This window comes from Megascapheus bottae, chromosome 21, assembly GCF_031878675.1.
Source record: "Megascapheus bottae isolate mThoBot1 chromosome 21, mThoBot2.hap1, whole genome shotgun sequence".
Taxonomy (NCBI): Eukaryota; Metazoa; Chordata; class Mammalia; order Rodentia; family Geomyidae; genus Megascapheus; species Megascapheus bottae.
In genome coordinates, this window is record NC_143529.1 from 27,804,285 (window position 1) to 27,948,463 (window position 144,179).

The 144,179-nt window shown below is 42.4% G+C and overlaps 2 protein-coding genes across 3 annotated transcripts in view; one reads left to right on the plus strand and one right to left on the minus strand.

Annotated features, from left to right (window-relative positions):
* The first annotated feature begins 8,921 nt into the window (after positions 1 to 8,921).
* On the plus strand, positions 8,922 to 94,627 carry Sgpp2 (sphingosine-1-phosphate phosphatase 2). The gene is made up of 5 exons (XM_090354899.1): positions 8,922 to 9,132; positions 43,996 to 44,154; positions 71,191 to 71,370; positions 74,827 to 74,916; positions 91,808 to 94,627. The coding sequence occupies exons 1-5, from the start codon at positions 8,968 to 8,970 to the stop codon at positions 92,357 to 92,359; spliced, it is 1,146 nt and encodes a 381-aa protein (XP_090211025.1). The 5' UTR covers positions 8,922 to 8,967; the 3' UTR covers positions 92,360 to 94,627.
* Positions 94,628 to 100,340: 5,713 nt separating this feature from the next.
* Positions 100,341 to 144,179, minus strand: part of Farsb (phenylalanyl-tRNA synthetase subunit beta) — a 69,924-nt gene continuing 26,085 nt past the window's right edge. For both annotated transcript variants that reach the window (XM_090354901.1, XM_090354900.1), the window contains exons 13-17: positions 143,527 to 143,607; positions 140,570 to 140,662; positions 136,647 to 136,764; positions 119,869 to 120,024; positions 100,341 to 100,587 (exon numbers count right to left, since the gene is read on the minus strand). In XM_090354901.1, coding sequence (XP_090211027.1) covers positions 100,436 to 100,587; positions 119,869 to 120,024; positions 136,647 to 136,764; positions 140,570 to 140,662; positions 143,527 to 143,607 — 600 coding nt within the window. In that variant the 3' untranslated portion in view covers positions 100,341 to 100,435. The remainder of the gene's footprint in view (positions 100,588 to 119,868; positions 120,025 to 136,646; positions 136,765 to 140,569; positions 140,663 to 143,526; positions 143,608 to 144,179) is intronic.

The following is a 144,179-nucleotide window of genomic DNA, read 5'->3' on the forward strand; positions in this document are numbered from 1 at the left end:
TAACTCAGTGACAAGCACCAACTCTGGCACCAAGGTGTTACAGTGGAGATTCCTGAATTGCTAAAGTGAATGTGGCATTCAAGTCAGGAGACTAGGGATCTATTGCTTTCCCTGCAACTGACTGGGATAAGTCAGATCTGTCATCCATGGACAAGAATAAATCCTGGTATTTCTATTCAACTCCACCAAAAAAGGATGACCAGTCTCCTTGATTATGAGAGATTGGATATGAAAACTACCATGAGATACCATTTTGGTTCTATCAAATTGACAAAGATCAAAAAATGAGTTAATATAACATAGCCAAGGATAGAGAAAGAGAAGCAATTGACTATATGAAACCTTCAAAAGCCAATTTAGCAATGCCTAACAAGTACAAATGCACAAATCTTTTGACCTAACAATCCTATTGCTGAGGGACGTGTTATACCAGAAATCAAAGTGGACACAATAGTTACTGAAGTATTGCTTGTGAAAAAGTTGGAAGAAAATCCAATGTTTGCCAGAGGGAGACTAATAATAAGTAACAGCTCTCAGAATGGAATACTCCACCCTGCAGCTGTAAGAGATCTTATCCAGACAGGGAACAATCTGTAAGTCATTGTAAATGAGGGAGCAAGACAGAGAATATAGTGTAAAGAATTCAATCATTTGTTTAAGAAAAAGGAAAACATACACATTCTTGTTTCTTTGCACATGTAATTAAGTGGATGTCCTACCTGAAACAGGCCTTATGCAGAGCCTTATCGCAATGATCTAGCAACGAATCTTGCAGCTATACCATTCCTCCAAAAGTAGTTTCCGATTAATTGCCTTCCTTGCTTGCTTTTCAGAGGCTTCGAATTGCCTCACCCCTACAACACACATTAAAGTTCAAAAGAAAACATCCCGGACCCATTGCAAGTCATCTTCCCCACATCGGCTTCCATTATTCAAATGCATCAACTCTCCTCTCCAACACAAGCATTTGCACAGGGACATCAAACTCATCCAACTTCTAAGTTTACTGAGGGGTTTTGACAAGAATGAATGGGACATTTCTCAAATGGTTTTCTCTGCATCTATTAAAAAGATCATGCATTTGTTTCTGAGGGCTCTGTGAGTATTCAAGTACCAGAAATAGCCCAGCAGGTGGCTTGTGCTTGTAATCCCAGGTACTCAGGAGGCTGAGATCTGAGGAGAGTGATTCAAAGCCACCCCAGGCAGGAATGTCTGTGAGACTCCAATTGACTAAAACCAAACCAAAACAAAACAAAAAAAACCTGGAAGTTGGGATGTGGCTCAAATGAAAGATCTTCCTTGAGTGAAGACTTGAGTGAAAGAGCTAAGCCACGGTGGCCCAGGCCTTAAGTTCAAGCCCCAGTAGATACACACACATTAATACATGTAAAATTTTAAAAATCAAGTACCACAAATGGATAGCTTAAAACAATAGACATTTGTTGTCTCACAGTTTGGGTGGCTACACGACCAAACTACAGTGCTATCCTCTCTCTAAATGCTGTATGGGGACTTTCTAGTCTCCTAGTTTCTGCTGGTTTGATGACATCTTGGCATTGCTTGTCTTGAAGCTGTGAAATGCCCTTCTCTGCTTTTGCCTTTGCATGGGATTTCTCCAGAGATGTCTTTCCAGGGCCATCTTCAAACAGAAGCACATTAATCATTTGGGTTAAGGAAATACCCTAGTCTACTGTAACGTCATTCACAGCAATAAAAATCTATAACAAATAGTCCCAAATAGGGGGTGACATTCTGAGGTATTATTGCTTGTGGGACTTCAACATATCATAAATCAACCCAGTCTCCTTCCTATAATCCTGTAAACATCCTTTTTTTTTAAAGAGAACACAGTTCAATCCATAGAGATCATATAATTTTTCTCTTTAGCTTTATTAATGAGATGGAAAACCCTGTTGAATTTTATAATATTTGGTATTCTTAAATTACTAGAAGAAATCTCACTTGTGAAACATAGGTTTGTAAGCGAGTATTTTAAGATTTGTGCATTGCATTTATAGGCAGGAGTATTCGGTAACTTTCCTTTTGGCATTATTTCCATTTCTGAGGTATCATAATTGCCTCATAAATGGAATTTAAATTTTCCGTTTGTATAATCTGGAATAAGTTAAATTGCATTGATATTATCCATGCTTTGAAACATGCATAGAAAGTTCCTGTGAAGCCATCAAGGCCTGGGGATTTTTATTCTATGGATTTTCTTGGGGCTTGATGGAACACAGGGTCTGCGGCATACGAGGCAATCTGTCCACCACAAGGTTATCCCATTCCAATCCAACCCCAGTCCTGATCCTTTTATTTTCCTGTGCCTCTCCTTAGGCTTGGACTCAGGCCTTGAGTACTAGCCCTTTTTGCTCAAAACTGGTGCTCTACCACTTGCCACAGCCCTACTTCTAGCCTTTTCTGAGTCATTTATTGGAGATCAAAGTCTTTCCTGCCCAGCTGGCTTTGAACCTCAGTCTTCATATCTCTTCTGAGTATCTAGGATTACAGGCATGAGGCATCAGTGCCTGGGTCCCTGATGCTTTTTTTTTTTTTTCCCCAGTCCTGGGGCTTGAACTCAGGGGTTGGGTCACTGAGCTTCTTTTGTTCAAAGCTAGTACTCTACCAACAGAGCCACAATGTCACTTCCAGCTTTTTCTGTGTATGTGGTACTGAGGAATGGAACCCAGGGCTTCATGTATGCTAGGCAAGCACTCTACCACTAAGCCACTTTCCCAGTCCTCCATGATGATTTTTAATAGTCAATTCTAACCTCCTCTCCAGCTTTTATATGCTAATTAGTCTTGTTATTATGATTGATTTTAGGAGGTTGTATTTTCTTTTAAAATATACTTTATTTATATTTTCACATTTATTTTTACTTTGCATGCCTCTATTGACTTGAATTTTCTTCATGTTTGACTGTGTACTTTTCAGCTCCTGACATCAAATTCAGGGCTGCACACACACAAAGTCATTTATCTATTACTGATCAACACTCCAGCAAGTGTCCTATACTTCCATAATAATTATTTTTCCTATAAGATTGAGCATGGGGGGGCACGTGTATGCCAGTCCTGGAGCTTGAATTTGGGTCCTGGCATTGTGCCTGAGTTTCTTTTGCTCAAAGCCACTGTGTTTCCACTTGAGCCACAGCTCCACTTCTGGCTTTCTCTGAGTAGTTTATTGGAGATAGGACTCTCATAGAATGTTCTGCCTGGTTTGGCTTTGAACTGTGATCCTCTGATCTCAGCCTCCTGAGTGGCTAAGCTTACAGGCATGAGTCACCAGCACCCTGACCTAAAATATTTTTAACTTCATGTTCTTATGGTTTCTTTTCCTTTTGTTCTTTCTTCATTTAATGAAGTAATGGCTGGTTCATTTTGTTGGATTTGTTTTTAAATAGCTTTATTAAGTTTTTTCCTATTTTACTATTGCTTTCTTGTCTAATTGAATAGTATATGCTTTCTTTGGTTTTAAGATATCTACTAGCACAAACCTTAGACTCTCCTAGCAGAGGATTACAATAGCTCAAAACCTAGATACAAAAGGCCGTATGGGATGAGGCTAAATGAAAGGACCTCCAGGAAATGGAAACAAGAGCCATATAATGTGTGATTGTTGTTCTTAATGCACTATGTTATTTTTCATCTCTTTTGTTGTTCTTGGTTATTCTCATATTGTTACAGTATCTTACCTTGTTATCTGGTATATTGTATATACGTTTATTTGTTTATTTGAAATAGGAAAGGGAAGAGGGGAAAACAAGATAATAGGGAGGAGGTGAGGGGAGGGAAACAGGGACAAAAACATGAGAAGGGGTATCAATGTATGTGAAGTATGCACCTTTTATCTGGCGAAAATAACTGTAACCCTTCTATTAATTACAATAAAAAAAGAAAAAGAAAAGATATCTACTGTCAGCTTCTGAAATGACTCCCAACAATCCTACAGCTCTTATCCCATTTCCCTCTGGGTGTGGGGTGCATCTACTGATTTGTTTCAGAGAAGTACATTAGATACGAGATATGACAAAGTTATTTGAGATCTTACAGTAACCTTCAAAGCCAAGTCTTCCTCTGTATCTTTCCATCTTCTTGTTTGCTCACTTGGATGAAAAGACGTTGTTCTGTGGAAAGGCCCATGTAGTAAAGAAGAGAGAGCCTCTGACCAACAACCTCATGGAACTGAAATGTGTCACGGCTTCCACGGATGTGGGAGGCCAGTCCAGCGCCAGCTGAGTCTGGAGATGGCTCTGACCATCATCACCACATAAATCATCACCTTGTGAGAAACCCAGAGCCGGAGACTCCAGTTAAAATGTGCCAGGATGACTAACCCACTGAAACTCCTAGATAATGAATCAGATTTTCAGTCACTATTTATGGGTAAACGGGTAGGTAGCACCAGAAAATCAATATGGAGCTCCGACCCTGAATATATTTATAATGATCCAGGAAACACTGCCCATTTGAATACTGAAAGGACTAATTATAATGTGAAGGGGATATGTTTTGTGAAGAAAAATAAATTTAAATTTAAAATACAGTATGAAATGGGTACCAAAAATTTTCATTTAAAAGTGAAGTATATTTTCTTTTAATTCTCTCAACTTAATCAATTAAAGATATACTGGCTGCTTCCTGAAATAACTTACCTTTAGTGTCTCCTGCTTTAAAAACAATAAAAGCATCTGTACAGGACACTTAGAATGTGCCAAATTAGAGAAAGATTGCCTAGATAAAATCAGGTAGATTGCAGGTTGAATTTTAACATGATTAACATTGCGTAACATTTTAGATCAGCATTTGTTACTTTCCATATCTTGGTAGAGACTACTGATAGCCCATACTTGGTTTTTCATCCCCCATCTCCCCAAAACTGTCCTTCCTCTCTTCCTCCACATTGATATAGTTTAAGATGAATGCAGATTGTCCAGCTAGAAGACAATAAATCCATGCCTTTCTTGAGAACAAACGACAATGCTCTTACTGATAGCATAACAGTGGAAGCCATGTGTAAATACAGCTGCATTTGTTTGCTATGCAATCCTTGTTCAAGATGATCCTTCTCATCTCCTTTTCAGGCCTGGAACCCAGGTATGTCCATAACTCAGCGTTACTTACTTAGAAAAGGGCAAGGTATTAGGACTGGGTTTCAGGGTATAGTGAGGCAATGAGATGTACAGAACTTGAGTTACTGAGTTGAGCCATGGAGAAGAAATTTGTACCAATCTCAATTGCTTACTTACTTGGAAACTGTCTTAGAAAGAAAAATGAGCTTACTGAAATGAACTCCAAGAAATTAAAATAAGAGGGTCCCCCCAGCAAGTCCTGAGACTTGGACTCCAAGCCTGGGCACTGTCCTTTCTCAAGGATAAGGTTTTATCACTTGAGCCACAGCACCACTTCAAGCTTTTGCTGTCTATGTGGTACCAAGGATTTGAACTCAGGGTTTCATGCATGCTAGGCAAGCACTCTACTGCTAGGCCCCACTCTCAGAAGTAAGAGGTTTTTAAAATTATACTATTGGCAGTTCTTTTCTTTCTTTCTTTTCTACTTTCCTTTCTTCTTTGGTTTATTCCCTTCTGTCACTCTTTTTTTCGTCTATACTCTTGTCTTGTATAGAAGTTTATCTGATTTGGGGAGATGAAGGGGAAGCACAGAAATGGAACGACAAGGGTTCACAAGCGTGAACCATTTCAGCAGTGAAACCCACTAGACACTATGTTAGAAATGAAACACACAACCTTGCAGGGAGGGAGGGTGGAAGTGGAAAAACTGGAAGAGAATGAGGGAGTGGATGCTGCTATTCAAAAGGAAATATACTTACTACCTGACTCATATGTAACTGTAACCCCTCTGTACATCACCTTTACAATAGAATTTTTTTGAAGTAGGAGAAATGAATGCGTTCTTTGAACCATTATAATTTGGGGGATCACTTTGTTATAGCAGCGAAACCTTTACCATATATATATATACATATATATATATATATGATCGTTGCTGATTAGAAATATCATTGCTGATTTGAGATATCCTGTGGGTGCATGTCTGCAATCTCATCGCTGGGAAGTGGACACAGGAAGATCCCAAATTTAAGGCCTGCCTGGGCTGCATACTGAGATTTTTTGTGCCAAAAGAAGTAGACTAAAATGCCATTGAATAATAATTATGCGAGCATGACTGAGCAAAGTACAAAAACTGAGTTTATGCCTTGTGAAAGGGTAGGAAAATCCATTTCCGTCAACCAGTACTAGTGTTAAACTATCAAAGAACTAAAGCTAGGCATGGCTGCCACACGTTTGTGATGCCAGGCAAAGAGCAGAAGGATTAAGGTTCAAGGCCAGCCCCAGGCAAAAAGTTAATGAGACCCCCACATCTCAATAAAATAAGCCTATCATCCTAGCCACTCAAGAGATATAAGTAGGAAAATCCAGTCAGGGGCTGGCCCACGTAAAAAGTGTGAGACGCTAGTTATCAAGGAGGCTGAGACTGGGAGAGCGTAGGTTCCAAGCCAGCCCAGACAAAAATCCCCGGAGAGACCCCCATCTCCAATTCATGTAAGCTGGATTATCCAATGTGTGCCTGTGAGCCCAGCAAACTAAGACAAGTCTAAAGTAGGCACATCACACTCCAGGTGCCCAGCCAGGTGGAAAGGGAGGTTCTATCCTCAAAACAGCTAGGAAAAAAAGAAAAGATTTGAGGTCCAGCTCAGAGTACCAGCTTAACAAGTGAGAGGCGACGATTACAAAAGCCAATATTGCCAAACACACTGCTCAGTAACAAAATTTCCTGTGTTTTCCACCATGCTCCATCTACATTGCTTTCACTAGTTTCCATTGTCATCAGTGAGCTTCTCTAAAGATCATTTGTAAGAAACTAGTGAGCATATTAAGTGAAGTAAGCCAGACTCAAAGGAACAAAGGCTCAACGGTTTCCCTCATTTGTCATAATCAGTAGAAACCTTGGGCTCTCCTAGCAGAAATGTACAACAGAACAAAACCTAGATACATAGGCCATATAGTATGATGCTACATGACAGGACCTCCAGGACATAGAAACAAAAGTCATATAATGAGTGATCGTTGTCCTTAATGTACTATGTTATCTCTCATCTCTTTTGCTGTCCCTTGGTTATCTCATATTGTTACAGTAGTTCACCTTGTTATCTGATATACTGTATAAATGTGTATTTGGTTATTTGAAATCAGATAGGGAAGGGGGGAAAACAAGTTGAGGGGCCGGGATGGAGGGAGGGAAATGGGGACCAAGACATGAGAAATGGTATCAATGTTTGTGAAGTAATGCACCTTCTATGTGGTGAATGTAATGTAACCCTTCTATTAATTACAATAAAAATATATGAAAAAAATAAAAAAGAAACTAGTGAGGAACATTGCTTCATCTCGGAAGGAAAATAAGGCACACAATTTTTTTTTTTTTTATCTCGGGGATGTCCTGAGTCACATGGATGTTGGGGTCACAAATAAAAACGCTGTACCTGAAAACCCGATTCCAGTGTTAGACTAAGTGTGTCATGCTTTATCTGGTCTCTTTCCTTCACTGGGAGAAAGAAAAGGCACAGCCCTGAATTTGGGAGACTGGAAGGCCAGCACCCCAGCAGGAAAACATCATTTCTTGAACACATAAACTCAACAAGTTGGGAGCTGCTATTAAGCCCAGCTTTTGAAACTGAATCACAGGGTTGGGTCCCAGAGCCCAGAAATACTAGCAAAGGCACTGGGGACAGAGCCTTTTGCCTCCTGAGTCAGATAGTCTTAGTGTGAGGTGGCTGGGGAGTGACAATTGCCCTGTGCCTCTTCTTATGAAATAGAAATTGTCTTCCAAGGGATCTTTAATCTTTACCCTGTTGGCCACTTTGACCTCCAGGGAGCCAAGAAGCAAAGACAGCAGGGCCTGGGGCATGGGGGAGGCAAGAGCACCATCCTTAGAGGGTCAGCTGCCAAACTTCCAGATGTTAAAGGACAACTGGATAAACAAAGTGGTGACAGGTGCTGTCATGGTCGTTAGTGCAACCAAAGCCTAAGCTTTGCATGCGAGCCTGGGGCTGCTGCTGAAGACCAGGGCGAGGTCTGAATGGGACTTTGGTTCGGGTAACAGTTGCCACCTGCCCCTCATGGGGAGGTGTGGAGGGGCTTGAAGCAGATGATGGGAAAGGCCGCGCAGACGGCGGGAGGGCCTCTCTCCCGTCTGGGCACCCTGTTCTTTAGAGGGTGCCTAAAATCAACCCCCCAACCCTCTGCTTCGTTCTCCCCACCCTGTTTTCTGAATGGTGAACCGAAGAATCAGGAGGACGTAATCAATGTCTTCATCGTTAATGCAGAAATCCCCCAACAGGACGCCCTGTCCCCCTCAGCACCTAAAAGTCACCCCGACCCCAGTGGCCCATCGCCAGAGGCTTGGGGCCCACTGTGAATTTCCCGGACTCTTGAGGCCCAGGGGAAGTTATGCATCCAGGTGAACTTGGAAAGAACTGGGGTGGGGGGAGGATAACCTCGTGGTTCACTGGGAAGCGGAGGGGACGGAGCTGGGGGTGGGGGAAACCGAAAGGAATCAAGGCGAGGGGGATCCAGCCGGTGCAGGCACGCTGGGGTTCCGGCAGGTGCGTGCGAGCTCGAGCTCCGCCCTGGGAGGGAGAGGGGCGCCGCCGGGGCGCCCGCACGCCACCCAGTGCCCAGCCGAGCCTGGGCCAGGCGGTGGCACGCTGCGGGCGCCCGAGCCCGCGTGGACGGGAAGGAGGGCGGGGGTGGGCCCCCCTCCCCGGGGCTCCAGGGCGAGGAGGGCGGGCGCTAGGACCCGGGTGGCGCACCTGTTGGCTGGCTCCGGGCCCCGCCCGCGCTCGCGGGGCACCGGGCTGGGGCGCGCGGCGGCGTCGTGGGCCGAGGGCACCGACCGGCCGGCCGAGGCGGCTGCGGCGGAGCGCGGCCGGCGCGAGGTCACCATGGCCGAGCTGCTGCGGAACCTGCGCGACCCCCAGCTCGTGGCTGGCTTCCAGCGCCGCTGCGGGCTCTTCCCCGCGCCCGAGGACCGGCCCCGGGAGAGGGGCGCGGGCCCCGCGGAGGGCGCGGCCGGACGTCGCCGCGGCCGGGGCGGCGGGGCCCCGCAGGTAACCGCAGGCGGGTGTGGGCCGGGTTGAGAGTCGGGGAGGTGACCCGCAGAGGGGCGGCATCCCCGGCGGGCACCCGGCTCCCGCCGCGGGGGCGCCGGGGGCCGAGGCCGGATGCCCGCGGCCCGCCCGGGTGGTTTCCACTCCCAGCTTCCCAGCGCGCCCCAGGTAGACGCTTCTCGGCGCGGCGAAGGAGCCCAGCGCGCCCCGCGCTCTCGGGTCCCCGGGCGCCGCCGAGGGTTACGTAACTGGCCCGGGAGCGGGGAATCCTTGGTGGTCCCCGGGGAGACGCGCGGAGCCCACCCCGCCCTCCCCGCGCCCGGCACAAACCGGGGTGCGAGGTTCCGTCCGCCCGCCCTCCAGGGCAGCATCCGCGTCCCCCGCATCCGGGTATGGGGTCCTCGCCGCACCCCGACCTCGCCCTCCCCCAGGCTTGGGGTCCCTCCTGCCCATGGATGGGGTGTTAGTGGTGGTGCGCTCTGCTCCGGGCGTGCAGACCGCGACCCTCAGCGCCCTGCGGCGGGCGCGGGCACGCGGGGAAGCGGGCGCCGGGCTGCCGCAGTGCCGGACTCCCGGGAGAGGCGGGGACGGACGCCGCGGGGCCGCCCTCCCCATACACGCAGGAAAAGGCGTGCAAATCCGAAGAGAAGTCACGCAGGACGATTGGAACCCCTCCCGGATTTTCCTCTTCCTAGAAGGTTCTGGGAATGGCGAGGCGCCACTTCCTGGTCGGTGGAGGTTTAGGTTTAGGGGATTAGAAGGGAGCTGGCTCCAGGGGAGAGGAGAGCGATCGTCCTGGATAATGACTTTTTGTTCCTTTTCCGTGCCTTGTGACGCGCTAGGAACTTGTCGCCGTTTGAGATGCTGCTGTCTTTCCTCTCCTCTCGTCCCCAAAAGGAGACAGATTGGAGAGGAGACGCTGGGTCATTTTTGTGCGCGCACACACCACACACACACACACACACACACACACACACACACACACACACACACACGGTTAGACACACGGCTTCTGTTTTTCTCTTCTCAAGCCTTTTGCCTCTTATTCAGGAGGATGGGAAAGCGCACAATTTTCTTCAAGTGCTTTTCCAAGTGGTTAACACATCACTCTTGGCAACAGAACCAGACATTTCGCAGGAAGATCCTGTTCCCCTCTGAAAGCAAGCTAAGCAGACTTCTGGCCAAGGTATCTTCTTGCTGGGTGTATCACTCGGTTATGCCTCAATTCCCATCTAACACAGAATATCACTCATTACATTTCTTGAAGAAGAATGAGAGAGCTAAAAATTTAAGATACAAAACAATGTATGGGTATTAGTAGCAAAAACTTAAGGGCATTTGATAAGGGGGAGGTTTCTGAATTTTTTTTTAACATGGGGCTTGATTTCCAGTGGTCTGAGATGATTAAACCTTAACAAACACAAAGGAAGTTTCCAGACAGAAAGGATTGCACCTCTAACCCTGTAACATTTAGGACGTTAAGAGGGCAGAACTGCCTCCCTTGCAGCCTGTCCTGACTCGGCTTTGCCTGCTCGGTGGCTTGCCTGCATTCCTGTCCTTTCCTTAAATATCTCTCCTCTTGAACTGGGCACTGGTGGCTCATGCCTGTAATCCTAGCTACTCAGGAGGCTGAGACCTGAGAATCACGGTTCAAAACCAGCCGCGGCACTAAAGAACTGAGAGACTCTTATCTCCAATTAATCACCAGAAAACTGGAAGTGGTGCTGTGACTCAAGTAATAGAGTGCTAGCCTTGAGCTGAAAAACTCAGGGACAGCACCCAGGCTGAGTTCAAGCCCCACGACTGAAATATGTGTGTGTGTGTGTGTATATATATATATATATATATATATATATATATATATATATCTCCTCTTACCTCACAGCTTTCAAAGATCAGTTCCTAGAGAGGAACAGTTAGCACCTCTTTAATTCCTGGGTTTTCCCTTGCAGTATTTGTCACTTGTCACAATGTGGGTATCCACTCAGGTATATACATGTAAGTTCTAGGAATGCAAGAATTTTACTCTGCTCATAGTTTTCTTCCCTTGGCTTGGTATATAGTCAGTGCTCAGTGAATTTTGTAAATATTCAAATGTGAATTGCAAAAGAAAAATCAATAAATTTAAATTTTTAGACAGAGCTTTAGCACATCCATTTAAGAACCTCCACACAAGAGAGAAATTGTTTCCCTCACTGAAGTAACCTTAGATCTCAATGAATCTAATTCAACTTTTTCTTCCTACTTAAACTTTAATACTGAACAAGTGCGGAAATAATGAAGGACTCCTGCACATATTACAGTTTTAGCTTAAAGATTAACTATATCTTTTACGCACCAGGGCTAGGCTGGGCTGGGCTTGCATAAGCCTGTTACTGGATGAATGGTCTGAATCTGAGAGAATGCCCAGGAGAGCTGAGTTCTGGAAGGTTACATGACTTGTTGGGGACTTCCCAGATATCTGCAGTCTAGGGAAGCCAGATCTTTGGACTTCAAAGTCTAAATTCATCTTCCAAAGAAAACTCTCAGGGCTTCACTGGATCTGACTTATAGAGAGGGTGTAAGATGTGTGATCCACCCAGGCAGGTTGGTGATTAATAGGTATAGCATGGAGAGATATTGCTTGTGCCTGGCAAGGTAACCGGTTTTCTGGATTAACCATGAAAGGGTATTCGTTGTAATCCCAGGAGATCATGCCCTGAGCTCTTGACTAGGGCAAGGGTCACAAAGTCTCTAACAAAATGGTGTTTATTTTCTCTGGGATCAAGCCAACCTTGGATACAATGGTATTTTGTTTTCTTAGCTTGGTGTATCCAGAAAAGTTATATTTAGACATAATTACGTTTTCTTTCCATTGCATTAGACTAGAGGTGGTCTTTCCAAATATCACTGTGCTCAATGAATACTTTTTTAAAATTTCATTTTATTGTCAAGGTGATATACAGAAGGGTTACAGTTACATAAGTAAGGTAATGGATACATTTTTGGTCAAACACTGCTACCTCTCCCTCTCTTTTCTCCTACTTTCCTTTTCTCTCAATTACCCTACCCCACAAGTTGTAAAGTTCATTTCCAACATAGTGTCTTGTGAGTATCACTGCTGGGGTTGGTTCACCCTTTGTCCTTCTTCTCACCATTTTGTTGCTTCCCTTCCCTTCCCCATAGCAGATAAACAGATATATAGGACACAGGGTACCAAAATCAAATACCGTGACAGTAGGAAATAAACAAAAGGAAAAAACTAAAAGAAAAAAGAAATAACTTCAAACAGTACATTAAAAACAATCACAACAACAACAACCCAAATCCCTCCTGTTTCCATATCTTAGAGTTCATTTGGTTAGTAGCATCTTCCATGCTCTCAATAAATACTTTTTGCTAGCTACGCACCCATCCTTCTAAAGTTGAGTTGAGGAGTAGATAACCATTTGTCTTTAGAAGTCTTTGTATTCTCAAGTCTCTCTTGAAATATTCATAAAGACAAATAAATATTTGTAGTCTGTTGATCTGCAAAACTCTACCACTGGATGTATTTGTTTGCAAAAAAAAAAAAAAGGACAAAGAATGTCCTGGCTCTGAGTCTGTGTTACTTCTCTAGGCCTCTGTTATTCTATCTGCACAATGAATAGAGTAGACTAGACCCATCATTCTCTAACAGTAGCTATACTGAACTTATTTCAAGAAACTTTAAGAGCAAGACAAAACAATGCTCAGGTCAGAGCCCAGAGAATCTGGTGTACAGATGAGCAGTCATGGTTTCTTCTCTAGTCTGAAGCCCTCATACTGTGCTCAATAGGAGGACAGCGACTCTCAATCGTGGTCACAGGTATTGTGATATTTGGACGTGGTGATAATGAAACCCAACAACTCACACTACAAACTCTGGTTATTCTGATGTTCAGGTTTGAAAGAGTAAGTGAGCCGACTTGAAAATGTTTGATTATTTTTTCCATGTAAAGATATCATCATTATTCCGAGGAAACTTGAAAAAGCACAGAGAACAAGTTTAGTCACTTGTGTGTATCACTGCAAGGAATTTTTCAAAACTTGATTTCATTGTTATGGTGCTGAGGGATTGAATCCAAGGCGTGAGGCTTGCTAGGCAGGTACTCTACCACGGAGCTACACACCCCCGACTCTCACCATGATGTTGAATGGTTTCTTGTGACTCCACCATATGGATATACTATAATTTAGTCAAACTGTTGATGGCTTTAGGTTGTTGCCAAGTTTTGCCTTAGAAATAATAACATCTTGCCGGGCATGGTAGCTCTTGCTTATAATCCTAGCTACTAAGGAGGCTGAGATCTGAGGATTGCCATTCAAAGCCAGCGAGGGCACTAAAATGCTTGAGGCTCTTATCTTCAATTAATCACTAGAAAACAGGAAGTGGTGCTGTGGCTTAAGGTTAGGGTGGTAGCCTGAAGAGCTAAGGGACAGAGTTTAAGTCCCAATACCGACAAATAAATAATAATAACATCTTTCTACAAGGGCCTTTCCACATATGTTTGGTAATGGATTGACATGAACAGATAGAGAGCTGCTGAGTGAAGACTTTGTATAAGTGATGGCTTCTGACAGATGATTACACCCTGGAGCCAGGGTGTACCAGGATGAGAGCGCTGGTCACACACCGTCCCACACCCTTGCCAGTGCTAGAGTCATGCTTTCTTCACTTTGGAGAAAAAAGAACTTGTACTTGTGTCTCATCTTGGTTTCCTTCTTTTTGATTTTTAGTTGGTTGTGGGACTTGAACCCTGGGCCTGCACACTATCCCTGAGCTCTTCAGCTCAAAGTCTACTGCCATACCCCTTGAGCCACAGCACCACTTCCAGTTTATGGTGATTAATTAAAGAGTCTCAGGGACTTTAGTGCCTGGGCTGGTTTTGAACTGCCATCTGCAGATCTCAGCCTCCTGAGTAGCTAGGATTATAGGTCTGAGCCACTGCACCCAACTTGGCTTCCTTCTTTTGCCGTCAAGTATTGGGCTAGGTCCTCAACACTACAAGCAAAGAAAGTCCTTTGTGGAAAAAGGTAACTACAGGCAAGGAAGGAGGAGTGAGGGAAATATATCTCATATTCCTATTCTATGTGTCCCCCTTCTTCTGCTTACATGTGCTCTCTTTTGGCTAAATTCTATGAGAAGCTAAGAGTGGGGCACTGTACTGATGCAGTCCCTAAAGTCAGGCCTCTTCAAGTGGTTGGAGGGGTTACCTGGAAGGGTGAATGGAGACTTTTCAGCACAGGTTGTAGGAATAATTGTGGCAACTGTGGCTGAAGAGTTGGGCTACACTCAAGAGTTGTATGCCAGCCAAGCCTTCTTGTGGCTTCCTGTAGAATTTAAGTTCCACTCCCTTAACAGGGGGTGGCAATCAGTTCCACTCTGCAATCACAACTAGCAACTTAGGGCGCTGTGTAAGAAAAATCTTGAGTGTCTGGTGGGGCCATGGAAGGGATAGTAGTGGAATTGATAGGGATACTTGTGTGGAAGATGTGACATTCTACCAGCAGCAAGTTCAGTACTGACATGAAATCCGATCTTCACATCTGCTTCGGATTCTCCACAGTACTCTGTGTGTCCTTCTCATACACAGGTGACCTAGGAGGAAGGATACCACAAATGGCTTTTTTTTAATTCAATTTTATTGTCAGGATGATGTACAAAGGAGTTATAGTTACATATATAAGGTGAGAATATCAATTCCTAAACATTGTTACCCCCTCACAAGTTTTTCTCCCACTTTTCCTCCCTTCCACCCCACCCTGCCCCACCAAGTTGTCAAGCTCATTTCCAACATATTGCCTTGTAAGTATTGCTATTACACTGTTTCAACCAAGGCTTCTTAAGATAGAGGTTACAACAGTGTGAATCATGAACTCTCACCATTATTAAGAATTAATAATGCTCTGATCAAGAATTAATCGTGGAACCAAAGGCAATCTTAGAAGGTTGGGCAGCATCTCAGGGGATGGCGCCAACATGACTTCCAACCATCTGGAGTCTGACCAACAGAACCAAATTGTTCACTGAGAATGAGAATTCAAAACTGGACACTGCTGGCTCATACCTATAATCTTAGCTACTCAGCATGTAGAGATCTGAGGACCACCGTTCAAAGCCAGCCAGGGCACCAATATCCATGAGACTCTTATCTCCAATTAAATATCAAAAAGCCATATGTGAATCAGGTGCTGATGGCTCATGCCTATAAATCCTAGCTACTCAAGAGGCTGAAATCTAAGAGTTGTTGGTTCAAAGCCAGCCTACACAGGAAAGTTTGTGAAACTTTTCTTTCCAATTAACCATCAAAACACCAGAAGTAGAGCTATGGCTCAAAGTGATAGAGCACTAGCCTTGAGGAAAAAGGCTCAGGGACAGTGCCTAGGCCCTAAGTGAACGAGCCCCATGACTGACCAAAATAATTAACAAACAACAACAACAACAACAAAAAACCCAACAGCAGAAAAAGCAGACCTTGAGCATAATAGTAATAATGATAATAATATTAGCAAGGGCTATACCAGACCCTGAGTTCAAGCTCAGTATCGGCACACACACACAGGCACACACACACACTCTCAGCAGAATTTAACACCTCAAGGACAAAAAACATAAAGGTAGATAGCTGAAAAACTTCAAGAAAAAGAAGGAAGCCATTAAACAAAATCAGAAGCCCAGAAGGCAATAGGAATGCAGAAGCCCAAGGTTGAGAGCCCAAGGTCAAGAGAAGGCAGCAATGGGAGACACAAGGGAAAAGCCTAAGTGTAGAAAGAATACAAGCATGAACTACAGGGATTGCTGGTTTGGGACAGAATAGTTCAGGGAGATTTGTGGAAAGGAAACAAGCCAAGAGGCTGCTGGCAATCTTTTCAAGGAATCACTAACAAACCTCACACTGAAAGAAATGTTTCAGGGTCTCCTTGTGCAACCAGAATGTACTGGCTCCTGCTACTTTGAAGGACTTGCCCAGAACTGCAGTTAGAACAGTAATTCCATCCCTTTCCTTAAGCTCAGAATGGTGGAGGTCAGGAGAGGCCTAACATATCCCTGGAACATATAACAGGTACTTTAGCTATCTATTGAGTGGAAGCCTGCAGGGTAAGATCAACTTAGCCTGAATGTGATTGCCTCCTTCTTCTCATAGTGGAAGACTATGAATAATTTACTTGGATAGACCCTCTTCCTCTCCTCTTCCTCTTCCCCTTCCTCTTTTTTTTGGCAATATTTGGTTTTAAATCCAGAGCCTTACACCAGTATTTTGTCACCATAACCATGTCTCTAGCCCTTTTTGATCCAGTTGTTTGTTTTTGGTGGTGTTGTTTGAGAAAGGTTTCTGCTTTTTATCCCAGGCAGCTCTGGACTGCAGTTCTTTTACTTAGGCTTCCTAGAATAGCCTGGATGACAGGTGCATGCACCGTGCTCAGATTTCTTTGTTGAGATGAAGGTCATGTGGATTTTTTTGCCTGGACTAGCCTTGAAACAGCCTTTCTCCTGCGTTTTGTCCTCCTGAATAACTAGGATTACAGGTGCAAGCCACCACGCCCAGCTTAATGGATAACTTTTTAATTGCTTAGCTTTCTTCTGTTGCACACTATAAAGGGAGTGTAGGAATTGCTGAAAACTTGGTTGATGATGAAACATCTCTCAAGTTAAACAAGGAGACTAAAGTGCTATGTTTACGAGGTTGTTGACAGCAAGCCTAATTTAATGAAAACATTCTTGACATATAAGTAAGATGTCAGGACTAAGTTTTAAACACACCCTACTTCTGTTGTTACAGTTTTTTAAATTAATGATTGTGTTAAGTTTCTGTTGTCTTAATAAAAGCTTTGTCTTAAAGTCTGGGGGCATGGCTTGAGTGGGAAAGCACCTGCTATGTAGTGATGTCAAAAAAAAAGGGTTAACCACTAAAAATTTTGAGATCGGTACTTGGAAATGTTGCAAGAACTACACACACACACACACACACACACACACACACACACGCACACACACACTCACACACTCACACTCACACGCACATACATTCTCAACATGCACACATACACACACACGCACACACTCACACGCACGTACACTCTCAACATGCACACATACACACACACACTCACACTCACACGCACGTACATTCTCAACATGCACACATACACACACACGCGCGCGCGCGCACACACACACATTCTCAACATGCACATACACACACAGTGTGTGACTTGTACTCTCTAATTAAGGAAAAAAAAATCACCAGAGTCCTCCATGTTCTGGAGTGGGGGGGCAATTGGGGTGTCTTCATAAAATGTGCCATTTCTGTGTCTAGTTGTGGTCTGATTTCTCCAAAATGGCAAGAGTTTTGCTTCTATAGAATTTTATGGAAAATAGCTAATCAAAGCAGAGATTCTGGGGAGTAGGAGCAGAAGGGGATGATGGGAAAAAAAGGAAAATTAGCAACAAAAGCCTGTGTTTGATTGGCAGAGAGGTGGCTTAGGCAGACATTTTTTCAGTTGCAGCTGAAAACATCACCCTCTCTTTACAAATGATTTAAAGGGTAGCTGTAAAATAGAAAAATGTCAAAGGTTTTGTGTAAAATAACAAGTGAAAAACTGGTCTGTTAGAAGTTGGTAGGCTTTTTTCTTCCCCCTCTTTCTGAATTTTGACCTTCTGATGACTGTTAGCTAATATTGTTAAATTCATTGTTAACCATTAAAAGAATGCATGTTTATGTCAGAAATAAGAGGAGATGCCAAAGGTTTAAAGAAGAAAACCAAAATATGTCCTGATTTTATCCTGCAGAGAAGAGTGTCATGAACATGTAGAATATTGTTTCAACATATCAGAGCATTCTACTGGAATCGATTCTCTTTATTACCCACTGATATCTCAAATATTTCCCTAATTCTCTTATTGTATGGTTTTAATAGTGGAATACTTCACCATTTTACAATGGCCTTATAATATATGTATTTATATCACTTCAGTGTTTGTGTTTCAACTTTAATCTAAAGATTAGTAGGTGTATCTCAGATTTCATCCTACCAACCCCTAGACTTAGAATGATTTATTTGGAATCAATGCTTTTCTTCTCCCAACTGACCTCACTTCAGTGAATAATCAATTAATAGAAAATGTTACTTGTGAAAAGAGAAACTTGCTTGTTTCATACATAAAATTTAAAATTGGACATACGTTTATCATGTAACTCACAGTTACATGCCTGGGTATTGATTCAGATCAGAGAACTTACAGAGAAATCTGTGTATGATCTAGAAACTTAGTTAAAAAATGAAAGTAAGCAAAACTTTCCTCAATAAAGGAAAATAGTTAAAGAAACTGTCATATATCAACACTATGAAATGCTACTAGGCAATGAGAAGGGAAAAAGTATTAATATGAGCAAAATTTTCCTCAATAACGGAAAATGGTTACAGAAACCGTAACATATCCACTACTATGCAATAAGAAGGAAAAAATGTATTGATATTTCCCAGCAACTTAAAATGGCTTCCTAGATCAAATGAGAATGGGCATGTTCAGGGTGATGTGGGTATGGATATGACAACTTACAGGATCTCAAATGTATTATCCTGAAAGAAATAGCCAATTTTTTTTAAAAAATCACAATAACTTTGTTTTTAATGCTGTGGAAGTACAAAGCCTGATTTGTAGTTGTGATGCTGTTGCTATAATGGTAAGATGTAATACTGGGAGAAAATGGGCCAGAAAATTACTGGACATTTGGGACTGCCTTTGCAGCTGACTGTGAATCAATAATATTACAAATAACTTTTTCAAGTCAATAATCTAACAATTGGTTCAGCCCTCTTTGTCACAGTGCCCACTGCAGGCACATTGCAGGAAAAAGGAACTAGTCTGACACTGGGTCAGACTGGTTGCCTCTGAGTATGCTCTGCCTTACTGAGTCCCAAGCTTCCTCCTTTCTCGCTGTCCTCTGCTCTGTGCCCAGCTGGCACACAATGAAGTGTTGGAGTGGCCAACAAACAGCATAGCTTTAGAGATTTTTGTGTTTGAAATTATTGTTTTGTGTTTTATTCTGGGAGGCTACTTCAAGTTGATGGTGTTGAGTAGAACAAATTCATAGGTTGTATTTTCAGTCTCCTATCCAATTGTCTGTTTTCCCTTAATCTACAGACAGGCTCAAAATCATTCATCTTTTTGCTCAGTGCAGAAGGTTTCTGTGCAGCATAAATAGCCCTAAATCTAACAAGCCCATGATCCTTTAACCATGAAATCTTTTCTTATTTTTGTTGTTGTTCCAGTACTGGGATTGAACTCAGGGCCTCACATTCTCACTGGGCTTTTTTCACTTAAGGCTGGCCCTCTATCACTTGAACAATAGCTCCACTTCTGGCTTTTGCAAAGGAACTGAAAATAAGAGTTTCACAGATGTTTCTGTCTAGGCTGGCTTCAAATCATGATCCTTAGATTACAACCACCTGAGAATTAGAGCTGTGAGCCCGGCTAACCACGAAACCTCTGGAAAGAGCCTCCTGAGATCTGAGATCGGAGGTTACTTCTACGTTTTGGGTCTTGTTCCAACTTTGAGGATGTAGCTGGTTTGGTGTGAAATAAAACAAAATAAAACCAACCCCTGTGTAATAACAATGAGTATATCCCATTTAAATGGCATGTCAGAAGCTAGGCATCAGTGGTCCATGTCTGTAATCCTATCTACTCAGGAGGCTGAGATCTTAGGCTCATGGTTTGAAACAGGCAGGCCTGGGCAGAAAAGTCCTAGTGAGAAACTTATCTCCAATTAACCACTAAAAAACTGGAAGTGACACTTTGGTTCAAGTGGTAGAACACTAGCCTTGAGCACGAAGAGGCTCAGGGACAGTGCCTAGGCACTGAGTTCAAGCCCCACAACGAAAGAAAGAGAGAGAGAGAGAGAGAGAGAGAGAGAGAGAGAGAGAGAGAGAGAGAGAGAGAGAGAGAGAGAGGAGGGAGGGAGGGAGGGAGGGAGGGAGGGAGGGAGGGAGGGAGGGAGGGAGGAAGTGAGGGGGAGGGAGAAAGGGAGGAAGAAAGAAACATATCAAGTTAGAAAAGAAAGAATTCTCTTCTGATCATGAAAGAGAAGCTCTGCACTATGTAAACTAAATCCCTAGTAGGAAAGCTTTAGGATTTAGCAGGGAAGCTGACTCCTATTTTAATGGCTACTTATTCTGGCCTAAGGTGAGCATGCAAATTGCCAAGAACATTTTAATACATCTTAATTCATGCTCTCTCACAGGTAGCTTTTTAATTGCCAGAAAGCGTTCACCAAATCCATTGTAAAAGCATCCTATATTCTGTAAAAGGAAAAACTGAACCACAAGTTCTAAAGCCTAGCTAGAAGAGCAGTGACGTCTGCTACAAATGTTTATGCCTGAAATATACTCACCATGTATAGCAGTCAACCAAAAGAAAGCCAAATTAAATGTGAAATTTATAATATGACCCACATTTAAATCTGCATTAAGTACATATTTAAATATGAACTCTGTGTGTGTGTGTGTGTGTGTGTGTGTGTGTGTGTGTGTGTGTGTGTGTGTGTGAGAGAGAGTATGCACTGGCACTGGGGTTTGAATTCAGAGCCTACGTGCTATCTCTTAGCTCTGTGGCTTAAGGCATTTGCTCTACTACTTGAATTTGCCTCCAGCTTTTTTGCTGGTTAATTGGAGATAAGAGTCTCATAGACTTTTTGGGAGACCTGGGCTAAATTTGAACCTCGATTTTCAGTTCACAACCTCCTGAGCAGTTAGGATTTCAGGATTGGGCCTACAATACCCAGCTTAACGAAGTACTTTTTAAAAGGGTCTAAGGAACTGAATTAAATGTTATTCGTGATTCTCCATGAGAAGACGCTTCCAAGTCTCCTATTTTAGAAAAAAAAAATTAAACCATTGTCATTCTGTTCAGAAAATTCTGCTAGGAGGAAAATGTGTACTTTTAGAAAATATAAGGTGGTTTCTAAGACTGGTAGGATGAATCCATAATAGAACTTTACAAAATTACCACTGAAGACTTGGTGACAGAGTTCTAAATAGCCACTGCATGGGTTCCAATCCGTACCCCAAGGAAAATGTGGTAAATTCCTAAATGAAGTAGAATCACAACCCCATGTCTTTGCCCAAAGTCACCAGGAGAGACCATTGTACATCCTCTCCCTCCCACACTCTTTCCAAACCACCTCAAAACATGACAAGAGCTTCAAATACATAATGTTGCTCTGTCCCGGTGGCATTTCCCTAATGCACTAAAAAAATCTGGCTTAAAAAATACTTCTTCTTTACTTGCCAAAAAGAAAGAAAAGAAAAGAAAAAGAAAGAAAAGAGAAAGAAAACAGTTCAGGAACATTTTAATAGAAGCAGATGTTGGCAGTTATACTGCCTCTTCCATCCAGCAAATTTTAGTTTTGTTATTCCCTTAAATGTTGCTTTGGAATATCTTTTTCTTGCTGCAGGTCTTGTTTTAGCTACTTGGCCACCTCTGGGCTATGTCTTGGGCATGTTTATTTTTATTTATTTATTATTATTTTTTTTGCCAGTCCTGGACTTGAGCTCAGGGCCTGAGCACTGGCCTTGTGTTTTTCAAGGCTAGAGCTCTACCACTTGAACCACAGCACCATTTCTGGGTTTTTGCTATGAATGTGGTACCGAAGAATCAAACATGGGTTTTTGTGCATGCTAGGCATGAACTCTACCACTAGGCCAAACTCCAGGCTCCTATTTTTTTTTAATTTTTAACTTTTTTTTTTTTGGCCAGTCCTGGGGCTTGAACTCAGGGCCTGGCCATTCCCCTTGGACACTTTTTGCTCAAGGCTAGTGCTCTGCCACTGGAACCACAGCACCATTTCCAGCTTTTTCTGAGTATGTGGCTCCAAGAAATCGAACCCAGGGCTTGGTGCATGCTAGGTGAGCACACTACCACTAGGCTATGAACCCGCCTCTCTTGGGCATGTTCTGCATTGCTTCTTGGTTCCTCTCCCATGACATGGGAGCATCTTCTCCTAAAGAAGAATTCAAACTGGGAGCATCAGACTACCATTTGCAAATGCTCAACTGGTTCTTAATTGAATGGTATAGGAATTTCTTTTTGTGTGAGTACTAGGGCTTGAACTCAGAGCCTCAACCCCTCACTTGGCTTTTTTACTCAAGGCCAGCAGTCTATCACTTGAGCCACAGCTCCATTTCTGGCTTTGGGATGTTTAAGTGGAGATAAGAATTTTACAGACTTTCCTGTACAGGCTGGCTTTGAATTGTGATCCTCAGATCTCACCCTCCTGAACAGCTAGAATTTTAGACATCAGCCATAAGCCCCTCAGTTGAATTATTTTTTAATTTCATTATCTTTAAGAAGTTGTACAAAGGAAGTTACTTTTTAACAAAACAGATTATGAATACAATGCATCTTTTTTCTTTTTGTATTATTTTAGGTCGTTGTATAAAGGAGTTGACATTTAACGCTCAGTTTATGAATCCAGTGCATCTTGACCAATGCAACCCCTTTCAACATTCTTACCCTCACCCATCCCTCCCAGACTACCCCTGTCCTCCCTTCTCTTAGTTTTCTAGGATATACCTTGAGTTCTTGACAATATTCTCCACCCATAAAACATCATTAACACCAATTTTCTAGTGGTTAATTGGAGATAAGAGTCTCACTGTCTTTAGTGCCTGGACTAGTTTTGAACCACGATTCTCAGATCTCAGCCTCCTGAGTAGCTAGGATTACAGGCATGAGCCACCACACCTGCCTGTTGTCAGATTTTGTTTCCTCTCATCTGAACCCCTTATGTTTAGAAAGTGCATTTCAGAGTAGTTTTCTGAGATGCCTCCTTTATATTCAGCCAATATTTGTAAAGTACCTGTAATGTGCTAGAATCTGGATTTGACCCTGCCTCCCCTAGAGATGGGTATTTCCATGGCTTCCTGCTTCTTTTTTTTTACTTTTTTCTTTTTTTCATATATTTTTATTGTAGTTAATAGAAGGGTTACATTATATTCACCAGATAGAAGGTGCATTACTTCACATACATTGATACCCTTTCTCATGTCTTGGTCCCTATTTCCCTCCCCCTCCACCCCCACCCCTCATCTTGTTTTCCTCCCTTCCCTATCCAACTTCAAATAACCAAATATGTATACATGCAATATATCAGATAACCAGGTGAAATACTGTAACAATGTGAGATAACCAAGGGACAGCAAAAGAGATGAGAGATAACATACTACATTAAGGACAACACTCACTCATTATATGGCTTGAGCCTTCAGTTCAACCAGGGAGGCAAGTAAACTGATGAGCATAAGCATACAAAATTCTTTCTCAGAGCATCAAAATTCAATTGAACAAATATCCCTTTCTCAGATTCTTGAATTCCAAGTAAGAAAACCCTAAACTAACATTTTGAAAGACATTGTTCCTAAGACATCTGATGGTGAATAGAAGGTTTTAAACTCCTATTGTAGAATGAGGTATGACTGCTGGTCTTGGGTGTAGAGGAGGCCTCAGAAAACCATAAATGTGGACTTTGAAGGAAGACAAAAATCCTTGGAGATTTTTTTTATTATAGTATATGACATATAAATTTCATGCATATGACCAGAATAAGTTAAGGGGGTTTAAAAATGGGAAAAGAAACTGTGAGCATGAATAATAAATTGTTAGGCATATGGACACCCCAACTCCTTCCTCAAGAAGGAGTTAACTGTTGAGTGACCAGGGAAAGGATAATTCTTGATAGATCCCTGACTATGTGCAGAGTCAAGAGAATGAGGCTCCATGGATGAGGATAACTAAGTGGCCCTTTGGAAGTGTCAAAGCATGGGCCACAAACTAGAGTCTGAGTGCAGACATGCTTCGCTCACACATGGTTTTCTAGCTGGTCTTGGCCAGACTTTCTGGCTTGTTTTCTTAATAGGAGTTGCAGTGGCACTGGTTCTCATTTCGCGTGAACATGAGGCTGACCTGCCATTGCCGCCGCCTGCTTTCTGCACTGCACATTCCCTCGCCCCCATCCCCTTCTCCTGCTTTACATCTGAAATTGCTTTGCTGATTTACATCACTTGCTTGACGAGCGTAGGCATTTCAATTTGCTACTTCTGGTCTAGAAGATTCCAGAGAGAAGAGCCTAGGTTCCAAGGCTCTTTGGCTACCCAAAGACTGGAATACCTCCATCCAGTGATTTAGCCACATGAAGCCATGGCCGTTGGAGTATGTGTGGGGGAGACTGAGGACCACTGATCTGGTGTAGAACTTTGTCTTGTTTTGTTCTGGGCCTTCTCTGTAGACCCAAGTGCCCTGGATTTTGTCACCACCTCCAAATCATTCCACTATAGAGCTTAGATGGACCCTCAGCTCAGTACAGAGACACATGATGGCATAGAAAAAAAGTACAGTAAGGAAATGGATGACTGGCTGGTAATGACAATGAAGAGGCCATATCTGCAATACCATCACTGCTTCACTGCCAAGAGCACTGAGGCAGGAAGACACATCCATCTGACCAGTTGGTGCTTGGCAGAACCCAGCTCCACCCTAAGCTGGACCACATACACATCCATGGCCCTATGTCACATGGCTGGGAATTGGGGATCATTTCAGTCTGCAACTAAGTGAGACCTAGGGTCTTTGGGGATTCTGTATGGGAAAGCATTCAATATTGAAGAGGGTTTTGATTTTGGTTTGTCTTGGTTTGGGTTATTGTTTGTGCCAGTTCTGGGGCTTGAAACTAGGATGAGCATAGTCAATGAAATTTTTCACTCAAGGCTAGCCTTCTATCACTTGAGCCATAAATCTGCTTCTGGCTTCTTGTTGGTTAATTAGAGATAAAAACCTCATGAGCTAGCTTCAAACCATGATCTTCAGATCTCAGCCTCCTGAGTAGCTAGGATCAGAGTCATGAGCCATTAGATCTTTTAAATTTTCATTTTGCACAGCACCTGAATTTTCCTGATTTCTTGGTCCCTTCTGTCCACGTAGAGATGAAACAAAAGGACTGTTTTATATTCCAGCATGTCACTAGGCACAGAGCCTGGTGCCTAGGCTGGATAGAAGGATACACGAGAAGGCACAGGCTCTGAACTCTACACTTGGGTTATTACTCTCTGCCCAGTGGCAGATCAACACAGACAAGTTAGTCTTCATGGGGCTAGGTTTTCTCACCTAAAGCACTTAGCACATTTTGAAGATCCCACAAGATAATACAATAGGAACATGGAAGGAGCACCACAAGTGCTCATTCTGTGGGTTGATTTGTCGTGGGTCTTCAGAGACTGCATTATCTGAGGTTGTGTTCCCATTGTGAAAAGAGAAACGTGGTTTTCCATACAGAAACCTCACACTTGCAAGTTTATAGACTGTGAACAGCCTGGTGACATGACAAGGGACCAGGCTTCTCATGGCATGTTTCTGAAGCTCAGCAGGCTCCAAATTTTATCTTCCCATTTTACATGCTTGTGTAGACAGCAGAATATGGAACCAGTCAGCCTTCTCATTATGACAGCGATCCGGAGCCAGGATCCAATCATCCAGTTACAAAGGGGCTTTGGGACAGAGAATAGGGGCCAGCTGTTCCCCATCTCCAGTGAGCAGAGAGCCGGAGGAAATGGGTTTAAGCTGCATGAAGGATTGGGGTTATTTATGGCAGAATTTCCTGATGTTGAGGGTTGCTCAACATTAGGACTGGATTACAGAGAGAGGCTGGAGAATTCCCTGCGGTGGAGATTTTGCAAACATGCTCTTGTTTGTGAGATTACTACAGATGCTGTCTTGTCTTTCTCTCTCATTCTGCCCAGATGGTCCTTGTAGCCAAATGAACCTTCTGGAAATGCTGAGGGGGAGAGGGAGGCTGGGATTCACAAAGGGGAGATGGTTTCCAGTGTCCTTGGCAGAGTATAGGATCCACTGTGTTGACCTTTTGGTCACATGCTTTGATATATTTGGATTGAGGGTGTACAAATATAAACTGATTTCATCAAAACCTACTTGGACCAGATTAAATTAAAAAAACTGATCAAGTTTGGATTTTGGATGGAAGTAAATTGTCTGAGCTGGGATGGCACACAGGGCCTCTTGCAAGCTAGGCAGGTACTCTACCACTCAGCCACACTCCCTGGACCCCTGTGTACTCCATAGCCCTGCTCTGAGCCTGGTGGAACAAGCTTATCATGCCAGCCCTCAGGAGGCTGAGGTAAGAGAATCTTTGAATTCGAGGCAGTTTTGTTTACAGTCATGGGACTTGAATTCAGTGCCTGGGCATTGTCCCTGAGCAATTTTGCTCAAGGCTGTGCTCTATGATTTTGAATCACAGTCCCACTTACCATTTTCTAGTTGGCATTTGGAGCTAAGACTCCACAGACCTTTCCTGCCCAGGCTGGCTTCAAACGGTGATTGTTAAATCTCAGCCTCCAGAGTAGCTAGGATACAGGCATGAGTCACCAGTGCCAAGCTTCAGAATGCAGTATTTTTATTAATGGGAATGTGTAATTGGAGCTCTAAAAATTTGACATCTAACATTTCTCACCTTAATATGACTTCTTCTTTTATTTTTGTAAGCAGATATTGTACATATCTGCCATGTATGATAACTGGGTTTTTTTTTAAGATGATTAAAAGTACATCACAATGAGCAAAGAGGACTGTGGGCCACATTCCTGTGTGCACAGTGCTTGGCTGGGACTTCTAGTCTCCAAGGTCACCTTGATGCATTGGCTTTATCACAAAGGGAGCATAACCATCTGCCCAAGCTCAAATATAGTTGTCAGAGGCAGAATTCCTCTATTGAGAACCTCTCTATTGCATCTTGAAGATAAAAAGTCATCCAATTCTGTTTATTGTTTTATGTGCTTCAGTCTAAAAGTAAAATCTCCTCCTGAAGAAAAATAAGAATATAAAATAGAAACCAGGTTGCCTCCTGCATTACTGGAGCGTTCTTCCTCTTTTGAGAGGATATAAGTACTCACTTCCTGTCCTAGCACCTGAGCTATCCCTGGAAGATGGGCGTGACTTCAGTGCTCCAATCTCCCCTCTGCAGTCAAAGCCATACGTGTAGCTCTGCCCTTCCCTCAGTTAACAGCGTCAGTATCACTGCAGCTCTTTGAATAGTGGCACCATCAACCACAGAGACTTCTCCAAGACACCCTCTCTCTCTTGTCCCTCCCCATCTTCCACCTAATTACAGATACAGTTCCCAGAAATATTACTAGTTTGGAATGACCAATCCATAACTGAGAGAGAATACAATAATTACTATCCACAGCAAAGCTGGCTGGAAGATTCCTGCTACAAAGACAGGGAGGGTTCCTACTCCACCAGAACCCACAGCTGCCATGACTCAGGCGGAAATCAAATTTCTCATTGATGGTACCATTTCCTTCAGAGGTCAGGGCAAGCCCTTGTCATGTTCAAGGGGAAAACAAAAAGACATGGGAAAAAACCTAGTACTCCTAACTTTCCTATGTGTTCTAGAACTCAACACTCATTTCTCTAGGTATGCGAGTTCTCTACACACACTGGAGGAGGGGTGTGGAGGAGAAGCAACCTTCCTTCCTTCCTTCCTTCCTTCCTTCCTTCCTTCCTTCCTTCCTTCCTTCCTTCCCTCCCTCCCTTCCTTCCTTTCCTACCTCCTCCCTTGCACCCTCCCTCCTTCCTGTTGTCCTTCCTCCTCCCATGCTCCCATCTTCCTTCCCTTCTTCTCTTCCTTCCTTCCTTGCCCCCTCCTTTCCTTCTTTCCTCCTTTGTGAATTCATTTGTTCCTGATTTCCTTCCTTCCCCCCTCCTCCTTCCCTTGTTCCTCCTTCATTTCCTTCTTTCTTTTAAAATTTTCTTCCTGTTTTCTTTCCTATCTGCTTTCCTTTCTCACTACTTGGGAGTATGAGGTAAGAGAACTGAAAGCTCCAGGCAAACCATGGAGACTATTCCCCTAGTGAGACCCAGAAGAAAAAGGAAAAGAAGGAAGAGGAGAAGAAAGCTACTAGTTACAAAAGTGGGGGGGGGGGGGAGAAAGGAAAAGGAAAAAGAAAAAAGTCACATTGTCCTTGAGCTGAAGAGCTCAGGGATAGTGCCCAAGCACAGAGTTCAAGCCCCACAACCAACTGCCCCCCCAAAAAGTCACACTATGAGAAACATGGTACCAATATCAAATTAAGGAAAGGCACAGTAAGTCTAGAGTTAAGCACATCCAATGGAGCTTTCTAAGGAGATGGTCTTCGCTGACCGACATGAGTCCTGCGTCCAGCTGTATTCATGTGGCCACATGTGGCTGTTAAGCCCCTCAAATGTGAACAATGCAACAAAGGAACTAGGCTTATTTAAACCGTTGTTGAATTAAACTTGAAATTAAACAGTGTCATATGGCCACCATATTGGACACCACAGACGTGTGGCAATTTTCAAATCCCAGTCTTATCATTTTCTCTATCTTCTCTACCAACTCAGTGTCAAAAATGATTGAAAATTTGAGGCACATGCTATACAAATTGCATTTAAATTTAATCCTCACTACAAAGTAAAAGCTGGACATTTCCCACAAGGAATCCAGATGACAAGATACATGAGGGATGGGATGGCATGTTCTGGAAATATGTGTGACTTAGCTTTGGGCCTGAGTGGCATCTGGATGCTTCTGAGTGGATAGGCAAATTGTGAGCTTGGCCACAGATATGCAGCTCACAGAGAGTTATAAAAAGAAAAACTCTCCAAAGCAGAATATTCAGAGAGAGAAGGAGAGAAAGCGAAGGAGAGAGGTAGAGAATAAGAAATGGAGGGAGAAAGAGAGGGAGGGAGGGAGGGAGGGAGGGAAGGAGGGAGGGAGAAAGAGCGAGGGAGAAAGAGCGAGAGAGAAAGCACAAGAATAAGATGCCATCTTCTGCCCAAATTATGGGTCACATATGACAATAAGAACAAAATTGCCCCTTCTGGATCCTGTCACCAGATTATTAGTGAAGAAGAATCAAAGAACCATGAAAGACTCTTTCAACTCTCACGGTGAAACTCTCCCCTCTTCTCAAAGCTCCATTTCAGCTGCTTCTGTTATTAAAGAAACAGTCTCCAGAGACCTACTTTTTTTCTAGTGGATTTGCTTTTCCGTCCTTTAGAAGAATAAAAGTAGCCCAGGCAGAGCCTTAAACTATATTAAATGTTGTAAAATATTCAATGTTTTTATTTCATTGTTCTGTATTTCCTGTTGTATTTTATTTTTTCAAGTACCATGTTTTGTAAATGGGAGGACTGCATGAAGAAAAACACATGTCAAATGCTTCTTATCCTAAACTTTCCTTTGCTTCTTTGGAGCAAAAATAAATCCTTGGTATTTATTATGTATGAAGTTATGAAAAGAAAAGATGGCTGTGAATGAATAATTTATATTTACCTATAAAATATAGCATGTTGAGAAAACCAAAAATACCACTTGACTGAGAGGGAAAAAGCAATCAGTCTGACTCAGAAATTGCAGGATTTGGAGCAAGAACACAATGTAGACTAAAATTCCATAGGTCAAAACATTTTAGTTACTTATTACATTGATAATTGGTGACTATAATAATGTACTTTGGCCTTGTATCATGATATATCTATGTAGATATCTATATCTAGATAAATCTATAAATAATTCAGAATACATGGATTATCTAGATCTATATTTATAGATATCTGTAGAACTATAGATCTATAGATTTATATATCTACATCTCTCTCTGTGTATCCATATCTATAGCTATAGATACATAAAGAGAGGTTGACTAAATCTAGATCTAGATGTAGATATAAATTATAACATCATGTGATCTGGAAATCTAAGTTCAAATTTAGAATTTTTGGCCCACAGAGCCTTGGAATTGGATGTTGCTAGCTGGGCCTGGCTCAGAGATAGTTCATTTCTTGTTTTAGGAGTCAACAATCCTGTCAGTGCCTTCTTGTGGAAGCAAACATTGGTCCTCAGCATTATCTGTAAATCAACCCAGACTGGAATGACAGAGCCATCACTGGTCAGTCATCCTTGCAAGTTCTGCTTCTTATCTTTCGTGCACTGTAATCCCAACTCTTAGGAGACCAAGTCATAGAGGATCAAGATTTTGAGTATATCCAGAATTATAGTATGACTCTATGTCAAAAGAAAGAAACAAATGAAAAGATACGGTTGTCTCTTTTGTAGTCAGAAGTTTTCAATTTGTGCTGAGCACACACAGACTCGTGCCTGTGATCCTGGCTACCCAGGAAGCTGAGATGGGGAGGATTATGATTCAAGGCCAGCTCAAACAAAAGTCCTTGAGACCATATCCTAACCAAAACCCAAAGAAACAGACTTGGATATGATAGCTGTGCCTGTTGCCTGTTATCCCAGTTACATGGGAAGCAGAAATGGAAAGATCATTGCCTGGGCCAGCCTGGACAAAAAAGAAGACCCTATTAAAGAACATAACAAGCTACCATGATGGCTCACACCTGTAATCCCAATTAACCTCTAGAAAATGGGAAGTAGGGCTTGGCTCAAGGGTAGAGAGGTAGCCTTGAGCTGAAGAGCTCAGAGACAGTGCCCAGGCCCCATGACCCACAAAAAAAAAGAAAGAAAATAACAAAAGCAGAAAGAGTAGGCGGTATGGCTCCAGTGGTAGGCCTAGTTCAAAGGCTCTAGTTCAAAACTCATTACCACTGTTAAGAAAGAAAAGAAGGAAGGAAGGAGGGAGGGAAAGAAGGAAGGAAGGAGGGAGGGAGGGAGGGAAGGAAAGAAAGATTTTTAGCTGGTATTTCTGAGACCTTCTATTTTCAGTGTCACCTGTTTACAACATTGTGTATTCATGGAGTTGTGCAGCCATCACTACAACAGGGCCATCAGAAGTCCTTCCTGTTCTCCTCATAGACATCAGCAGTCCTTACTTATATCCTTCTCTAAGACCTGCCTCCATACCACTAAGAGCTTCCCTCCCTCCCTTCCTTTTCTTTTTTCTTCTTTTCTTTGTCAGTTGTGAGGCTTGAACCCAGGAGCTGAGCACTGTCCCTGAGCTTTTGTGCTCAAGGCTAGCTCTCTACCATTTTGAGCCAAAGCTCCACTCTGGCTTTGGAGATAAGAGTCTCACATACTTTCCTGCCCGGGCTGGCTTTGAACTGTGATCCTCAGATCTCAGCCTCCTGAGTAGCTAGGGTTCTAAGCATGAGTCTCCAGTGCCTTGCAAGCTTCTGCACGTTTCAAGTGGCTCCCCTGGGGCTGTGGCTTCGTGGTGAGAAACCTCACTTAGTGCACATCACACCCAGAGGGGGAGTCTCAACACCAGATAAACCAGAAACCCAAACCCAAGAAGCTTCTCCATGGCACCAGTGGCTCACACCTGTGATCCTAACTACTCAGGTGGCTAAGATAGGAAGATCCCAGTTCAAAACCAGCCCAGACAGGGGGAAAAAATTCCTGTAGATTCCAATTCCAATGAACTAGCAAAAAAGCTGGGCAGGAGATGTGACTCAGGGCACCAGCTCTGATTGAAAAAGCGTAGTGAAAATGTGAGGCACTGAGTTCAAGTTCCAGAAATGACATGAATGAATGAATGAATGAATGAAGCTTCTGTATGCATGTGCACATTCCTGGCTCAGGGAAGTGCTTTCATTGTCCACTTTAGACATAAGGGTTCAATCCTCTCATACTTCACTGTGGAGGAGAGCTACCTGGGGGGGGGGAGGACTAGTTCATTCCTATGGACACCCCTCATTTGGGTGGAGTCAGAGGCTCTGTCTTCCCAAGTGATGCCCAGAAACAGTACTTCAAAGAATCAGAATGTAGATGCTGATGAAAAATCTGTACCTTAGCCAGAACAGCTGTTTCAGACAGATTTAGTGTGGCAAATTTCCACCATGGCATAGAACTGAGCTCTGTATGTGTGTATTTGTGTGTGTGTGTGTGTGTGTGTGTGTGTGTGTGTGTGTGAGAGAGAGAGAGAGAGAGAGAGAGAGAGAGAGAGAGAGAGAGAGAGAGAGAGAGAGAGAGGAGGGTAGTGTGTAGGGAGAGGGGTTGATGAACTTGGACTCTGCCTCCAGCAGGAAATAAGGGCTGTGAGCTCTCCAAACATTCCTTCTCACCCTCCCTCCCCGCATTCCACATGGCCTTCCTGCTTTGTCGTCAGCCCTGTATACGTCGATACACCACAGTTTATTATGGCCTGGTTTCCATCCTTATCAAGGCTGCAAATCCACGTCTCTCTGACCATCTCTGACACATCAGGGTCATGGATTCAGGTCACTGAGTGCTTGCTGGACGGGGAACCACATTCTTCACGGGATGCATTTTGTGTCACAGGCACAGGAACCACAGCGCCTGCTGGCGAAGGAGGAATGGGGGTCCTGGGTCCTGGGTCCTGGGTGCTGGGTTCTGTGGTCTCAGTGAGGAGGCCCCAGCCTGCGGGTGGGTAGGCAGCCTGCAGCATTCAGTTGTGGGTCGATGAGAGGAGATTCACTTTCTCTGTGTTTCATCAACTTGTTTTTGTTTCTGTGGTTTCTTGCTAAATAGCTGTATCATCAGACGCCACATGTCAAAGCCAAGGCCAGGCACAGAAGAAGCCGCATTCATCTTCCAGAATGGCCCTGGCGTTTATACCAGATGGAAGTGGGGGCTGGGGAAGCTTGAGTGGGTCTGTTGGAATTGTGGGTGGCAGAGGCCTTGTTCTGGGCCATACCTGAAGAAGGAGACATAGGAAGCATTGAATTTAAGGATTTCATAGCAGCAGGTCTGTGGCTTCTCCCAAAGGCACAAGTGAATCTAGGGGAAAAGAAAGAAAGAAAATTGCTGAAAAGGACCAGAATCCCAGTCCAACTGTAACTACCAGCAGTAGGGTGTCTCCTCACTCTGGCACCTCCTGTGTCTCCCTACTGTCCTCCAGTGGAATCCAGCCTTTTAATTGGGCATATGGGAGATCCTAACTCTGCTGGGGTCTCTTTTTCCAGTCTCTTCCACCAACTCTCCCCTAACAGACACCTCACACAGCGGTCTTCTGGCCATGTTCCGTCCTTGAGACTGCTGCGCCGTGCAGCTTCCGTGTCTCTCCTTGCTGTTCCCTACAGTAGAAATGTTTCCCCTTTCTCTGTCTGAAAACTTGTCACTCTTGTCTCTCCTTCTTTCACAATGCCTTTCCTTAATATTGTTCTTGTCTTCTTTCTCTCTTCCGTGTTCGACTATAACTAGAAACCCTCTCCACATTTCTTTTTACATTGTTCCTGCAAACAATGGAAACACGACCCACAGTTTATTGAGCACAAACCATTTCTGATGCAGTGTGTGCTCTCTCACACCCAGAACTGCATCTCCCCTTCCAAATTTTTATAACAGTCCTGACGATGCAAACCCAAGGCACCAGTGAGGAAGTTCAAACTTCTACACAATGGCCCAGTGGTTCTGACGCTGGGCCCAGAGTTGGTGACAGTTCCCAGCCCCTGTGAGGCTATTTATATCTGTTTATCTCAATCAGGGGCTGGAGCAGACTAAGTAGCCCGCTGGCTCTCTGTACAAACACCACAGAGGACTTGGTGTTGCCTGCTAAGGTAGACTGGGGAAGGTTCTCTGTCTCAGCTCAGTGACTGACCTGGGCCATGCACATCTACAAGTCGCTTTTGCTTTCAAAGTGAATCTCTGACCATAGACCACAGGCAATTGTAAAGTGAACCCCAGAAGCATCTGCAAAGCAGAGAAGAGGGTCAGATGGATGTGATAGAGCACAGCTGTAATCTCGGCGTTAGGTAATGTTAGAGGAAGGAGAATCGAGAGTTTGAGGCCAATTTGGGCTCCATAGTGAGATTTTATTTCAAAGAAGAAAGGAGAAGAAAGGAAGAGGAGAGGTAGAAGGAGGAAGAGGAAGAAAGAAGGGGAAAAGGAAAGATGGTAGAAAGGGAGGGAAGGAAGGAGGGTCTTCAGGTCCTTGGAAAACTTCAAGCAGTTGACCAGAAACAACACTGTTGGTTTCTATGCTTACCTACTGAGGTGGAAAGGAGAGGGAGCAAAGAAAGGAGTCAGGCCTATGGCTGTGGGGCCTCCATGCAGCCCAGAAAGTAAATTCAGGGAATTTAAACAGAAAGGTTCAGAGGTGACAAGAAACATCCAGGAGACATACTGCCCCTGAGTTCTTTTGCTCAAGCTATCGCTCTACGACTTGAACCACAGCATCACTTCTGGCTTTTTCTAAGTAGTTTATTGGAGGTAAGAGCCTCATGGATTGTCTTGCTCAGGCTGGCTTCAAACCACAATTCTCAGATTTCAGCCTCCGAAGTAGTAGGATTGTAGGCGTATTACACCAGCAGCCAGCAACTTCTTCATTATGCCTGTCAGCACTTGAATCTGCGGAGAGAAAGATTACGAGAGAAAATGAATGTAGCTAATGTTGAATTAAAAGTGGCAGTGTTAAGGTGAGCCTTCACAAGTAAGGGAATAAGGAAGTAAGGAAATGCTCAAAATATACTAAGTCACACAACAAAATTTAAGAATCAGAACAATCTCAACTTTGCTAGAATCTACCCCAACACATGCCCAGGTTGGGGCGGGGAGGGGAAGACAGTAAAAAATATATACGAATGGGACAATAGAGATTTAGGTCCTTTTTTTTTTTTGCCAGTCCTGGTGCTTGAACTCAGGGCCTGGACACTGTCCTTGGACACTTTTTGCCCAACGCTATGGCTCTGCCACTTGAGCTACAGCACCACTTCTGGCTTTTCCTGTGTATGTGGTACCGAGGAATCGAACCCAGGGCTTCCTTCATGCTAGGCAAGCAACCCCCACTCCTGGCCCCTTAAGTTTTGTTTTTAATATATTTTTTTCTCCAACTTCCTGATAGAGAAATGTGTTAATTTAGAAAAGGTGGTAATTAATCAGGTATGGGAGGGGGAAATGTAACCTATAAAACAAAGCCCCCATCTTTAACTCAAAATATAAAGTTAAAAAAAATTCAAGAAGTGTGGGGGAGAAGTGGGAGAAAATAAGGGAGGAGGTAGCACTGTTCCAAAAGAAATACTCAGCACCTTATATAACTAACTCCGCTACCTTTACAATATTTTTTTTTTCCAATCCTGGGCTTGAGCTCGAGCCTGAGCACTGTCCTTGGGCTTTCTCAAGGCTAGAGCTCTACCACTTGAGCCTCAGCACCACCTCTGGCTTTTTTTCTATGTATGTGGTACCGAAGAATCGAACCTGGGTCTTCATGCATGCTAGGCAAGCACTCTACCACTAGGCTAAACTCCTGGCCCTACAATCATTTTTTTTTTTTAATTCACAAAAACACAAGAAGATCAGAGAGCTACTGTGGGTGGGTGGATGTGACAATGGGCCCTTCAAACACAGCTTTCACGTCAGTGTTCTTCCCATTTCAAAGCTCTTCCTGAGTTTATTTTCATGACAAGTGACTTTCAGCTTCCTTAGCCCAGCCTTCCAGTGAGGAGCTACAATTTATAAATGTAACTGCAATCCATGGAATGTCCCGAGTTTTCATGTAGACACAATGAAGGAACTGCATGAAAAAAAGAAACCCTCCCCCTCCCTCAAGCCCGTCCCCATCTGCCCCATCCCTGCCTAAAGGCAGTCAGGCCAGGGAGCAGTCAGGATAGATGGGGAGGAAAAAACGGTCCTAGCATCACCCTGGCTGGGCTGGCTCCTCTGGGGCCGTGGAAGTAGCCGACTGGATTTAAGAAAAGAACAAGGCTCAACCTGCCTTTCCACAACACACGTTTCCACCAAGGATAGACTTGGGTAAGAAATTGCCAACCTCAAAATCCTGCACCCTTTAGCCCCAATAAAGAAGAAAACAGGGGCCGGGAGTTTGGCCTAGTGGTAGAGTGCTTGCCTACCATGCATGAAGACCCAGGTTCGATTCCTCGGTACCACAAACATAGAAAAAAGCTGAAAGTGGTGCTGAGGCTCAAGTGGTAGAGCTCTAGCTTTGAGAAAAGTCGAAGGACAGTGCTCAGGCCCTGAGTTCAAGCCCCGCAACTGGCAAAAAAAAAAAAAAAAAAAAAAAAAAAAAAGAAAACAGATAAAGTCCTCAAAACCTTCCTGATTGGAGTAACAAATTAGACCAGGTTTGTTTATGTTGATTTAAATGGTTGTTTCAAAAAATATCTTTGCATGTAAAAGATTACCAAGGAAAAACCATTACGTGTGCTTAGATGACTGTCTTACAATTTGATGGTACCTTTTAAAACTTTAGAGAATGTTTTTGAATTTTGAAGCTTTAATTTGATGATGGAGGAGACTGAGGGAGGAGAAACATGAGTTCAAGGGTAGCCTTGGCTGTATAGCCAGACCCTGTCTTGAAAGAGAAAGGTGAGGGAAGGAAAAGGAGGGGAGGAGAAGAAAGGGGAGAAATTGAAGAAAGACAAAGTGCAAAGCAAATGTTTTGAGGACTGGGGTGTAGCTCAGTGACAGAGCATTCTTGCCTTAGCCTTCTCCCCTGCGTAGGACTGGGGGAAATCTTTTAAGGGAATTCACTTTAGGCAGGGACAGTGCTCCTTGGTAAGAAAAGGCTGAATCAGCTCTGGCAAGGTCTCCATTCTGTGTGTGTGTGTGTGTGTGTGTGTGTGTGTGTGTGTGTGTGTGCTTGGAGACTGGAGGGGGGGTTGAAGAGGAATTCCTGGATTAGAACTAATGAACCCAAGTTTATAAGATTCCCTCTTGAACATCATATAGCTCTTCCAAATGTCATTTTGATAAGTTAATATAAATGAATCAGAAACATCTGTGGCAAAAAATCCCCACTGAACACACAAGGGCTTAACAATTAAATGGAAGAATGTTTGGTACAATATGTTTTGGGTTTGAGCGGATCCAAAATGTTTTTGAAAACCAGTTCAGTCCCTAAGACATTTGGGGAATTTAAAGAGCAGCTGGCTCTACCACTCCATTTAAAAATGGCCCGGTTATTTCTGGTCCATGAGTCTCTTCCTGCAGCCCTTGTGTGTGAAGGGAATTCTCCACCAGAGACCCAGTTCTCCAGCCACTGCCTTTCCACTCACTTCCAAAGCAAATAAATGTAGGGTGTTAAAGACATAAGCTTTAAAAGCAGTAATAAACCAGTACTGCAGCTATTCTCAAGAGCCATGTGTAGATTCGGGTAGAACTTGATCCTAGATTTTAGGCTACCTGAATCATTCCGGATGTTAAGAATTTCCCAACTGGTATCCCTCCTCCCTTATCTCTAATGGCACCCAACCTAAGCGCAGGCCCTAGAGGAAAAGAGGAAGAGAAGACATCAGTTGTTCAAAGCAGGCTGAGATCAGAGGGAAAGTACAACTCAAGTTGTATGAAACGCTGAAACTCACACCCCAACTGTCCATGCTCACCAGACGGGGCTCGAGCTAGGCCCCTCAAATCTTCCTCCAATTTTTGTCCCCCCCCCCCCCGCAGCTCCTCCCCAGGGATTCTGACAAATGGCAATAAAGCAGATGAAAGTAATGTGTGCAGTTCCCTTTCAAGCTTTTATTGGAAGAAGTTGTCCTTTTATTTTATTGACTTTGTCTCACCATTCTGAAATTTTAATCACTCCAACTGAGAGCAGACATTGGTTAGGTTGCCTGACTTGTAATTCTAGCTGGACTCAAAGATGAAAGAAGAAACCTTCACACATTCTCCTGCCTTCTGTTTTCCCCTCTGAGGGACATTGTCAGTCTTTCTTAATAATTTCTATTCAACTTTCTTCACAGGTTAGAAAGTATCCATTTCCTAATCTTTAAAAAAAAAAGGTATCGGGGGCCGGGAGTTTGGCCTAGTGGTAGAGTGCTTGCCTAGCATGCATGAAGACCCGGGTTCGATTCCTTGGTACCCCACATACATAGCAAAAATCCGGAAGTGGTGCTGAGGCTCAAGTGGTAGAGCTCTAACCTTGAGAAAGTCCAAGGACAGTGCTCAGGTCTTGAGTCCAAGCCCAGGACTGGCAAAAATAAATAAATAAAAAATTTAAAAAAAGGTAGTTAAAAGTGATAGAAGTGTATGAGTGAATAGATTGATAAATTAAGGATCCCATATATCTGTCTCATTGTAGCACTGATGTGTCTATCTCTGGCTGTGTGTGTGTGTGTGTGTGTGTGTGTGTGTGTGTGTGTGTCCGTCCGTGTCCGCGTGCACCAGTCCTGGGGCTTGAACTCAGACCCTAGGCACTGTCCCTGAGTTTCTTTTGCTCAAGACTAACACTTTGCCACTTGAGCGACAACACCACATCTGGCTTTTTCTGAGTCGTTTATTGGAGATAAGAGAGTCCCACAAAATTTCCTGCCTGCGCTGGCTTTAAAATGTGATCCTTCAGATCTCAGCCTCTTAAGTAAATAGGATTACCCGTGTCTGCTCTCCCGGTCCTCGATTCCTCCCCTCACCCCATCCCAATGGCTTTTAAGTCCAGAATAGCTAATAATATCTCTCCATTACACGTATTATTTTTAAATTACTTATTCTAGTCCGAGAACTTGAAGTCAGGTTTCATGCTAAAAATGCTATAGACCACTGAGGTATCCCCTCATCCCTTACCATCAGATATTAAAAATAAAATCTTGGCAATGATAGTCCATGTCTGAGCTACTCATAAGGCTGAAATGAAGATGAAGTTTCAAAGCCAATCCAGGCAGTTACACTTGAAAGATCTTATCTTCAATCAACCAGCAAAAAAAAAAAAAAAAAAAAAAACCAACCCAAAAACCTAGAAGTGGAAGAATAGCTTAAGTGGGAATGTGCCAACTTTGAGTAAAGAAAACAAATTTAAAAACAAAACCAAAAACAAAGAATTCAAGCAGGAGTAGATTCCACTTCTCTGAGCCAAAATTTGCTTTCATCTCATCAAAATAGAATCCGCCTCATTCCTTTCATAGGACTTATTGCTAAATACAGTGATTCATGTATTGTGTATTGTCTAGCTTTCATTACCAAAGTTTAGGCAGTGCATGGTATATGCAGACACTCCCTCTGTTTGGAAAAGCGTTGCCTGGTCACTATTGGATCTGAACCTGGTATTTTAACATGGCCTCTTATGATAGCTTAGAAAGAGGATTTGTTTCACAAATATTCCATCTGTGTGATGACTAAGGGCAGGCTAGGAAAGCCCAGCCTCTCAGGAAGAGGCAGGGTCCGCAAAGCTTTATAGAGCAGATCTTCTGTCAGAAGAGAGCTCAGATCCCTCCAGATCCTTAGGTTATAGACGAGAAAGTCTAGCTTAAAACATACTGATTGGGAGATTCATTTAATCCATGAAAGTAGTGTTTTTAGTCCTTAGTCTCCAGTCTTTAGGGACATTTGACTCATGGTTCCCAGGGTAACTATCAATTCCAAATAATACCTGTCTTCTTCCACAGTCCAAAACACCAGAAACGAACACATCACATGTGCCTAAAAATGGCATATGACTTTCCCAGCCAAGTTGGTTTTTGTCATATGTAGAATTTCCAGGATCCTCGGCCTTCGTGTGAAACTCTTCCCGTAGGTTTTGTTTTTCCCTTTAAATAAACAGTAAGCACTACCCTCAATCTGGTAGAGACATAGCGCCAGATTTTTCTCCAGCATAGGTCTGATAGCTTTGTTTCTAAGCCACAAAAGCACCCTCCCCCCTTTTTATTTTTTTTTATTTTTTTTATATGTAATTTTTTTTGCCACTGTTAGATTTTATTTATTTATTTTTTTATTATTATTTTGGCCCCTTTCTCTTTCTGGCCCCGCTCGCTCCGGCCCGGCCCTGCTCCTGGCTTGCTCTGGCCCCGCTCGCTCCGGCCTCGCTGGCTCTGGCTCGGCTCGCTCCCGCACGCTCGGGTCCTGCTCGCTCCGGCCACCACTCGGTTGGGCTCTGTTCACTTCCGCTCAGCTCGCTTCTTTCGCTCTCTGTCGCCGTCGCAGTCTCGTCTCTGCCACTTTTCCGGTTTGGTTGTGTATGTGGGATACCGAGGAATCGAACCCGGGTCTTTGTGCATGCTAGGCAAGCACTTTAACCGCTAGGCCAAACTCCCGGGCCCCCTCCCCCCTTTTTAAAATAGGGAAATGAGGTTTGTTTTTCTGTATCACCATGTCCTAAGAGGATAAAAATGCTTTGCAACCTTCATGACTGTTTCTTAACTCATTTTGCATCTGTCATCCAGGAATGTATGTAAACCTCTCCCAAATCGAGGCCAGGAGCTCAAGCTAGCATGGCTTACTTTCTCCTCCTAATTAGTGAAGCATTTGATCAGACGATTTGAGTTGGGGATACATTGCTTACCCTTGTCCCTTTGATACCCTCCATGCTCAATTCCCACCTCAAGGCTGGAGGAACCTACCCCACCCTCACAGACCAACTTTTTTTTTTTTAACCAGTTGGGCACCATACCTCATTGTCATAACTCCAGCCAGACTTATTCTAACAATGCAGAAGAAATTGGAGAGCCTTTTACTTGTGTGTGGTTTTTTTTTTTAAACATTCTTTTCTACTCAAAGCGAGGCCCTGAGCCATCAGTGGGGCAGATGATATGATGGGGGAGGTTCCTTTGAATTATTCAATGGAATTGCTCCCAGGCCAACTGCATAAAAATCTATCATCTTAGCAAGATTCGGGTGAATTAGAGCACACTGGAAATGAGATGCACTTTCCAGAATTCCTCATTGCCCCTGCCACTGCTATTATCATTACACCACCGCCACCACCACCACCACCGTCATCATAATTATCATCATCATTGCCAATAGACAGCTAGGTTATTCAGAAATTTCATTGCCGGACTTCAATGGTAGTTCCTGGCAGACACCACTAGCACTGTCTCACTCAATCCCCACCATGTGCATCTACCGTTACCACTGCCATTTGGTGGGGAAACTGAGGCTCAGGGAGCTCATGTAATTAGTGTGAAATCTTTCCAGTAGTAAGAAGTAGTAGTAAGAAGTCTCTCAATCTGAGACACTTTGTCCCCTGTACTCTGTCCCTATCCACCGATGTCTATAGCCTGCCTTCCCCTGGGGCTTTGTTCGTTTCTCCTGAACAGACCACTCTGTATCCATTCAGTCTATTCTCATGCATCTGAAGCAAGCAAGCAAGCAAGCAAGAGAGAAAGAAGGAAAGAAAATTAAAAAAAAAAAACAAAAACCCTTCCTCTAAAGCCAAGCCTGTAAAACAAAAATAACAGGTTACCATCTTTTTGGATGAGGCTCAGGCTGTAACATCCACTTGACTGAAACATAGACTCACTTACCCTAAGGATCTACTGAAACTAAGCCACTTATCCCATGTTCTGAGAAGTCAGAGGGACCAGCAACATGTATCAAACAGACCTGTTCAACTAGGATGGTAATGAATTTCCCTTTGTCCTCACGTGAAACAATTGTAATCCGAAGCATATGCTGCCTAGAAGGACATACTTCATGTTAACTAATCAGTGGCTCTGTAGTTCTCTCTTCCTGTCGCTGCTGTACCAGGAGAGTTGCTTTGGAATGAGCACTCCTCTGGGCTTTTGTGTCTGCTTTCCTGACCATCTTCTTTCTGTAAAACCAGTGTCTTATGCCCCACTAGTCCCAAAGCTCATTCTATGTGATGGAGCAAAACCTTGCCTTATCTTAGAATAAAAACATAACATAAAGCCATTAAGACCTTACGTTGTACTATTGTCCTTTGACAAGCCATTGTGAAGGATATACTGCTTTTCTGCCCCAGAGCTTTGGGCTTAACACCACTTTTTAATAAGTCTGTTCAATTTCTTTTTCTTTTGTTTTTGCCAGTTGTGGGGCTTGTACTCGGGGCCTGAGCACTGTTCTTGGACTTTTCTCAAGGCTAGAGATCTACCCTTTAGCCACAGCACCACTTCTGGCTTTTTTCTATGTATGTGGTACGGAGGAATTGAACCCAGGTCTTCGTACATGCTGGGCAAGCACTCTACCACTAGGCCAAACTCCCGACCTAAGTCTATGCAATTTCATCTCATGCTGTCCTGGACTTCATCATCCTCCCAGATGTAGACTCCTTATGCCTTGGTTAAAATAGTGGAGTATCTTGAACCTGACCTCTGGAAACAAATTTAATATTTCTAGTGAACAATACCACCAAAGAGAAGTAACATGATCTATGGTCTAGATCAAGTCCCTGAACACTGTCAAGGTTGTATATCTCTAGCTTGAATCCTCAAGGTCAAAGGTTAATTACTGGAAGGTGATATCTGAGTCCCATAGAGATTAAGATCAGTTGTTTTCAGACTGATCACTGAGATGCACTCCCTGTGCCCTTCCGGTGGGGAATGGGAACAAGGAGGGGCCCTCCCTCATCCTTCCTCACTTTCAATTCATTAGGATGGAGGTTCAGGCTTCTTATCAATGTATAACAGGTATTATCTGAGCTTTCTCCTGCCCCCTCCCTTTCTCCTATTTAAAAAAGCAGGGAAGGCCAGGCCTGGTGTTTCATCCTTGTAATCTCAGTCCTGAGAAGGCTGAGGCAGAGGGATCAGCAGTTCGAGGCCAGCCTGGACTATACAGTATGACCCCAATATCAAAACAAAATAAAACAAAGGAATGGAAGCTGGGGCGATATAGTTCAGTGACAGAGCACTTTCAGAAACGAATCCTACTCCATCCTTTGCAGGCTTTGCAGTTACAGCCTTTGAGGATGAGAAAGGCAAATCCATCTCCCCAAGGTCACACACTGTATTCACTAAAAGCACCAGACCAGGCAAAAGCTTCTTGTATTCCTCCCTTGGAGGCTGAGAGACTGGGCAGCCGGCCAGGTGCCTGCTGTCTGGCTTGGCTCTTCTTACATCCAGTGGTGCTGTGCAGGGCACATTACCTTGGTATCTAAGACTTCTTGGAGTGTGTTTAGAAAAGAAGCCACTGCTCAGGTGTTCATGGTGGAGCTAAGTCAAGAAGTAGCCATCTCCCAAGCATCCACTGGGTCCTCGCTTTCCTATCATTCACACATTGCAAGTGGCTTCATGGAGACTCTGAATGCACTGCTCCCTGCAAACCAGGTTAGCACTCTGCCAGCCAATGACGAAGATTCTGGAAACCCCACTTAAAAGAATGGACATTTAAGAGGATTTATGACCAAATGGAGAAGATACAATCAGGTGGCTGACATCACAAGACATCCGGTGAAAACACTTTTGTTTTAAGAAACTTTCAGGAAAATAAACCAATAAATACAATACACTATTTTGGATGTCAGTGAAATTTCATAGGCAGGAAGAATGGCTAGGTGGATCATTTCAATTTTACCCTTTGCTGATCAGACATCTATTCATTCATACAGATAAGTATCATTATATGATAGATAACATGAATAACAGAAAGCGTTTTGTGTATTTATTGATCTGTTTATTTGGACTCCAACTCAAGCTACCCTGGCTTGTGTGTTCTGCTGGTGCCCTATCATTTGAACCATAGCTTCAGCTGTTCTGCTCTGGACTCCTGGCCCCCTGCGTTCCATCCTGAATGTCAGCAAGTCTACCTGTTCAGTTGCTCCAGCTCTCACATTTCTGCCTACTTCCATCTTATTAAAAATCCCCGTGATTACATTGAGCTGATGCAAGCAATCTAGATCAACTTCTCTGTCTCAAGGTCATCTAGCCAAATTACATTTGCAAAGTTCTCTTCATCATATCAAAAGTATTACAGTCCTAGACCTTATATATTAAGGCATGGGTCTTTTTGAGAAGGACCTTCTTCTATTTATTGCATTCTGGAGAAAAATAGAGAGCTCTACCACAATCAACCTTTTCCAAGCTTCTAGCTTTTCTGTATATCCAAGGGAAAGAACTAGCCTTTTCAGCCCAAAGAGATGATTGCTGGACATAAGCAGAGACACCTAGTGATGCAAAGAGGTAGTAACATGCCGAAGTCCATGAGCCTGCAGTTTCTCAAGCTTCCCTCGTAAGGAGATGCAGAATGAACTCACAGAACCATCTACTGTTTTGTTTTTCAGGCTTCTGTACAGAAGTACATTGTGAAGAATTATTTCTACTATTACCTGTTCCGATTTTCAGCCACTTTGGGACAAGAAGAGTTCTACATCACATTTCTTCCATTCACTCAGTGGAATATCGACCCTTATTTATCCAGAAGACTGGTTATGATCTGGGTTGTAAGTATTACTAGTATTTTCTAACTATTCATACTTCCCAGATAACTGCATGGTTCGGTGGACAAATATATTGCACATATGCTCATTTTGGCGTTGTTTTGCTTTTTCTTTTGGTAGTACAAGGGATTGAACTCAGGGCCTCTAGCTTACTCCTTGAGCCACACTTCCATTCATGTGCTTCAATTTTATTTCTTAAACAGCGTTTTCCATTTTTGCCCAGACAACAGCTTCCCAAGTAGCTGAATCGCAGAGGTGTACCCCGATATCCAATGATTTCATTGATATGATTTCTCAATAAGTTTTGCCTAGATATGACTTTGACTCAAGAGTCTCCCGATCTCTATCTCTTGAGTAGCAGTGATTCCAGGCATGAGCCACCACTATGCCTGACTTCTTACCATTATAAGTTTTTAACCACTTCGAGTCTTTGCTGCCTAATATACCTTGAAAGACGCAAACATATCCACAACTGACTTGGTTTGAAACAAAACAGAACCACCAACCAGCAATTTTTGGTACTCCAATGCACCTCTCCTCATGAGTGATAAAACCAGAAGAAAGAAGTAACATGCAGAAAACAGGAGAATTTTCTAGGACCTGTGGAGAGGTATGAGATACATCCTTCCAGGGAATGATTTTAGTGAACACTTGACCCAAATCTAAATATAGAAGGTATTGAGTGGCAACAGTAGGCAACTACTCTTTATATAATCTATCTATCTATAAATCTAAAAATGTAGTTGTACAAAGGACATTACCAGTGACTAATGCACTTTATGAATACAGTACATCTTGATCAATCTTACCCCTTTTGAATGCTTTTTTTAAATTTTGCCAATCCTAGGCTTGTGCTCAGGGCCTGAGCACTGTCCTTGGGCTTTCTCAAGGCTAGAGCTCTACCACTTGAGCCACAACACCACTTCTGGTTTCTTTTCTATGTATGTGGTACCAAGGAATTGTACTAGGGTCTTCGTGCATGCTAGGCAAGCACTCTACCACTAGGCCAAACTCCCAGTCCCATTGAATGCTTTTCTTTTATTGAGGGGGGTCAGGTGCTGGGATTTTAACTCAGAATCTGTCACTTACTAGGTAGCTACTTTACCACTTGAGTCATATCCCTGCCTAGATGGTTGGGTATGTATGAGGTAACAAGGCATACAATAAATATATGGGCTCTGGTATCAGGTAGGCCCATGATCAAGTGCAACTCAGCCATCCATGTATGCTTCAGGCTTGAGCCTCAACTTTCTTGCCTGTTATATGGGGTGATAAGGTGCATCCCTTTCCAGAATCATTATCAAGATGCAGAGGGTGTGTACTGAGCTCAGGACATGACTGGTGGGAGAATTGACAAGTCACTACTGGAGCAAGATGACAGTGACGAGTTATAAATATCCAGAAGTCAAATACACATCAATTCTAGCATTAGAAGTTGCTTAGCAGAATCAATATTCTATTCTAAAACAAGGCTAGAAGCACTGGATATAAAGGAGATGGTCTGTGAAGCAAGTAAATATCTATGGAATATGTTTTTGTAGTTTGCAGAACAAGTAGGCCTGATGTGTGTGTGTGGGGGGGGTTGTCATGAGATTTTCTAAGGGTCTGGGAAGGGAAATCAAACACTGCCCTCCTGCATGGGAAGGGCAGGTTAGGATTGGAGGGGTCCTCTGAGAGTTATTCATCGCATGGCCACTGGAGGCGCTGGGGAGCAGCGGCCCCTGCATTGTACCCGAGGCTACCTCAAGGAAAAAATGGGCCCAGAGTTACAAGATAGTCCTGTCTGTTTTTCTGCTGTAGCTTTATGTTGTTAATACAATGCTTTTCAGTTGACACTGTATGTCAGTCAGCTGAACAACTTTACACCTTGAAATCTAAATGCATACATGAGCCTGGGTCAAAGCCTCCAATGTAAAGGCCTCTTCAGATCTCAGTTAGGGTTATTTGTCCCCAAGTTCTTCATGGTTCTTTAATCCTTTTCCTCTCAAAAACTCATCGGCCACAGTCTCCTGTTCCTCTCCCTATACCCATCCTCCTCACTCTCTTCTGAGGTGTGGCTTTTGTCAGAAAGTATGATTAGAAAATATTATATTTTGGCCGGGAGTTTGGCCTAGTGGTTAAAGTGCTTGCCTAGCATGCACGAAGACCCGGTTCGAGTCCTCGGTACCACATACATAGAAAAAAGCTAGAAGTGGTGCTGAGGCTCAAGTGGTAGAGCGCTAGCCTTGAGAAAGTCCAAGGACAGTGCTCAGGCCCTGAGCTCAAGCCCAGGACTGGCAAAAAAAAAAAAAAGAAAATATTATATTTTATATAAATATGTTTTTGTATATGTCAACACCATTCCCAGTCTCTCCCTGCCACCCCCCCGAAAAGAAAACAAAAATCAAACTTTTCATGGTGGTGGACTGGTGCAGATGTTGTAAAGTACTTTTTTTTTTTTTTTGCCAGTCCTGGGCTTGAGCTCAGGGCCTGAGCACTGCCCTTGGACTTTCTCAAGGCTAGAGCTCTACCACTTGAGCCTCAGCACCATTTCTGGCTTTTTTTCTTTGAATGTGGTACCGAGGAATCGAACCCAGGTCTTCGTGCATGGTAGGTAAGCACTACCACTAGGCTAAACTCCCGGCCATGTAAAGTACTTTTAACATCCAGAGGATATCTTAGAAAGTGCAAGTCAACACAAGGCCAGTTATTTCCCCCATTGAAGGCAAAAGAAACTTCCTCTGAGGGCCAGGAAACGTCTCAGCTTTGACGGGGGCTGAGCTTGGAAACCCTTCCATTGCCATTTATCCATTGTCATTATCAGATGCCATTTTAAGCTTTGAGCTCCTCATTCCAAGTGCCTGCTTGAGGCAGAATGACAAGTGTTTTGTCAGAAAGAAAGTGAGTAATAAAAGCTTTGCTAGGAAAAAGCCAGAGCAACCTTTTAGATCTGCACATTGTCCTGAGGTTAGAGACCTAGAACTTCTGCTTTCAGTGGGTGTGTGGCTGGCCAGCAGGTCCCCCTTGGGGAGTCCTGTAAAGTCCTGTAGCTGCTCTGTGTGGTCCACTGTGGGGATCGGCAACATAGACAGGGAGAGTGTGAGTGTGGGCATTCCTGCCAGTCCTGGGGGTGGGGGGAGAGGGGGAAGAACCTTGACTACTGGACCGAGGGAGGAAGCTAAGGAGAAGGGAGGGAGGGAAAGAAGGAGGGAAAGGAAGGCACACTCTGTACCTGTGCTAGGGAGAGGCAAAGGGAGGTCTTGGTGGTGTTGGGGGTCAGGAAGGAAAACAGGGTGGAGCTGGGTACTACTTGGGCTAAACCAGACCATCAACTTCCTATGACACAGCTTTTCCAATCAAGGGACATCATTAGACAAATGCTTCGAGGGGTGGAGAGTCAAAATGTTAAGGACATGGGAACAGAGCTTGAAGTTAGAGCTGAGTGCTGCCGTCTCCTGCCTATAATCCTAGCTACTCAGGAGGCTGAGATATGAGAATTGTGGTTCAAATCCAGCCTGGGCAGAAATGTCTGTGAGAGTCTTATCTCCAAATAAGCAGCAGAAGGCTGGAAGTGGAGATGTGGCTTACATGGCAGAGCACCAGCCAGGAGCAGAAAAAGCCAAATGAGATCATTTGACCCCGTTCAAGTCCTAGTGCCGGCACAATAATTTTAATCAAGTCTTATCTCACCCACAAATTCTTTGGAGCTTGCTTCCTGAGAGCCAAACCCAGTGTCCAATTTTGTATCAATTGAATAGCTGGCATCCGTCAAGGCCCAACAGATTTCATTGCTTTATTTTTATATGTTTTGTTTGTTTAAGATACAGCCTATATAGCTTAGGCTGGATTTGAACTTTCTGCCTCTGCCTATGGGTTTATTGCTTTTAAAAATAATTTCTAGTTTAAGAGGTGACTCACACTGTCAGATGTAGCTTACCAAAACGTAGGGTTCCATTAACTGCTTTCTCTTACAGCTGTAATTGCCTGTGGCTCACTCCAGGTCTACATGTTCTGTTGGCATCTGTTCATTTCCATATTGGAACTTTCTGACAATACAGTTTTATAGATTGAAAGAGTAACATCTCAAATAATAGTTATGGCATACTTTGAGCATAAGCCAATTTCACAGATCACAAAACTGAATATAAAAAGGTGAGACAATGTCCCTGGGGTTCCACTGGGGTAGGTGGTATAGTGGGGCTGCCCTTGCCTCTGGCCTTCCTCTAGCTCAACCAGGACTTCATCTTTTTTTTTTTTTTTTTCCAACAATGCACAAGGTTCCATACAGGACAATCACTGGCTTTCTTTCACTTTCCCTAAGACATTAAGACTGGAACTTGATGCATTGAAATGACTTATCCAAAGTTTGGCTGTTTTCAGGATTTCCATGATGACATTTGTTAACTCAGTGTTCTGCTTTTTGATAAGTGAACAATATTTTGTCCCCCCCCACAAAAAAATAAAATCTAGATCAGCTCTTAATAAATGAGCTGAAAGACATCAATTCTAATTTCCCTATTCTGTACCCTATCACATTTTTAATATGTCATTGGGCTAAGAAGAATCTCAAGCATCAGGACAGAAGAGCCAGGTTTGTGTTCCTTGATGAGAATTTCTGGAAGAGGATGAGGGAGAATGATGGAAGGGCCAGCATTGATCAAGTTGCACTGTATCTATCAACTAATATGTTGAATTGAAACCCCTGGGAGACCCTATTTCAAAAATAATTGGCAAAACCCAGGAGGTCTCTGTCATAAGGTAATCGTGTCTGTACTATGAATCTCATCAATATCAGAAAGCATGCTTGAAATTCATATCAAACCCAACCGTTAAATAACTATAAGGCTACCTCCTGTCTGTATTTAGCACAATTGAAGAAGTACTTAAAAAGAAATATCTTCATTGCTGGGTAAATACAAATTCTTCTATTTAGTATATGCCCAATTTTAGCAAACAAGAAAGCCAGAATGTAAGCACTAGATTCCTTTAGGCAGGCCTGTCTGCATCCTGCTGCTTTCCTCCATCTCTCACACTTTGATTCTTAGCAGCTAGCTATGTGATTGATGTATGTCATTGATCTAAAGTGAAATTTAAATGGTATATACTAGTGAACTGGAGTCACACCACTGTAGAGACTGAGATATCATTTTATAAAGTAAACCCCAGCATTGGTTTAGAAGGGGACCATGTGATAACATGTCTACAGCAGTCTCTTTGCAGATGTGGGCAGCCATCTGGCTGTCTTAAGAAAGTGTCACCTAGTTGCTGATGTGAGGAAAAAGACTGTCTTGTTCCTGTAACTCACAACCACAAGACCTGGATGGATTTTGGTGCTCAGCGATTTTAAGTATGGTTATCTCCTAATCTTCTGTTCCAGCTGGTACCACCAGTCACTTCAAAAGACTGCCCTGCTTGTTAAGTTGGTTCTTGCATGAGATTAATGAGTCTCTAAGCAGAGTCAACAATAGCCCCATTGTTGCCCCTCTATAATATGCCTTGGCTGCTATAGGGTACACGAGGAGTTCCTCTGAAGTAGAGTTGGTCATTTAGCCTTAGTTAAATATTAAGTGAATGACCTGACCTGGCTGTTGTACTCATTGTATTAGTTTGCTTTTCAAACACAATGAGGAAAAGTATTGGTTTTACTGGTTTTTTTTTTTCCTGCCTGAAAACGCATGTGGTGACCAAATATATTTAGATCTATCATTATCATTGACTGAAAAATGTTTCCTCCCTTTCTGGTTTAATGATGAAAATGGATGCCAAACATGGTGATGTATGCCTATAATCCCAGCATTTTAGATCACAGAGGCTAGAGAATTGTGAGTTTGAAACGAGCCTGGCCTAGTGAAACCTTGTCTCAAAAAAGAAAGAAAGAAAGAAAGCGGGAGGGAAAGAAGAAGGGAGGAAGGAAGGGAAGGAAAGGAAAGAAGGAAGGAATGGATGGAGGAAGGAAAAGATGATACGGATCAAAAAATCTGCTCACCTTTTTTCCTTCTGTCCCCTTTCCCCCCACTCTTAAAATGAAGATGCTGTAGATTGAGTAGAATGGCCCTCACATCCAACTTACCCAAGCATTAGCTTCCTTCAGTTTATTATGTAGGTAATGGCTTTAAAGTTTAGCAAGGTATACAGTGATTTCTAATACCAGGAACTTGGAGGAAAAAAATAAGTGAGAATGGAATTAAGTTGAATTTACCTAAAGGGCGCAAGGAAGGAAACATGTCATATGAGGTGTTGATGTAGAGTTTGCCATTCTCCCCACCTTTTGCCTTTGTCCCAGTTATTAATGTCCTAGCAAGAAAAATAAATTGATTTTTGCCGTATCATATCCAGTCCAAAACCAAAGTGTATCCTGTCAGGGCCAAGTGGGAAAAAAAATTTGATTTCCCCCTGATTATGCCTGGACCTGCCCCTGTAGTCAGATTAGTCCGTAAGGGAAGTTGCAAGGAAACCATACAGGACCCAGGACCAGAGTGGCCTATGCCAATCCTTTGTGGGAGGAAAAAAAGGAAAACCAAGCATTGCGACTCATACCTGTAACCCTATCTACTCAAGAAGCTGAAATCTAAGGATCAGGGTTCAAAGCTAATCCAAGCAGAAAAGTCCCAGGGACTCTTATCTCCAATTAACCAGCTAAAACTTCAGAAGCAGAGTTGTGGCTCGAGTGGTAGAGAATCAGGCTTGAGTAAAAATATCCAAGTAAAAGCTCAAAAGTACTGGTATGCATACACACACACACAGACACACACACACACACGAGAATGAACTAATCAATAAGGGAATAAAAGCACCAATCATTTTGTAAAGCTCTATTCCCAAATGGATGGGATTTTCCCAGTGGCTGTTTACTGAACATTTACTCCATGCCAGGGAATTTACTTCCAAGAACACCAGTTCATAGATGAGAAGACTGACAGCACAAAGTAGAGCATACTTCTCTCCCCATCCCACGTGATCCTCTGCACCACGCTGGGTGTCCTCGCAGTGCCTAAGCTTCCCTCACTTTCCTCACCCAACTAGGCAGAAACAGGCTCATCTGTCTGGCTGCAAAGGCTCCATAGCATCACAGGCGTTCCGCATCTCCACGCTGCCCCAAGTCAGAATCTCCCGATGCGTTCCTTCCATTCATTAAGCAGGGCCAGGGCCTCCCCTGTCCCCTTTGCTGCTCTCTGTACTCAGTATTTTTTTTTCTTTTACATTTAGCCATGAGGCCAGAACATTGCAGAAACTTTGCAGGATAGCAAAGGGCTTTGGTACTCTTGACTCGGAGCAAGAAGCCATAAGAGGGCTGCCTACTAATTCGTCCTGAGGACTTGGCCTTCCAGGATCCTTGTTCACTCCCTTAATTTATCTTGCAAACAACCAAGTCAAAATGGAGTGGGGAGGAGAGGGACCTTTGTCCCTCTAAGGACCTGTGGTGGAGCCGGACATTGCTTGTCACCAGACATGTTCTCTGGTCCCTTCGTTTTCCCAGCATGCTAAGCCCATACAGCCTCGGAGAGAAATGAGGGCCTTAAATTCTGTAAGTTCTGCTCTGTTGGGTCCCAGCTGAGAAGCTGAGTTCAGGGGATTGGACTTCACCAGTCTCCCTGTGGACACTCAGCCGGAAGAGAAGAGGCAGGGCTTCTTAGGGAGAGAGTGGTTGCATCTACTCTGTGTCTGTCCTCAGCATGAAGGCCTGGGCCTCTGCTAGTCTAATCATGAAGACCTAGATAGGAAAATCAAGCATATAACTCTTGTTCAGAAAGAGAGGAGAGAAAGAGAGAATATACATTTATTGTTTGCCTTTCAGATGCTCAGCTTTAACTAGAAAAAGATGTTACATCTCTGTTCCTTTTAAAATTAAATTTCTTCTGGCATTCACAGGCACTGAACTCAGAAGGGGAAAATGTGTTATTCAGTTTGCAAATGCTTTTTGAACACACAGCTAGTTCAGCCTGGAGGATGGGCAGTGACATTCTACAGATTTTCCCTAAACACTGACTTGGAATTAGCAAGTTATGAGCAACAGAAGACTTGCTTTTTTAAAACCCTCACCAGTAAACAAAGGCTAAATGAGTAAAATAAGAGAGCCAGTATCTTTTATTGGGCCTTAACAGAAGATCCAGACAAGGGAGAAATGAAACCATGGATTTAATATTGTCTCTACATTTGGTTGCACACCTGTAGCACTGCAGTCCATTGTGAGCTGCAGCTTCTTAGATCGGAAGCTTGTAGCCTAGAGTTCAGCAATTACTAGCCTTTTTCTGCATCATTCGGGAAGATAACTACGAAGGATTGACCCAGAGGGATAGATTCAAATTCTACCTTTTTCTGCAACCATTAAAACTCTGTATCTTTGATTTTATTTTATTATTATTACAGGTGTGTGTGTGTATGTGTGTGTGTGTGCCCCAGTGCTGTCTATGAGCCTTTTTTGTTGGTGGTACTCAAGACTAGTATTCTACCACAGCTCCACTTGCAGCCACAGCTTCACTTCCTGCTTTTGGGGTGCTAACTTGGAGGTAAGCATCTCAGGAAATTTCCTACCTGGGCTGGCTTCACAATGGTGATCCTCAGAGCTCAGCCTTCTGAGTAGCTAGGATTACAGAGGTGAGATACAAGCACCTGGCCATTTCTGGGATTTTAGAGAATTCATTCAAAAGAAGATTCAGGGGTTCAGTCACATAGACTAGCTTCCCAAATAAACTCAATATTATTTGGCACGTTTGCCTTTCTGGAGATTTAATCCTGAAATTTAAACCTAGAGTTATATGTAATAAGTTTTTAAATGCATGTCAAAGACTGGCTTTTACACAGTCATGAAAATCTGATAATCTACAATGTTTGATCATCCTAAATGAAAATGAACAGTGTGTTTAAGACCCTAAAGATCTCACCAAACTCTAAAAGTCTGAGTTGTAGGAAAGTGGGGCTTGGCGTTTGTAAGGAAATGGAAAGACTTGGGAAAAAAATCATATTAAGTGAAGTAAGCCAGACCCAAAGGAACATAGGCTCCATGGTTTCCCTCGTTTGTAATAATTAATGTACACCTAGGACTCTCCTAGCAGAGGGTTACAATAGTGCAAAACCTAAATACTTAAGGCTAAATGAATTTCCAGGATATGGAAAATAAGAGCTTTATCTTGTGTGATTGTTGTGCTTAATGTACTATGTTATTTCTCTTCTCTTTTGTTGCCCTTTGGTTAATCTCATATTGTTACAGTGTCTTTGTTACCTGACATATCGTATATATGTTTATTTGTTTATTTGAAATTGGAAAGGGAAGAGGGGAAAACAAGATGATTGGGATGGGGTGAGGGGGAGGGAAATAGAAACAAAAACGTGAGAAGGGGTATCAATGTGTGAGAAGTAATGCACCTACTATCTGGAGAACATAACTGTAACCCTATACATTACAATAAAAAGAAATCCCCCCATAAAAGAAAAGAAAAGTGCGGCTTGGGAAGGAAAGTGTGAGAAAAATATGGGAAGGGGTATCAATGTGTGAGAAGTAATGTACCTGACAAATGTAACTGTATCACCTCAACATAAAAAAAAAAGAAAGACAGGACCGAGAGTTTGGCCTAGTGGTTAAAGTGCTTGCCTAGCATGCACAAAGACCCGGGTTCGATTCCTTGGTACCACATACATAGAGAAAAGCTGGAAGTGGTGCTGAGGCTCAAGTGGTAGAGCTCTAGCCTTGAGAAAGTCCAAGGACAGTGCTCAAGCCCTGAGCTCAAGCCCAGGACTGGCAAAAAAAAAAAAAAAAGAAAGACAAATGGGGCTTGGTCTTCAGAGAAAATGCATCAGTAGGAATAGAAGCATGGCTCAAGTATTAAAGTGCCTGACTAGCACATCTGAGACCTTGAATTAAAACTGCCAAAAGAAAAGTGAAGAATATAATGCATAAATAATCTAAAAGGCTCTATTTCAGAGTGTGATAATTTGTCATCTGGCTGTGTTTTATTTATATATATATATATATATATATATATATATAGAGAGAGAGAGAGAGAGAGAGAGAGAGAGAGAGAGGAGAGAGAGAGAATATATATTCATCTTGAGTGACTTTAGATACATGTCTAAAAAATACATGTTAAGGAAAGTTTATGTAAGAAATATAAAACCACTTTGAGTGTATCTAGAGTGTTACTTTGTATATAGGTGTGATTAGAGCCTGGGCACTGTCCTGAGGTTTATCTGCTCAAGCCCCTACCACTTAAGCCCAGCTCCATTTACAGCTTTTTGGTGGTTAATGGGAGTCAAGAACTTCATGGCATTATCTGCCTGGCCTGGCTTCCAACCAAAACACTCAGATATCAGCCTCCTGAATAACTATGATTACAGGAATTAGTTACTAGCACCTGACCTTCTAGAGGGCTAGTTTTATAGTTGAAATATAAAAGCCATACATATCATGAATTCTGGCTCAGAAAATAAGTATGATACATGAAATAGATTTTGTTATTCAAAATATCATTTAAAAATAAGTTAAATAGGCACTAAATTAAAAACCTACATAATCCTAAATTTTCTTGGGAGGCTGCTTCGGCATTTCTCAGCCTGTATGAATGATCTGAAATTTATTTCTTTTCATTTGTTTTATAGAGGGTGATAGGAATTGAAACTAGGGGTCTTATGTATTCTATCACTGCTGTTCCCCCAGCCCCTAAAATTAAGATTATTTGTATTGGATGGGGGGGTGGGGGGGAGGGTAATGGGTACTAAGACATGTGAAAGGGTATCAATGTATGTGAATTAATGTACCTTCTATCTGGCAAATATCATGTAACCCTTTTATTAATTACAATTAAAAAAAACTAAAAACTGTATTTAAACAGTGGAGGCTGATGCAATCAAGAATACAAGCAGAGTAGTAGAGTAGTGTGTGTGTGTGTGTGTATGTGAGTGTACACGAATATGTATGTGTACACTTGTATGTATTGGGACTGGGGCTTGAACTCAGAGCCTAGGCATTATCCTTGAGATTTTTGCTTAAGGCTAGCACTCTACCACTTGAACCATAGCATGAGCCACTGGTGGCCAGCTATAAGCATAGTCATCTGTAGAAAATATTCTGTAAAATATCTCTCAAAAGCCAGGTATCTGTAATCCTAGCTATTTGAGAGGCTAAGATCTGAGGATCAAGATTCAAAGTCAGCCTGGACAGAAAAGTCCATTAGAGTCTTATCTCCAAATAACTACCAAAAAGCCAGATAGGGAATAGTGTAGGGCTCTCATGGTAAAGCTAAACCAGCCTTGGGTGAAAGGAGCACAAGGCCTTGAATTCAAGCCCCCACCTATCCATACCAGCGGACACACACACACATACCTGCAGATCCATTAAATCTCTACTTGTCATGTTTGGGTTAGGGGGGTCTTACAGCTGTGGGTATAATGCATTAGTTATCCACAGTAATACTTTTTTCTGCTAACTATTCCCGGGTACACACGCTGTGTATGTCTGCAAACATATAAAGCATAATGCTTTGCAGGGCACTTGCCCTTTAAGAGGATGTGATTGTCTCTTGCCAGCTCTCCATCTCTCCTCTATAAACAGCTGGCGGGAAGGAAATTAGAAAGAAGTACTATACCCAAAAGTAGATGTCAAGAGCATGGAACGTAGGACCCCTGCGTCAATAGTGATGTTCAAGGCAAATTCTCAGCTACAGAGATGTCACAGCACTTCCAACTGCTCTTATCTAAAGCTAGCGTTCCGTTGTGAAGACTAACACAATAGTAAAAACCAAGCGTTCAAGTATTATGTGCTTCCTCTTTCATTGTTCTAGAGCAGGTCTTTCCCAGCATGGACAGGAGGACTGAGAATTTGCTGGGCAGTACATTTTTCTCAGCTCTGTCTGTAGTCCCCATTGTGCTTTATTCTGTCTAATAACTATCTTGCTCACTAACAGCATTAGCTCTGAGGCGTTTTTTGCTATCTAAATATACACAGGCAATTTATAACCCAGCTACGCTTAACACCAAAATACGAGGCAAAAGCACAAGAGCCTATCTAAAAACAAACTGACACAATAAAGGACTGGAGATGTGGCTTAGTGGTGGAGTTCTGGCTTAGCAACTACCAAGACATGCATACATAACATGCATACATACATATGTATGACTATTGCAACACTCAATTGATGCATTGCACCAAATATAATCTGTTTTACATTGGCAAAATTAGGTAAAGACTTACTTTGTTATTTATTACTGCTCGGGAACTGGTCAAGGAAGAGCGGTGACCTTATTTAGAGAGTCAAGAATGGGCATTTGGTACTTGTTTCTTTGGAGTCAGTCTTGACAGATGAGAGATAGCCAGCCACATGAGAAAGAGAGGAGAGCCTCAGAGCAAGGGAGAACTTACATGCGGGGAGAGAGGAAGAAAAGATACTATGGCTGGACACAGGTAGAAGTGGCTTTCCAGGCCTCGGGGGTACTTCAGCGAGGACTCCCCAGTCTCCTTGTTCCTCTGCAGATGGCAGGCTCCTCCAGCAGCAGAGGACAGCACAGGGTAGCCCTAGTTCATCCTGGGACCTTGGGTTGTCCCCAGTATGGACATGGCTTTTCTCAGCCACAAAACAGAAAGGTCAGATATGACGATAGCAACTGTCCAACTCTATGGATAACGATGTCACCTATCTACTAACATTAATTTCTATAAACCAAAGGAATCACTGAATCCCCGGAGGTATCATTCATTCACTTATCAAACACAAATAGCTATGCATCTACTCAGTGGCAGGAACTGCTCCAGATGCTGGCCTGCGAACAAGGCAGGGCCTCCACTTGGGATGCCAAAGGCTGATCAAATAAAATGAGCTGAAGGTGTAGCTCCGTGGGAGACACTGTGCCTAGCCCTGGGTTTGATCCTCAGTATCCTGAAGAAAAACAATAACCAAAATGAATTGTTCATAGTTGGGCATCAGTGACTCATGCCTACAGTCCTTGCTAATCAAGAGGCCAAGATAGGAAGACTGGTTTACAACCAGCTCAGGTAGACAAATCTGAGAGACTCTCATCTCCAATTAACCAGCAAAAAGCTGGAAGTGAGGGCTGACTCAAGTGGAAGAGTGACATCCCTGAGCAGAAAAGCCAAATGAGAGCAAGAGGCCCAACGTTCAAGCCCCAGTACAAGAACACACACACACACACACACACACACACACACACACACACACACACACACAGGGGCCTACTATGTTAAATGAGGTGGCTAGCAAAAGCTTTTCCCAGCAAGTGGCCTTTGTGCACAGGGATCACTTAAAACTCACTTTAAGTTGTTTATCACAAGTTCTGAAGGTTTGAAAATTCTCAGCATCCTTTCTGATCCATGGCTGGGCTGCCAAGCCTCTGTGAGAATAACACTATTATAGTTCAATTATAGTTCAAATCTGGTAAGGGATGAGGCAAATAATGGTTTCGTAGAAATACTCCCCTGGTCTTCCATTGTAGGAACCCTTGCGTTAGAAGTAGAATGCCTGCCATGCAGAGGAGAGCAGGAATGGGTCTATATGCCCCTCGGCTGGTTCTGGCAGCCTCAAGTCAAGCCTTTTTCATTAGAAAGGGTCATGAGGAGGTTAGAGCCCGGTTACAGCCCAATTTGGGAGATGCCAAGAGCGTGATCACAGCCCTCCTAATAACTACTGATAACACAGAGTTAATCACTCTCCCGCCAACCGGAAAATCAATGGTGCCTGCCTTCCCCTGCAGTTTGCCTGGACTCATCAACCTGCCCTCCCCTTCTGGCTTCCCTGCAGAGAGCGGGGAGCGCTAGGGCTTAAATCCCTTTCTGCTTAAAGACTGACTCTTCAGGAGAATAAGTCATCGAACCCCAGGGGTGGAGAGCTTTCCCTTCACCTGAGAGAATCCTTCACATGAAGTCATTCAGCCAAAGAGCAGGAGGAAGCAACAAACAAGAGAGGAGGAAAGGGTTCGGCTTTCTCTGCAAAGACATCATTGCTCTCACAATGACAAGGAAACTTGGTTTGTAGAGATCCAAAGTCTAGAGAATATTTCCAGGCGTACACTTTCTCACGATCACCCTTATCTTGGCCTTTGTAATCTTTCCATGAAGGAAGTGGCAAGTTAATTTTCCTTTTCCTTTACTCTTTTTTCCCTCCCTCCCTCCCTCCCTCCCTCCCTCCCTCCCTCCCTCCCTCCTTTCCTTCCTTCCTTCCTTCCTTCCTTCCCTTTTTCCTTTGTGCCAGAACTGGGGCTTGAACTTAGGACCTCATGCTTTCACATGGCTTTTTCTGCTTCCAAATTGGTGTCCTACCAATTGAGCCATACCTCTACTTCCAGCTTTTTGCTAGTTAGTTAAAAAAAAAATAAGAGGTTCATAGATGTTAGATCTCAGCTTTCTGCATAGCTAAAGATTGCAGAGGAAGTTAAGAGTGCCAGGCTTAAGCTATTTTTTTTTCCTGGTGTCATTATGATTAATCCCAAATAAGCCATTCTACAAAGCATCTTAGTAGAAAGCGTGAAGGGTCAGGACATCAGTTTTCTTCCAAGGTTAAGTTCTTTCCTTGAGCTTCACCAGAGAGATGAAGGCTATGCGGGCAGCCCTAAGTTGGTACAAAGGTCTTGTGAGCAAACAACATGAAACCCCCAAATCACAGGTCCTATTCTTTCAGCTAATCTAGTTTAGAGATGTTCATCACAAAGATGTGAGAGCCTCCACTTGAACTTCAGGGCCTAGAAGCATACTTATCTATGGAAGACACTACCAACAAGGTGTAGAAATCCCTTAGGAGAAACGTTCATCTTAGACCAAGAACTAGAATACTTGGGCAACTGAGCTGTGAGATTGTGGTGCTTGACAGTGTGATGATGGAATGGGGAGAAGTGTGGGATGGACGAAGGAAAGGGATCAGGTTAGTTATGACCTCATCCATCCAAACTTTCATTTGAATGTCTGTTTTCTGTTTGGAGGAAGGGAAATGAAGCAGGAGGAGGCAAGGAAGGCAGTAAGGAACACACGAGGCAGGGTCACATATAAGAACGTTGTTCTCTCTCTCATTCTCTAGACATGAGGACTATCTGGCCACCTGTGGGTGGTAGCTACCCTGTGCATGGTCACCACGCTCACAGCTATTGGAAACCAGCTGCTTGATAAAAGCATTGGTTGAGAGCACAGCCCTTGACCGCAGGTGGAGAAGGGAAGTTGTGGAAAGCAAGGGCCAAATCCCTTTGGCTGTGTTGTGCCCCAACATGGGCTCAGCAGAACTCCGTGCAGGGCACTCGCCCCGAAAACGTACCTCATCTGTGCTATCTTAAGTGAATTTCCTTCCCTACATCCTGCAATTATGGCTCCCTTAATGTTGTTAGTGTTCGTATTGAGTTTTTATTCTTAGGCATTTCCTTAGCTGCATTTCCTCTAAGCATCCTAACTGGTAATTCACTTTGCTTACCGGGTTGCGCTCAGTGAAGTGACTCTCGGGGGACTAGCACATCCCTCACGTGTGCGCAGCGAAGGGAAAGCAGCCAGCCAAGGTGTAGACTTGAGTGTGGAGACGACTGTTGACAGTTCCCAACACCTAGTCCAATGTTAAATCCCTTGCCTTGTTAAGAGAAGAAGGATGATTTGGGCATTTGTGAAGGAATCAGATAAAGACAAGCAGAAAACCTGGGATCCTAGGGCTTTATTACCTTACTCCTTTAGGACCTGTACAATGGTCAGCATAGCTTTCACTGTTAGAAGCTGTTCCACATACAGTGGGCTTCCAGTTCAACTTGGGGATAGCCTTGTGCACAGCCTTGGCAAGGTCAAGGATGCAGAGGGGAACCACTGACACTCCTCTCTGGCTGGCTAGAGGAATTGTTCAGCATGCCTTCCAGGAGCAGTGATGGTACCGACTACAGGAATAGATCCTTCCGCATAGTCTGGAGGGCCAAGCTGACTTCCGTTGGCAATCTTCAAGGAGCTGTCATCTCCCACTTCTCCTATTCCAGAAATGTATGGATGGTAACCCCTTGGCTCCACCTTCCGGAGGAATGAATGCTAGCCTTGAATAAGGTAGAGAGGATCACTGAGGACTTACAGATATATCGAGCCCCACATCATCATGGAAAGATCTTACTCCTTGAAAAAACAATTGGCATTCTATTGACTCTAGTTGCATCTGGCCTGCCAGGGGTAGATTTGTCTTGAGTTTATAGTTCAAATTGTTGAAAGCAAGAAAGGGGTCCTGCTAGAACCTCTTTAGAAGCAGTGTGTTAACGAAGTAGCAAACCTAGGCTGGCCCATTTAATATGTCTTTTTTCTTTAACCATCATTGATAGTTAGAGGAGGTGTTGGTGTTGTATGAGAAAGCAAAGCTTCTATGAAGTGGAGAGTTGCTGAGAGAGCTACGTGGTCTTAGCATGAAGGATTACACTTCAAGCCAAGTCCAAATAGCAAGGTTGGGGAGAGCGAGGACTGTAAGGTGCTCAATACTGTTTGCTTCTTGAATTGAGAGCAAATAGCATCAGGGTTTTATTGTTGGTAATGGTGGTGGTGGTGGTGGTGATTTTTCAGGTGAAATGTGGTTGGTTTTTGTTTGTTTTGTACTGCGGGAGATCATATCCAGGGCATTGCACACGCTAGTCAAGCATTCTGTGGGCCAGCTATATCCTCTGCCTGTTATATGAATTATAACAGCAAATTATTTAACTAACATTTTCTTTAGATACACTGAGTTTCAGATTTCAGCTTACAAGAATTTGTATAGTGTGAGATGCATGTATATTTTCTGCTTCCATTCATCCATCCATGAATACCTACATCCACTAACTCAGCCCTCAGGCTCATAGTGGGGAGATAAAAGCCCACAGGAAAGATCTCAGTGGAGGCCAACACACAACCCAACGCCTTTGCTCTCCGAGCTTGACGGTGCACTAGGCGAGCAGATTGTGTGTGCCTCCTGAAGACCACGGCTGTTTGGCAACTGTGACTCGAAAATATTTTTTGTTTGTTTGTTTTTGTTGTTGTTGTTTTTCATGAAAAACTGGAGCAGCACACGAGACATACCATGCAAAGTGGGTCCCTTTGCCACCCCTGCTCTGCATTCTAAACCCCAGTGGGTTTGCCAGCTACGTTCCCATATACCTACAAATGTGCAAATGGGAGCAAAATGCACTACCAGAACCTTTTGCTTTTCCTTTTGTTCACTTTCAACTTCAAAGCATCCTGACATGTCAGGATCTGATTAGTTACTCCAGCTTTTTGTTATTCTTGAGTTGAGCACATGCTTGTTTTGTTTATGTGTGTGTGTGTGTGTGTGTGTGTGTGTGTGTGTGTGTGTTCTATGTTTGTTTCCAAGCACTGAAAATACCCATTACCTCCACTGGTAATGGATACTTTGGATGTGATGCCCACCCAGTGGCAGGTGTAGAAATGACACTGGTCTCTGCCTTCTGGGTGATTCATTTGTGGGATGGTAGAGATAAGCTCTAGGCAATTTTCTCAGCAGATGTGAGATCTTAATTGCTAAGCCCTAAGGGTATGTGGTCAAGTGTCCTCCACTGAGCTCCAGATGGGTTTAGTGCATTAAGGCAGGAGAATTGAAGTTCCTGAAAGAAAGCTGTTTGGTCTCATGCATGATTTATGGCCTCATTTGACTTAGAGGCAGTTCCAAATTTACCAGGTCCTAGATGACAGGCTGTGGTAAAAAGACAACAATACTTGTAAATACTTGTAAATTGGTGTCTATCTCCTCTATACTGGGCATGCTCATTTGCAAGAGAGCTCACCTTACACATCAATTTTCTCAACTGTGAACATTAAAATAATGTCCAGGAAAGCTACACATAACCCAAGCCCTCATGGAGAAGAAGGATTGTAAACTCAAGGCCAACCTAGACAATATAACAAGTTCCGTCTCAAGCCCCTTACCCCAGTGGAGCCAGGAACCAGTGGCTCACATCTGTCATCCTAGCTACTCAGGAGAATGAGATCTGAAGATCACAGTTCAAAGTTAGCCTAGGCAGGAAAGTCCATAAGACTCTTATTTCCAGTTAACCACTTGGAAACTGAAAGTGCTGCTGTGGCTCTAAGTAGTATAGCTGTAACCTTAAGCAAAAAAGCTCAGGTACAGAGTCCAGGCCTTGAGTTCAAAACCCACAGCTGACCATAAAAGAAAAAAAAGTAAGTCAGAAGCTGATCTGAACTTGGCAAAAAGGAGCAAACAAGGAAATGTTAATTATTTTAGGTTGTGTTCGCTACCTGCTGTTTGTGCCTTCGTTGTTTTTCCTACTTCTATAGGACCTGGATATGTAAGTACCCATTTTCTGATAGTCATTGGTGATGCTTGTTCTGTAAGTGTTTGTGCTTCAGGAGTCCAGTCTTATCAGTTTGAAACAATTGTCTCTCCCAGTGATTCACCCTCACATAAATCCACACACCCACACATCCACACCAACCCTGGTGACACACACAGCAAAGAGCCCTGGATTTGAAAGGAAAATGAATTAAAATAACGCTCAAGGTCTGAATGGAGTTTGTACTTTCAGTTCTTTATGAAGAGTATTTGGAAATATTCTAGAGGCTCAACTTCACAAAGAGCTGCTTTGTTGTTTTGTGGTGGTAATGGTGGTGGTGGCTGTTTATACCAGTCCTAGGTCTTGAACTCAGGGTCTGTATTTTATCCCTAAACTTCTTTTGCTCTACCACTTAAGCCACAGCAACACTTCTGTCTTTTTAGGAGTAGTTAAGAGTCTCACAGGGTTTTCTGCCCATACTGGCTTCGAACCTCAGTCCTCAGATCTCAACCTCTTGAGTAACTAGGATTACAGGTGTGAGCCATAAGCACCTAGCAAGAACTGCTTTTAATTCCTTTCCTAACACCAGATAGAAAACCCTAAAGCAGTGTGGATTTCAAGGTGAGAAGAAAACAGGACAGGAATGATAAAGAACCCGAGCTAAGCCAGGTGCTGATGGTGTGAACTAATAGAGATGATGTGGTCTTTATTTTAAATCTCATTACTTTCTAAACTCTGAACTGCTATTAAAGAATAAAAATAATTTCTGACTTTTCTGAAAAATAATTCCACGAGTCAACATATTACACTTCTGTTAGTTAACAGAAAATCTCTCGGATTTCTTTTCCCTTGTGGTGGACCAGCCCCTGGTTATAGAGGAAAGAAAAACATTAAAATGTAACAAAGTGCATGATGAGTGTGTATGTGTGTGGAGGGGGTTGAAAAGAGGCTCTTTATGCTCCGTGGGATCCTGCAGAAGCCCTGGCTCTATCCTCTTCTTGTAGATCTGTAGGGAGGAAGACAAAGTGGGGACGTGTTAGCCAACACTCTGCAGTGTGCATAAGATATTCCTTTAAAAAATATATTGTGGGGCCAGGAGTTTGGCCTAGTGGTTAAAGTGCTTGCCTAGCATGCATGAAGACCCAGGTTCGATTCCTCGGTACCACACACGTAGAAAAAAAGCTGGAAGTGGTTCTGAGGCTCAAGTGGTAGAGCTCTAGCCTTGAGAAAGTCCAAGGACAGTGCTCAGGCCCTGAGCTCAAGCCCAGGACTGGCAAAAAAAAAAATGAAAACAAATATATTGTGGCTGCCTTCCTAGTAGTAATGTTATTTCAAGAATCAAGTGTTTTGAAGCAATTTAGATTTTACTTATGCTAGTATGAAAAGTAAAGTCCTGCTACCTGGAGATGCATCAGGCACGGTAGAGTTGTCCTTGCAGGTAGAAAAGGTCTCTGCCGGCTCCTGTGAGCCCTGCCCTGCAACCATCTGAGGATGTGAGCTGGGTTTCCTTCCAACAAAATCAGTTCACCCCATGGGCGTTGTCTACTTGGGATCAACAGGAGAGACTACCTAGTGAACTGGAATTTCTGTCTACCCACGTCCCATATATCAGGCAGTCAGGACAGAAGTAAGGTTCATTCTTCCTCTCAAAAACTCACCAGGTCCCTGTGCCATTGCTTGGCACCATGCAAGGGACCTGACCACTTTGCCGAAAGTCACAATGATTCGTAATTGCTTCGTGTGTTACGGCCTCATGGATTCTTGCTTTATGGCCAGGCTTTGGGGCCTCAGCCAAAAGGAGGGTGATGGATGATAGACTTAATTGAGTCCCTTTGGATAGAAGGGCCTCTCGATAATATAGAGCAAAGTCCTTCATTTAGGGCAAGCCAAACTGAGTTAATCATTACACTCTTTCACTGAGAACTAAATGGAGAAACGGTTCCTTTCTAGCATAGTAATTGTATGTACTGAGCTACAACTCAGGGCCTTGTGCTCTCACTTGGCTTTTCTACTCGAAGCTGGTATACATGACCACTTGAGCCATAGTGCCACTTCTGGATAGTTGGAATGAAATGTCCTCAGATTTGTCTGCCCAAACTGACTTCAAACTTCAGTCCTCAAATCCTCAGCCTTCTGAGAAGAAAGGGTTACAGGTGTGAGCCAGCAGAGCCCAGCTCCTCCTGATCCCTCTTTCAGACGTCAGGTCACCAGCCCTGAGCTGCCATTAAGCTACTTCCTACCTCTACTGAGAGGGCTGCTCTGCTCATTCACGTAAGTGGAATCATACAGTGTGTGATCTTTCAACTCTGGCTTCCTGCTATCTTTTAGGTTTTAAATTCATTTAAATTCATGTAATTCCCTTCTTCCTTTCTTGAAATAAAAATTCATGGGTAATGTGAACTACTACATACATGAGTTTTTTTAATTAATATACCTTGTAATAAAAATAATGTTCTGCCAGGAGTGTGGCCTAGTGGTAGAGTGCTCACCTAGCATGCACAAAGACCTGGGTTTGATTCCTCAGCACCACATACATAGAAAAAGCCAGAAGTGGTTCTGTGGCTCAAGTGATAGAGATCTAGCCTTGAGAAAGCCCAAATGCAGTGCTCAGGCCCTTAGTTCAAGCCCCAAGATGGACAAAAATAAAATAAAAATAATGTTTTAAGCAAGTAACAACAGGAGTGTGTCTTCACTAGAATATTTTGTAGTTTGAAGAAAGTGATCCAACTTCCCTGAGGCAGAGGAATCAATATGTGCTGTTGTATAGTACAATAAGCAATATTTGCATTGATGACTCAGTTGTCCCAAAGCTGGTCAGATCCTTGATAAAGCGCCACAAAAACTAAAATTCCCTCCCAAAATACTAATGGTAAGATCTTGGAAACTCCAGTGTCGGTTGCAACCTTGTTTAAAAATATTTTTGTTGTCATATACCAATGGCTCATACCAATAATCCTTGCTACTCAAGAAGCTGAAATCAGGATCATGGTCCAAAGCCAGCCTGGGCAAGAAAGACTATGAGACTCTTAACTCCACACAGGGGGAAAAAAAAGAAGTGAAGCTATGGCTCAACTGGTAAAGTACAAGCTTTGAACAAAGGAAACAGTGCTCAGACCCAGGTTCAACCCCAGGACCAGCAAAAAAAGAAAAAATAATTATTGTATATATTTTAAAATATTTGATGTTGGGAACGGGAGTTTGGCCTAGTGGTAGAGTGCTTGCCTAGCATGCATGAAGACCTGGGTTTGATTCCTCAGTACCACGTACATAGAAAAAAGCCAGAAGTGGTGCTGAGGCTCAAGTGGTAGAGCTCTATCCTTGAGAAAGTCCAAGGACAGTGCTCAGGCCCTGAGCTCAAGCCCAGGACTGGCCCAAAATAAATAAATAATATTTGATGTTTACTTGTCAAACAGAGTTAGTCTCTTACTGCAGACAACTTTAAATGGGATTCTCACCTACCCACTTATCTGAAGAACACTGAAGAGTCACAGCAAAGGCAGTTCTCATAGAGGGACACTGCTCTGTGCATTGCAAGGCAGCTGACAGCCTTGACACCCTCCCCTCTCAAAGCCAGTGTTGCCTCAGTAGTCACAGAGTGAACCAGATTGACCTGCCCTCATTGAGTCCCAAGCTCAGCTCTTCTCATCCTAAAAACAACATCTATCTTCCCACTTTCCTCTGGGGCCATGCTCCTTCCATGTCTTTATTTTCTTTTCCATATGTAATGTCTCTCTAGTTGTCATTCTCCCTATACTTCTAAACCTACTCATCATTCTTCTGCTTTATAAAAAGAGGGTATGCTGGGGACAGAGCTCAATGGCAGAGCATTTGCCAAGCATGTGCAAAGATCCTGGGTTCAAATCTGAAAAAAAGAAAGAAAGAAAGAAAAAAAGAAAGAAAGAAAGAAAGAAAGAAAGAAAGAAAGAAAGAAAGAAAGAAAGAAAGAAAGACAAAGAAGAAAGAGGAAAACATTTTTCAGATCTCTCCCTGTTGGAAGGTCTGCTGACCTGTATCTCACCTGGGTCTCTCACCTGGGATTCGCAGTTTTCTTAACTGACTCCCTGCAGCCAGTCGAGGGGTCTTCACCCCATCTGTCTGCTGTCATCGAAAACATCTGCTCAGGATGGAGGTCAGGTCAGCCTCTGCTTCTATCAAATAGGCTAAAAATTCTTTCCATAGCATAGTCCTGTCGCCAGATCTGCTCTGGACGCCTGCTCCTCACGTTGCTGGAGAGCTGTGAGCCCCTTTTTGAAATATAATTGAGATATAGTGAATTCGACATATTTAACTGTTTTGTTGAGGAAAAATTTACATATTATGCAATTTATTACTTACCAAATAAGTACTTTTCAGTGTATTTACAACATTGTACATATTTTAAAAATGGAACTTGGCCCACTTTGGTATGTATACCTGTTCTGACCTCATTACTTCAAACAACATGCTATCTCTCACCCCCTAATACCTCAAGCTCATTTCAGATTTGTCTCCCTTCCCAGGAAACCATTGATCTACTTTCTGTTACTATCAAAGCATTTGGAATTTCAAGAATTTTATATCAACAGTCATGCAAGTATGCATTGTCTCAGTTTTGTTTTGTTTTAGTTTGGCTTCTTCATTCACTGTAATTATTCTGACATCCATCCATGTTGTTAAGAATATGTCAATATACTGGCTCATACCTCTAACCCCTGATTACTAAAGAGGCTGAGATCTGAGGATCGAAGTTGGAAGCCAGATTGGGCAGGAAAGTCCAAGAGACCCTTATCTCCAATTAACCAGCAAAAAACTGGAGGTGGAGCTGTGGCTCAAGTGGTAGAATGCTAATATCAAGCAAAAAGAAGCTCAAGGCCCTAAGCTCAAGCCCCAGGCCATCACACACGCGCACACACACACACACACACACACACACACACACACACACACACACAAACAGGGATGTGTCAATATTAGATAATACATTAATTTTTGTAACTTTGCAATATTCCAGTTCATGATTTTACAACAATTTGTTAGTCAACTTCCCTATTGATAGATACCAAGTTGTCGCCCCCCCCCCCGCACCCCGCCATCCAGCAATTGGGGCTATTATAGAAAAGTTGGTAAGAGTCTAACAGCCATGGTCATGCCTGTAATTCTATCTAGTCAGGAGGCAGAGATTTAGGGTTTCTCTCCAGGATTCCATCCTGGGCAGAGAAGTTTGTAATATTCTTATCTCCAATGAACCAGCCAAAAGCCAAAAGTGGAGCTGTGGCTCAAGTGGTAAAGTATTAGCCTATAGTGAAAACTCTCAGGGACAATGCCCAGGCCCTGAGTTTAAGCCCAGGACTGACATAAAGGAAAGAAGGAAGGGAGGGAGAGTAGGGAGGGAAGGACAGGAAAGAAAAGGGTAAAAGTGCTATGAACACTCACGTGAACATTCCTGTGTGAGTCTTCGTGAGATTAAGTGAATGTCTAGGTTTGCATGGCATTTAAGAAGCTGTAGGACTGATGTAAGAGTTGCAGATGCCCTCCCCTTCCCCCGCCCCTCCTCTCCACCTAACACACCATTCTGGAGGATGTGTGGTAGTGTTCTGACATCTTCAGAGGCCCCATTACCTCCCCCCTCCACCACCATTACTCCTCCAAGCCTTTGCCCCTCCTCTTGTTACAACCAGGATGCCTCTCTCACAGTCCCTCATCTTCCTTTAATACTCAGCCCCAGGACACCTGGCCCTGTATTTGTCAGCTTTGTGTTACAGTAGCAACTTAAAAAGAGGAAATGTTTATTTTTAGCTGGCAGCTTGGGAGGTTCCCATAGTCATTTGGCCTGGTTGCTTTCAGACCTGTGGAGAGGCAGAGCATCAGGGTGGAAGCACATGGTACTGGGCACAAAATACAAGAGAAAGAAAAAGCAGCTGAGGTCTCAATAGCTTTCTAAGACAACCCAAGTCGGTGCTGGTGGCTCACACCTGTAATCCTAGCCACTCAGGAGGCTGAGTTCTGAGAATCGTAGTTCAAAACCAAGTTTAAGATTTTGCCCTCCAGGGGCTGGGAGTTTGGCCTAGTGGTTAAAGTGCTTGCCTAGCATGCATGAAGACCCGGGTTCGATTCCTCAGTACCACATACATAGCAAAAAGCCAGAAGTGGTGCTGAGGCTCAAGTGGTAGAGCTCTAGCCTTGAGAAAGTCCAAGGACAGTGCTCAGGCCCTGAGCTCAAGCCCAGGACTGGCAAAAAAAAAAAAAGATTTTACCCTCCAATTTGCCACCAAAGGGCTATAAGTGGAGCTGTGGCTCAAGTACAGAGCTCTACCACTTAAGCAAGAAAGTTAAGGGCAGTGTCTACACTGGGAGTCCGAGCCCCAATACCAGCCTCCCTCCCCCCAATTAAAAAATACAACTCAATAACCTAATTTCCTCTCTCTAGGCTCCACCTCCTAAAGATTCCATTACTTCAGCATAGTGCCAGAGGCTGGGTATGAGGACTATGGAGAATATTCAAGGTCTAGACTAGGGCATGCTCCAATAGGATTCAATAGACAGCTTTTTCAAAGCTTTTTTGCAGATGAAGAAATTTCTGTTGTGTGACTTTTTCCTTACTGATAGAGCTTGGTACAGCATAGATCCACTGTCCTGAATGGCAATGGTGGGGATAAGACTCAACATTCTGACAATGGTATGCTTTCCTTGAACTTGAAAAACCTTAGCTCTGCTTTGTCTCATTTTTTCTACGGAGCTATTGTTCCACTCCATTGTTATTTGACGTTTGGCCATCAGAAACAATGTGTGGGTGTGGCAATATTTTATACGTGAAATGGACCGATCGTAATTCTTGAAACCATCCTTGAAACATAGGAGGCAAAAGACAAAGGAAGTCAAAGGAACATATGAGCTTCCAGGAAATTAAATCGGGTCTGACGGATGGTTACTCAACCAGTCTTCACTTTACAGTTTGGTTTCCTGTCTTGAAGGGGTTGACACATTTGAGGGTGTACCAGCATTAGTCATTTCTGCCTGTAATGTTTTGTTGGTGGTGGTGGTGAAGGAAGGGGAAGAATTAAAGAAATGCTTTTCAAGCAGCTTCTGAGAATTTCCTGGTACTCAGTCATGTTTGCATATTTTCCATATTTCCAGAAAATAGACAATGGGATGTGGTTTTACAGGTTCAGGAGTGGGAGGGGCAAGCTTGGAGAGAACCTGGCTCCAGGAGCCTCTTTCTTGGTAAGACGGGAGGGATGAAGAGGTTAAATTTCCAAGTCTGATTAGAAACCCCTGCTTTGGAACTCACAGTAATTTCAGGGAGCTTTCACAGGCTGTGGATTTGGCCTGCTGCGCCCAGACAGAAGCTGCTGGTTTTAACCCAGACACAGCCCTCCTGGGGTGATACTGCAAGAATTAACCAGTAACTCAGGGAATGGAAAGAAAGCACAGGGGTATGGGAACTCCTAAAGCAATCTGGCTGGCAAATTCAAATTGTTTCAAAACCGTCCTCCTCAGTAGGTTGTGTGCCAAGCAAGGTAATGGCATCCAGCACTAGCAAAGCTCTAGAAGGCTCAATACAGTCGCTGTAAGACAAGAAATCTTATGATTTAAGTTGTGACAGACCAACCTGTGCAACAGCACAGACAGAGCAGAGAAGGGCTGCTCCAAGTTTCCTATGCATAGGCACCTGGCCAGCTCCTGAGGGGGGATGTTGTACTGTTCAGAACAGAATCTGCACACCCAGAGATGCCTTTGAGTTCCTGCTCTTTGAACAGGCTGCAGTCCTGAATACCAGCTACTCAGGAGAACGAGGCAGGAGTGTCTTCAGAACATAGTGAGAGACCCCATCTTTAAATCTATAAATGAAAATCCCTTGGCAGTCCGATCCTCAATCATGAGAGGAGGTGTAAAGGTAAACACCAGTGTAAAGGTATGGATGGCCCTTTTCTCCTCCGTCAACCAGGGACGGCCCTGTAGCTGTCTTAGGCACAATAAATGCTTTGCTGGTAGAGTGGCACTGTTCAGTTTTGAATGAATGGTACTATTTGGGGGGAAGTGTAACATCAAATACTGAGTTTTTAACATCTGTTTAAATAAAGAAAAGAAGGGAAGTCAGTTCTTCATTAATGGCCTCATGGTAAATTCATTTGAACAGATGGCTCACAACTGTATTCCTAGTCTACTCAACAGACTGAGATCTGAGGATCATGGTTCCATGCAAGTCTAGGAGACTCTAATCTCTAATTAACCAGCAAAATGCCAGAAGTGGAGCTGTGGCTCAAGCAGCAGAGCACTAGCCTTGAGGAATAAAATTAAGGGACATCATTTAGTTCCTGGGTTCAACCCCCACATGGGCAAGCACACACACACACTCACACAGGTTCATTTGAACAAGTTTTAGTCTTTCTCATAGGCTTGGAAACAGCCCTAGAGTTGATATTCCTGATCCTTTTAACTTCTGAATGTAGTTCAGGTAAAGCCGGTGTGTTCTGTGGTTATGAGAAGTCATGTGGTCATGGCATTTACTGACAGCTGAATCAGATATGCACAGTAACATTTACTTTTGGGACTCACAAACAAACTTGGTGGTGTGCATAGTCCACCTTTTTTTTAGTGCAAGGCCCTAACAGAACACTAGTCTTGAATGCTAATAGGCTCAGGGACAGTGCCTTGGCCCTGAGTTCGATTCCCACAACCACCAATAACAACAAATCTCATTTTCCCATCTGAAACATCATCTTACAAGGCTTGCCCAGTAAGTAGGAGAAAAAGGAAGTCAAAGACAAACTGGAGACCCTAAGGGAATCGAGAGCTTCAAGACCCTCCCTTGTGTTCCTTACTGGGCTAGACTGACCCCCCCTGGTGATTTTCCAGCTGGTGATGTATGTCGGCCAGGTGGCCAAGAGCATCCTGAAGTGGCCTCGACCTGCCTCCCCTCCCGTTGTGCAACTGGAGAAGAGAGTCGTGGCAGAGTTTGGAATGCCATCCACCCATGCAATGGCAGCCACTGCCATCTCCTTCACCTTCCTCATCTCCACCGTGGACAGATACCAGGTGAGGGGACCCCATCGTCTGTCCTCCTGGGTGGAGGGCTTCTACCCCATCCAAGCACAGCAAACAGAGCTGGAGCTCAGAAATGGTTCCAAAAGCTGCTCCAAGGATCATGAAGGTTTCTAAAGACCAAGAGGGGCCTAAAACCCATTGAGCTGTTGATCACAATTTCCTTGTAAATACACCAATCCAGCCAGGCACCAGAGGCTCCCGCCTGTAATCCTACCTACTCAGGAGGCTGAGATCTGAGAAATTAATAAGCAAAAAGCTGGAAGTGGAGCTAGGTTGAAGTGGTAGTGCCATAATGTGGAGTGAATAAGCTATGCCAGAGCGCAAGGCTTTGGGTTCAAACTCCAGCACGGGCACTAAATGATAAACAAACATAGACATGAGCAAGCATACCATGTGTTGTTCGTGGGTGGAAAGGGACACCTCTAGCATCACAGGATAAGGTACACAGCTCAGGTGGTCTCAGGAACCTGGGACACCATCTCCTCCTAGAAAAAATGAACCCCAGCCACCACCTAAACAGACAGAAGTCAGAGCCTGTCCTGCACCCCCACAAAGGGTGTCTGAGCTGAGCTCTATAAATGACCCAGCTTCCCTGATTCCATTCAGTCCCTCTGTCAGAATCCCCACACCTGGGGCAAAAAAGACTCTGTGCCCCAAATTACTCTTCCACAATGCATCTACCCCTGGATAGGGGATCAACTGTGAAAAATGAAGATTCCTTCCCCGCCCCCCCCCAGAACTATCTCAATATCAGATCAATAGATATTGAAAATAGAAGTATTTTACTTCATATCTGCTTAGATGCCAGCTAGAATAAAATCTTTTTTTTGCCAGTCATGGGGCTTAAATTTAGGGCCCAAGCAATGTCCTTGGACTTTTCTCAAGGCTAGAGCTCTACTACTTGAGCCACAGCACCACTCCCAGCTTTTTTCTATGTATGTGGTACCGAGGAATCAAACCCAGGTCTTTGTGTATGCTAGGCAAGCACTCTACCACTAGGCCAAACTCCCAGCCCCAAGAGTAAAATCTTTTAAACATTAATACTAAAATAAAGCTTTGCTTTATTTTTTATTTATTCATTTATTTATTCTGTTGAGGTTTGAAGTCACACTTGCTAAGCAAGCACTCTACCATTTGAGCCATGCCCCTGGCTTCTTTTGCTTTGGTTATATTTCAAATAAGGTCTCCTATGTGAGCCTGGGCTTGTCTAGACCAAAATCCTCATAAATTTATCACTGTGCCCAGCTTTGTTGATTGAAATGGTGGGGATGTCTCAGAATTTCCTTTTTGCCCAAGCTGGCTTTGAACTATGATTCTCTTGATCTCAACCTTTCAAGTAGCAAGGATTACAGGCATGAGCCACCAGACTCGGTTGGCTCCTATTTGGACCTATTATTTCAGTTTTGTGTTTAATTCCACAAATGTTACCTAGCAACTTTTTGGAATTTTAAATTTTATTCAGTTTTTCTTCTTTCCTTCCTTTCTTCCTTCCTTTTGCTTTCTTTCGTTCTTTCTTTCCTTCTTTCTTTCTTTCTTTCTTTCTTTCTTTCTTTCTTTCTTCCTTGCTTCCTTCCTTCCTTCCTTCCTTCCTTCCTTCCTTCCTTCCTTCCTTCCTTCCTTCATTCCTTCCTTCTTCTTTATGTGTTGATCCTTCAGCATAAAATCAGTACCTGGGCACTATCCCTGAGCTCCATTTCTGGTTTTCTGGTGGATAACTGGAGAAAAGAGTCTCGTAGACTTTCCTACCTGGACTGGCTTTGAACTGCAAATCCTCAGATCTCAGCCTCCTGAGTAACTAGGATTACAGGCATGAGTCACTAGTGCCCAACATCAACTGAACTTTCTTATAGGTGACTTTAGTAGATCTGTTTTACTGCTTTTTTACCTAGACACCCAGGAGTACCCCCAATTATAGATTCTAGGGAGATGGATGTGAAACTGTCATTGTTGGAAGAGATAAGGGACAGGTCCACTCCTGGCTCTGCCTCTTCACTTGGCCACTCAGTTTAGGCCTCCATTTCCTGAGTGAGAGCCAGATAGATAGATAAAATCCTTTGTCATAAACTACTCTGAGATCATGCCAGGTCACATTGTCTGAGCTCCTCAAGACTGTGAGTTAACTTAGTTCAGAGTCCAGCTCCATATTGGACCCTAAGTCCACAGCCCTAGAAGGATGGATGTCTGGCTCAGAGCCAGGCTCTGCTGGATAGCACTCAGGACCCAGAGAGGTCTGTGAACATGCTCATGTCACTGAAGAAGGAAGCAAGGAGAGGTTGGCTGAAAGGTGCATCAACCACAACCATTGAAAGGTTGATTTTTCTTTTATTGAGATAAAGTTTCACTCTGAAGCCAAGGCTGGCCTAGAACTTGCAATCCTCCTGCTGAGTGCTGGGATTATAGTGTCGACCCCCCCCTCCCCAGCAGACAATAAGCACTCATTGTACAGTCACTGACTATAATATTCCTTTTGGCCAAGTGCTAGTGGTACACATCTGTAATTCTATCTAGTCAGGGGACTGAAACCTGATGATCAAAATTTGAAGCCCAGCTGGGACAGACAAATCCAAGACTAATTAACCAGAAAAGGCTGGAAGTAGGGATGTGGCACTGAGTCCAAACACACACACACACACACACACACACACACACACACACACACACACACACACACACTCATGAAAAACAATATAGATAAAAAATTTTAAATTGTTAACTTCATAAAAACTACTGGCATAAGAGTCTGAAAGCCAAGTTCTCTGTGATAATTTATATATATTCCAATGTGGAGAAATTTCTCAAAATGGTATTCATCTCTGTCTTCTCCTTAACTTCTTGCTTTTGTTTCTCTACTTTTAAAATATGTTCAGATAATAGGAAATGGGGGAAAACAAGATGAGGGGTGGGGGAGGGGGGAAGGGAAATGGGGACCATGACATGTGAAAGGGTATCAATGTGTGGGAATTAAGGCACCATTTATCTGGCAAATATCATGTAACCCTTCTATTAATTACAATAAAAAATATATTAAAAAATATGTTCAGATAAAAAGCCATATAATGAGTGATTGCTGTCCCTTGGTTATCTCATATTGTTACAGTATTTGACCTTGTTACCTGATATATTGTATATATGCTTATTTACTTATTTGAAATAGGATAGGGAAGAGGGAAAAACAAGATGAGGGGCAGGGGTGGGGGGAGGGAAATGGGGACCAAGACATGAGAAGGGGTATCAATGTTTGTGAAGTAATGCACCTTCTATGTGGTGAATATAATGTAACCCATTAATTACAATAAAAATATATGAAAAAGTAAGTTCAGATAAATAAGATTGTTGGTATAGGGCACCTAAGCTTCAGTGATTCTGGCTCAGTGAATCCTATTCTCAACCAGGACCTCAACTCACACACATGTGATCTTATTGTCTTCTTTCTTTCTCCTTCCCAAGTACCCTTTCGTCTTGGGCCTGACCATGGCTGTGTTGGTCTCCACCTTGGTGTGTCTGAGCAGACTCTACACAGGGATGCACACGGTCCTGGTAAGAGGAGAGATGGGGAAGGTCTCTGTGACTGAATGACATTGGATCAGTGAATGTGATTCCTTTTGTTCATTTATAAAAGTATCTGCAAGCCCGGGCCAGTTGCAGATACCTGTATTCCTGGATACTTGGGAGACAGAGGAATTAAGACTTCAAGGTCAGCCTGGACTATACAACAAAAATGCTGTCTCAAAACTTTTGTGTGCACATTTAATTATATTTTTTCCTCGGGTCAATGAATTAAGCAGCTATTATATTAAGGTGCAAGTATAAAAATGGTGGTGAAATAATAAAGAAAGGCATAGTATGTTCCTGTATATTGCTAATGACTGAGTGGAGGTAGAAAAGTTGGAGACCACTTCTTTTGGAGGATCTGTCCCAGGAGAGACAGAAGGACCGAGCCACAGCCACTCTCCCCACCCTTGTCCTACCTTATTGTTGGAGTCCAGGCTTTTTTGCACATGCATAATTGTCCCTCATAAAGATCTTGAGATCCTGGTGTCCATAACACATGTCTGTAATCTTTGCAACTCGGGAAGCTAAGACCTGAGGACTGTGGTTTGAAGCTAGTGTAGGCAGGAAAGTCCATGAGGCTCTTACCTCCAATTTACCAACTGCCCAACAGACAGAAGTGGAGCTCTGGTGGCAGCACACCAGCTTTGATTGAAAAAAAAAACAAAAAAACCCTCAAGGAGGATTGTGTAGGCCTTGAGTCCACACACACAATCTGTGGTCATGACTCAGTGTAGGACCAGCGTGGCTGGAGACATACTGGTTCATTATTTCCACTGTCAGAGGAAATAGTTGCTTGCTCCAAGTGGTAGAAGGTAACTTCATAGGTTAATAATCTCCCCTTTTCAGTAGCAGTTTAGTCATCTCCTGTGGTGCCAGGCTGGCTGCCAGACCCGGAAGATAATAATGGAGGGAAGCAAGCACACCCCCTCCTATGTGTCCATGCCGTAAGAGGAGACGGAAGCCGCTGCACCAATGCACCCCATTAGTATGGAGCAGCTGGACCGAGCCGACTAAGGCGTCCTGTCATCTCCGGTCTCTAGGGATGGACTGCCACTTAGAGTGCTACCAGCGGATTCAGATCCCATGGGAATATTGCAGAAATACCTCTGGAGGTATTTGGGGACCTGAGTTCATAACAGCATTACATACACTAGCCAAAAAGTAGAAGCAACCCAAGCATGTATCCATGAATGAGTAGTAAGCAAAATAGAGCTGATAAAGACAATGAATATTATTCAGCCTTTAAAAAGGAAGGGCAGGGGCCGGGAGTTTGGCCTAGTGGTAGAGTGCTTGCCTAGCATGCACGAAGACCCGGGTTCGATTCTTTGGTACCACATTCATAGAAAAAAGCCAGAAATGGTGCTGAGGCTCAAGTGGTAGAGCTCTAGCCTTGAGAAAGTCCAAGGACAGTTCTCAGGCCCTGAGCTCAAGCCCACGATTGGCAATAATAATAATAAAATAAAAAGGAAGGCCATTATGACTTACGCTACAACATAAATCAGTATGGACACTATTGTTAGGTGAAATAGGTCTGTCACAAAAGGACAAATATTGGATTAATCTCCTTGTATGAAGAACCTTGAGTAGTCATATTACGAGACAGGAAGACTAATTTGATAGGCAGGGGCAAGAGGAAGCAGGGCACAAGGAGCTGTTGAATGAGGAGACGGTTCTGTTTTACAAGAGGAAGAGAGCTCTGGGACAGACAGGGTAAGGGTGCCACTGTATAAGGACTACTTGAACTGGCTGCTTGGAAATGAGCATCCGCGCAGATGTTAGGAGTGTAGTTTATAATGTATATATTATAGTCTGGAGCTTAAATTCATATATATATACATATATATAAAGTCACAAATACATATATAGGAACTCACACAAATTCACTTAACTGTGTGAATATATATGAATTCCTTATATATGAATACTTACATTTATATGCGTTCACCAATTTGCATGGAAATACATATATATAAGTTCACATAAATGTGCACATATGTGTATATGTACATATATGTATACCTACATGTCCATGTGTGAGAATTTAAGCTCCAGAAGCCAGTCCTGGTCTTCGACAGCCAGCCCCCTGGTTGAACCTGATGTGCTGCAGAGTTGAGAGTTGCTGGTTGCACTGCTGTAATATTCCCTTCACACTAGACAAGGCACACCACTGAGCCCTCACACCGGGGACGGTGAAGGCTGGTGAGCAAGGGCCCATCGGGCTAGGTCGGGAACTCCACTGGCCCCCAACTGCAGCTGAACTTGTGGGCAGACCACATGGGGAACATTCTCTGCCTAACCATGTCACTGTCCTTGCCAAATCAAGCCAGGAGAAGGCCTCCATCATCAGCCCCACGCAGCACGAGTGGCCCAGCCCAGCCCGCTCTGGCAGCCTGCCAGCCACCAGCTGAGTCACTTTCAGCTCTAAACCTGTTTCAAAGCTGTTCTCACACATGCACCTGAGGACAGTTTCTGATTGTGCAGTTTCACGCATGGAGAGCTCGCCCTGACCTCTGATTGCGGCTGGGATGTGTAGCCATGCAGGGCCTTTGGGGGAGGTGACCTTGGGAAGAACTTAGTGTTGTCCTGTCAAATGTGGAAATAAAGCAGTATCGCGCAGTCAGGTCAGGCGGTATGTGCTTGTATCCCCACATTTAGGAAATTGAGGCAGTGGCATCACACATTTGAGGCCAGCCTAGGCAACACAGAAGACTCTTAACTCCAAAGATTTTTTTTTTTAACATTTTAAATATCCCACACCTGTAATCCTAGCTACTCAGGAGGCTAAGATCTGAAGATCGTGGTTGGAAGCCAGCCTGAGCGGGAGAGTTTGTGAAACTTTTATCTCCAAATAATCATAGGGAAAGCTGGAATTGGAGCTATGGCTCAAAGTGGTGGAGCACTGGCCTTAAGCAGAAGGAGCTCAGGGACAGTGCCCAGACCCAGAGTTCAAGTCCTGGGACCAGAAAAAGATTAACAAAAATTTAAATAATAAGGTAAAGCTGCATGTCAGTGGCTTAGGCCTACAATCCTGGCTACTAGCTGAGAGCTAAGGATTTCCTTCAAAGCTAGCCTAAGTAGCAAAATTGTGACACTTTTACCTCCAATTAACCAGCAAAAAAACAAGGAATAACAAAAAAGCCCAAAATGGAGAAAGTGTTAAAGCACCAACCAATCCTAAGCAAAGAAGCTAAGGAACAGTCCCCAAGCTCTTGGTCCAGGCCTAAGACCCACACAAAAATTAGTAGTAGTAATACCAGTGATCATAATAAAGCAGATTACAACACACCTGGGGTCTACCCTGGTTCTGGGGCTGACATTCAGGGGAAAACAAAGTTCTTCATTGCTTCAGCTAGTTTTTTTTGAGACATTAATTTCCTACAGTAAAAGCATTCAGAGACTACAATGATTTGCAGAATCTTTTTTTTTTTTTTTGGTGTACAATTTTATGTTCTCCTGCTTTGAAGAAGACAAGTGGGAAGAGGGAGGAAAAGGCAGGGACCAGAGGGATAGCATGCACGGCAACGCTGCCGCCTTTCTCCTTCTCTTCAGAAGGCTCTAGAAATGGACATTATGTTTGTATTTGTGTTTGTGGCAGGATGGTGACAGCAAATTAGAAAGGCTTGTCATCTTGTATTTAAGATGTCTTATGTGATTCCATTACACACAACTGATTTTAAACCCTTTGACAGATAAAATAATCATTCAGAATATATTAACAGACATTTTGCTGGTAGATTAGTGACTATGAGAAATACAAATGAATGATGAATGTTTGTTCCATTCATTTTCATTCTGAACTTGCTGAAATGCTTTTCAGTTTCACTGTCCTCAGTCAGTATAATCAGTGAATAATTAAGTAGATATTAAGTATTTACTTGCTTAGTTCTCTCTATGTTCCCTGAAGTAGTGCATTCGTTTTGGTTGGAGCTGGAGAATATTCAAAGGACTTCTCAAATATTAAATTATCAGCAAGCTATTTAAAACAGTGTCTAGCTTTGGATGACAACATCTCTGGTGGTTTTCGTTTTTTCATTTTCTTTGTAACTACTTAAAAAGCAAAGCAAGAACCTAAAGTACCTTACTTAATGGAAGGAAAGAGCCAGTTGTAATACAAATCATAATTGAATTATAAAATAAATTTGTAATATAAAACTCTGTTGTTAGACCCAGTTAGAGGGGTTAATTAGATAGGGTGTGTTTCTGAACATCAGTCACCGCCTTACAATGCCTATTGTTTTCTCTTAATCCCACGGATCACTGTTTTTAAACTTTTTGAAAAAAAAAAGGGACTCACTTCTGTTTCAAAAGTAATATGCATTATGTTTAAAGATGGGTTTTCAAAGATAAGAGATACCATTCCTATGGGGCTGGGAGTTTGGCCTAGTGGTTAAAGTGCTTGCCTTGCATGCACGAAGACCCGGGTTCAATTCCTTGGTACCATATACATACAAAAAGCTGGAAGTGGTGCTGAGGCTCAAGTGGTAGAGCTCTAGCCTTGAGAAAGTCCAAGGACAGTGCTCAGGCCCTGAGCTCAAGCCCAGGACTGGCAAAAAAAAAAAAAAAAAAGAGATACCATTCCTAGCCACGTATTAGTGGCTAACACCTGTAAGCCTACCTACTCAGGAGGCAGGGATCTGAGAATCATGGTGTGAAGCCAGCCCAAGCAGAAAAGTCCATGAGATTCTTAGCTCTGATTAATGACTGAAAATCAAGAAATGAAACTGTGGTTCAAAATGGTAGAGCACGAATCTTGAGCACAAAAGCTCAGAGCAACCATGCTCTGAGTTTGAGCCCTGGACCAGCACACGTGTGTGTGTGTGTGTGTGTGTGTGTGTGTGTGTAAGTTGCATGTGCATTCAGAGAGCCATTCTTGGGAAGATGTGGAAGGAAACTGCAGCCACACCATGATTCTGTGCAACAACCTGGTACATGCAGTCCTAACAGTTTGTTTATTTAGTTTAGCAATACTGAGATTTGAACTCAGGACCTTGCTCACTCAACATGCTTATTAGGCTGGTGCTCTACCACATGAAACATGCCTCCAGAGAGCGCCTAATGAATTTTTCTGCCTGGGCTGGTCTCTGACTAGATCTCAAACCCAGCTCTCAGCCTCCTGAGGAGGATTACCGCCATGAGCCACTGGAGCCTGGCTGACGTTTTTTTTAATCACCTTTCCCCCAAAGCCACTACTAAGCACAGTTTTCATGTATTCTGAAAACGTGGGCTACAGGAGCTTCCAGAGTGTACTGAATGCAGGAAGGGCTGAGTGGCAGCCTGACGGTGGGGGGGGGGTGCCCCAGACGATGGGGCCTGGCGGTTGACCTTCTGCTAGAGTGTGGGTCCACAGGGGCTGAGATGGACAATCAAGTGGCTCATGGGAAGCAGGTGGCTCATCTCAGTGAGTAAAACCAGGACCTCTCGAACCCCAGACTGACAAGAAGCCTGGTAAGTGCTTCAAGCTGTAACGAAAATGTGCCTTCTTTTCCCAATAAACAAAACAAGGGCTGAGGTGTTGCTCAGTGGTAGCGTGAGCTTAGCATGTATTAGACCTACGTTCCGGTCTCTCTACAAAAAAGAAAAGAAAGGGGAAGGGGAAGGGAAAGGAAAAGCAAAGGAAAGGGAAAGGGAAAGGGAAAGGGAAAGGGAAAGGAAGGGAGGAAGGGAGGAAAGGAAGAAGGGAGGGAGGGAGGGAGACAGGGAGGGAGGGAAGAAGAGAGGAAGGGAAGGAGAGAGGGAGAAAGGGAGGGAGGGAAAGGAAAGGAACTGTGAGACTAGGAAATACCTACAATCACAGCACTCAGGAGGCTGGTCTTGAACTCAAGTGACCTTCCCACTTCAGCTTGCTAAAAATCTGAGACTACAGGCATACACCACCGTACCCACCCACTCTTAAAGTTGTATAGTGTCCAGTTATACAACAATAATTATATATAGCATGACTGCCATATTTCATTCCATTACTGGTGTGCTATAACTTGGTTCCAATTGGAAGCTGTTATAAATCATGCTGCTGTAAGTTCTTTTTACATATCTTCTATAGCCAATGGAGAAGTGGGACAGGGTCATGGAAGCACTTATGTTCAACTCTGGTTATCCACCTTTACTATTATGTTTCCCAAGGAACTGCATAAGCGCTCCAGTTCCCCACCGCCTTGTCTGCACTTGTTAGTGTCACTTCCATGTTAGCCCCTGTAGGCATGTCATGACCTCATTTGGTTTCTGTTACTCTGAACAGTGACATTCTGTCCCTTGTCTCATTTTTTGGTGGGGTGCCCAGTTGTCTTGGTCCCTGTTTTGTTGTTTGGTGTGGGTTTTGGTGTTTCGTTTTTGTTAGTCCTGGGGCTTGAACTCAGGTCCTGGGTGCTGTCCCTAGCTCTTTTGCTCGAGGCTAGCTAGTGCTCTACCATTTTGAGCCACAGCTCCACTTCCAGTTTTCAGGTGATGAACTTCCCTGTGTGGGCTGGATTCAAACCGTGTGATCCTCAGATCTTGGCCTCCTAAGTAGCCTGGATTCCAGGCGAGAGCCAGCAGCACCTGGCTACCATTCTTTACTGGACTGCTTGTCTTTGCCTTACTGATTTAGTGGTAAGGCAAAACTCAGAAGTACAGATAACTCATTTCTAGCCCCACTTTGTGGCTTGTTTGTCCACTCCTTTGTGTTTGGGAGTTTTGTTTTGGTTTGGTTTCCCTCTTCTGGTGGTGTCACTGCTGGGCTTGAATTCAGGATCTGTCCCTGAGCTTTGGTACTCAAGGCCACAGCTCCACTTGCAGCTTTTTGATGGCTAATTCGAGAGTCACAAACCTTCCTGACTAGGCGGGGTTCAAACCATGACCTTCAGATCTCAGCTGCCTAAGGAGCTACGATTACAGACTTCATTTTTACATCTTAATGTGGTCTAATTTATCCATCTTTACCTCTTTACAGTATTTTTGCTTACCACTAGGTCACAGAGTAAGTCCTCTATTTTATAGTTGAGAAGTTTTATGTCATTTTCTTACTTATATCTGAAACCTTGGAATTGATTTTATGATTTATTTTTGTGCTATAGGAAGGCCCCATTTACTAAGCAGCATTCACTGAAAGAATGAACCTTTATCCATTCACTGTGTCATAAACAAGTGTCCCTGTACTCTCTCTTATACACACTCCATTCTTTTCCATCCATCTATTTGTCCTTCTTCCTGCTGGTACCACAGTCTTATTTACTGCAACCTAGTAATAAGAATTCATATCAGCTCTGAAGATCCTCCAACTTTTGTTCTCCTTCAAAATTACCTTTGCTGCTCTTGGCACTTTATCTCACATATGGACTTTGAAATCAGCTTGTTCTTTTCTCCAGTGCTGCATTTTTCACCGAGATGAAATTGAGTCTGTGGATGGATTCAATTGGCATCTTTTTCAGCATCAAGTAGCCTAGTACACGGGCACAGTGCATCTGCATTTAGCTCTTTGATTTTTCTCAGTATTGTAGTTGTCTGTGTAGATATCATGCATACCATATATTAAATGGTGTGTGTGTGTGTGTGTGTGTGTGTGTGTGTGTGTGTGTGTGTGTGTGCGCGCGCGCGCACTACTCCTAGAGCTAGGACTCAGGGCATAGGTGTTCTCCCTGAGCTTTATTTTGCTCAAGACTAGCACTCTACTTCTGTCTCTTTTGCTGCTTAATTGAAGATAAGATTTTTCTGCTCAGGCTAGCTTCAAATCATGATTCCTGATTCTCAGATATCAGCCTCCTGAGTAGCTATGATTAGCTAGGATTATAGGTGTGAGCCACTGATGCCTGGCTTACATGTATTTTTAAGTAATGCACTGTTTTGAGCAACTACGTGGTAGCAACTCTAAAGGAGATACTGATTTGTATTCCATTTAACAAACGAGGCACCAAGGAGTTAAACTAGCAAGGTCATATAGTTAATGTAACTTCAGAATGCCTTTTAAAATTATTGTGTTTGGGTGCTAAGGATTGAACCTAGGGCCTTATACATGATAAGCATGTAAAATCAGGCCCTACATTTAAAGAGCTGAGTAATGGATTTGAATACAAGATGCAGTGTTAAAACAACAACACCAAGCCAACCCCTAGTGGCTCATGCCCATAATCTTAGCTACTCAGGAGGCTAAGATCTGAGGATCATGATTCAAGGCTACCCCAGGCCTTTTATCTCCAATTAACTGCCAAAAGCTGAGGGGGGGGAAGAGAGGGAGGAAGGAAGGGATGGAGGGAGGGAGAAAGAGAAATGGAGCTGTGCCTCAAATGATAGATCTCTAGCCTTAAGCAAAACAGTTCAGAGACAGCACCTAGGCCCTGAGTTCAAATCCCAGGACAACTCCCCTCCCCCCACCACAAAAAAAAGAAGTAAATAAAAGCACCCAAACAGTCTATACACACATTCCCTCCAATGCATGGATGATACCAATAGCATTGCAACCTGCCTGGGCCTGCATGACAATTCTATCGCATTGAACATTCTCCTCGGTTCTCTTGCGGCTCAGAGGCACCTCTGCCCATTCAGACTTGAGGGGGAAAAAAAACCACCTTAGATGTCTGACAGTGTCTTTTGTGTCTCCTAGCAGATTGCCCTTCCGGCTCCCTGTCACTCTTGTGAGCTGCTTAGCAGTTGTCAAAAATGATGTTACAACCTGCCTACAAACTTGTTTGATGTACTGTCATAATCTTGCTGACCTGCCAAGCCCCATGACTCATTATAGTTGAACTGCTCGTATTTATGTGGATTATGGGTGGGAAATCTGGTACATTTTCTACTGTCTGGACTTGTTGAGATTTCATAAAGCCAAGAAAAGCCAGTGGTTAGTCTTAAACCACATTGCCTGCACACACATAAAAAGTTTAGAAATATATAACAAACTTAAATATCACTCTAGTTAATACTGGTACTATAAAATCATACTTTTCACTTTAAGGAACATATTCTCTGTCTTGTTGACTTCTTACCTACCAGCCATTGAAAAAAAAAGTACACAGAAAAACTATGTTTCTGAATGGAATAGGTAATGTAATTATCTGAAAGCATTTTCCTTTATAAATACTTAGTTATCTGAGTAAGTACTCAATGGTAATCCTTTTGCCAGAGGATGAGTTAAAGGTAAAATTAAAACTCTTTTCCAAATATAAAAATGAATGAATGTTTTAAAGAGTTTATTCTAGCTAAGCACAGATAGCTTACGCCTATGATCCTAGCTACCTAAGAGGCTAAGATCTGAGAATCACAGTCCAAAGCTAGCCTGGACAGGAAAGTCCGTGTTCCTCTTATCTCCAATGAACCACTGAAAAATGCCAAAAGTGGAGCTGCGGCTCAAGTGATAGAGTGCTAGCCTTGAAAAACATAAACTTAAAGACTGCACCCAAACCCTGAGTTCAAGACTCTTCCTGCATTAAATAAGTTATTCCATTCATGATTAATGAATGTGATAGGAAGATTTTAGGAGGGAACAATACAGACAGACAATTTACTAAAGACATACTAAGATGGCTAGTTTAGGCCAGGCACAGTGATTCATGTTTATAATCCCACCTCCCCTGCAGTGGAGATCAAGAGTATTGTGGTTCAAGACCAGTCCAGAGAGAGCAAAAGTCGATGAGATCCATCCGAGGAATGGCTCAAGTGGTAGAGTGCCAGCCTAACCAGCAAGCTGAATAAGTGAGGCCTGAGTTCAAAACCAAGTATTAGAAGAAAAAAGTATCATCCAATAACCAGGCATGGTGGCCTATGTACGTCATACCAGCTATGCAGGAGCTGCACATAAGCTGATTCCAGTCCAGACCAATTTGAGACCATATCCACAACAAAACAACAAAAAGGGCTAAGGATGTGTTTCAAAGGGTTGAGCACTTGCCTAGGAAATGTGAAGTTCTGCACTCAAAATACAGGACAACACAAATAGACTGCTCGGTTATGTAAAATACAGGTTGTCCATTTGGCGGTGTGGCTCTTCCACAGAGAGCAACAAACTGGAGCCTTCAAAGAATCATTTTTTTATTGGATAGGAAACTTTGCCTGTCAATTCACCAGCACTCAATGGGCTCACCTGACACTCCCTAAACCTGACACTCCAGTCATGGGTCAAAAGCAGGGTCAACAAAGTACTTTCTTCTCTGTAGCCTTCAGGTCCCCATGGGATGCTGAAACAAGGGTCTGCCTGCTGTCCTATGCCAGTTTTAATTCATTTCCATGTATCCAGAGAAAACTATGCTGTGCAGATGGTCAAGAGAATTTCTACAGAGGCCTTCAAGAAGGCTGGCATTGCCATTTTCTACCTTGTATGGTTATTCCTGAACTTTGGGGAGGTTTGGAAAGGTCATTAAATTTTTACTTCCCTTTATTTTAGTTTTTGCAGGGCTAGGGCTAGAACCCAGCACCTTGAGCATGGGAAACCAGAGCTCTACCACTGCACCATAGCCCCAGCCATTCAAAAAGCCTTTTCAAAGGTTTTTCTTTGTAACAGCAGATTTCCACGCCCGGTGATCTTAGCCCTAGATTTGTACCCACCCTGGGACATCTGGAATGTGTGGGAGGACACTCATGGCATGTAAAAGAAGATCTTTAGTGACAGCAGAGGGACCCACTCGTAGGGGAGGCTGTGCTCACGCGCAAGGGAGTTGGCTCCCTGCTTTGGACACAAATGCACTTCAAAAGGAAATTAATATTTCTGAACAAATGCATTCCCTTTCCTCTCCCTATACAAATGCTAATTATGGCACTTGTAGGTTTTTCACTGAAATCATTGATATTCATATTCATGAACAATGTCACCTCCCTCTTGCTGTCTGGCTGCTGTGGAATCTCATCTGAACAATTTCCAGAAATCCAATTAATTGTGAGTTATCATAAAAAAAGGAAAAGTCTTGCAAATATATTGGATAGGAAAACACTGATGTATAAGTTGAAATGTTTTTTTTTTCCCCTCCTTTCCTCTAGAGTAAGTGCAGGGTTTGCATTCAAAGCATTTGCAAAGTGCTCTTGGCTTTCACTGGCCTTCTACTGGCTTTAGCTCACTTTGTGAAGCAGCCAAGGGCAGAGAAGGCCCTAAACATTCTCAGCGGGGGACCTGGCAGAGGGGAACAGGCCAGAATCACAGTTCTCTGCATAAATAGTTCCCCGGGCCTGAATGCATTCTTGGCTAACAATTAAATGAATGGCTTGTTCTCGCCCCTTCTTTCTAGTTAGCTAACCTTGGGCTGCCTTGGCCTCCTTAACAGCATTCTTCAGGGGAGATATTTAGAGATAGAATGGAAATGGTCAGAATGCACAAATGGGCACCGTTCTCAGGGCTACAGCCTGCCCTGGAAATCTCAAGCCATCACCGAGCGAAAGGATGTTTCTGTTGGGCTAAGCTTAAAATCAGTGATCAATTTCATGTGTTTATCTTGGCATTTCCTTCCGTTTGTTCTGAATTTCCTACCATTCTTTTCTTCTGGAGACACACTGTAGATGGCCAGTCTCCATTATTGTTTCCTGTGATAAGAAATAATAAAGCTCAAATGTGTATCTACATATGAAGCTTCGTCACTGCACACAGAAATAGGCAGAATAATGAGGAAGGGCTAACTGTTTCTGCATCTCCTCACTATATAATCTTGGTTCTCTGGTGTGCTGGCTTGAGTTGTCTCCTATGCCCTACCTTTGGTTCCTGCCAGCCCTGACAACATGAGGTTGTTTCAAAGAAATCGCCTCCTAATTTTGAATTTCCAAAGAGGGAAAAAAAAAATCAAAACAGCAGATCCAATTTAAAGCTTGACCTTTTGTGTGTTTTCATAGTTTCTGTGAATTTTAATAGCCTAAAAGCAAATGTTAAAAAAAAAGTTGTTTTATAATTTTTAGATCCCTTATAATTGTTATATTTAGCTGTGGTTTAAAATAATTTTGTTATAAGAAATTTAAAGCCCCCAAGTTGAGAATCACATTAGCTATGGTTCAAGTATTTTCCTTACAGGAATACATAGTTATCTTTATTACAGTATCACCTTTTATGGATGAATATCTGAGCATAGAAAAGGTATGGGGGGAGGGGACCTACACAAACTGTGATGACTGAAATTAGTTTTGTCTCCCAGGCTAGGGCTGCGAACCAAAATAGTCTCCTGATGGGTTGAGGATGAACAGAATTAGTTTAGAAAGAATATTCCAACCAGATGTCAGAGACTTTGGTAATGCAATTGCCATGGAAGGCAGGGTGCAGGGGAAAAAATATTACTTTTGTATAGGAACAATGGGCGCCAACTATCAGAGACATTTAGACAAAAGGAAGGTATGAAGTCTTCTCCATGCTGTAACTGAATATTAGCCCTGCATTAGACAGGAGGCTAGGACTAAAAGAGAAGGAGAGGAAGAGACTGTCTCCAATTGTAGAAATACACACACACACACACACCCCCACACACACTCTGATACTGGGGCTTGAACTTAAGGCCGGGGTTATCTCTTAGCTTTTTTCCTTCAGGGCTGATACTCTATCACTTGAGCCACAACTCCACTTCTGGCTTTTTTTCAGTTTATTGGATATAAAAATGTCATGGACTGGGCCTGGAGTTTGGCCTAGTGGTAGAGTGCTTGCCTAGCATGCACGAAGACCCGGGTTCAATTCCTTGGTACCACATACTTAGAAAAAGCCAGAAGTGGTGCGGAGGCTCAAGTGGCAGAGTTATAGCCTTGAGAAAAATCCAAGGACAGTGCTCTGGTCCTGAGCTTAAGCCCAGGACTGGCAAAAAAAAAAAAAAAAAAAAAAGTCATGGACTTTTCCTCCAGGCCTGTCTGACTTCAAATGCAATCCTCAGGTCTCGGCCTCCTGTATAGCTGGGATTACAAATGTGAGCTACCACTGCCCAGCAATGAGGCAGCTTTTTTATTATTTCATTTTTCATTACAAAGCCGATGTACAAAGGGCTCGCAGTTACATAAGTAAGGTAAAGAGCATTTCTTTTTGGATAATGTCATCCCTTCCTTAGCTCTCTCCCAGTTAATGAAACAGCTTTTGAACTCAATCTAAGAGAGGAAAGAAAAACTTGACAGGAAGGAATGACTAAAGTGTGCCATGTCTAAAAATAAATGCAACATTATGGTAAGAAACTTGTCATAAAGACTGTGGGTGTAGATCTGTGGTAAAGTGCTTGTCTGGCATACACAGGGCCCTGGTTTTAATCCCCAACAAAACACACACACATGCACATGCACACACATGCAGACATGCATGCATGAGCACACATCCTGTACTATTTACTATGCATGTCTGGAAAAAAGCAGGTAGACCTCTTGGGAGTAGAGTAAAAACATAAGTGGAAAAGTTCTAAGAAAACCTTTCTGACTATCTACCTCCAGGCTGATAGTCTGGGTTTTCTACTTAGACTCGCTGCACCCTAATTACAATGAAGTGTTAAACATGCGAACACCCAGGCCCCACTCTGGATCAGAAATGGGGTATGGTACACTGAATCTACTACATTTGGACCAGTTCCCAAGATGATCGCCTGAGAATACTTTCTATTGAAATAGCCAGGTGGTTGGTGAAGGATTTGCCCTATGGTGATGGTAGGCATTGGGTGGGATTTCTGGACTCTGCAGAGGATGGTGTGGGGATGGGATGGAGGGAGCCTGGGGGACTGGAACACAGAGTGACTGGGCGCGATGGTCAGGGAGAGGTGGGAGCAATCCGAAGTCACCAAGAGGAGCTGCTGCACTAGGAAGTGGGGCGGGGGAGAAGGAGCATCGTCAGAAGTGCTCACCAGGAAGTAGGTGCAGGGGGTTCATATTTGTGATCAGGAGGCTGAGATCTGAGGATTATGGTTTGAAGCCAGCCTAGGAAGGAAAATTGGTGAGACTCTTATCTCCAGTTAACCAGCAAAATGCTGGAAGTGAAGTATGCTTCAGTGATAGTGTGCCAGCCTGGAGTAAGAAAGCCAAGGGAGAGGGCAATCCCTGAGTTCAAGCTCCAGTAGTAGCTTGAGGAAGAGGAGAAAGGATGAGAAGAGAAGGAATAAAGGGAGGAGGAGAAGGAAGAAGGGGAGGAAAGGGAAGAAGAGGAGGAGGAAGAAGATGAGAAGAACCAAATAGTATCATTATTATCACTATTATTATTATTATTATTATTATTATTATTATTGCAGGGTCACTCTGAACCTTTGTGTTTGATACCCCTCCCCACACTCTAACAGAAAATGATTCTGGAGTTCTCTAACCACTGTGCACCATATTTTTGTGCTGGGTAATTTTTCTGGGCCCCTTCCACCCTCTGAAGCTGCCACCTTGGGCTTCTGAGTTTTTGCGCTGACCTGCTGGCCCAGCAGCAGCATGAGTGAGCTTAGCGGGCTGGCCACCTCTGGCCAGCAATCCTGCTGTCCCTCTGGCACTGGGGCCCCTGCCCATCTGGGTGTTACCTTTTTTTTTTTTCTTTTTTACCACTGCTCCAAGCAGAGCTGGTCTGTGCCCATGACTGTTGTGGGGGCCTCCCTCTGCCAGGTGGCTCCGCAATACCTGACACCAACACAGGAGGCACTGTGGCTAGAGGTAAGGGATTCCTTCTGCCAGAGGGCTCTTAATCAACATGCTTTGGGTCTGTCTTTGTCCTTCCAGGCTTCCTGACTCCCTTAGGGTCACACATGGTCTGGTGGGGGCTCCTGTTAGGATCTTCTCTCAAGGCGCTGGGTTCATTATGTCTGGCTCTTTTCTTTACCTCAGGGCAGAGAATGGTGGCTCCTGTCTGTCATCCCAACCACGTGAGAGGCAGAGATCAGAAGGTCCAAGGTTCAAAGCCAGGCCAGGAAAAATTTAGCAAGACACCAATGAGCCAGCTGGGTGTGAGGGCCCATGTCTGCCACCACCCCCATCCTGTTACACGGGAGGCAATGGAAGGAGGATCACAGCCGGAGGCTACCTCAGGCCAAGGCTCAAGGCCACCCCCCCCCATACAACACACACAACACACACACACAGAGGCAAAAATGGGACAACAGCTTGACTCAGTGGTGGAGGACCTGCCCAGCAAATACAAAGCCCTGAGTTCAAACTTCAGTAGTGCGGGGAGGGGAGCTGGAATGCCCTGAGTCTATAGCAGCGCTGTTTCCCAGGTCCTTCCACACAGGGCCTTTAGGGAATCCTTGCTTCCTCATGGGAGTTGAAAGGCAGATCCTGCTGAGCAAGGAGAAGCCTGGATTTTATTGTCTACTTGTGGGGAGGTAAGCCATTCAGCAGATAACAACTTCCAAAGATGCAGAGGTATTTATTGGGAGAAGTCTATCCAAGTGTACCTATGTGTGTATTCAAGTGAAAACCTACCTGGCCCTCTTCTAGCTGTCGGTGAAAATAACATTCACACCATGTGGCACCTCATCTTCTTCTCACAACTGCATAGTATGCCATGGCGTGGATGTACCACAGGCAGACGCACTGCCCTGCCCTGCCTAAAGCTTGGCCTATGTCCAACACTATGGTGGGTCATTTGCCGACCCCTCCTTCCAGCCATAATTGGACACTTCCAGGGTCTAGTTACAGGGTCAGGTTGCTGAGCCACAACATAAACATGTAATTATATATATATATATATATATATATTTAAAAAGTCATATCCCCAAATGAAATGTGCATCATTTTAAATAACACATGACCCTAGCGTCCCAGGTGCTGAGATTGTAGGCGTACACCACTGTGCGTGGCACTTGACAATAACCGCCACAGCTGCATTTCCCCTGCCTCGCTACATCCTGGGTAGTCACAGGCAAGGCCCCCCCGAGCTGTCGAGGCAACAGCAGGCCAGCTCTCTATCAACATGTTTTTCTCTTTCAGAGAATGTCACAGCAACATAGAAAACATTCTCTCGGAGCTTGGCTTTTCCCACGTAGCCTAATTTCCTGGAGATTTCCTCTAGTCTGTGGCATGCCACAGTAGTTCACTGCTCTTCGTGACTGACAAGTCTTCCGTTGTCTGCGTGTGCCCAGCCTGGTCACACGTCCACCCCCTCACTCACACTGGGTGGCATCCTGTTTACATCTCTGTAAACACGTGTACGTTACACCATAGAAACATAGACGCGTGGATTCACCAATTTCTCCCCAACATCGCCTGATGTTCATCTCTTATTAGGAATCCATATAGAGATGCTCTCAGATAGTTGAGAGGCACATGAAAAACTACCGTGAGATTTCTGTAAGTTGTTCGTGTCTTTGGTGGTCTGTGACTTTGATTTCAGAGAAAAGTGGGTTTGGGTTTGGGGAGCTGGCAGGCCGTCAAGATGGAAATGTTTAGTGTTCTATTTTAAAATGTAGGACTGCGGCTCACTAGGTGGAAAGCCTGCCTGGCAAGTGCAAGACCCTGAGTTCAAAACCCAAGTACCACCAAGAGAAAAGCCATGCAGGATTAGAAGCAGGGATGTCTTGCTAGCCCCTGCCCCCCACACATACCCCACAAACAAGTTTAAGGAATCATATACACAGTGTTTAACTGTAGGTCATGGGACTATAGATCTGGTTTTCTTCTTACACTTTTCAGTTTTCCAGATTGTCTACAATGCATAGGAATTACATCTTGGTGTCTTCCAGAAAGGAGGCATGGGGAAAGAGAGAAGAGGGGAGGAGAAAGGAGATCTTAAAGGAAAGCCACATTACAGCCCTTCAGAAAAAAAACAGAGAATATAGTCTGAAATGTAGGGAAAACTGTAAGAAAATCTATGCCACAGATGACATGATTCGTGTGTGCATTTACTCATCCTCAAAGCTTTGTGGCACTCCCGTTCCATTGAACATATGCTGTACGATAAGAAAAACTAGGTGCATTTTTGGATACGCAACCAAGCACGTTTGCCTTGGCATGCTTGACAGCCAGTACAGGAAGCCTTCACCACCATCCCCATTCTGTCCTCTCCCGGCAGGATGTCTTGGGCGGCATCTTGATCACTGCTCTGCTCATCCTCCTCACCTACCCTGCCTGGACTCTCATCGACCGCCTGGACTCGGCCAGCCCACTTTTCCCGGTGTGCGCCATCATCGTGCCCTTCTTCCTGTGCTACAATTACCCCAAGATGGATGACTACAGCCCTACAAGGGCCGACACCACCACCATCGTGGCTGCCGGGGCCGGGGTGACCATAGGCTTCTGGATCAACCATTTCTTCCAGCTCGTATCCCAGCCCGCCAGACCTCTCCCGGTCCTTCAGAACATCCCGCCACTCACCACTGATATGATCGTTCTGGGTCTGACCAAATTCACAGTGGGGATCGTGCTGATCCTCCTGGTGCGTCAGTTTGTACAAAACCTCTCTCTGCAGGTGTTGTACTCCTGGTTCAAGGTGGTCACCAGAAACAAGGAGGCCAGGAGGAGGCTGGAGATCGAAGTGCCTTCCAAGTTTGTCACCTACACCTCCGTTGGCATCTGTGCCACGACCTTTGTGCCAATGCTGCACCGAGTTTTGGGTTTACCCTGAACCTCCAACAGTTGAAAACAAAACAAAACTCTCTGCTGGTCACCAGAGCCAAGAGTATCCTAGGAAGTTGTTGGCGGGTAATCTTAACTTATAGTTCTTTAAAAAAAAAATCTTAAATCCTACCCTTGCTTTGCTGATACAGACACTGCTGTGAGTCAGTCTAACAACGATTCGTATGTAGGAATTATGCTACCATGGAACCTGGGCTGAAGACTGGGAGAAAGTTCTTTAGGAACAATCCTGACCTCATGGACCTACAGGATCTCGTGATGGGTGGCAGCAACTTTGGCCTGGCCTAAGTTGGATCGCAGCCTCACTGGGCTCTGGGAGTCAAGAGACCTGGGGTCTTGTGAAGACACAGCATTTCTTCTCAATTAATGCGTTGTCTAGGACTCTCATTTCCAAAATGGGAGAAAAGATGGTGCTTCAAGTAAACTGCCTTCCTTCCACAGATGGAAGCCCACGTGGGGCTAAGGCCACTATGGAAATATAGGAAATGAGGCCAAGGAATGGGTTTGTTGTCCAGGGAAGAGTCCTCGTGTCCTTCAGGCGCTTGGTAACAGGGAGCTGGCTGGTCATGTTTGAGCTTTCTGCAGGACCCACGGAATGATGGGCTAAGCCCATCCGCTTGCGGTATGGCCCCTGATCCCTCCCACCTCAGGCGTCACAGCCTTCTGCCATTTGGGCTTTTGCACAAACTCAGGAGGCTTGTGCCTTCCTCTTTTGGGGGGGCCTGACCAAGATGGGTCTACACCTCCCTAACATTGCCCGATCCTGACAAAGGCCTCCTGACGCCACGCTTCCTTTTCTCCATAGCTTTCTAGAATCCTATCATTCACCTCCTAGGTATTACCTGAGCTTCCTCGCAGTCTCCCCACCTCTGATCTCGAGGAAAATTTTTATCTCTCGGGAAAACAAGCTAAACAAAACTAAATCAATAAATAAACAATACCCATTAAACCCAGGACTGAGCTGGCACTGGTGGGTACACACAGACCCTCCTCGTTACTCAGGAGACTGAGATTTGAAGATCACAGTTCAAAGCCAGCCCAGGGAGGAGAAAGTCTGTGAGACTTATCTCTAATTAAGATGGGAGGGGGGAGCCAAAAATGGGAGCTCAAGAGGTTAGAGTGCTAAGCCGTGAGCAAAAAGGATAGGGACAGAGCCCTATCCTTTGTATTCAAGCTCCTGGACCAGCACAAAACAAAGCAAAACAAAAGAACAAAAACCCTAGAGCCACCCAGTTTAGATTTGGAAAGAGATTATTATGCAGCACCCTGGGGTCCTCTTCACTTCTGAAGGATAAGGAACAGGTACCAACTTCTTAGGATACAGTGGAGCATGGTTTGAAGAATGACCCCTAAAGCACCAAAGTCAGTGTTCTGTGCCATTAGCATTTGACCACCACGCAGTGAGGCTCAGACCTCCTAACCTAGCACTAGAGCTGCACCTTTCCCCATGGCTCAAGGCCTGGAAGTTGGGGTTTTCTTTAGTATCTGGCTCTGTGCTTCAGTCTCTGAAGAATAATTCTTAGCAAGACATTCCATTCTTTTACATGTGAAAATTCTTTTCACATTTATCCCTGAAGGCAGGCATCCAAATGGCCCACCACTGACTGACTGGTGTTCACAGGCTCATGAATGGGGCACAAGGAACCTTATCCCATTGGCCTTCTCAGCCCTTTGGTGCAGTGTTTGTGGAAAAGGTCTGGTCCTCCACTCTGTACCCCTCGCTGCCAAACTAGTGTTGGCAAAACTGTATAATACTGATACAAAATCATTTTAGTCAAATTGTCTGAAGGCAAGCGACAAAAGATTGAGCTTTCCCCACTTGTACTTTGGAAAAAGGGCGCTTTGGGAAAGTTTTTACAGCTGGCCCTTCTCAAAGTCCACCAGTAGGAAAGGCCTCAGCAGTATGGATACATTTAAGGCTAATTTGGAGTAAAGATGAATATATTAGCCACGCAACATTAAAGAATCACCCAAGGACTCGTCCTGACTGGCTCACCCGTCTCAGAAGAACAACCAGACACTAAGTTCAAGTCTGTTTTAGCCTTATCCTATTTGGTAGGCATAGAATCAGGTAGAAACTCATTAGAGAAAGACATTTACTCTATGCACAACTTTGCCTTTCCCAGCTCTCTTTCACTCCTCTCAGAACACACTCTAGATGCAATTCTCTTACCACACACACACAACACACAGCACCAGAGCTTACCTTGGGTCTCTTCTGGATTCTCTTTCTGGAGAAAGACTTCCCCCTGCTGGCAGTCTCTATTAGTGCAGGGTCCATCTTTTTGAGTAGAAGACTATGGATATACAAGCTTGGCTCCCTACAATGTGGCCACAGAAAGCTTTAAAACCTGGCTAACCTAGATGTCAGGATGCTCTGGATTACTGGCTCTTTTCCTCCCTTGTCTCCATTCTGCCCTCAACTCGCTATGACTCAGGGCTAGGATATTTTCCCTATAACCTTCATTCTGCCCTACCATTTCGTGCTAGACTCTCTCAAGCCTGAACCATAACAGAACACAAGAACAAAGAACACGGTGGGATTCTGAACTGAAGACCTTTAGATGCTAGTAGCGTATACTGCTGGCTCCATGCACACAGTAGGCTCACTGTTAAGGATCTTGAATGCTCAGTAGACAACCCACACTTCCCATACGCCATCACAGCATGCAGTGTAGGCTGTACACTCCAGCTTTCTTTGTTGGACGAGTTAAGCTGTCTTGTTTATGTACTGTATGTAAATGTATTCTTTTTAAAAGAAAATCTTTGTTTTTGTTGGACTATGACTTCTAATTAAATGCTTTAAAATCTAGTTCTATTATTCTGGCCTTTTTATTCCCCCCATAACCTAGATCTTTTTCTCTGGTTATCACTCCAAAAGGGGGTACATAGGAACAAAAAATTGAGTGTCAAGGGCTGGGTATAAGTATCTCATGTAATCCAGGCTACTCAGGAATCTAAGATCTAAGGACCACAGGCAAGTCCATGAGCATTTTATCTCCAATGAACCACCAAAAAGCTAAAAATAGAGTTATAGCGCACATGAAAAAGCTAAAGGATAGGTACCCAGGCCCTAAGTTCAAGCTCCAGTACCAGCACTATAAATAAATAAATATTCAGTGGCCAGCTACATATCCAGTTGCTCCCACAATTCAGTGAGCGTCACAGAGACACAAGTGTTTACCAGCATGCCTGATTCCCTCCCAGCTCCTTGACACTGAAAACACTCTTCTCACTGTGTGGGGAGACCTGCATAGGGGGTACTACTACACGCTGAAGCCTAAAAGCTACCAGGGCTGCCTCTGCAGGCAACTACAAGGGTTTCACAGATGTTTTCAGTCTTCTAAAGAGAACAGACAGTCCCCTAATTCAAGTTCACATCACTGCCTTTAGGTACCCCAGTTTTCCCTTTGAAATAAGATAGCAAGTTGATAACTCTTATTTGCAAGGGCAAGACTTTCTTTCCATAATGAGCAGTGTGTGTTTAATACACTCATGCTGTGCACCAAGGAAGGCTCCCCTTCCTTGTCCTGGGCAGGTGTTCACAAGGCCATACTGTCTCCAGCACAGAGAAGAATGACCTGGGGTGACATGGGCATGGGAGAAAGACAACTATGCCATGGGATCTGGGAGAAGACTGAGCTTGAGAGGAGCACAGCAACTCAAGAGAAATCTTTGTGGAGCCAGGCCTCCAGCACAGATGGGTTTACCACGGGGTGGGATGGGGAACAGGAACAAGATGCTATTCCATGGCTAAGAAAAAGCTAGCTGGTCAAAGGAGCTCACCCAAACCCCCAGCATAAAACAAAGGAAAGCCAAAACCTGTCACTAGTGACTGTGTCTAAGGAAGAGACATCCTGAGGTCTCTTCATCAACCTCACCAGAACATGTGGAGCTGTGGATCAAGTGACCAAATGGCAGAACACTAGCCTTGGGCAAAAAAGGTCAGAGACACTGCCCAGGCCCCTGAGTTCAAGTCCTAGAACTGGCACAACCCTCTCCCCACGACTCATATGGTAATTCTTCATTTCTATAAACATAAGGTTTTAATAAATTACTCTGGGCACATCCGTTGTTTTCTTAAAGTAGGGCACACCTGTAGTACAGACTCAAATATTTACAGATGTACCCTGAGAATGAGTTGAATGTGGGCCATGAATAGAATGCTACATTCTTAAAACCATGGCCACATGAGACAAGGGAGCTATATGAAGTCAGAAATTCTTCTTCCTTTTCCACGCCTGTCTATATGGCATGCAAAAACAAATAAGAAAAGCAGGGAGTTCCGGCTGGAACCCATCTTTAACGTACATGCTCAACACATCTGCTAAGCTTGCTCTTTTCCTCCCTTGCTTTGACATCAGGAAGCCCGGGCCAGTGTCCTCCCATTGTAAGTGTTCAGAGGGGCCACTGGGCTGTGATGGGGATGGGTCCCATGCTGTCTCCATGCCCCTGTCTGCACGATACATCCACAAGAGCCTGGGGAGGAGCCAGGTCTCCCAGGCTTCCAGGAACCCCATCACATGGAAACCAGATGGCAGCACCACCACGGGGGAAAATTATGCACAGCACACCAAGCAGACTACTTGAGCCATCTTCATTAGAGACTGATAAAAAGATGTCTAAGTATCTTGATGTTCCAAGGATTTCCATTATGCCTCCATAGAAGCCCCAGCCGCCTCCATATGACAGGCATGCGTCTGTTCTCTGCAAGTCACATTGACATAGGTCATCTGCCTGAACTGGCTTATGGAGTACCTGTCTGGTTTATCTTGCACTGTCTGCTCTGGCGACACCCAAAGTGTTCCTGGTTTAAAGGTCCTGCTTCATCAGGCCCACAGCTGAAAACTCTAGTTAATCCACACATCTCTGATTGGGCTTCTATTTCTTAACTGTCCGGCGCCAAATTAAGACACCTGTAGGCTCGCACCTGCCACGACTGGTTCCTTGTTAGCCCTATGGAGGTGTTCGTTTTAGAGACCAGGTAGATTTTAATTTCTCATGACAAAAAAAAAAAAACTGGCCCCATGGGAAAGTACATTTTCTTTGCTAGCAACTTTGGAATCAAAACAGCACATTTTCTGCAGCTGAAGGAGTGGTTCAATGGTAGTGTCTGCCAAGCAAGGCGAGGCCAAGTTTGAATACAAGTATCACGACAACCAAAAAAAGAATGGTGGGTGGGCATATTTTCTGCACACCTTGCTTTCCTGTACAAGAGCCTGGCCTTGCTTGCTACCTGGAAAGCCCTCCATTTCCAGGGCAGAAGCTCTCAGCCTTGCCGGGACCAGGCACTGCTGGGCTGTTCCATGTTTCCTACTGCAGAACGATGCCACATTCCAGCCTTTCTAAAACAAAAACCAGGAGGGCCAAACCTTATGAATATGGAGTAATAATGCAGATCTGGTGCATTTTCTCACCACACTGAGCAAAGGGAGAAAAAACAGTTTTAGTTTTGGCCAGATGTAATTCTACTAAGGCATTTTGCTGGACATGACATTTTGTGTGTGCACAGGCTAGCAAGCTTTTAAGGAAGTTCTCTGACATCTCTTCCTAAAGGCCCTATCCTAATGATATCCAGTGATGTCATCTAATTATTTTTCAAAGGCAAGAGAGAAGGGGGGGAGGTCCCCATTCTGTAGGACAGTATCAAACGGTAATTTATTCAAGATATGTAATGTAGGATGCCAAAGTTTACATTGTGTACCATTACAAATTAAACTAATTCTAAACAAACTGAAAGAAACTATTAAAAACAAAAAAACTAAATAAAGGCCTCATCTTTAGGCAGCATCACGTTGATTTATATCACACAGGTTTCAGAAACACATATTTGGTCCCTAACAATATTCAAGATCTTTATAAACATATAACAATGTTCAAGACTTTATAGACACAGTTAAAGCAGAAGTCCATGTGATTAGGTAAGTCAAGTGCTCTAATAACTAAGAGGTCCTATTTTGCCTTAAGGTAGTTGTGTCCCTTTTAGGCCATCTATGTTCTTTTGGATCAAATAGAAGAGCGGAAGTGACTAGCCATACCTAAAGAGTTGATGATGATTATACATCACAAACAGAAGCCAGATTCTGAGCAGCATCACTACTGAGCCTGAGCAGCAGCTGGGCTGGTCAGTCTCTAGTGAGGACACTCTAAAATGCTGTCAGTTCAACATGCTTTCAAGTCAAAACACACCCTCTGCCCTGGTCATTCCTACATGGAGGAATATTAGCTACCTTAATATAAGACATTTTAGTAGGTGTGCAGTAGTTTAATATGGCAGTTTTTATTTTTAATTCTCTAATGACTAAGGATGCTTAGTATCTTTTGGTGTGTTTATTAATTTACCTTCTTGGAGGAAATGCTTGTTCAGTATTTCTATTCTTCAATTTTATTATTCATTTTTTAAAATGAGAATGTTCATCTTAAGTTGTATGCTAGCTAGAAGCCCCCTGACATTATTTCTAAAGAACTAACATTATTTCTAAAAAACTGTTTTGAGGAACTGGGCGCTGGTGGCTCACACCTGAAATCCTACTCACTCAGACTGAAATTAGAAGATCACATGTTGAAGCCAACCCCAGGTAGAAAGTTATTGAGATTATCTTCAATGAAATACCAAAAAAGCTGAAAGTGGAGCTGTGACTCGAGTGGTACAGTACTAGACTTGAACAGAAAAGTTCAGGGACAGTGCCCAGGCCCTAAGTTCAAAATACAGAAGCAGAGTGTGTGTACACTTCACACACACACACACACACACACACACACACACACACACACACACACACACACGTTATGAGGACCTACCACACTTAGGAAATCCCAACACTTAGGAAGCTACATTGGACAGCCGTGGTCTTAGCAAAACTCTATTTCAAAAACAAAAATGAACAAAACAAAACCCAATAACAAAAAGATTTTCCCCAAACCAATAAAATTTAAGGACTGGCTCACGACAGAATCTGGCAGAATCAGATGCAAGTCTATGAGATCAGCAATTTTAGAATGATAGACAATTACGACCGAGTTTTTCTTAACAGGCTCCCCAGTAATAGCTACATCAACGTAACTCTTGTCCCACTGTCTTTGTTAGGTATCTTTACTGGGACTTTAAATCTTTATATTTCATGTATCTCACCAGTTAAATAAAAACTGGGAATTACAAACCTCAGACCCACACGTGTTGCATGTTACACGTGTTTCATGTTTTTCTTTCACTTTCAAATGATTATGGAAGGGCTGGTTGTGTGGCTCAAGTGATTGAGCAATTGCTGTATATGTGCCCAGTGCTGAGTTCAATTCCCAGCATTGCCAAAAACCAAGCAAGCAACCATAAAATGACTTCAATAACTGTAAATGTCTGAACACAACTGATTCTTTATCTGGGGGGAGTGCCGGTTCTAGGTCTTAAATTTAGGGCATGGGTGCTATCTATACTTGAGCGTTTTTTGTTTTGTTTTTTTTGCTCAAGGCTAGCATGCTAACACTCAACCACAGCTCCAGCTTTTTATTGGTGATCAACTGGAGATAAGAGACTCACCAACTTAATTGGTAGGGCTGGCTTCAAACCATAATCCTCAGATCTCAGCCTCTTTTGTAGCTAGGATTACAGGCATGAGCCACGGGGTACCTGGTCATAACTGATTTTTTTTTTAAAGTTTTTCTTCACATTTTGAACTTGCTATTATAAAGGTGATGTACAGAGGGGTCACAGTTACATAAGTAAGGTATTAAGGACATTTCTTTTTGGACAATGTTGCTGTTCCCTCGCTCTCCATTACTGACTCTTTAAGGCTTTCTAAATTTTATTGCACCGTTTGTATCAAAAGTAACAGGCAAAGGCTGACCCTGAGAGCCCGTCACAGTGTGCACAGAGTGCTCTGCGGCTGTGCAGGTGTCACAGGCCTGGGGAGCGGCACTGATGGACAAGCTCCTGCTCCCAGAGCTGGCACAGCACCACATCAGCACACAGACACCACGCGAGCACTTTTTACTTTATTGGACACGGAAGCACAAGTGACCACTCCCCATGGAGCGGAACTCGAGAGAACCACACCGGTGAGGCCCCTCTTCACACAAACGGCTCGATGTTGATCTCCAGCGAGGAGCAGGGCATGGTGAGCTCGAATCTGGTGACAACGTCAGGATGAAGGACCCCAAGCCTTCCCACGCTGCGACCCCTGGCAAACACTTCAGCACAGCGCCCAGGGAAAAATTCGGAGCCTGAAACACACAGGAAAACAGTCAGCATTTCCTTCTGGCATAAAACAGCAATTGACAGCTAACACCAGTGACACCAACCACGATGCACAGAAATCCCCCTGTACAACTGCTGAAAGATAACAAAACAGGGCAGGAGTGTGGACTAGTGGTAGAGTGTTCCCCTAGCATGCACAAAGCCCTGTGTTCAATTCCTCATACATTCCATGTATGTACCACATACACGGAAAAAGCCAGAAGTGGTGCTTTGGCTCAAGCAGTGGAACACTAACCTTGAGCAAAAAGTGTCCAAGGACAGTGCCCAGGCCCTGAGTTCAAGCACCAGGACAGGCAAAAAACAAAACAAAAGAAAAATGTGTGAGGGTATACACATACACACCCACAAAAAATAAAAGTAAAAAAAATAAAAGGAAGCCTACCTGTCAACTTTAAAAATAACTCTCATTAAACCACAGATTATGTATGATAAGAGGCTTCCTTACTGTAGTACTGGCAAAAATTATTTTTTTTCCTATTACAAGGAACTCCTGTGAGGAAAAAAGCAAGAGCAAATGACATCAAGGCAGGAGGAGGCTTCAGGAGACTTGATGGGAGTGGCGGGGTAGGAGTGGAGTTCAGGGGGAATCTCAGGAGCAACAGGAGTGTCTGAGGGGAAATCTGTTCACACCCAGAACTGAGAAAGAACCGAACTGATGAACCACATGAGAAGGGTCCCTGCCAAGAAGTCACAGTGGACGCACTTAGCTTCCCCACCTTACTCCAGGAAAAACCCAGGCTGCAGCGCCACCAACAGGCCACTGGAATCCACACGACTAATTACAGGTCACACTTGGTGGTGACTGCTTCCTAAGCAATTCTGCTTAGGTGACTGCTTCCTAAGCAATTCTGGGGTATCCCACATTTGGGCCCACAGAAAAGGCCACACTCCTCCACAAGTTTCAGCTGATCCTGGCTGTGATTGAAGATGGGCAGAAGGCTCGCTCTTCATCTGACAGCAGAGCCCTGTACAGCTTGCAAAACCAGCACCAGCTAAGAACATACACACAGCAGGATCATGCTCTATTCGCTTTGTCACCACAGCCACAGGAAGTGATCTTGGTTCTGCACTCTGTCCAGTTTTTTTGGTGTTTTTTTTTTGGTCAGTCATGGGGCTCAAACTCTGGGCCTGAGCATTGTCCCTGATGTCTTCATCTCAAGGTTAGCACTCTACTACTTGAGCCACAGCACTATTTCTGGTTCTCTGGTGGCTAACTGGAGATAAGAATCTCACAGCCTTTCATGCTTGGGCTGGCTTTGAACCTTGATCCTCAGATCTCAGCCTCCTGAGTAGCTTGGATTACAGGTGTGAGCCACCGGCACCCAGCTTCAATTTGGGGGGGGGGGGAAGGGTTTAAGTTCACTTATCTCTTTCACCACCCACTTGAAGAGGGATCCAGCCCTTTGCTCTTCTGAGATATAACCAAAACATTTACTGGCATGGACTATAAATACTCTAGCAGAGCTGAGCTCCAAGCTTCCAGCCTGCTACTCAAAGCAAGTGCATTATTTATGGAACAGTAAACTGCTGAGTCTCTAATAGCTCCAAGGTCAGCATAGTTAAGAATACAGAATTGGGCAGAATTGGGCTGAAAGGGAGAAGAACCTGACACTATTGAGTTAATACCACTGAGATACAGAATTACACATACAGTCCAATCAATAAAGATGTTTCTATTCTGGGGAAGACCTGAAATGTATTTTTAATTGGCATTCAAAACTCCAAAGCAACTTGGCTGAAAGATAAGGTAGCTGATTTTTTCATAATCTGCTAAGCTTAACAATTCTGCTCTACTATCGAAGAAGGAACAGCACAAAATGCTATATTTGACTCCATGTACTGCACTTAGCAAGAGGGGTGAGGAAAGGAATCAAAACTGACAACAGAAAGAGTTGGTGGGATGGGTTTGCTAAATCTGAAAGACAAGGCACATTTTAATTCTATAAAATGAAAACCAAACTGAAAAGACTACTGAATATGACTCCAATGACAATAGTGGAAAACAAACAGGGAGATAAAGAGTTAAACAAGAAACCAGGCCCGCACTGCATGGTGGCTCACGCCTATAATCCTAGCTACTCAGGAGGCTGAGATCTGAGGATCAAGGTTCAAAGCCAGCCCTGGCACAATAGGACCTGAGACTCTTATCTCCAATTAACCTCTGGAAAACAGGAAGTGGGGCTTGGCTCATGGACAGAGTGGTAGCCTTGAGCGGAAAAGCTCAGGGACAGCACCCAGGCCAAGTTCAAGCCCCATGACCCACCAAAAAGAAAAAAGAAAAAGAAAGAACAGAAGAAATCTTCAAATGACAAAAGCTGAAGCTTGTCTGTCTGAAGGTGGTGGTGGTGGTGATCCACTGGAGTGCTGGGAATGAGATCTTCCAGCCCTGTTCCCTATCTGGAACCACACGTTCACACACATACAACCACGCATACAACCACACACACACATGCACACACACTCTGAAGAAGACACAGTTGCCTATTTTCAAAGTCACTGAAAAGAAATGTTCAAGACCTTTCTTGATAACCTCACTGTAGTAAAAATCTGGCTTTTTAACTATCTTTGAGTTGAATTTGATCAGACCTGTTTTTACTAAAGCATAAAATCTATACCTTTTAGAAGCTGGGTCAGATGTACTGGTTCTGACAATGTTAGCAAAACACAACCAGAATTTCTACTTCACATCACTACATTCTGAATCAGTACTTTTAAGCTAAATGCAGTTATATTATCTTTTTTTTTTTTTTTTTTTTTTTTTTTTTTTTTTGCCAGTCCTGTGGCTTGAGCTCAGGGCCTGAGCATTGTCCTTGGGCTTTCTCAAGGCTAGCACCCTACCACTTGAGCCACAGCACCACTTCTGGCTTTTTTTTCCATGTATGTGGGGTACTGAGGAATCGAAGCCAGGTCTTCATGCATGCTAGGCCGTTACCACTAGGCCAAACTCCCAGCCCCAGTTATATTATCTTCTAACTGGAAGGTTTCTCTAGAAATTTGCATCAAACTTTGCTTTAGCTCATTAACGAGCTATGTATGAGATCAAATGAATAGAAACATTCCTATCACTAAATAAATTCCTCTTTCTTAAAGAAATGCAAAGAAAACTGACCTTCACCTTATGATACGTGATAAATGAAGATCTACAGTATGGTAGACATGAATGAATAGACAGGAATATAAAAAGCTCTCATCCCACACGAGATGCCACCTGAGTCATGACAGTGTCCTAAACCTCCCCTTAGTCACAATGCCTACACCAACAAGGCAGGAACTAAGGAGACCCGCTGCCCTGTCAGCCAGCACTGTCACTACTCCCAGACTCTAATGAAACCCCGATCTGGGACTTCTGTACAAAATCTACTTCACCGAAAACTTCATGCTTTAATGTGTGGTGGCTGTTTTAACGTGTCCTGCCATTTTTCAATTTTTTGTCTTTTTATTGGAAATACTAGTGAATGAACTCAAGAGCTCTGCCACTTGAGCCAAACATCCAGGCCTTTTTTTACTTTTTCAGATAGTCTCATCTTTTGCCTGGGGCCATGGACTGCAAGCCTACCTACCTTCCTGCTAACTTAGGATTATAGGCATGCACCCCATGCCCAGATCAACTTTTTAATCTACAAGCTCCAGTGTTTTCAAATGGCTTGCTCAGTTAGAACAAGACTGAGGTTCTATCTTCTAAATACACACATTGAGAAGCTCTTTAAAGTACACATACTAAGAAATACACTTCAAGCTGGGTGCCAGTGGCTCATACCTACATCTACACAGAAGGCTAAGAACTAATGATTGCAGGGTCAAGGCCAGCCTTAGGCACTAAAGTCTATGAAACTCCAACTAACCACTAGAAAATCCAAAGTGGTGCCATGACTCAAGTGGTAGAGCTAAACAGCTAAGGGACAGCGCCCAAACCCAGAGTTTAAGCCCCATGACTGACAAAACAAAACACTTCAAATTATGAAGAAGTATGGAGGGATCCTGAAAATGTATCCCTTGCCTGATGCAACCCATGAACTAGGAAATAATTCTTTTTAGCTACTAAAATGTAAACATTTCTTAATGCTTTAACAAAAATGGATCAACTGCTTCACTAGCAAAACAAAGAACATACAGTCCATGAAGGCAGCAATGAGGCCTAGAATTCAAGATGACAGCATGCTCACTGCTGGCAGAAGGGCAGCTTGGCTGGGAACTCAGCAGACTAATGCCATCGCAGCGGTGAAGCTGGGACCAATGCATGTGAAACCAGACTCCTTGTCTGAACAGAACTGAGGCTCATGGAAATCAGATCTACATAACCAAAAGCTACCTGTGTGACATCAACAAACACATTCCTTTTCTTGAGTTATATACATCTGTACTATGAGGGAGATGTCGTTAAGACATTTCCATGTGTGCCAGGCGTGCCTCCTTCTACCTCCAGTGCTTGGTGGGTTACTACCACATCTTTATGTGTGTATCTATCTATATGCGTGTCATATGTGTTATGTGTGTATAAACATTAAAGTCAATATAATTCTGTTTACTATTATTATTACATGTACTATATTGTACAGAATGCTACATACAACATTATATTGCTTGTCATATGCACACACATATTTGTATGTGTTGGCTCTCTACTTTTCCTCCCTACTCCTTCAGTTTACTGACTCCTCATAAATCTCTTACATCCGTGTCTACTGCCATTACGATTACCATCATTATCATTTTAAGTTTCTACCTCAAACAAATAAAAACAAGCACTATTTTGCTATTTGAATTTGGCTCGTCTTGCTCATCAGGTTAACTTCTGCATCAACCCATGTTCCTGAAAAACGGCACCATTTCATTCTTATTTTTTTTAATCCATCCATGGATGGTTAGCCACCTGTGCTGATACCACAGTTTGGCTATGTGAACAGAGTTGCAATGAACGTAGGTTTCCTCCTCTACACTGATTTACTTCCCTTGAAATATAAGCCCAAGAGTGGTATGGTGGGATCAGAAGGTGGTCCATTTCTGGAAATGAGCGATGTGGAGCATCCAGAGACACAGAAGTTGCCAATTCAAGGCAGTGCCTACATCTACAGAGCACATTAGTTTAATCCAGAGACCCTGGTTCACTAGTGTATCAAGCTGTATAAATCATACAATTTTCAGCCTATATGTAAAGGCTCCTCTCAGGCTACTTGGAGGTTCTTGTGTTGATTAAACTTTCGGCACACTATAGCTTCCACTGCAAAAAATGTGCAAAATAGGTTTGAAGAAAATAATGTCCTCTGTTCAAATACATGTGTGAAAGCACAGACAAAAGAAACATCAGTTAAGCACAAATAAGAGTTTAATTTCCCAAGCTTAGTGGGGTGTGAGCAAGCCCCTTAATTAAAGCCTTTGTGGTGTCTCTTCCAGGTCTGTAATCGTCTCTGTGCTCCAATAGCAGGGCCACTCTGAGGACCTTAGGGTCATTCCTGGACCGTAATCAAGCACAGCACCCAGTCTTTAGCACATTTTCTGGCTAATTGATCATCAAAGCATTCGAGAGCGCCTTCTCTTGCCCATTACCAGATACCTTTCACAGTTTCTTTTTTGTGCTCTCTTTCTCTCCCTCTCTATTTTTTTTAAAAGTAATATTATAGGGCCCAAGTTTGCATTCTTTTAATTTCATGAACATCAGAAATAGAAGCTTAGGACAGTAACGGAGCAGTCCCTGAACTGGCTGTACACCCCATTCACTCGGCACCCGTAGTTCATCTCTAAAAATTCATCTAGTCTACCATGTCCCCCCACCTCTCTTCATGCAACCAGTACATGTTTTCAGGAACTAACTCGCCTACCATAAGTGTGTGCAATCTGATATTTTGCCATCTCAGTTTCACAAGGAAAAGATAAAACAAAAAGAGGACAGGGAATACTGGTAACTTCTGCATATCATACATGTGGTAACAAAGAAATGGTCTGCATGAGCTCCCAAATCCAGAAGTGAAATAGAAAATGTAGAATTACATAAGCCACTGGGCCAAGTGAGCAATTTTTAAGTCTGTTTGATATGACTGATAGTGTAACATGGCGTGAAGGGAGGAACAATAATTTAACAAGCTGACTGTAGGGCTGGGACCTACCCAAACTTTTCCTCTCCGCAAAGGAAAAAAATCCTACTGTTCCATTTCAAGCTGACAGGGCAAAAGCTACAACTTCCTGTGCAGGAATTTGTCCTGTTTCCTGACAGTTTTCTGAGACCCTGATCTTGGCCCACTAGTATCACCTTCCTTTTCTCATTCAGGTGGATGTAAAGGAAGAGAAAAGACAAGTGTGTAAACTTCACAATAGAAACTGGGGATGTGCTAGGGTGCTTGTTCGGCCTGTGCAAGGCTCTGGACTCAGTTCTCAACCCTCCAAAAACTTAAAAACACAGGTGAGCATGGCACCACAGTGGTTCTCGAAGTATTAGAACAGCAGAAAGGTGTAACACAAAGTGGAGAAAATTCAAGGGGAAAGCAAGTATAAAATAGGGAAGATATATATTTAAAAAGAAATATGAGGATCCAGAATAATACTTTCAAAATACCAAGCCACAAAACATTTTTTCAGATGTTAGCATATTCAGGAGAGAAAAGGCCTCTGCAAAAACCATTTAATTTGTAAGTGGAGACTGAATAAGTTCCAACTGGTAATATAAAACACCCATTTTCCTCACCTTGCATTTGAAGTGAAATATTTATGGTACCTAAAGTCTATAAAGAGAGGGGACCTAATCCTTTGAGTTTAATGGCCATCTTTCATCCCTTTCTGAAGATCAAAAGAAAGAAAAACCCCTTACACAACTTTACAGTGCTAATCCCAACACACCTGCAGACATCATTAACTCTTAAAGCAAAACAACAGGACATGAGGATCCCCGCACCTACTTAACCCCACAGCCCAGACTCAGGGAGGGAGCACTGCATCAGGACAGGGTATGGCAAACCCTGTTATAAACAAAGACAGGGTCCTGGGACCTTATTCTTAACAAGAAACCAGAACCAGATTTCTAATAAGTTCATGTTACCAAGGATGAAACCATTATTTGGCCAACCATGGTAGCACACATTTGTAACCTCAGTGTTTGGGAGACTGAAGCATAATAACCAAAAGACTGAGGTCAGCCCATACTACAAAACGAAATCCTGTCGCACACACAACACACACAAAACTTCCTTATAAATCACTATTTAGAACCCTCACTCCAGAATCTCCAGGTCTCTGTGTAGAAAATATTATCAATTGGGCCAGGAGCATGGCCTAATGATGGAGAGCTCACCTAGCATGCACAAAGCCTTGGGTTCGAGACCTTGGTACCACATACATAGAAAAGGCCAGACGTGGTGCTGTGCTCAAGTGGTAGAGTGCTAGTCTTGAGAAAGACCAAGGACAGTGCCAAGGCCCTGAGTTCAAGCCCCAGGACTGGCAAGAAAGAACAGAAAAGAAAGAGAAAGAGGAAAAAAAGAAAAATATTATCACCTATTTCCATGGCTGTGACTTTCTGAGAGTTAACTAGAAGGACAGATACTGAATGGGTAAGTAGAAAATGCCAGGGAAGAGGAGAAAATGATCAGGAGGGGAAAAACCTGGAGAAAATGGAGGAAGTATGTAATTGACTTATGTAACTACAATACCTCTGTATATCACCTTTACAATAAAAATTTAAATTAAAGGGGGGGGCATGGCCTAGTGGTAGAGTGCTTGCCTAGCATGCATAAAGCCCTGGGTTCAATTCCTCAGTACCACATACACAGAAAAAGCTAGAAGTGGTGCTATGGCTCAAGAGGAAGAGCTCTAGCCATGAGAAAGTCCAAGGACCATGCCCAGGCCCTGAGGTCAAGCCCCAGGACTGGCGAAGAAGAAGTACATTTAAATGGCCTATTTCTCAAATCAAACATGAACATATTACTTCCTCTATATGATGATAATGATGATGACAATGAAGAAAATGTTGAATAGATGTGATTGTATCTTTAATTCCACAAATAATTAACAAATTCAACTGAGACCTTTGTGTAGAGTAGTAACCTGGAACAAATGTAATTTCAAACATAAAATACATATGTTTTAGTTTCAGAGTAAGATTTTAGTTGACTAGCAGGAGGTGTTAGAGAAAAAGAAAAAGTATATGTAGTTGTGAGAATGTGGTTGTGTGTTCTCTACTCACCTTTTCTATTCCAGTAAAAGCAGTGCACAGCCCTCAGGCAGCCCTGCCCAAGCCTTCTGTGGATCAGGCAAATTACAAATGGGGAAAAATAAAGCACAAAGAGATTAGGAGGCTTGCCTACGGCAAGCAACAATATAGGATAGAGAGCAAGCAGAAGGCAAATGCTTTTAACCTTTGGTCAAGCTGGCCATTCATTCACAGACTTCTTCTGGTTTAAAATTAAGTAAGGCCAGAGTGTGGCCTAGTGGTAGAGTACTTGCCTAGCATACACAAAGGTTCAGTTCCTTGGTACCACATATACAGAAAAAGCTGGAAGTGGTGCTATGAATCAAGTAGTAGAACACTAACCTTGAGAAAGCTACCCAGGTCCTGTGTTCAAGCCCCAGGACTGGCAAATAAATAAAATTTAAGAGAGAAAAAAAGCAGCCTGACAGTTTGTCCTTCTCACCTGTGACATACTCAGCTATACTCTATAACTATTAACACAACGTAACACTGGCAAAACAGAGCACAATCTAGGAAAAGCAAGGTCATTTTCTTTTTTCTTTCTCGCTTATTCTCTTTCCCAATGAATAAATTCCAGATTTGTAAAATAAGGCTACAATTACACGAGGAGATTTAAGAAAAAAACTATCACAGTACACCATTTAAAACTTCAGCCAAAAATCAATCTATGGCAGAGACTCTCTGAATTTAAACTTTTGCAGAATTCTTGTGGCATGAAATCTGTGACTTGAGAGGCAATCCTCATTCTTTTACCTGACATGAATGAAAATGTACACTCATCAGATTAAGAAAAGCATAGTCAGTGGCAGGGAGTTTGGCCTAGTGTTAAGAGTGCTTGCCTAGCATTCACAAAAACCCGGGTTCAATTCCTCAGTACCACATACATAGAAAAAGCCAGAAGTGGTGCTGTGGCTCATAAGGTAGAGCTCTAGCCTTGAGAAAAGCCCAGTGTCCAGGCCCTGAGTTCAAGCCCCATAACTGGCAAAAAAAAGAAAAGAAAAGAAAAGAAAAAGAAAAGTAGCATAGTCAGACAACAGTAGAACAAAGTTTAGAAGCCAAACTTTAAAATCCAGTCCATAACTCTTTCACCTAATGCTATTTTCTGAAGACAGATGTAACATTTGTTCCAAGTTTGCCCTGACAGTGATTTACCCATTTCAAAAATATTTTTGCAAATTCTAGCCTCTGCTTTGCTGCTTCTATCATGCAGGATGGACAGTATTTGTACCCATTTTAAAGATAGGAAACGAACACAAAGAAATGAAATGTCATGCTGGAAAAAAAAAACCCAAACCTCTGTACAACTGAAGATAATTTTTAAAATAAAATAAATAAATTCACTATTCACTCCTGAATCTCTTGTTTGTATTTTATATTCTTTCTTTCTTTGCACGCCCATCCTTATAACAATACAGGCTACTCACATTTTAAAAAAAGAAAGAAAGAAAGAAAGAAAGAAAGAAAAAAAAGAAAAAAAAAGGAGAAAGAAAATGTCACTAGACACAATGGCAATACTTGTAATCCCAGGTATTGACAAGCTCAGGCAGGAGGACTGAAGTTAGAGAAACAAATCAGCACACAAAGCGAACCCACAATGAAGTTCTTCAAGTGACAAAGAGTGTGCAAAGGCACTGTCCATTCGGTGTCAGTGCCTTATACCTATAATCCTAGCTGCTCAGGAGGCTGAGATCTGAGGAGAGGTTGAGATCTGAGGATTGAGTTTCAAAGTCAGCCTGGCCTTTGAAAGTCCATAAGATTCTTAACTACTCAAAGGACGAAAATAGAGCTCTGGCTCCTTAAGCACCAACAAAACTTGGGACAGTGTCTAGACCAAGTTCAAGCCCTACCAAGTACCAGCAATTAATAATTAAATAAATAAAATAAGTACTGTCCATAAATCTTGACTAGCCTTTTTAAGTTATTTTATATTCACATGGCTGAAGGCATTTTTTTCACCCTCCATTATATTTAATCTTAAAGTTATTTCCCATTATTCACTATTATAAACAGAACTACTCTAAGGGTGTGTGTGTGTGTGTGTGTGTGTGTGTGTGCGTGTGTACACACACCATCTTTCAGGGGCCTTGTTCTGTCTTTTTCCTTAAAGGCAGGTTCCCAATTCGTATTCTGTGCTTTGAACTCATAAGCCTACTGCCTCTGCCTCTCATTGCTGGTATTATAGGTGTATACCACCATTCTCAGCTTTTTTCCTTCACTTTTCTAAAAGTAGTAGTACACAAGGGGGGAAAAAAATCAAAACCAAAAATAAATCACTGTGACTCATTAGATATACAAACTTCAGAACAGACTTCTAGCAGTGGTAGTAACAAATCCCAAACTTAACATAAAATTACATAGCGTGTATCTTTTTCTAACATAGGGTGTCACTACGTTGCCTAGGTTGGTTTCTGGCAGTTTTTTCAATCCAGTTTCATACATACCCCCATGCCAGATTTGGCTCTCATCTCACACATACAGCTTTTAAAAAATTAAAAAAAGAAAAACACCTCCCATACAGTACCAACTAACTACCTTTCTAAAAATAAGAAATAACCTAGGCACTGGTAGCTCACTACTGTAATCCTAGCTATTCAAGAGGTTGAAGATCTGAGGATTGTGGTTTAAAGCCAGCCCTGGCAGGAAAGTCTAAGAGACTCTTCTGTCCAATTAACCACAAAACAAGTGGAGCTGTGCTCAATGTGGTAGAGTGCTCGCCTTGAGCAAATGAGATAAGGGACAGTGCCCTGGCACTGAAAAAAAAAAGAATCAAAAACAAAACAACCAACAAAACAAAACAAAAAGCACAGAGATGCCACAAAACCTTTCTTTTAGGTGAGTGCCAAAAAACAGTGACTTAGAAGGGGGACCCTGGGGGAGATCTCGATCCTGGAGAGAATATAAGAAGAAAAGCAGAGAAGACGAGGCTCACACCAAACCTAGGGGTACAGTCACTTCTCGACACACCACAGACACAGCTATTCAACAATAGTATAAGCCAAAACACCAGCAATGTCAGAACTGGAACCTCCTAAAGACACCATGTTAAATAAACATGGCTAATATACATCGTACCGGATATATTGTATATACGATTATTTGTTTATTCAAATTAGGGAGGGGAAGGGGAAAAACAAGACTATGAGGCAAAGGACAAAGGGTAAACCAATATAACAGTGATATTCACAAGATAATACTCTAGAAATGAATTTTACAACTTGGGAGGAGGTATAGAGAGGTAAAGTGGGAGAAAAACATGGGAAGGAATAACAATGCTGAAGAAGTAATATACTCACTACCTGACAAATGTTACTATAACCACTCTATATGTTATCCCAACAATAAAATACAATTAAAACAACAACAACAACAACGTATTTCTCTCCTTGTCTGCCCAGAAATGAGCTGAATGTAGCAAGTCTAAACGTGAATGCTGCTGTAACATGCGTCTATAACAACAACAACAAATAAGCTTTTTGTTATTTAAAAAGGGAGTTATGACTCTATAAACATAATGTTTTATTACATAGATTAATATGTATCTATGACATACAAACCCTCAGCCTAATTTTAATTATGTTCTAAAATCTAAGTGCCAGTGATTGTATATAGATTCCCTTCTTGAATATTTGTTTGTTAACTACATCATTTGAAATATGATGTAAAAATTAATGTTAATAAATTCATTAAAAAAACAAAGGGAGGTAAGGGGGGATAAGAAAGATTAATAGAGAAACATACTCCTTTGTACAATTTATACAAACTAACTTTTTTTTTTTGTCCTGGGCTTGAGCTCAGGGCCAGAGCACTGTCCTTGGACTTTCACAAGGCTAGAGCTCTACCACTTGAGCCTCAGCACCACTTCCGGCTTTTTTTTTCTATGTATGTGGTACCGAGGAATCGAACCCGGGTCTTCATGCATGCTAGGCAAGCACTTTAACCACTAGGCCAAACTCCCCAGCCCCAAACTAACTTTTTAAAACAGTGATGTAACCAATGAATGGAGAGGACTTGATCTAATCCATGTAACACAGGAGCCAGAACAAGAAATGCACTCAAAACTAAGACGAGGCTAAATGGGGACCAAGACATGAGAAAAGGTATCAATGGATGTGAAGTAATGCACCTTCTATCTGGCAAATATAATGTAACCCTTCTATTAATTACAATAAAAAAATATATGAAAAAAAAAAACTAAGACAAGGCTAACTAAGTCGCATGGTTAGTGCCGAAGCCTTTTTCAACAGCCCTGTGACCCCTTTACACTGTGTGCCTAGGGTGCAGCAACTGCCCCTAATGGTGTCATGCTGCTTCACATCTCAGTCCTTCAAAGAAGCTAAGAGAATGGCAGTATCTGAAAGCTTGCTTCAAACACAAAAAGGCAGATAGCCAGTGGAACTACTTTTATACAAGGGAATAAAGTCATGAGCTTAGAAATTTCCCTATGCTTCCAAACCCTGGTGTCTTAACAGAACATTATCTTTGTTAGATAACTAAATATGGACACACAGTGCACGTTCATTATAGCCCAGAATGCTTGGCCTAAATCAAACCATAAGATGAACACCTTGACTTCAATACGATGTTCCACAGATACTTTCGTAATACATTCCCAGGCTCATCTTACACTAAGAACCAGTGTGACCACCAGGGAAACATCACAATTTCACCCAGATATTTTAGCATCTGCAACCTTTCCCAGGTGTCCTGAGAGGGGAACGAGGTTATGACCTACAGGTCAAGCCAGTGATCATTCGGTATTACTGTAACAGAAGGTACCTACATCACCACAGTGGGTGCATATGGCACAGGATTAAATGTGTAAACTACTTACGAGATTATTTTTCATTTCACAAAATGAATTCTGAGCAGCATGAAAACTAGAATTGTCAAAACTGAAACTTCTTTTTCTTCATTGCACGTTTTGTTTCAAGTTAAATTGGAGTTTTCTATAGAACTGTAAATAATCCAAACTGAAGTAGGTAACAAGCTAGAGGGAAAACCACATGCTTAAGCCACTGCAGCAATCACAAACAAAACCCGCTACATTCTACAAGAAATTATTTTTGCCACTGATCTGCCCAGCAACCACATAACTGTTCTAAACACAAAAATGTCGAGAATTTTCCTTTGCCCAGAAGTGGTTTTTGAGAAGGATAAATGCGTCTTAACATACATAATTTAGTTTGTAACTAACCACAAAAATGAAGGGGAAGAAGCCTGGGAGAAAAAAAAAAACTGTATATTTGCTATAATAATCTGATCAAATACCACTGAAACACTCTGTGCTGAACTCTTTTGAAACCCTTAAAATACTCTGTTGTCTACTAATAAGTTCAAGTTTTTCTTTAGAACACTGACCTTATTCTATCATCAATGTGATATTCTGTCTTACTTTATGGTCTTAAAATACAAAGTTGCTGAGCAAATGAAACACATGTAAGACTAAGTGACTGCAGCTATTCACTCTGCTTGTGGCCATGGTCCTTCCACAGACCTCCCGAATTCTGGGGAGGGCGGCTTCCCAAGTAACCAGCAAGGCTAACCTTGCACCAACACAGCTCCTTGAGATCAACGTGAGCATCAACTGACTAGATTTCTCTTACAACAAACAGGGCCACATTCCTCAACACAAACTCATTCTATTCCATTGAAGGGGTCAAGAGGAAGCCATGTAACAAACACCAGGAGGGACAGACAGAAATTAGGTATAACCACTAGCGTAATTAACGTTAGCAGGAATCTCTGGTGAACAGACTTGGCTCAATTATAATTGCTAAGCCACCAGGAATTGTTAATTATTAAAAAGTAAACCATATGCCAGAGTAATAGAAGACAGCTCACTAATCAACAATGGTATGAAACAGTAGTTTTTAATATGTTTCTAATCTACTTTTTGATACTCTGAAAAGCTTCTTAGCAGAAAGGGCCATCAAACCACAATTTTACGTAGGGATCTGGAAAACAACTTTCTCCCTTAGTTATGGTATGTATGCATATACATACATTAGATGAAGAACTAATGCCAGCTTGCTACTGACTGATTTTGACAAGCCAGTTCTTTAGACCTTAATTTGACCATAAAAAAGGAAAACTGTATTTGTCATTAGATAATCAAAATAGACTTAGAACTCCCTATGAAAAACAAGAAACAGTTATTTACAATGACACTAATTCTCTTTGGCTTGACAGCTTGTATAGAAAGCATCCTAAGAGAGAAAAGCACTTGAGTAGGAGCATGACCATGAATGCAGGGACACTTCTGTGGCCGTGCTGGTGATGGGCAGTGAAGATATACATACCCTACCTCTTCACAAGGAAAGCCAGCTAGATATTTCGCATATGTGCTCCACACGTGTATAAGAAGCTTCTGAAACTCATAATCTTAAACATTTCATGATGTAAAAACTTTAAAATACTATATTCTATTGTGAGAGCCAAAATAAGACTAAAAACAAAACACAAACTGAAATCTGTAACTACTCGTAATCAAAACTTCACAATATAGCCAAGAGCATGATCCCAGCACTTGGAAGACAGAGACAGCAAGATCTGGAGTCACGACTAGCCTGAGCTATCTGCTGAGGGCTGAGATGAAGCTCCACCGTACAGTGTTTGCTAGCATGTACCAAGACCCTGCCTCCCGTCAATCTCTAGCACCACAAAATAAATAAATAAAAATAAACAAACAACAACAGCTTGGCCTAATGAAACTAAACATAAAGAGAACCACACAAGGAATAGTTTTACCATCTATGGACATATTTCTTACTTTAAAAAGTCCATTGTAAAGTAAAGCAGCATTGTTTGTGTTAATATACATATGGTTTCAGTTGTATCATACATTTAGAATTACAAAAATCTGGGGGCTGGGAGTTTGGCCTAGTAGTGGAGTGCCTGCCGAGGATGCATAAAGACCCAGGTTCTATTCCTCAGTACCACATACAGAGAACAAGCTGGAAGTGGTGCTGTGGCTCAAGTGGTAGAGCTCTAGCTTTAAGAAAGCCCAAGGACAATGCTCAGGCCCTGAGTTTAAGCCCAGGACTGCCTCCCCCCCACCAAAAAAAAAAAAAATCCTGGCTTTAAAAAACAGATTGGGCTGGGCATCGGTGGCTGACATCTGAATCCTATGAACTAAGGTATGTACTGATGAAATGATCATCTGGCCGGGCACACTGGCTCATACCTACCATCCTAGCTACTCAGGAGGCTGAGATCTGTGGATCTCAGTTCAAAGCAAGCCCCAGGAGGAAAGTTATGAGACTTATCATCAATTAACCACTAAAAGCTGGAAATGGTGCTGTAGCTCAAAATGGTAAAGCACTAGCCTTAAAAGCACAAAACTCAGGGTCAATGGCTAGGCCCTGAGTTCAAACCCTAGGTCTGGCAAGCAAAAAAAGGAGCTCAAAGCCAGGTACTAGTGGCTCATGACTGTAATTCTAGCTTCTCAAGAAGTTGAAATCCGAGGACCACAGTGTGAAGCTAAGCCCAATTTCTGGTATAGACATGACTACTAGTAACCATGATAAAGCCTATTCTCATAGCTCTAAAATATACTACAGGGGCCAGGAGCGTGGCCTAGTGGTAGAGTGCTTGCCTAGCATGCACAAAGACCTGGGCTTGATTCCTCAGTACCACATAATAAGAAAAAGCCGTAAGTGGCACTGTGACTCAAGTGGCAAAGTGCTAGCCTTGAGCAAAAAGTATCTAAGGACAGTGCCCAGGCCCTGATTTCAAGACCCAGGAATGTGGGGGGGGGGGGGGGGGGGGAAGAAATAAAGTGCACTTCTTCCCATCATCTATTCATCTGCTGGATGCCTCTCTCTTACCTTTCTCACGTCTATCACCACCAAATCAGTCCCACAGGTCTAATTCACTCACCCACTGAAAAAGCAGCAGCTTCAAAACTCCACCTAAGTGGCTGAAACCCCTTGCTGGCACTCAAGAATCTGAAAGATAGACGGCTTCCACAACCCAGAGTCAAATGGCACTCCCTGTTCTACACCATGTTTGCCATACTTAGCTTTGTGTAAGGGGTCTACACAAGGCCCATCTCACTTTGAAGGTTCTAAGCCACAACAGGAGGCTTGGTGGACTGAGGTACAGTGGCCTCCTGTCTGCATGCTCCTCAGCAATATGCCCATGTCAGGCCTGTGTCCTACCTGTCCTTATCTCCACAACGAGGGGACAGGAATACAGAAGAAACTTACCAAGGCAGGAAAGTCACAACATAAAAACACTGGCTGGGCCGGGAGTTTGGCCTAGTGGTTAAAGTGCTTGCCTAGCATGCATGAAGACCCGGGTTCGATTCCTCAGTACCACATCCATAGAAAAAAGTCGGAAGTGGTGCTGAGGCTCAAGTGGTAGAGCTCTAGCCTTGAGAAAGTCCAAGGACAGTGCTCAGGCCCTGAGCTCAAGCCCAGGACTGGCAAAAACAAAAACAACAACAACAAAAAAAAACACTGGCTGGTCTCTACAAACAGTATTACTGTCACATAAAGAGCGGCTTCAACAAGACAGGTGAGAGTAGATCATTTCTGCTCTCAGTGACCTCACATTATATGGCACAATCTGCTCCAGAAATGAACTGATTCTAATCTTGTCCACATTTTATGGCACAATCTGCTCTAGAACTGAACTGATTCTAATCTTGTTCACTCATTTTTGAAGTAGGAGTACTAGAGTTCTGATAAACAAGTTTGCCTAATAAGATGACAGAGTTCTAAAATTATAAAGCTGTGAAGACACAGCGGGAGGCACCGTGGGGGCTGACATCATGACTGGGGAAGACACTCTGAGGGACAAGCCCTAACTCAGTCAGCTCCTATAACTAGCCTCATCCCAGTTCCCTCACTTGTAAACCAGGATGTGGGACTGGCAGGAACCTAAGATGGAATTCTATTACTGAAATTCTTTAAACAAAACACGTATCTTCATCAGGTTATTTCTAATGGGAAAACAGTACTTCCTTACACCATCACATCTTGATTTTACTGAAAAATAAATAGAACAAAGATAACGCCATCTTCAGTCTAAAGAGACCCATATATTTCAAGATTATCTTCAAAATAAAAAGAATTCTCCAAATGAAAGAAAATGTAAAAATCAAACAACTAACGACAAAGAAGCAATCTCTGAGAGTTAGGAAAAATAATTATAAGGAGAAATAAAAAATAATTCTCCACAAATCTCATGTCACTAAATAACTGCTAAATAACTTTTTAAAAATGAAAGTTCTCTATTGAACTGACATGGTCTTGGAGATATAAATATAACTACATAGACATGAAAATCTAGGATGAGGTGGGATATTACAGCTAAAAAACTGAATCTCTCCAAAACAAATCTTCAAAGAAACAACCATCCCATTAGAAGATAGGCTAAGGATTTAAAGACAGACTTCTCTGAGGAAGAAATAAGAATGGCCTATAGGCTCATGAAGAAATGACTTGACATCTCTGGCCATAAAAGAAATGCAAATCAGAACAACTTTGAGATTCTACCTCACTCTAGTTAGAATGGCCAGGATCAAGAAATCTAATAACAACAGATGCTGGTGGGGATGTGGCCAGGCGAGATCACTACTACACTGTTGGTGGGAGTGTAAACTCATTCAGCCACTCTGGAAAGCAGTATGGCCATTCCTCAAAAGACTAAAACATAGAGCTCCCCTAGGACCCAGCCATGCCACTCCTCTGCATTTACCCAAACATCCAGAAAAAATGACATAGTAAAGCCATTAGCACAATGATGTGCATGGCAGCATTATTTACCATAGCGAAGATAGGGTACCAACCCAGATGCCCCTCAGCAGATGATTGGATCAAGAAGATGTGGTATTTGTACACAATGGAATTCTATACTGCCATCAGAAAGAATAACATCACCCCATTTGTAAGGAAATGGAAAGACTTGGAAAAAAATTGTATTAAGTGAAGCCAGCCAGACTCAAAGGAACATAGGCTTAATGGTTTCCCTCATTTGTAATAATTAGCACACATCTAGAACTCTAGTAGCAGAGGATTACAATAGCTCAAAACCTAGGTACATAGGTCATATAGGATGAGACTAAATTAAAGGAACTCTAGAATATGGAAACAAGAGTTTTATCTTATGTGATTGTTGTGCTTAATGTACTATGTTATTTCTCTTCTCTATTTTCACCCTTATGGTTAATCTCATATTGTTACTGTATCTGACTTTGTTACCTGGTATATTGTATATATGTTTATTTGTTTATTTGAAATAGGAAAGGGAAGGGGGGAAACAAGATGTTTGGGAGGGGGTGAGGGGAGGGAAATGGGGATAAAAACATGAGAGGAGGGGTATCAATGTGTGAGAAGTATTACTACCTGACAAATGTAACTGTAACCACTTTACACATTATCCCAACAATAAAAAAAAAATCTATGATGGGACATATACTCTATAGACATAATAAGTAATAAAGTGTTTCGATGAAGTTGTTTCTGGATCTCTTGTCAAATAAAATAAACTTAGATTCATATCTAACTACAGCCATACAAAGCAAACATTGCATAAACTCTGAAACAAAGAAAAACCAGCCTAGTCATACTATAAATACCATTGAGTTAGCTGAATCTGACAATTCTTAGACCAAGATTCACAGGACTTTTACAACTTGACTGACATAAAGTTATGAAGTCTTTCAAAAACTGTTGGGATTCTTTTTGTGTGTTTATTTTTTTTTTCTTTTGTCTTAAAGCCTCAGACAGCTCTGAGTGCCAACTGTCACTTTCGTTCTCTCCAACTTTTAGCTTGTACTTCTGGGTTCAGCATGACACTGGCAGCAGGAAGATGCTCAGTGCCACATACATAGAGCAATGCCAGAAGTGGTGCTATGGCTCAAGTGGTAGAGTGCTAGCCTTGAGAAAACCCAAGGACAGTGTTCAGGCCCTGTGCCCAAGCCCAAGTCTGGCAAAAACAACAACAACAAAAGCTCTATCTCCTTTTTTTTTCTTTCTATACCCAATAAATCAATCAACTAGAAGCAAAGTGCTATCAGCAATAGGGCTAGTCATCCATTCTCACTATGTGTGGATGTGGCAGGTCTTACCCTCTGACGCTTTAATCACATAGCCACCCTTGTCTTCACCAGGAGGCACATTGAGCAGCTGCATGACCCTGTCCAGTAGTCCGTGGATTATCTCAAACCCAGGATTCTTGTTGTAGTAAACAGCACAGAGATGCCTGTAGTTTTTTGCACCTACATCTGGAAAAATACAAAACCTGGTTACAAAGACACATTAACTATTATTTAAGGAACAGGCTTATTCCCAACACAAACTTGGGCAAACCAACAAAAAAGATAACTGACTATTCAACATAAAGAGAAACATCCAACTTCAGAAATGCAGGGTAAGATAAAACAGTCTTTTCAACCACTAAATTACCTGAGGTATTTAATCTGAAGGCAGGAGTGAATAGTCCTCAAAACTGACCCAGAATATAAAGCATGTTTTGCAATACAAAGTTATCAAACTCTTTGCAAACAATTTAGTGGTATTTATTGGTATTAAAACCCAGGCCAGGAGTGTAGCCTAGTGACAAAAGTGCTTGGCTAACATGCACAAAGCCCTTGGTTTGATTCCTTGGTACTACATACTAAGAAAAAGCCAAAAGTGTGTCGAGGAGGGATCACTACTACACTGTTGGTGGGAGTGCAAACTTGTTGAACCACTATGGAAAGCAGTATGACAGTTTCTCAAAAGACTAAACACAGAGCTCTCCTATGACCCAGCAATTCCACTACTTGGCATTTACCCAATCATCCAGAAACAAGGACATACTAAATCCACTAGCACAACAATGTTCATTGCAGCACTATTTACCATAGCAAAGATATGGAACCAACCTAGATGTCTCTCAGTTGATGAGTGGATCAACAAGATGTGGTATTTGTACACAATGAAATTCTATGCTGCTGTCAGAAAGAATGACATCGCCCCATTTGTTAGAGAATGGAAAGACTTAGAAAAAATCATATTAAGTGAAGTAAGCCAGACTTAGGAACTTTGTCATAATCTGTAGAAACCTTGGGCTCTCCTAGCAGAGATTTGCAATAGAGCAAAACACCTTGATACATAAGGCCATATAATATGATGCTAAATGAAAGGATCTCTAGGATATAGAAACAAAAGCCATATAATGAATGTTGTTGTCCTTAATGTACTATGTTATCTCTCATCTCTTTTGCTATCCCTTGGTTATCTCACATTGTTACAGTATCTCACTTTGTTATCTGATATATCGGATATATTTGTATTTGATTATTTGAAATAAGATAGGGAAGGGGGGAAAATAAGATGGGGGGGGGGGGGGAAATGGGAACCAAGACATGTAAAAGGGTATCAATGTATGGGAATTAATGCACCTTCTATCTGGCAAATGCACCTTCTATTAATTACAATAATAAATATATGAAAAAAATAAATTTCACAAAATTATAAAAAAAAAAAAGACATTTAGTCTAGAGGACAGCTTAGTGGTAGAGTGCTTGTCTAGCATGCACAAAGCCCTGGGTTTGTTTCCTTGGTGCCACATACACAGAATAAGCCAGAAGTGGTACTGTGGATCAAGTGGTAGAGGCACAAGCCTTGAGAAAACACAAGGACAATGCACAGGACCTGAGTTCAAGCCCCAAGACTAGCAAAAAAAGGACATTTAGTCTAACATCATTTCTAATAGTTAAAATTAGAAAGAACATCTATCCAGAATCACTATATAGTATGCTTACTCCTGAGAATGCTGCACCAGCTGTTAGAAAGCAATTTTATGAAGGTTTATCCCATCAGAATAAGACAAAATAATAAAGAAATATGTCACAACTTCAAAAGTCAAAACTACATTGTGCTGTGAAAAAAAAAAATCTGTGTGCCTGTTTGTTAAACATGTCATTTGAAGTATGATGTAAAAATTAATGTTAATAAATTCTTCAATAAAAAAAATCCGTGTGAAGCAAAGCTGGCAGTGATAATCACCAATTCTAGGCTGATGGCAGGCAGCCCCAGGTGCAGGGGACAAAGGATGGTGGAGAGGACCGTGACGAAGCTTAGAATCCCAGCAACGTTCACTTTTTAATCTGAGTGGTGGTTACAGCCATGTTTGCCTCATAATCTTTTAAAATACTCACACACACACACACATGTGTGTGTGCGTGTTATGTACACACAGCGTTTACATAAATCTTCATGATTAAAACATGGAAAAGAAGAGTGGGAAAAAGAAAAGGAAATGGAGAAAGGAAGAGGAGAAAGACAGAAGAATAGGACAAAGAAGAGAAGGAAGGGAATCAAAAAGGAAGAGGGAAAGGAGGGAAGTGAAATCGAAGGAAAGGAAGCAGGAAGAGAGGAAACAGCAGCAGCAACATGCCGATGAATCTTGAGGGTAATCAATGAAGTGAAATATGCCAATGACAATAGTACAGACACAGTGATTGCATTTAGACACAGTACCACCACTGTGGTGCATGCCCAGCCTCCAGGACCTTTAGTTCTCCCCTACAGTAATGGTGACTGCTGGGGTTAGGGGGGGAAAGAGGGGAACCACTGTTTAGCGTGCATAGATGAAATCTTCTGAACCTGAATGTGTACATAGTTAATCACACTGCACTGAGCACTCAAGGATCTTCTGAGGATAGTTATTATTTATTAACTACTTAACTTTTCTTTTTTTTTTTTTTTTTTTGCCAGTCCTGGGCTTGAGCTCAGGGCATGAGCACTGTCCTTGGACTTTCTCAAGGCTAGGCTAGAGCTCTACCACTTGAGCCTCAGCACCACTTCCAGCTTTTTTCTATATGTGGTACCAAGGATTCGAACCCGGGTCTTCATGCATGCTAGGCAAGCACTTTAACCACTAGGCCAAACTCCCGGCCCCTACTTAACTTTTAAAAATGTATGAACTGTAGAATCACAGCTATATAGATATATAGCCAGAAATCAAAACTTCCAGATCAGGCGGGGGGGGGAGGAGGGGGGGAGGGCAGAAATAACTTAACAGAGGTTAAGTTTTTTTTGTTTTTTTTTTTTGCCAGTCCTGGGCTTGAGCTCAGGGCCTGAGCACTGTCCTTGGACTTTCTCAAGGCTAGAGCTCTACCACTTGAGCCTCAGCACCACTTCTGACTTTTTTCTATGTATGTGGTACCGAGGAATCGAACCCGGGTCTTCATGCATGCTAGGCAAGCACTTTAACCACTAGGCCAAACTCCCGGCCCCCCGAGGTTAAGTTTTGATAATGAAAATGTTTCTCAAATTTATCTTTTTTTCCAAAATCACTATGTACTATCTACCTTGAAAATAAAAGCATTCTATAAAAACCCTAGTAGTAAAAAAAAAAGATTAACAATTAATAAATGAATTTTAATGGATATAGATAAACTGTGATAGCTATGCAATGGAATATTATTTAGTAATAAAGAGTATAAACTATGGATGAACTTGACAACTTAGCTGACTCTCAAAGGCCTCACCCTGAAAAAAAGAAGCCAGTCACAAGCCTACAGAGAGTATGCATGTAACATATGCGTGTTTATATGATGTGGAAAAGTCAAAACTTCAGCAAGAGAACAGATAGTGGCTGTCTGCATTTAGATGTTAAAGAATGAGATTAACAGAACAACAGGAGTTTTCAGGGTCATGAAAATATTCTAGATCTTGTGGTGGTGGTTTACAGTGTACCACATATAAAGAAGACTCAAAGTTAAATAGTTATAACTACTATACACTGTGGCCCCTTAGAGATCATTTCTCTTAACACAAACATTGAATGAATATGGGACTCATTTTGTTTTTCATATTACAAGAGAAAGAAGACAGTGTCTATCTCGGAATAAATTGAAAACAGAAAGCTCTTTCATACTGACATACACTTAGCAAAAGCTCTTCTACAAACTCATCACCATAGGTATGGTCATATTTACATAAGACTTCCTTTTTTCTTCCAAACACCCAAGTAAAACACAGATATTTTAAGACCATACTCCACTAGTAAATTCACAGGAAGGTAAGCACATTAACAGGGTAAAAGGGAAATACTTATTAACTGATAAGTTTGTCAGATGTTTAAGTGCCTGCCAATCAACCTATGACCATATAACTGATTCTCAAGACAAGTATGCAAAGCAGGTATTATTATCCCTATAAAGAGAAGAAGAGAAGCATTAACTTGCCAAAGTCAAGCTAAATAGCCAGAAAAGCATAATGAATTACACAGTTATTAAGTTATAGTAGCAGGACTTGATCAAGGTTGGCTGATTCTAAAAATGCTTGCTCTTTCTACCACTGTATAGTATACTCTAAAAAATTTTAGATAAAAAACAGTATAAGGGAAAACTTATGTATGACTCTCTACCTGCTTAATACAGATAAAGATATGAATTCTTGAAATATTTGTACCATAACACATTTTAATTTTCAAAAGTCTGCATATAAGAATTCCACTTAAGCAACTGAAATACATTGATTTTTAAAAGCTGGCCAGGCATTTACCCAATCGTCCAAAAACAAGGACATACTAAATCCACTAGCACAACGATGTTCATTGAAGCACTATTTACCATAGCAAAGATACGGAACCAAGATGTGGTATTTATACACACTGGAATTCTATGCTGCTGTCAGAAAGAATGACATCGCCCCATTTGCAAGGACATGGAAAGACTTAGAAAAAATCATATTAAGTGAAGTAAAGCCAGATTCAAAGGAACATAGGCTCAATGGTTTTCCTCATTTGTCATAATCAATAGAAACCTTGGGCTCTCCTAGCAGAGATTTACAATAGAACAAAACCTATATATATAAGACTATATAGTATGATGCTAAATGAAAGGACCTCCAGGATATAAAAACAAAAGCCATATAATGAGTGATTGTTGTCCTTAATGTACTATGTTATCTCTCATCTCTTTTGCTGTCCCTGGGCTATCTCATATTGTTACAGTATTTCACCTTGTTATCTCACATATTGTATATATGCATATTTGGTTATTTGAAATAGGATAGGGAAGGGGGGAAAACAAGATGAGGGGCGGGGGTGGGGGGAGGGAAATGGGGACCAAGACATGAGAAAGGGTATCGATGTTTGTAAAGTAATGCACCTTCTATGTGGTGAATATAATGTAACCCTTCTATTAATTACAATAAAAAATAAATGGAAAAAAAAATAAAAGCTGGCCAGTTTCACCTAGTGGTAGAGTGATTGCCTAGCATGCACGAAGACTCTGGTTCGATTCCTCGGTACTACATATATAGAAAAAAGCTGGAAGTGGTGCTGTGGCTCAAGTGGTAAAGTGATAGCCTTGAGGAAAGCCCACGGAAAGTACTCAGGCCCTGAATTCAAGGCCCAGGACTGGCAAAAAAAAAAAAAAGTTGGCCAAGTTTCTATTCACCAACAGTATTCTGACTTACACAAAGTCTATTCTGAGTTCAACTTCTGATTGAACAGACATGGAGAAACAAGTGTTCTTATCATTTAACATTTTTTAGTGTATTCTATGTCCAAGGCTGCTCCAGTTATCCATGCATGGTAGAAGCCAAAGCCAGGACACTGTCATACAAACTAAAGTCTGAATAATTGTTTTCCGAATAACAACTAGTCTGGAAAAAGAAAGAAGCATACACAGACAACTACTAAATAAGGCCAGAAGCAAAGAGTAGGCCATATGTGAAGGAACAGCTGAGATCCACAGAAGAACATTGTATACAAGAAGCTGTTACTCTCCATCATTCCTTTTCCAAGGATAAAAGAATCTTGTATCTAAAAGCTAACTCAAAAGTTCAAGAATAAAGATCAATATTAAAATCAGACAGGCACTGAACTATCACATGCACGTACTAAAACAAGGAACCTAAGTCTGCTATGCACTCTTCCTGCTCTCCCTCCACCAATCTCTCCCTCTCTCTCCTCTCCTTCTCTCTCTCCTCCTGAAGGGGAAAAAAATGAAATGGAACAGAACTAAATTATCCCTTTCATACTACTGCTTTGCTTCTGGGTATTTTAGCCATGTGGTACCCATTTGTTAGTGTCACATGCTTCCACTTTCACAGGCACGTATTGAAACTACTTTGTAGTTCCGTTTTGACTGTGAGAGTAGACCAGCAGTAATGCCACCATTCAGGAAGCTTAGCTACATAAACTAGAAGCTTTATTTTAGTAACCTTTGCCTTGAAATATTCTTTTCCTGATCACCAAATTATAGAAAACTTATCTTTTGAAAAGTTACGTCTGAATCAAAAACATGATTATTTAAAGTGATTTTAGAGATCAGAATAAAAATATAAAACTTAAAAAATTAAACTCTATCTTATTTAGGAAAGGTTTCAAGACATCTCCACCCCCTATTTTCACATTTAATTCTGAAGTATTTTAAAGAAAAGCATTGGCTTCTCTGGCAATGTAATTAGTAGTTAGATTAGACTCCTTATTTAGGTGCCCTTCCACACCACCATTTTTTGGCTCAATTCTCACATTTCCCAAGGATTACCATCCTCACTCTCCAACCTCCCCAGTCCCTTCCCCCAACTTGCTTTTTCACATCTTGCTCAGATATTCCTTCTAATGTAGCTGAATTGAATTGAGGGAAAAAAATAATCACATACTCAATTTCTAGCCATTCTTCCTTACAGAAACTGCTAGGTCCACTAAAATTCCCATTTCCTAGTATTTGCACCAAGAGACCCTATTACATCACAGGAAGTTCGCTGACTACAAGCCACAAGCAAGAACTATTTAAATTTCATGCCAAAGCTAGGGTTTGTTGGCAATGCCTCAGTTCTTTATAACTCAGTTAACAGACCTCTTGTGTCATGCCATCAAACAATTCTGCTTTTTAAATGGAGCTGCCAAGTATGTCAGCCTAAATTATCCATGTATTTTACAGACTTCAAAGTACTGCCTGGAGAGGGCTGAGCTGAACCACCCAGAGGAGGGGAGGCTAGCTACAGTTCTGCAGGCTGAAAGAACATGCCAGCAACTTTTTTCTTTAAAAAGAATGCTATGTGATGTCCCAGTATATGACTGTACATAAAATTCACATTTATTTTTTAGAATTAGGTTCCTACTTGGTGTAGATCTTCTCTCAAAAAAAGCACTGATGGGTCAGAAGTTTGGCCTAGTGGTAGAGTGCTTGCCTAGTATGCACAAAGACCCGGGTTCGATTCCTCCATACCACATACATAGAAAAAAGCTAGAGGCTCAAGTGGTAGAGCTCTAGAGAAAGTCCAAGGACACTGCTCAGGCCTTGAGCTCAAACCCAGGACTGGCAAAAAAAAAAAAAAAAAGTAGGGATGATCACAAGTAAACTGGTGGTACTGGGTAACATGATCATGTGTGACAGACTGGAAAAGGGCAGCCTTCAAGAGAAGGCTGTCACATCCACCTTCAAGTCCACACAAAGATTCTAGGAGACCAACAAGATTTCTAGGGAAGGCACGGACCAATATAATGCTGGCGAAACTCCAAAAATAAAATGTAGTACCTTTGTCTCTATGTCTACCCCTCTCAGCCATCTTATTCAATACTGGCACCTACAAGTACACCATAATTTATACTGCAAAGTCTTCTTAGCTTCTAAAGAATTTTACTGCGACTGAATGAAAGAATTCTGTAAGGCCTTAACATCTTTAAATACAGTATATAATAGAGGGAAAAAGGAATCTTATACTCTTGATAAGACCGTAAGTCAATATAAACAATTCTTTTTGGCCAGGCACCAGAGGATCACACCTGTAATCTTAGTTACTCAGAGGCTGAGGATCGCAATTCAAAGCCAGCCCAGCCAGAAAAGTTCCCATGATACTCTTAATATCCAATTAACCACTCAAAATCTGGAAATGGCACTGTGGCTCCAAGTAGTAGAGTGCTACCTTGAAGAGCTCAGGGACAGTGCCCAAATATGCTGAGTGCAAGCCCCATGACAAAAAAAAAAAATTCTTTTTGGAAGAAAATTTTGTAAGTTACCAAGTATTTTAATGTAGATGCCTATGGAATGACAGATTCTATTTCTGATAATACATATTTGTACAGAGAACAGAATATTCATTGCAAATCATCTTAGCAAAAAGTCCAGTAAATTTTTTACATTCGTATAACAGTAAATAAATTCATGCTTCCATATAATGGAATATTACACATAATTAAAATTGAGGTGAACAACATGTGTTTAGAAGAAATAGGATGCTTAAAGTGTAAGGCCATCTGGATACACTCTGAAAAGCATAACTGTATCTATGGAGACATAGAGACCTATGAAACACTTGCACAAGTGTATACAAAGTCTAGCAACTGGTGTAAGTGTAGGATTAGGGAGGCGTTGGAATTATTCTTAAATTAACAATACATTCAAGTAGGCTTTTAGCAAATTTAAAATGTACTTTCAACTTAAAAATTTTGAGGGGCCGGGAGTTTGGCCTAGTGGTAGAGTGATTGCATGCATGAAGACCCGGGTTCGATTCCTCGGTACCACATACATAGAAAAAAGCCGGAAGTGGTGCTGAGGCTCAAGTGGTAGAGCTCTAGCCTTGAGAAAGTCCAAGGACAGTGCTCAGGCCCTGAGCTCAAGCCCAGGACTGGCAAAAAATAAATAAATAAATAATAAATAAATGAAAACTCTTAAAAAAAAAAAGAGTAAAAGAAAAATTTTTTTGAGAAAATTTAGGAGCAACTTCTCATAAGTACTTCTATAATATGCCCCAAAGTACAGACTTCTCATTTTTTAAATAATGCCAAAAAGCCAAAAAACAAATGTGAAGAAAAATGTATAACCTTCTCAATGCATGAGGGGAAAGTTATATCCTTGTGGGTTAGTTTTTATTTGGTTACCATAAACCTGGAATAGATTTTTATCTACTAAAAAAATACAATATTCAATGCATGACAGAGCACATTATATTCACGTTAGTAGATCTTAACTCTGTGGAACCAAACATACTAAAATAACTTTCTATATTAAAAATGATATATTTACACAGCTAAGATGCCATCACATCTGTGGATGATGCTACTTCAAAAATTGTTAATGTCAATGTGCCTTATACCCATATTTTTTGAATTATTAATTGGAAATTCTACATGCCAAAAATATGAAATAGTGAAATTAAATTAATGCAGACTGATGACATAAGCCTTCCTTGGAAAACCGCATTCCACATGTGGATGCTAGATAATCTTACACTACTGGAGGGCTCCAGAATTAATGGACCACTTCTCAGAACTGAGGTATCTCACAAGACCATAACAAAATATTCCTATTGAGCTATTTATCAACCACATAGTCATGATTTATTTCTTTGTTTATATGTTTGTTGTCCTGGTGCTGGGGATGTTATTGTTAGGTCTGCCTGGAAGAAATGACTTCTTCCCCTGGCTCTCTCCCCCTGCACCCTGGAAATCCCTGCCCAGCACCTGTAACCCTGGCAATTGGTATGCCTAGGGGCAGTGAGAGGTCCCCACTGAGGTATTTCCCCATCCTCTGAGATCACATCCACTTTTGCTGTGGCTACGCCCCTCCCCCTATATAATCTCTCACTTTCCACCATAAGCTCTCTTGCTCACCAGACTCCATCTTGGGCAGCAGGAGTCTGCTCTTTCCTCACACAATAAATCTTCCTCTCTTGAACTGCGTAGCATTTCCTTTCGGCAGACCTTACAGTTATGAGTTTATATAAAGCAAATTAAACACATACATATATGGTACAAACTGACAGCATATTGAAAGAATAAATACAATTGCAAAAGACATGAGGATGAGGATGAATTATTCTGTGGTAGCCACAATGCTCAAGAAAGGAAGGACAACAAAGAATCTGAAATGTACTGTAATTAAAGGCTTTAAAAAGTTCAGTGCTGGGGCCAGGAGTTTGGCCTAGTGGTGGAGTGCTTGCCTAGCATGCACAAAGACCAGGGTTCAATTCCTCGGTACCATATACATAGAAAAAACCTGGTGCTGAGACTCAAGTGGTAGAACTCTAGCCTTGAGAAACTCCAAGGACAGTGCTCAGGCCCTGAGCTCAAGACCATGACTGGCAAAAAAAAAAAAAAAAGTTCAGTGCTATACCAGGCACTAGTGGCTTGTCTGTATTCCTAGCTACTCAGAAAGCTGAGATCTGAAGATGAAAGCCATCCTGGGAAGGAAAAGTCTGTAAGACTTTGATCTCCAATTAATCAACAGAAAATCAGAAGTGGGCTGTGTGTGGTGGCTCACACCTGTAATCCTAGCTACTCAGGAGGCTGAGATCTGAGGATGACTGTTCAAAGCCAGCCTGGGCACTAAAGTCTGTGAGGTTCTTATCTCTAATTAACCACTGGAAAACCAGAAGTGGCGCTGAGGCTCCAGGGGTAAGGCAGTAACCTTGAGCTGAAGAGCTCAGGGACAGCGCCCAGGCCCAGGGGTAGGGTGGTAGCCTTGAACTGAAGAGCTCAGGGACAGTGCCCAAGCCCAGAGTTCAAGCCCCATGACTGACAGAAAAGAAAAGAGAAAAAAGAAAAGAGAAAACCAGAAGTGGCACTGCGGTGCAAAGTGGCAGAGCATTAGTCTTGAGCAAAAGAGCTCAGGAACAGTGCCCAGGTCCTGAGTTCCAAGACCCATGACTGACAAAAAATAAATAAATAAAATTAAAAAAAAATATTACTGTGCTTCCAGTACAAGGTAGAGTGAAGAGAAATAGATCATTCTCTTAATGGTTCCAGAACAAAGCAAAGTTTCAGAAATTATTTTAACAGTGATAGAGACTAGAGGCACAAAGCTTAAACCAGGCCAGTTAAGACTACTTTGGAGAATGGGAAAATGGTCATATTTAGAAGCCTCAGAGGAATATGAAGGTCTTTAACCTATTTCACTCACTATGTACATTTAAATATTGTGGTTAGCCAGGAGCTGATGGCGGCTCACACTTATAATCCTAGCTACTCAGAGGCTAAGATCTGAGGCTTGAGGTTCAAAGTCAGCCTGGACAGGAAAGTCTGACATAAACCATAGAAAAAACTGGAAGTGGTTCTATGGATCAACTGGCAAAGTGCTAACCTTGATTAAAAAGGATCCCAGGGGCAGCACCCAGGCCCAGAGTTCAAGCCCCACGACTAGCTAAATAAATAAACAAATAAATGTTGTAGGGCCAGGAACGTGGTCTAGCAGTAGGGTACCTGGGTTCAATTCCTCAGTACCACATACACAGAAAAAGCCAGAAGTGGTGTTGTGGCTCAAGTGGTAAAGTACTAGCCTTGAGAAAGCCCAAGGATAGTGCTCAGACCCTGAGTTCAAGTTCAATAATTGGGAAGTATTATTAATATTATTATTGTGGCCAAAGCCAAAGTGCACAGTTCTCCACAGACATATGTCTAAGTGACAAATGGATCTCGCTAATCCAAGTAACCCTATGGACTTTACAAATCAAACTAATATACCTAGTCTTTAGTTCCTTATAAATTTGAACGCCTGCAGTTAGTAATGGCTTCCTTCCCCAGGCCAACCAGTGAGTCCAGGTATGCTGCTGGCTTCAGGGGCCTGGGGGATAAAGTAGGATTGTAGAATTCAATCTGGATATAAGAAAATGACATGATATTGGATTATGCAATTTATGCTTGCTTTTCTTGGCAGAAAAATTACGATTCACAACTAGGTCCTTTGCTCCCCTGCAGGCCCCCCCACCTCTCTCTGTCAATCCATTCTTTTCTGGCACAGTTATGCTTCATATTGGAGAGAATAAACTACTAATGACTGAAATCACCTCACAGAACAGCTTGATATGAAGGCTTCAGCTCACCCCTGCTGACTTGTTTACAAATTGAAAAACTACGTTATGATAGTCTATATTCAACTTCTTGTTCCAGTAACACGTGCCACCCTGCCCAACAGAAAAGATGTATCAACTCAGTCCCTTTGAGGCCTAATTTTTAAAGTGTTGCAGCAGCTTCAGATCTTGAGGCTCAGTACATGCTCTGGCTGGCTCTCTTAACCTGAATGTGTCTAATTTACAGTGGAAGTAAATGCTTCAAGGGCATGCCTGGTTCACTGTCAAACCAGCAGCCTCACTTCAACACAGATGGTCTGTAAAGTCCATATTAGCCTGACACTGGTGGTTCATATCTATAATCCTAACTACTTAGGAGGATGAGATCTGAACATTGTGGTTCAAAGCCAGGTATGGCTCAAGAGGTAGATCAAAAAAGCTTATTGACAATGACCAGGCACTAAGTTCAAGCACAAAAAAAAAAAAAAAAAAAAAAAAAGGAAGGGAGAACGAGGGGCAGGGAAGACAGAAGTAGAGGGAAAGAGAGCAGGAATGCAAGAGGAAGGAGAGATGCAGTAGGTCAACCATGAAAATAGGGGCCAATCTGTGAGAACCAAATTGAAATTCAGTAAAGATTCTCGTTTCATTTCCAGGTTGGAAGATAGGCTTTTCACTGTCACACAGAAACTAATATGAGGCTAGGAATATTCGTTTTTGTTTTCTTTCTGAATATTACTAAACAAGCTAAGGCAGTTTCACTCCATTGTGTTCCCTGGGTACTTCATACATGTGGAGGGCTAGCAGTAAGAATTTGCTTCAGGTATGTACCCTTCCATACTGTCAACTTTTTTCCGTAATCTAAAGGGAAAAGGAAGGGTTGGAGGTACAGCACTTGCCTAATAAGCCCAAAGCCTTGAATTCAAACTCTAGTTCTGCTAAAAGGAACTCCAAAATATTTTCCTACCAATGTGCTGAGCCATGCCGAAGCGTGCTTGCCACACGTCTCCTCCCACTCCGTCCCCAGGTGAGACGAGACTCCCACTGTGAGAACTGCAGACATTTTCATTCATTCTTCTGCATGTTACTTCTGATGGCTTGTTTAAAATGGTTTGTTTTTGATCCTTTGTTTATAAATATTGACATATCAAGGATCAAGACAGTACAAAATTCAAATAACCAAGGTTGAAGTCAACATTAACAAAATTACCTAAAATTGTTACAGAAAACGAATTCTCAGCCCCAACTCCTAAGAACCCTCAAAACTATTTGCAGCTCACACAAACAAAAACATGTTTTCTACTTTCTATTATAGATTTACCACCACCCCATAAAAAAATTCTAAATGGGCCAGGAGCATGGCCTAGTGGTAGAGTGTTTGCCCAGCATGGACAAAGTTCTGGGTTCAATTCCTTGGTACCACATACACAATAAAGGCCAGAAGTGGTGCTGTGGCTCAAGTGGTAGAGCTCTAGCCTTGAGAAAGCCCAAGGACAGTGCTCAGACCCTGAGTTCAAGCTCAATGACTGGTAATTGGGAGAAAAACATGGGAAAGGGTATCAATGTTCAAGAAGTAATGTACTCACTACCTGATGAATGTAACTCTAACCCCTCAGCATATCGCCCCGACATTAAAATACAATAAAAAAAAAAAGACAAAGGAAAAAAAAAAGAAAAAGGAAACTCAGTCCCTAGTGCCTCACCAAAACAACTATAATCTCTTGAGGGCCAGATGAGGCTTTCAAGTTACTCTAGTGGGAAAAATTCCATAGTCCAGGATACCAGGTATCTGGCCTTCAAGACTGCTGTCACTTGAACGGTAAGAGAAAGAGTAAGCATTGCTTATTATGTGGCTAGGGCTTTCCAAACGTAATTTCACTCAAGTTCTAAGTACAATTTCATTCAATCCATATAACAAGTGTAATAAAGTAAGTGCCATCACTATCACCATTGAATACATTAAGAAACTGAGCCACAGAGATACTAAACAAATTGCCCAAAGCCAAGCACTATGGATACCAGGGTATAGACCTGCCTCTCTGGAGAGTTCTGTGTACACCAGATGACAGGGAAGAACCCACATGGACATATTTAGAATACTGCATCAGAAAAGCTGCCTTTGCTGTGAAATAAAATCCAGGCCCACCTAAACAGAAAACATACTCGAAATAAATTAAAACCTGTTTTCAACATGACAGAATTACCTAGTACATTTACTACATTCATTTTTTACATCCTATCAATATGATATAAAATAATTTTTGAAAAATGGAAATGAATAATGCTAAAAGTAGAATAGTTTCAAATAAAAACAGGCTAGAAAGAGAAGAAAAGGTTCACTATGGAGACAGGAACTCTTCTCCACAATGCCATAGTTCAAAAGAAATGCTAATCTTTTCTGTAAAAAGGTGCATGGCCTGGATTTGATTTTTTAAAAACTAGCTGACAGCACTAGCACTTAAGACCAACATCTCAATAGAAGAATTCTTTTCAAACACAGGGCTGGGGGCTAGTCTATGCCAAGATGTTTCAACATATAGACTAAAAGAAAACAGCTGCCTGGGCGCGGGAGTTTGGCCTAGAGTTAGAGTGCTTGTCTAGTATGTACAAAGACCCCAGTTCGATTCCTCGGTACCACATATATAGAAAAAAGCCAGAAGCGGTACTGAGACTCAAGTGGTAGAGCTCTGGCCTTGAGAAAATCCAAGGACAGTGCTCAGGCCCTGAGCTCAAGCCCAAGACTGGCAAAAAAAAGAAAAAAGAAAAAAAAGAAAACAGCTGCCTAATGTTGGCAGCTCACGCCTGTAATCCTAGCTACTCAGGAGGCTGAGATCTAAGAATCATGGTTCAAAGCCAGCCTGGGCAGAAAAGTTTGTGAGACTCTTATCTCCAATTAAGTGGTGCTGTGGCTCAAGTGGCAGAGCACTAGCCTCCAGCTTAAGAGCTCGGGGACAGCATCCAGGTCCAGAGTTCAAAAAAGAATGGAAGGAAGAAAGGGAAGGCAGGGAGGGAAGAAGGAAGGGAGGAAGGGAGGGAGGGAGGGAGGGAGGGAGGGAGGGAGGGACGGAGGGAGGGAGGGAAAAAGAAAGCAGCACAGGCTTATCTACCAAGGACTGCAAATGTAGTGTAGTGCTCCCTGCCTATAGCCAACCTTTTCAGCAATTGCAGATATGCAGCTTGCATCTCACCCTCATTCTCTTGACACTGAGATCATGAGCCCCTGGAACTCTGAGGGAATCACAGCATTATGGAAGATATCTACTGTCAAAAGGGTATTAACAAAATTTGGGAGGGAAGTATAGTGTAATCAATGTGATCCTTTGTTTATAAATACTGACAGATCAAGAATCAAGATAGTACAAAACTCAGAGAACCAAGGTTGAAGTCAATGTTGTTACCTAAATTTGGTATAGGTAACAAATTCTCAGCCCCAAGTCATAACCCTCAAACCTATCTGCAGCTCACACACACAAAAAAGACATGTTTTCTACTTTCTATTATAGATATACCAACCACCCTGCAAAAAAAAAAAAAATTCTACAGGCTGATATTGACATGAATTTGTATCTTCTAAGGATATATGCATCAAGACCTAAATTCTGGCCCCAGCTCCAAGTCCAATATTTTAAAGAATGGGAATATTATCGGTTATCTACCTAAAATTTCCAATTTGTTAAATTGGAAAATAGATGCAATCCAACCTTGAACAAAAAGTTTACTACAAATGTTAGAAAGCCAAAGTATTCTATTTTCACTTCCAAGATAGGTTAATTAACACTTTCAAACTAATTTTATAGCCAAGAATGATGCTTCCAATCTCCTTTAAAAGAAATTGAGGAGCTGGGCACACATGGCTCAAGCCTGTAATCCTAGCTACTCAGGAAGCTAAGATCTGAGGACTGCAGTTCAAAGCCAGCCTGGGCAGAAAAGTCCCCCTGAGATTCATTCCCAATTAACCATGCAAAACCCGAAAGTGGTGCTGTGGCTCAAGTGGTACAGTGCTAGCCTTGAGCACAAGGAGGCTCAGGGAGGGGCTGGGAACATGGTCCAGTAGTAGAGTGCTTGCCTAGCCCTGTGTTCGATTCCTCGGTACTACATGCAAAGAAAAAGCCAGAAGTGGTACTACATGCAAAGAAAAAGCCGGAAGTGGTGCTGTGGCTCAAGTGGTAGAGCCACAGACAGTGCTCAGGCCCTGAGTTCAAGTCCCAAGACTGGCACAAAAAAAAAAAAAAGAAAAGAAAAGTCTCAGGGCCCTGAGCTCAAGCCCCACAACCAACAAAACAAACTGAGCAAAAGGTCTCTGCTTCTGCTTAGTCATTCAAAGAAACACATTCTGAATTTTGCAGTCTGCAGTAAGAATCACTGAATAAACAGGTAAGGCTCATGTGATAGAGGACCAGTCATGAACAAGAAAGACAAGAGAGAGCTGGAAGCCCTTCAACTCAAGTTCTAATACAATCCACACCCAACACACACACACACACACACACACACACACACACACACACATCATAAAAGTACATTTTTGAAACAAGTGGTAAAATTGAAATCCTAAGATATTTGATGATAGTAAAGTATAATAATAGTGTCATTATTTAAAAACATGAACAAAACAAAAATGGAATAGCTCAGTTTTTAGAACTATGAACTAAGTTATATACTGATAAAATGACAATCTGGCCGGGCAAGGTGGCTCAGGCCTGCAATCCTAGCTACTCAGGAGGCTGATATCTGAGGATCACGGTTCAAAGCCAGTCTGGGAGAGTCTTTCTCTCCAATTAACCACCAGAAAACCGGAGGTGATGCTGTGGCTCATGGAGTAGGGTGGTAACTGAAGAGCTCAGGGACAAAGCCCAAGCCCAGAGTTCAAAGTCCCACAACCAACCAAAAAAAAAAAGGAAAAAAACCAACCCCTCCCCCCCAAAACGGACAATCAGTCTCACAATTACCTTAACATAATCTGAGAAAGTTAGTAAGGATATGGCACTATTAAAGCTTGGTGCTGCATTCACAGGAATAAATTGCACTATTTTCTCTACTTTTACAGAGCTGAAAATTTAAAAACATTTTTTTAAAAAACTTTCAAATATATAAATGAAAGGTGATTCATTCTTACCTTTGCTAGAATCTTTTATTACAATGTCAGAAATCTCAAAGAGTTTCAGAGGAAGGGGCATCTTCCTATTTGCTGCTATGGTCTTCAGGAGACCAGGAAGGAGGGTAGTTCGCGCCACCTGCAGGAAAAGACAGGACACTGCACTGACCAAACAGGCACCCTGTGCTGTAGACAAATACTTCTGGGCTTCAAAGGAATGCCCTTCTGGAAAACTCAATGCCTAAAAGATCCAAGTCATTTTTAATTTTCAGTTTCAGTTGCTAAAGGAACTGAAAATATTCTCTACTCTGCTCATACAAGATATAATCTAAATGATTAATGTTACCTAGGGATTAGTTTTAAAAATTAAAACTGGCTTCAATTTCTAAGGCATATATATTTTCATAAATTAAAGTAATTGAAATACATATATTTAAAAAATTAAATACAAATTAATCAAATCAAAAGCCCAAGACCTGTAGCAGTGATACTCCCTACACACTACATTGAAAATGACGTGTACAATTGTGGGTGGAGACACGAAGGAAAAATGGGGAGAGAGTGAAAGAAGGGGAGACAATGTCCAAAAAGAAATGATGTACTCATTACCTGATTTATAAAACTGTAACCTCTGGACAATACCTTTATAAAAAAAAATTTCTTTGAATGTGGGGGAGGGGAACAAGCCAAGACCACAAGAAATATAAATGTAAATAAAGACAGTATGGAAAACAGAAGACAAATACATCATGAATTAAAGTATATAGCTTCTATGAGCTGGCTGTAACTAGCGTTCAGTTCATTATTTATTCAGGTAAATAGGAATATATGTATATTAATTTCATTCTTACCTTTACAAGATATGCACATCACAGTTCTTTTCTTTCTTTTTTTTTACATCACAGTTCTTTAAAAACAAAAAGGTAAGTGGGCACCATGGCTCACATCTATAATCCTAGCTCCTCAGGAGACTGAGACCTGAAGATCGAGGTTCAAAGCCAACCCGGGCACTAAATACCATGAGACTCTCATCTCCAATTATCCACCAGAAAACCAGAAGTGTGGCACTGTGGCTCAAGGGGTAGGGTGGGAGCCTTGAGCTGAAGAGTTCGGGGACAATGCCCAGGCCCAGAGTTCAAATCCCACAACAACAACAACAAACAACCAAAAGTAACACACTGCTGCTTTTATCTGCAAATAAATTTCTCCCTTTACACTACATATTGGCTTCCAGTACCCTATGTTAAGCACCCAAAGCTATCAATAAGGCTCAGAAGAATTTTGTGGATAGAGTGCAGAGAAAGAAAGAACATTTCTCCTGCCCTCTCACATGTAATTAATCATAAATATCTGTCAGTCATATTAGTAATGGTGGTAAAGCAGAAGTAAAATATAGAATCTGCCACATCTAAAAGATATTCTTTCTCCTAATGAATATTGATTCTTTATGCTAAACCACAGCTATTTATACTAACATTTAATGCATTTCTGGCTTTCCTTCCACTTTCATATAAGTGGGTAAGACAGGATGTAGCCCTGATGAACACAGCAGTCATCACAACTTAAGAAATCCATCATACTTGATAAATGAAACAAATGTACATTTGGAATAGTCAAATAGAAGTTCATTTGATTTTAAAGAAAATCACTCCACACAATTAATTAATACATTGTTCTATAATAATATTTAAGATCTTAATACTTAAGCATTTTTAGAACTATTAGACTTTTGTTTTGTTTTTTTGTGGGTCATGGGGCTTGAACTCTGGGCCTGAGTGTTGTCCCTAAACTCTTCAGCTCAAGGCTACTGTCCTACTCCTTGAGCTACACCCCCACTTCCCCTTTTCTAGGGATTTAGTGGAGATGAGTCTCATGGTGCCCTGGCTGGCTTTGAACCGTGATCCTAGATCTCAGTCTCCTGAGTGGCTAGGTTTACAAGCATGAGCCCCATGCCCAGCTTAGCCTGAGTTTTTTTTTGTTTTGTTTTTTTACCAGTCCTGGGGCTTGAACTCAGGGCCTGATCACTGTCCTTGGGCTTTCCTCAAGGCTAGAACTCTATTACTTGAACAACAGCATCATTTCTGACTTTTCTTTTTTTTAATTGTAATTAATAGAAGGATTACAGTTATAATCACCAGATAGAAAGTTCATTACTTCACATACATTGATACCCCTTCTCATATTTTTGTCCCCATTTCCCTCCCCCCACCTCATCCCCTCCTCGTTTTCCCCCTTCCCTTTCCTATTTCAAATAAACAAACGTACATACAATATACCAGATTACAAGGTAAGATACTGTAACAATATGAAAATAACCAAGGGATAGCAAAAGAGATGAGAAATAACATAGTACATTAAGAACAACTATGTATGTGACACCATGGAATCGAACCCAGGTCTTCGTGCATCCTAGGCAAGCACTCTACCACTAAACCAAACTCCAGCCCCAGAGTTTGTTTATTTTTAACTAATACAGCCCCCTACATTAACAAAAATGAAATTCAAGGTCCATAGATAGTCTTTCAAATGTGAACTGAATTACTTATAATTAGCAATAGTTAAAAGCATATCCTTCCAGTTTTAAGACTCTCCTTGATTCTAGAACATATTTACATACAATAGAAAATTAACATGCACCAGAAAAGCCGAATAAAATAGGTAGGACTCACTGGGCACAGTGGCTCATGCCTGTAAGTCTAGCAACTCAGGAGCTGAGATCTGAGGATCATGATTCAAAGCCAGCCTGGGCATAAAAGTCCGTGAGGGCTGGGAATTTGGCCTAGTGGTAGAGTGCTTGCCTAGCATGCACGAAGACCCAGGTTTGATTCCTCAGCACCACATATGTAGCAAAAAGCCAGAATTGGTACTGTGGCTCAAGTGGTAGAGCCCTATCCTTGAGAAAATCCAGGGATAGTGCTCAGGCTCTGAGCCCAAGCCCAGGACTGGCAAAAAATAAAATAAAATAAAAGTCTATGAGACTCTTATCTCCAATTAACCGCTAGAAAATGGTAAATGGGGCTGAGGTTCAAGGGATAGAGCAAGAGCCTTGAGCTGAGGAGCTTAGGGACAATGCCCAGGCCCAGAGTTCAAGCCCCATAACCCACCAAAATAAAAAAGAAAAGAAAAAACGAAAAAGAAAAAGGTAGGACTCTTGTTAGTAAGCAAAGATAGAGGCTTGAGATGGCATCTCTATAGTTAAGGCCTCTGTAACAAGTCATTTAATACTTACTATTTCAGAAATCTTCTGACTTAAATACCCCTAAGCTCTATAGGAAGTTATCAAGAGACTGCTACAACGATAGTAAATGCTATAGACAATGCAATCAAGAGCTAATATCATGACTTCTGTCAAAGTTAAATGACTTATGGAGACTCAAGAAACAGGTTCTGGTTCATTTATTACAAATAAATGGTAGAGCTAAAATCTCACAGCTTGTATGAAAACCCAATTATGAAATGGAAGTTCAGTTAAGAGATTGGGCCAAATAGCACAAAACATAGAGGAATTAACTATAGGCTGGGTGTGATGGTTCACGCCTATAATCTCTGCCTCCAGAGGAAGAGGCAGGCAATTACACATTCAAGGATAGCCTAGGCTACACAGCAAAATATACCTTGGAAAAATAAACAAGAACTATGAAGTTTATTAAGAAAAAATTAATTTTAAAGAGCCTTGCAACGAGGTTTGGGATACAGCTCAGTGGTATAGTATCTGCCTGGAGTGTACAAAGACCTGGGGTGGGGGGGTGGGGGTCGCATCAACTATCACAAGAGCAAACAAAACCAGTTTTGAAACAAGTTTTGTCAGGAAAGCACATAACAGCTGACTATAATCCTATCAAAGCTCTAAGATTGTGCCATTAAATGTGTTATAAATGGAGAGATTTCCTATCTATGGGCTAACTCTATTTTTATCTAAATTCTTACCTACTTAAAATTCTTACCTGAAATTCAGCTGTTTTAGGATTGCTTATGTGGACTGCCTTTGTAGTAGAGATATCCAAACCAAGTTTATCAGCAATATCTTCTTGGGAACACTAAGAAGTACAGATGAAAAAGGTAGGTATGAAAAAGAAATTACTACACTTAACTTTAAAAAGCAGCAAGTTAACAATAAGCTAAGAACTTAAGTAACTTATGTCCATAATTAGTAAGTCATCAGTTTTGGGTGCAAAGAAGCTGCAGTGTAATATTAATAGCTCTCTTACTTGGAGTTCTAACCACAATATGAAGCCAAAGTTAAAATTTCATGTGTGTACATATATAATATAATGTAACTACACCCAGGTCCTTCCTATACAAACTTCTGCTCACCTTCCCTGTCCAATTCCTGATTCCCTACTACTCCCTAGACCTTAACACTTCACAGGCCCACAGAGAGCCATTCCCCAAGGCTCTACTTACTTGACCTATCTTCTACCTATCCCATGAAAATATCTCCAGTGGTCCAGTGAGAAATTCTGCCTCCAGTTTTTCTAGTTTCATTATCAATGTTGTTTTTCTTAATTTGTCCTAGGTTATCGTGGGATGGCAGGAAATTCAAACAGCCTGAATTTGGACCAATATTCTAACAATTGTACCACTTACCTTCCCTGCAAATGCTTGCTGAGGTGTCTAGTAACAGAGAAACTGCTAATCTACTACCCACTAAAAAGAGAATATCTCTGTCTCCCCCACCCAGAAACCAGGACGGCATGCAGAAGTTATGAAAATAATTTTACTAAGGATGAAAACCTAGTAATGAACATGATGAGGACTTTATACACATGCACAGGGCCTGGCAGTGAGAGACCAAAAGAAAATCATCTACAAACACGATGTCAACACATCATTACTACATCCATTCATACCAATTTTTTTGAAAAAACTAAAGATTTAACATGAAATATATCAAGATTCCTGTATTATTTTCCAATGATAGGACAGTCTTGCTTTTGTGCTGCTCTAAAAGTGGTCCTTGTGGACTAGTTGGCCTTTCCCTCACGTTTTTTAAAATGGTGAAGAATAACTGAAGTGGTCACATCAATGTATTTTACACCAGTGCCAACTCTGGTGAGCCTTGCCATGTGTCTTGGTTAAGATCCAGAAGCCACATCCAGATAGAGCAGGACAGGGATCCCTGACCTGGGAAGGCAGCAAAGGAGGACACAGCATAGGCACTAGAGATAAGCATTTTCCCACAACACACTTGTATAACAAGATTTAGATAGAAGAAAAACAATGAATTTTAAAATGTAATTTACATGGTACGAGCCACTCTCAAAAAGAATACTATGCAAAAGGGAAGGATACCACAGACACATGATAATGTGGCTGTATATCTGAATGACTTGTGATTTACTGTGAGAATGGAGAGGAAAAGGAGAAAAGCCATGTAAATTAAGCTATCCTAAAGTGACAGTAATTAGGACATGGGAGTGAAGGTGTTTTTAAATATTAATATGTGTGTGGACATTAATATAAAAAAGTAAATAAAGTCCATAATTTTGGATAGTTTTCTTAAAGTAAGACTAAAGTAGGTATTTTAGTCTTAAAACTGAGCCATAAATCACACGAATGAAATGTGAACTGCCTGTATTTGGGAAGTCAAAGACTGACTCCTTTTAAGAACTTATTGGCCATCTCTCTTGGGAAAAACCAGTAATGACCATCTTTGTTTTCAATCTATCAAAATGAGAGTGTGTTGATAATTATGCTACTTTCTTTAAAATCTATGGCTGGGGATATTATTGGAGTGGTAGAGTGGCTGCTTGGAAGTGCCTGGCCCTGAGTTCAAATCTTAATACCACATACACAAAAAAATCCAACACTATTCTTGTCTCTCACTTTATATAAAGTCATGAGTGCTTACAAATGGAAATGTACACGTATATACATGAATGATACAGTGCTGCAAACTAAGCATGAACAACACAAGACAGGGGTAAAGTATGACTCTAAGAATCTAAAAGCCATGGAAGTAGCATTGCGGGCTCAAGTGGTAGAACACCAACCTTGAGCACAAAGAGGCTAGGAACAGTGCCCAGGCTCTGAGTTCAAGCCTCGTAAATAATCAAAAACAAAAGGAAAACAAGAATCCAAAAGCCAGAATTCCAGTCATGGTTCTCCTGTTCTCTATGTGAAAATGTTACCACTGATCACTCAGTTTCAGGCATCCTCAATAGTTCAGTGCCCGGCCTATAACAGATGTGCAGTATGAATGAATGACTGCTGGATTAGAAAAAACAAAGCTGAATCTAGGAACTCAAGATAGCCCCTTAAAATCCTCTACCAGATGAAGAATTTCTGGGGTGGGAATGGGTGCTGATAGTTGCTAGTAGTAAATGCATTGTAGGCACTACAGTACGCTCAGCAAGAAGGAAAAAAATCTACAAATTACATACACATTTTATTATTTCAAATGATCAATCTAGTGGGGGAAGGAGATTTCCTTCTGATTTTGTAATAAAATCCGTTTCCTGATTTAGGTCTTTTATGTCAGCTTTTCAACTCAAAACAAATGTTTATGAACATGTTCAAAGACAAAGAAATAATATAGAACAGTCCCCAAGCCGTCAACCAGGGCAGCCTCTAGTGGGCAGAGTCACAACCAAATTAAGATCAAATATTCTAATAAATTTGGTTATGAACTCCACGGTGAACCCTCAACACTTATTTCAAACTATAAAACATTTGGCCATCTGTCACTAAGGACATTTTTTTTCTAGATCTCCATACTTTTCTATGACTACACAGAAAATGATTTACACACCTTAGCAGAAACTTATAATCATGATGAACACTTATTTTTTGGAGGATCTGAAAATTACAATAATCCAGATTTTAGAAACTCATAGAATAAACACTTGGTAAATTCAATGTAAATAATGTAGGAGACAGAAAAGGTATGTTTAAGGCATACCAAAGCAAAGGTAAGTGCTTCAGTGAATCCAGCAGCTGCCACATCAACCCGGAGAAGTTCTGTTAGCTTGTTAAGAGGAAACTAAAAAGAAAAAAATAAATCATTATTTTACATCAATTAAAATTGTGTGTGTGTGTGTGTGTGTGTGTGTGTGTGTGTGTATACTGGAGCTTGAACGCAGAGGCTGGGCAATGATTCTTTACACAAGACAAGCATTATACGCTTGAGCTATAATTACAAAAAGGTACTTCTGGCTTTTAGTAGTTACAAGTAGATACAAGTCTCATGAACTTTTCTTGTCCTGGGTAGCTTTGAACTATATAACTCTCAGATCTCAGCCTCCTGAGCAGCTATGACTAGCTCTCAGTACCCTTCAATAAGACAAAGAGAGAGAGGGGATAGGGGAAGCCAATTAACCATTAAAAAGCTGGACATGGAATTGTGGCTCCTGGGCATTTATCTACTAGAACATAAACAATGCCACAACAGAGTGACTGCAGGTTGTGAAGTATTGTTTACCATAGCCAAGATATGGAATCAACCCAGATGCCCCTCAGTGAGCGAATGGATCAAGAAAATGTGGTATATATGCACAATGAAATTCTACTCTTCCATCAGAAAGAATGATACTGGGGGCCGGGAATTTGGCCTAG

What these genes read in the sequence shown, in the direction of transcription:
- Sgpp2 (XM_090354899.1), top strand. Translation starts at nt 8,968, where the DNA reads ATGGCCGAGCTGCTGCGGAACCTGCGCGACCCCCAGCTCGTGGCTGGC. An exon ending in CCACCGTGGACAGATACCAG is followed by an intron (nt 71,371 to 74,826) that starts GTGAGGGGACCC and finishes CTCCTTCCCAAG; the next exon opens with TACCCTTTCGTCTTGGGCCT. An exon ending in CAGGGATGCACACGGTCCTG is followed by an intron (nt 74,917 to 91,807) that starts GTAAGAGGAGAG and finishes CTCTCCCGGCAG; the next exon opens with GATGTCTTGGGCGGCATCTT.